General features: G+C 30.0%; 8 protein-coding genes, 3 long non-coding RNA genes, 5 other non-coding genes and 2 pseudogenes across 20 annotated transcripts; 3 read left to right on the forward strand and 15 right to left on the reverse strand.

Annotated features, from left to right (window-relative positions):
- Positions 1-15,076: 15,076 nt before the first annotated feature.
- Positions 15,077-17,855, reverse strand: LOC108831621 (F-box protein At4g00755-like). Its single transcript, XM_057007526.1, has 6 exons — positions 17,509-17,855; positions 16,407-16,515; positions 15,983-16,321; positions 15,778-15,902; positions 15,593-15,699; positions 15,077-15,495 (listed from the first exon to the last, which is right to left on the reverse strand). The coding sequence occupies exons 1-6, from the start codon at positions 17,596-17,598 to the stop codon at positions 15,207-15,209; spliced, it is 1,059 nt and encodes a 352-aa protein (XP_056863506.1). The 5' UTR covers positions 17,599-17,855; the 3' UTR covers positions 15,077-15,206.
- Positions 17,856-25,280: 7,425 nt separating this feature from the next.
- LOC130511271 (uncharacterized) lies at positions 25,281-26,873 on the reverse strand. Its single transcript, XM_057008185.1, has one exon. The coding sequence runs from the start codon at positions 26,871-26,873 to the stop codon at positions 25,281-25,283; it is 1,593 nt and encodes a 530-aa protein (XP_056864165.1).
- Positions 26,874-30,344: 3,471 nt separating this feature from the next.
- LOC130511272 (probable inactive poly [ADP-ribose] polymerase SRO5) lies at positions 30,345-35,229 on the forward strand (annotated as a pseudogene).
- Positions 35,230-41,373: 6,144 nt separating this feature from the next.
- Positions 41,374-44,517, reverse strand: LOC108834525 (agamous-like MADS-box protein AGL3; annotated as a pseudogene).
- Positions 44,518-44,642: 125 nt separating this feature from the next.
- On the reverse strand, positions 44,643-45,819 carry LOC130511511 (uncharacterized). The gene is made up of 4 exons (XM_057008578.1): positions 45,561-45,819; positions 45,303-45,476; positions 44,832-45,052; positions 44,643-44,714 (listed from the first exon to the last, which is right to left on the reverse strand). The coding sequence occupies exons 1-4, from the start codon at positions 45,648-45,650 to the stop codon at positions 44,681-44,683; spliced, it is 519 nt and encodes a 172-aa protein (XP_056864558.1). The 5' UTR covers positions 45,651-45,819; the 3' UTR covers positions 44,643-44,680.
- A 13,564-nt stretch (positions 45,820-59,383) lies between these two features.
- Positions 59,384-60,417, reverse strand: LOC108848825 (ribulose bisphosphate carboxylase small subunit, chloroplastic 2-like). The gene is made up of 3 exons (XM_018622273.2): positions 60,186-60,417; positions 59,882-60,016; positions 59,384-59,788 (listed from the first exon to the last, which is right to left on the reverse strand). The coding sequence occupies exons 1-3, from the start codon at positions 60,354-60,356 to the stop codon at positions 59,549-59,551; spliced, it is 546 nt and encodes a 181-aa protein (XP_018477775.1). The 5' UTR covers positions 60,357-60,417; the 3' UTR covers positions 59,384-59,548.
- Positions 60,418-64,884: 4,467 nt separating this feature from the next.
- Positions 64,885-66,466, reverse strand: LOC130510821 (uncharacterized). 2 transcript variants are annotated; one of them, XR_008944583.1, is made up of 5 exons: positions 66,042-66,466; positions 65,843-65,972; positions 65,456-65,749; positions 65,217-65,387; positions 64,885-65,125 (listed from the first exon to the last, which is right to left on the reverse strand). It is a non-coding gene; the product is annotated as an uncharacterized LOC130510821 (long non-coding RNA). The 2 variants fall into 2 exon arrangements; XR_008944582.1 differs by having other exon boundaries at positions 64,886-65,125; positions 65,456-65,746; positions 66,042-66,457.
- Positions 66,467-69,052: 2,586 nt separating this feature from the next.
- On the reverse strand, positions 69,053-70,079 carry LOC108854278 (ribulose bisphosphate carboxylase small subunit, chloroplastic 2). Of its 2 annotated transcripts, none has more exons than XM_018627802.2 (3): positions 69,851-70,063; positions 69,547-69,681; positions 69,053-69,450 (listed from the first exon to the last, which is right to left on the reverse strand). In XM_018627802.2, the coding sequence occupies exons 1-3, from the start codon at positions 70,019-70,021 to the stop codon at positions 69,211-69,213; spliced, it is 546 nt and encodes a 181-aa protein (XP_018483304.1). In that variant the 5' UTR covers positions 70,022-70,063; the 3' UTR covers positions 69,053-69,210. The 2 variants fall into 2 exon arrangements, with proteins under 2 accessions (XP_018483304.1, XP_056865578.1); XM_057009598.1 differs by having other exon boundaries at positions 69,339-69,450; positions 69,554-69,681; positions 69,851-70,079.
- A 12,330-nt stretch (positions 70,080-82,409) lies between these two features.
- Positions 82,410-84,519, forward strand: LOC108854276 (E3 ubiquitin-protein ligase RING1-like). 2 transcript variants are annotated; one of them, XM_018627800.2, is made up of 2 exons: positions 82,410-84,146; positions 84,348-84,519. In XM_018627800.2, exons 1-2 carry the CDS (start codon positions 83,201-83,203, stop codon positions 84,380-84,382), a joined length of 981 nt encoding a protein of 326 aa, XP_018483302.1. In that variant the 5' UTR covers positions 82,410-83,200; the 3' UTR covers positions 84,383-84,519. The 2 variants fall into 2 exon arrangements, with proteins under 2 accessions (XP_018483302.1, XP_056865579.1); XM_057009599.1 differs by lacking the exon at positions 84,348-84,519 and having other exon boundaries at positions 82,411-84,331.
- A 78-nt stretch (positions 84,520-84,597) lies between these two features.
- On the reverse strand, positions 84,598-85,160 carry LOC108854280 (uncharacterized). Its single transcript, XM_057009600.1, has one exon. It carries the CDS (start codon positions 85,081-85,083, stop codon positions 84,733-84,735), a length of 351 nt encoding a protein of 116 aa, XP_056865580.1. The 5' UTR covers positions 85,084-85,160; the 3' UTR covers positions 84,598-84,732.
- Positions 85,161-90,159: 4,999 nt separating this feature from the next.
- On the reverse strand, positions 90,160-90,242 carry LOC130512238 (small nucleolar RNA snoR114). The gene has a single exon (XR_008945795.1). It is a non-coding gene; the product is annotated as a small nucleolar RNA snoR114 (small nucleolar RNA).
- A 3-nt stretch (positions 90,243-90,245) lies between these two features.
- TRNAG-GCC (transfer RNA glycine (anticodon GCC)) lies at positions 90,246-90,316 on the reverse strand. Its single transcript has one exon. It is a non-coding gene; the product is annotated as a tRNA-Gly (tRNA).
- Positions 90,317-90,696: 380 nt separating this feature from the next.
- LOC130512239 (small nucleolar RNA snoR114) lies at positions 90,697-90,779 on the reverse strand. The gene has a single exon (XR_008945796.1). It is a non-coding gene; the product is annotated as a small nucleolar RNA snoR114 (small nucleolar RNA).
- A 39-nt stretch (positions 90,780-90,818) lies between these two features.
- TRNAG-GCC (transfer RNA glycine (anticodon GCC)) lies at positions 90,819-90,889 on the reverse strand. The gene has a single exon. It is a non-coding gene; the product is annotated as a tRNA-Gly (tRNA).
- Positions 90,890-92,984: 2,095 nt separating this feature from the next.
- LOC108854281 (uncharacterized) lies at positions 92,985-101,161 on the reverse strand. Its single transcript, XR_001949878.2, has 6 exons — positions 100,813-101,161; positions 100,547-100,617; positions 100,364-100,417; positions 100,173-100,281; positions 93,283-93,447; positions 92,985-93,173 (listed from the first exon to the last, which is right to left on the reverse strand). It is a non-coding gene; the product is annotated as an uncharacterized LOC108854281 (long non-coding RNA).
- TRNAF-GAA (transfer RNA phenylalanine (anticodon GAA)) lies at positions 93,506-93,578 on the forward strand. Its single transcript has one exon. It is a non-coding gene; the product is annotated as a tRNA-Phe (tRNA).
- On the reverse strand, positions 95,520-97,774 carry LOC108824296 (uncharacterized). 2 transcript variants are annotated; one of them, XR_001945198.2, is made up of 7 exons: positions 97,540-97,774; positions 97,158-97,365; positions 96,945-97,057; positions 96,642-96,718; positions 96,405-96,470; positions 96,254-96,313; positions 95,520-96,166 (listed from the first exon to the last, which is right to left on the reverse strand). It is a non-coding gene; the product is annotated as an uncharacterized LOC108824296 (long non-coding RNA). The 2 variants fall into 2 exon arrangements; XR_001945197.2 differs by having other exon boundaries at positions 97,158-97,772.
- A 3,686-nt stretch (positions 101,162-104,847) lies between the features above and the next one.
- LOC108854277 (ribulose bisphosphate carboxylase small subunit, chloroplastic-like) lies at positions 104,848-105,843 on the reverse strand. The gene is made up of 3 exons (XM_018627801.2): positions 105,629-105,843; positions 105,316-105,450; positions 104,848-105,223 (listed from the first exon to the last, which is right to left on the reverse strand). Exons 1-3 carry the CDS (start codon positions 105,797-105,799, stop codon positions 104,984-104,986), a joined length of 546 nt encoding a protein of 181 aa, XP_018483303.1. The 5' UTR covers positions 105,800-105,843; the 3' UTR covers positions 104,848-104,983.
- Positions 105,844-114,363: the final 8,520 nt, after the last annotated feature.

Below are 114,363 nucleotides of genomic sequence, written 5' to 3' on the forward strand. Positions count from 1 at the left end.
CATTTTCTATCGCTGAGACTATATTCTAATGTCAATATTATTTGTAAATATTAAGAATTTAAAATAATTTGTTTGGTGAATGTCTTTATATTTTTTATATTTAGTATATTTTATTAATTATAAAAATATCTTTCTTTGATATCTCGTGTGATATTAGTTTTAATTGTATATGTTTTGTTGATTGCTTTAATAAAATTTCATAAGTATGAATCCTATAATTTTTACTGGTGAATGAATTACATTAAAGACCTATGAAGAGTTTTTCTGTACTTTGCTTTATTCTTAATGACCTTTTTTATAAAAAGTAATCTTGTAGATTATAACAATCTTTAGGTTTATTTCAAAAATGCTAATTGATTAATTTAATGAAGATTTGAATTATAATTTTTAAAGAACTTTGTTCCAATAAATTATATAGTAGTGTTGTTAACATTTTAATCCTTGATGAGTAATTAACTATATTAATTCATTTGATTGATAAAAGACAGTTTGACAATACATGGTTAAAATGGGCTAGTTGACAACATGTGTCTTACATAAGTTAATTACTTTTATCATCATTTATCTTTAATAAAAAAAATTGTACATTCAGCTATGTTGGATTGAAGTATTTAATTCATATATCAATTTAATTATTTTTAACAGTAAATATTTTTTAGTTTATTAATTTTCATTTTATCTTGAGAGAAATGATTTTTTGATTTTTTGATTTTTTGATTTTTATCATTTTATGAAATGATTTTTTTCATTTTTTAGTTTTTTGTTGCGACAAAAGATTAAATTAAGAAGCTAACTTGGTATATTATCAATGACATTTTTAAACTCTATATGAATATATTAAATAAACATAACCTCAATTAATCGATTCTTTATTATTTGAAATTCTTGTATTTTAAAAATTAATTTTTATTAATTAGTTTATGGTAATCTTTCAAAGATTTAGTTTATATATCAAATAATATGTTGACATTCTATGAAATGAACTTATATGTAGTATATTTTATTTTTAATATTTTCAATAGCATATTAATTAATTTTAAAAATTTCATCAACATATATCATATAACCTGAACTTGAAAATTGCATGTTTCGAATTTATATGGTTATAAGTATTTGAAAGTCTTCCCATTTTTATCTAAATCTTTGTTAGTTATTTTTATGTTAACTTTAAAAATAAATTAAACATTAATTAAGTTATATATATATTGTACCTAAGTTTAACTTCTTATATTTATTTATATTTTTTGCAGTAAAAATTCTCAGTAATACTGACATTTTTAGAAATGGAAAATAAAAAAAACTGATTTGGTATATTGTTGATGCTAGGGCTGGGCAAAAAAACCGAATCCGAAGAACCGAACCGAATCCAATCCGAAAAAGTAGTACCAATTCCAAACCGAAATTAATTAAATATCCGAATGGGTTCAAAATTTTGGTATTTAAAGAATCAAAACCAAACCCGATCCGAACCGAAATATTTTGGGTACCCGAATGTATCCGAAATAGATTAATATACATATATATTTTAACTATTTTAGATTGAATGTATTAAAAAGCATCTAAAATATATATAATACTTTTAAATTGTCTAAAATACTTGAAAATATATACAAATAGTCAAAAATACATGTCTAAATAGTTAAAGTATACTCAAAACACCAAAAACAATAAAAATGTATTGATTTTCTATCCAAATATCCAAATCAAACCAATTTATATGTTAAGTTTTGGTACTTTGACACATGTTATTGAAATTTATATGTAATATATTATTTTATTTATAAATTTTGAGAAGTTTAAAGTATATAATGAATTTTAAAATTTTGAAAATAATTTAAACGGGTTATCCGAATCCGAACCGAACCCGAACCAAAATTTTGAAATACCCTAATGGGGCTGAAATCTTTGACCCCGAAAACCCGAAATCCGAATAGATCCGAACCGAAACCCGAACGGGTACTCGAACGCCCATCCTAGTTGATGCTTTAAAATAATATATGGACATTCCCAATAATTTATAACATCAACTTATATATATTATATGTTATTTTCAATAACATATAACCTAAATTTTTAAAATCATGTTTTAAATTTATATATTTATAGTTGTTTGAAATTATTGAATTTTTTATTGTTTATGTTAAATTTTAAAAATATTATAAATAATATGTTAATTTGTATATATTGTTTTATTTTTGTTAACTTACCTTATTTGATATTGAGTTCTATTTTATTGTTTGAATCTTTTAATTTTCATTTTATAATATCTTTGTTAGTTATTTTTATTTTAATTTTCAAAAATCAGTTTAACATTAAGTAACTTATGTCTTCCAACTTTGTATTAATAATTATCTTTGTTAGTTAGTATTTTTAAGTTAATTTTTGAAAATCAATTTCATATTTAGTAACTTATATATAATGATTTTATTTTCGTATGTTTTACTTTTTTACATTGAATTATATTTTATTTTGGAATAAACAGTTTTTTGTAATATCAACATTTTTAGAAATAGCAAATTAAAAAAATTATCTGGCATTTCTTGGTGATTTAAATAATATGTAGACGTTTTCAATAATTTGTGATACCAAGGTCTATATAGTATATAAATATATATGTGTGTGTGTTATTTGTGAATATTTTTAATTGCATATAAACTAAAATTTGAAAATTACGTGTTTTAAGTTTATATAGTTATAATTGTTTGAAAGTCTTGTTTTTTTCTAATTTCATTTTTTGTATATATATATATATATATATATATATATATATATATATATATGTTTTATATTTGTTAAATTACCTGATTTGAAACTGATTTCTATTTTATTTTCAAGTAAATAACTTTTTGGAAACATTAACATTTTTAAAAATCTTAAACTAAAATACTGATTTGTCATATCATGATTGGTGGTTTAATATCCTAACTGGACGCTCTTGCCTCAGCTTTTATATTATATATATATCACACTTGGCTTTGAAACATTATTAAGTATAGAATTCAGGACAATTGACTTATTCACGGATGTTTTAGTCAGTCCGTTGGTTGGTTGAGTGGTGTGTCTGATCGACCTCTGATTGAGCTAATTTTCTGAATATTGTACTTGCTTAGACTAACTGTTTTTTTTTTTTTTTTTGAAAAATACTTAGACTAACTGTTATAAATCTTCCACCATTTATACGATATTTGCATCCGTTGCAAAATAAAAAAAAATTACCGTCACTTCCATTTGCATGGCCAGCTTGTTTTTATCTCCAATACTTTATATATTTTTTATTCTAACTTTAATTTTAAGTGGATTATTTTAAATTCATTTTGATATATTTGAGCTATTTCTATCGAAACCACATTTTTAATTCACAAAAAAAAATCTTAAATAGATTTACAACAGTAAATTATAAATTTGAACTTCTATGACTATTCAATTAGATCTAAGAGTACAGACCAAATGCAAACCAAAAATTATATATATTTGAATGCCTAAATGAATTTTCTTTTGGTTTCCTTTTGAATTTTAAGCTTGTTTTCCTACTGTGAAAGGATATTTTACTCTTATCCACAAGCCTATCTTATATATGTTATATATGGGTACAAATGTGTTATCACACATTTCACGTGGGATATCCTTAACCTCCACTGATTAACTATGTGTAGGAGTGAGATGTACATGCATTCGTTTTTTTAGAAATTACTTTGATATCCCTTTTTATTAATGAGGAACATTTTGAAAAAAATAACCTTTAAAGTGTAAGATATTTACATGGATGTCATGTTTACATAGCAACACTATATTCATTCTCAGCCAATATATAAAATTACCTTTGATCCACTAAAGATATTACATCAATTGTCATTGTCAATTTATTCTATTAATTCTACAGCATGACCAATTGATATTAGTTATGTCCATCTATTATTTCCCATTTCCCACAGCATATACAACATTACATACCTTTTATATTAATAAATGCTTCGAAATATACTAATACTAGTAACTGCTTCGATATTTCTGTAACCCCCACTTATATTGTCTATCAATCGGATCCCACCAACCTGTTAACTGCATAATTAAGTTTTAATCAATCAAATATAGGTATTCAGCACTAATAAATACGTATTTTTGACTATAAAAGAATATAAATTGATGTAAGAATAAACTTGCTTAATAAATTACACAAGAATTTGGCATAATAGTTAAATTAAATTTATAAAACAGTTTTTCTTTAAAATATAAAAAATGAAATGAATATACTTACAGTAAAAATATAAAATTAATATACTTGCAATATATGTTTAACAGAATATTTTAAAATTTAGTTTTTTTACATTTTTCAAAAATTTGTTCGGTCTTCAGAGCGGGTAGGATTTGATATTGATTTCGGATATAACACTTCAAGAACTGTTCGAGTATAGAGACCAAGTCTAATATAGTATAAGACTTTGATTTTCGGGTCGATTCCAAATCAATTATTTGGTATGAATATTCTTGACTAATTATGTTAGGTAACTATTAAGAAAATATAATATGTTACAAACTTTAAGAATAAATTTTTAAAATAATTTCTGAAATGCGTATAATAAAAATGTATAAAGTTACACAACTTGACATATTTATATAGTTACCAAAACTATATTAAATTAAATTAATACTAGATTCTGACCCGCCCTTAGAAAGAACGTATATATTTTTGTTTTAATTATTTTTTATAAATGTAAATGTTATATTTTTTTTTTATAATTATATTTGTGTTTTTGTTTGTAATTAAAATTTTATATTTATTTTTGTTTATAATTATTTTTTTTATAAATTTTAATTAAAATCTATTTTATAAACACATTATAAACTTAGTCAAAAGAAAGTATACAAAATATCTAAACCACTTACAAAAAAATACAAATATGATTATAAAAAAATAAAATATAAAATTAAATTTATCAAAAATTAAAACCAAAAATATAAAAAAGTATTTAAAACTAACAAAATATGTTCTCAAAACTAAAAAAATACACATTTTAATTATAAAAGAAAATGGATTGATGTAAAGAATAAGGTTGCTAAATAATTACACAAGAATATGGATCATATCAATTTTGTTTTCTGAGTATATATCCAACACATAAGAACATTCAAGGAATCAAATGGTTATATTTCCTAATAATGTATGGGCTTTTAAAATTTCTGTTTTTGAAAATTATTATGCCTAATTTAGCTTAAAATTAAATATTACTAATCTACATTATTATCAAAAAATTTCTATAATTTGTTATATTTTTTAATAAAACACCTACTTAAGTTTAGAAATAAATGTGGTAAATTAAAAATGTTATCATATATGAAATTTTAGAAAAATATAACATATTGTAAGCTTTATCAATACAGACTGAAAAAATTCCCAAACATATAATAACACAAGTACATACTTATAAAACTTGATTTATTTAATATACTTACAATCTATTCTATTTAATTCATATCATACAAAATATAATTATACAAACACACAAACATATAAATTATATTAGGCAAAAAATTTAAAAACACAAAATATAATTTCATAGATCGATTCTTTGGATGTTAGATCTCGAAATTTAGGTTGTTAGGAAGGAAATTCTAGGATTGAATGGATAGCTTAGGATTTTCAAGTTTGGATTGTTGTTTGGATTGTTGTTATATTTTTTTTTAGTTCTTTTGTGTTTTGGGTAAAATTCAAAACGTTTTTCATATTTTAAAACGTTTTTTGATTTTTTTAAAACGTTTTTTGATTTTTAAAAATGTGTATATGATTTTTTAAAACGTTTTTTGATTTTTTAAAACGTTTTTATTTATTTTTAAAAATGTGTATATGATTTTTTTAAAATGTTTTTGAATTTTTAAAACGTTTTTTGATTTTTTAAAACTATTTTTTATATATTAAAACTATTTTGCACTTATTAAACTATTTTTTATATATTAAAACTATTTTTTAATTATTAAACTATTTTATATATATTAAAACTTTTTTTGTAATTATGAAATTGTTGTTTTATTTTTTTTCGATTTATTTGTGTTTTGGTTAAAATTCAAAACGTTTTTCATGTTTTAAAACGTTTTTTGATTTTTCAAAACGTTTTTTGATTTTTAAAAATGTGTATATTATTTTTTAAAACGTTTTTTGTAATTACTAAACTATTTTTATATATTTAAACTCTTTTTTATATATTTAAATTATTTTTGTAATTATTAAACTATTTTTATATATATTAAAACGTTTTTTAAAGTTTACAGTAATAATAAAACGTTTTTTATAAATTTTAAAAATATTTAAAAACCTTTTTCTATATTTATAAACGATTTGTAATTTTTTATAAATATAAAATATATATATATATATGTATAAATCATGTATACTAAAAACTATATATAGTAATTATTAAACTATTTTTTATATATTTATATTTTTGTGATTAAAAACTATTTTTGGATTTTTAAAATTTTATTTATTAAAACTAATTTTTAATATATTTTAATTTGTACAATTTTGAATAATATTATCTAATATATTTTCAATTTCAATTTTTATTTTATATTTTATATTTTCGAATTTCATTAAAAAAATTAATTAATTAATACTTTTTTTTTTTTTTTGAAAATTCCGAAGAAAGGGTTCCCTCAGAATATTTCGACGACCACATCCCTAGGAAAATTTTGACGACTTTTGTGACGAACCCTCGTCCTCACAGTTTCTTCGGAATTACTGTTCCTCGAAATTCCGTCAAAAAATTTCGAGGAAATTTCGAAGAAAAATGAAATTTCGAGGAATTTTTTTCGAGGCATTTTTTTCCTCGGTATGTCATCGGAATACGGTTATTTCGACGACATACTGAGGAAAAAGTCCCTCAGTATCTGCGTGTTTTCTTGTAGTGATATGGCCATTAACATTACCGTTTCTTAACCATATATTTTACCTTACATAAACACAGTTCTATATTTTTTTTTGAAGATTTATTTTTTTTTTTTTTTTTTTTTTTTTATTTTTTTTTTTTTTCATTGTGATATTACCGAATCATATTCTAGAAAACATTACCATTACCTTTTGTAACCGTATCACATACAAAAATCACCTTTTGTAATTTCATAATCTTATTAGCTTTTCGTCCAACATTTAGAACATCGACAGTGCACAAAAAAAAAAGAACATTGACATATACTGGACGTCATCTTGGGATATGGTCGTACACTATCTTCTGTTACGTTTGACGCATGTCATAATCTTAAAAAAAATTGACACATGTCACAATCGTGTTAATTAGTAACTTTGAAGAACCAAGTTTTATATAATAAAATATTCAAACTTTTCATAAATTTTGTTTTTGTTTTCTATGCATACTATGCTTCTCACAATGAATGTAGTTCCAAAAGTTAATAAATAGTACAAATTATTTATGCATATAAACTCATCCTCAGATGTATTATAGTTATAAAAAATTAGTGTATCAAATTATTTAACTGTTATTTTATTCTATATACTAATTTCATTGTGATTATGAAATTTATATGCATATATATGTGAACATCTGTGAACGTATATTGGCTAAGAAATAAAATTAGTTAAAAGTTGTGTATCAAATAGAATAAAATGATTACTAAAAGTTAGTGTATCAAATACATATGTGAGAAGCATATTCTTATGGTAATGATTGATTTACGGTAATTTTATTGATTGATTGATTTTATATGTAATTTAGTGAACGTATATTTTGCAGCAGTTTATGGAAAATGCGCATAATTAGGATTATGAAATATATAATAACAAATAATTTGAATGTTTATTTGTGATTAATACATGTATCAAAATTTCCAATTTAGGATAGCTGATATATAGTTATACCAAATTTCAACTGTTCCATTTGATATTAGTAACCATATATAAATTATGAAAAAAAATTATTCTGCCGTGTGACATTCATTGAATCTATTAATGTCTTCATTATGCTTTAAGGGATCATATGTCGATTTTCATTATTTTAAATAGAAAACAACTTAGATAGTTAAGATTCAAAAACAAAAGAGAAAAAAAAATCCACAGAGCTTAGACCAATGCACAGAGCGCAAACAATACACATATTATACATACTAGATCGTTTTCCGCGTTACACGCGGATAAATATCTCTAAATTTTACAATTGTATATTGCACAAATATCATATATTGTAGAATCATTTTGATTTATAATGGTAGCAATTTATTTAGATTTTATTATTTTCGTGATAAGCATCTTCACATGGAATTATATTTTCTTTTTCATCTTCAAAAATTAAATAAAAATAAAAATATAATTCCATGTATTTATTTTGTTTCTTATCTGTTACTTTTTATAATTAGTAATATATATACACATATAATAATAGGATTTATCATTAACCTAAAATATTTTTATAAAAAATAAAATAATTTATATTTTATAAATGTAATCTGTCGTGGGATATCTTTTAAAATTATTAAATTTACTATGGATATAAGCAATAACAACAATTTTTTTTTGTATTTATTTGTTAAAGTGATTTTTCGTGGCATTTTCTTTTTTATTATTCAGTTGCAAGAATCATATTTATTTGTTATTTAAGTAGAAAAGTTAACATTTATTTGGTGCAAGTGCGGGGTTATGAATTGCTTAATCTCGGAAGAGTGATCCATCTTTCTAAATTCGTTTTTAAACTTGTAGAGTTTTGTTGCTAAGCTGTGGATACTTTGAGCGGTGGAGGTAGGGTGATTATCAGCTAGGTTTATGATAGTTGGTATATTAGTGGAGGACTGGAAGACATATTAAGATGCAAGAAGTGGTATTTGAGATCGTATTTACTGGTGACTAATTAGCTATTCTGAAGAGAATTTTATTTTTTTGAGCTTATCTGATATGTGACAAAATGGGTGAGAAACACTCGATACTTGCTTATCGTAAGAGAAGAGAGAAGATTGATACTTTGTTATTTGATAATTTGATAAAGTCGACATAAAAAAAAAAATTCTTGTTACTTGCATAAAAGCTTTGGAATTAATAATGAACCCAAGACCATAACCATTCCGATGCAAAGTTCGTGACAACCAAATTACCAAACTTATAATTACTCCCCCTCTGCAACCCGCTTCCTCTTTTCTTGCTTTGGTGTAGAGCGTGTTCTCAAAAGGCAGTAGTCTTGAGAAGTTTCAGAATCCATCATAGACTTAAGTGACCTAACCTTATTATGGTTCCAACACTCTCCATGTTTGGTTTGAGCCTGCAATGAGTTCAGAGGTGACAATACAGATACTTTGCTCCTTTCCAAATATGTTTATTTCCACTGTATCAGTTCTATCCCCTCAGCCCAACAACTAAAGAAGTTTACATTCCTTTAATCACGCTTGACCTCTATTCCTTGAATTGTTGCTGTGGTGGCCTAAGAGAGTGAAACAACTCACAGATGGAAGGTAAGACCCTCACCCTTACATTCGAGTCAACACCACAATAACTCTCCACTGTCTCTTGAATAACAATCTGCCCCAGACCTCTCTGAAGCCGATCTGCAGCAGTGAGGACTACAACAGACATAAAAATATAATATATCCATGAACCTTCTACTATACTTAAAACAACGAAAATATCAACTTGCTTCATACTTTGTAAAGAGAAAATTGACATAACCTGCAATCAGTTTCTTTGAAGGTCCATGCCTTCCACATCTAATCTACCACAAATCTCTTGTGATGCAGATGGAAGAGTTGCCTAATTTGATCTGCCTCTCCGGTGAATGGTGTTATCGAATGATTCACTGGTTCGGTCCTCGCCAGCCTTGTTTTCTTGACAAACTACAGAGATAAAAAAAACTATGCTAACTTCAATCTTTCTTCTATCTAAGGAAAACCCAACAAACTAATAACTTATTACCCCTCAACGAATCATAGATGTACGTGCACATTCAATAAAGAACGTGATAACTCACAAAAACTCTGGTTGATTCTCCAGAGTGAGACTCAGCGTCTCGATCTTAGCCTCTATTCAGTCTAGGTTTTACACCTAAAATCAAAACCCAAAGACCAAAACAATATGTAAATTTAATCAAAATCTATGATAAAATAATGACAATAGCAGCTGAACAAATATTCAATCAAAAGAATTCTATGTTTCAATAAGTATAATCCTAGTTTCCCCTCTCCCTGTATTCACCGGTCACAGGGAGGAAACAGCTAAACAACTACCCAGCAATGGTGCTTGTTAGATATAGTGTTGGTTTACATATGCCTGTCGAAGAACTTCTCAATGAGTACTGAGAAAGTTGCAAACCTAGCGCAGCCTATACACGCAGCTTTAGGCCCACCTGAAACAATATATATTCATAAAAAATCCCTAGTGACACTAAACAAATAACTCTTGAAAGAAAGCATCTAAAAAAACCGTATAATCTCTCGACACTCAAAAAGTTCAGACAAAGAAAATGATAGACATTATTACCTCGGGCAGACATCGCACCGCCTGTCACACATCTAGCAACAGCGGTGTTTATTTATTTGCTCTTGCCTTTAAAATAAATACAAAGTACATTTTATACTACAATCAAAATGGTAAATTAATGTTAAAATAGTTAAGTAACAAAAAACATCTAAAAACATTAACAATGTATGAAACAAGAAAATTTCTACAATATAACGTATTGGTAAGACTATAAGTAATTTTCTAATTTTTATAATATCATTAATAATTAAAAAACTAATAAAAATCACTAAACATTGCATTTGGTTTCAGCCGAGTTTCGGTGTGTCGTATGGACATCAGAGCTTTGGCTTGTCTTGGTCTCTTAGTGTTTTGGTTGTTTCCCGTCAGGCATCCAGCACATCTTGCAGCATGGAATGGAAGATGTTTATGGAGCTTAAAGAATGTGGTCTTCTTCGACCATATGGTGATATTTCGATCCTAAGCCATGGTGCTTCTGACATGAAGCAAAGACTGTGTGTCCAGTCTTTTTGAGTCCACTCATGGTTGTCCTGAAGTTGAAAGTATTGGGTTTTTAGACTGAACCTTTAAAAGCTGAGTTCTTTCCAAGCCGCTAATGTGGATAAAGGAAGAGCAAAAAAATTTAGAGGATATAAGTTCATTGTTTAGCAACAAAAGAGAAGACATCAATTTCGGAAATGGCCAGATGCTCTCTTGACGAGTTTCCACTGCAGAAGCACTAGCCTCTTCTCCAGCCTTCTACTAGAACACACACCATTATGAGACTTTTGTCTTCATTGTGTGGTTGTGATGATTCGGATAGTTTATTTGTCATTGTCTATCCATGTTATCTTATGACATACCTACTGGTATGGTTTTATGCTTTGATTTATTTCTGTAATGCTTTGGTATTTTTTGCTAATGTGGCTCAATAAGAAACACAGCGTTAAAAAAAAAGAACTGTTTGCCTTTCCTAAACATATTTATATTTATATATATATGAATATAATAGAATACTAACATAGGTGAAGATTAATTAGATAAATATATATATAGACACATACTTTTTAACATCGATTACACCTATAATAGTAACTCTTACGTAAACATTTCATATGTATCTTCAAAAAGAAACGACATAAGTTAATTAATAAGATTTTTTTAAATATCATTAATTGGATATCACTTTTCAAAATAATTTAATCCAAAATATCTTAATATTTGGATTTAGGGTTTTTGATTATTATTTAGAGTTTAATATTTAAGGGTATGGGTTGGGTTTATAAACTTCTATAAGTAAATTTTAAACATTTATAAATGATGAAGGTTAGCTTAATTTTTTTATTCACAAATTAAGCTATTTATAAGGTTAGTTAAATATTAACAACTACATTAAATGATTTAGAAGGTTAGTTAAATATTAACAACCACATTACTACTTGATGATAATAGTAATTAACTTATGAAAACACTCTATTTGTTATTATTTTCAAAGGGAAGTGATATATAAATTATTTAATTGGTATTGTTTTCCACAAACTTGCAATCAATCAGAACCATTTATTTACTGTTACGTTAAAATATTAGAGAACTATAATATTAGAATGTTCAGATATGATTTTAAATTATCTATCAAATATGTCAAAATATTATTTTAATATATTTATTTTAAAATGTATAATAATTCAGAAAGTTTTATTTAGTATAAAATAAAAATTAATATCAAATGAAATAAAATATTTAAACTAAATAATTAAAATTTAACTTAATTTGTAAAACATAAAATTAACTTACAATAATAATTTGAGATTTTCCAAAAAACTCATATTTAAAAAAAAAAAATCTATACACAATATTCAATTAAGTTTTTAATTAAAACTTAAATATTTAATTTCTTCCGGACGACTTACTTGTACGTCGATGATTGACGTGGAAATTTTCTGCACTAACTAAAGTTTGACCAGAATCTCGGAATAAAATCTCCCACGACTTCGTATGAAAGAAATTAAAATATTTAACTTTTATTTTTCAATTACAAAAAGTAACTTGAAACGATTTATACGGAATTCATCTAATTATAATAAAATATTAAAGTTTTATTTTTCTTTCAGACGACTGACAAGTAAGTTGTCCAAAAAAAGTCAAATTTTTGACACAATTCGATCAAAAGAAAAACTAATATGTTTACTCTAAACAACTTACATGGAAGTCGTCTCAGGTATTTTCGAGATTTTTTGTTTACAAAGAAAGTTGAATGACTTCGAGATAAGCCATCTCTAGAAAACACATTTAAAAGTTAATTGCAAAGTGGCCTTTTACATTGACTAGAAGATTACTGCCAGAAAACTTCCATGGAAGTCGTCTGACAGACAAATCTGGAAAGAAAAAAACTAATTTCATAGTTTCAACCAATAAAATAACTTTTTAAATACACAGAAATCTTCTCCAAGCATCTAGAAGCTCAAACAAAAGTGATCCTCTAAGAATCGTAAGCTTGAATTGCACTATGAACCGTAAAAAAATTAAAATCAAAATCTTGGTTTTTTTGGATAAATATAGAGAGAAAGTGGAATAGATACTGTTTTTAGTTCATAAGAAATGAGAAAGAATGAGTATACTTCGATTTTAGATGCATTAAAAAGTTCAAATTGGTTATTCATTGTGATTGGTGCATTGAAAGTAATTGCAATCTTGTAAATACTCGGAGATGATGAGGTTGAGAGAGTAAAAAAAATTTTCAAAAAGAAAAAATTAGTGGCATTTTCGTGAATAATCTGAATTTTAAGGTGAATAAGACAAATGAAATTTTCAAAAAAATCATAAGTTAGTTTTGTGTTTGACTTTAAATTTTGAGTCAATTTTGGAAATAACCCTTTTATGTAAATGACAAATTAGAAAAACATTATTTATTTTACCATTAATTTATTTTTAATTTTATATTAAATATGTTGTAAGGAGTTATACATTAACAAAATATTTACTACTATAAAATATAATTAATTAGATTAAGCAGGTTGGAAAAATATATTAGCTCAAGAAGAAGATAAATCTAATAGTCCAGAATATCTATATTAAATAAATAAAAATATTACTTAACATTAGATAAAAATTCTTATATCTATTTTCATTATAAAATTAGCTAACAAAAGCTATTCAATATCATTTAAAACTCATAAAGTATTAATGAAAAATTTAAATATTAATTTTAGACTATCAGTATATACTTAAAAATTAAATAAAACAATTTCAACAATATTTGCGCAGATATATATATATATATATATATATCACACGCACATGTAAACAATTTCAGAATACAAAAAAAAAATATTATGCCTATAGATATAAGCATGTATTATTATTCAAATCATAAATAAATAAATAAACGAAGAGCTTCCACCAATTGAAGTTTTACGTATTTTAGATGATGGTAAAGTAAGACCACATAAATAGCTCTTCGTATTTCAGTTACATTATTTTTTTTTGGTAGGATCATTCAGTTACATTATTAAATACAATATAACACATCAAATTGACGAATGACCACACATGAAAAGGAAAAACTCGTTCAGTATCAAGCTAAATTATTGCATCTCTGTTTACAGATCAAGATATAATTATATTCTGAATTTTCCTACATATTATTTGAGAAAATTTGTCATGCATGCATAAGCACCGCATCGATTTCTAGACAACTTTTTTTAACATGGTTTAGTATAAAATGTGACATGGTTTTCACCCTATCAGACATGTACAATTTCATTTATGAAGTTTACATTTTTGGTAAGATTCTTAAAATATAAAAATAAATTCTATGTATTATCATTAGTAAATATTTTCATTAGTAACATAACTATAAATATATAAAACATTTCACACCAACTTTATAATTTAAAAGTAAAATTTTTGTAGATAATTATACTTCTATTATTTATGAAGTTTGTATTTTTTTAAAAATAAATTAGTAAATTAAATTTTCTTACTTGAATGTATTTTAACTAAAATTAATTAATAAATTTAATTTATAATACTAAAATTTAACTAATTTTAAAATATTAATTTTTTAAAACCAAATAAAAATAAACTACAAATAATTATTTTAATTTTTTCATACTGATAAAACTAAATTAAAATATATATTAAATTTGAAATTAATAAATAGCTATAATTTTTGGATATTTTTTTTAAAATATTGCCGCTACTGCACGGCTGCGCTTAGTTCATCCAATATTTAGTAGAAGGAACTATACTTTCCTTTTTGGTCCGTAAATGAAATTTATATAAACTTTGAGACCTCTAAAAAAGAGGCTTCTTCATAAACTGAACTGAAAATTCTGTATCTGGTATACATGTGTGAATCCAATCATCAACAGCTCGGACCAAAAAAATCATCAAAGATTGTCGGGAACCTTTTTCACACCAAATTTGCTTCTTGAGGTTTCTGAACACACACACATTGTGCCTCTGCTTAAGCTATGGGGACAAGAAGAAAAAAATGGTTTTGGTTCTTTCCCTCTGATAATCACAGCCTCTTACACCCGAATACACAGATCCTAAAGTCACATAAAAAAACTGAAAACAATTTTACAATCAGTATACTGCACAAGATATTAAACCCAGCAGACTGTTGTTTTCCCGGATGCTGACTAGTAAATTTCAGGGAAACAGAACACATGCCATTGTAACTGACTAGTAAACATAATATTTTGAAACAACATTTTGGTGAACATGCTTACATGCATCGAAGTTTACAATTGAGAAACTATACATCATTTGAAACAAACATACGAGACAAAGATAGTAAATACAAAATCTTGACATGACTCTCCAGAAACAATCCACACCGCTCACACATTGTTCCGTCCTTCAAGAATTCCACTAGCTTTGGAGTTTGAACATCATCACCCACACGAAGACGAGCATCAAGTATATCAAGCTCACTCTTGACCTTTGGGTCCAAGTAAGTGATAGCTTGCAGCGCCAAGTCCCTTGTCGGAGAAAGTCTAAATGAGCTTCCAAGATCTCTTCCCTTGACATGGATATACGAGACCCTGAAAGTAAATCATACAAAAAATATTATTTTGGAAACAAGATAGAAGAATGTACAGACACAAGGCTAAGTTAGTGTTTGGTGAGAAGTAAAGTTACCCCATATGGTATAGACCATCAGATGATATAACCGGTTCATGAAACTCAACCACCAGAAACTTGCGGATGCAGATAAGAGGTTTCCTGAGACTAAATTTCTGGCACCTCTGTGTTACAAAAAAAGACTAAGTTAGAATCTGAACCAATAAAGACAACATGAGAGAACGCATCAAGACCTCACTCACATTCTGAGTCATCGGAAAGAAAGGTGTGGCAAAAGTCGTAGTGAAAACACCTTCTTCGTTCATATCGCCAAAGATGAAGCGAACAGAACGTGTTCCATAGACTGGAGAGACCGGTAGGCTAGGATCTAACAAAATAATGTGAGGTTAGGTCTAGTATCAGTCAATAAACACATAATGAAGATCAAGAAACAAAAAAAAGACTTACAAGTTGGTTCTAGGTATATCATGATGCTACCAACGAGAGACAACTCAGTCAGCTTATACATGAGCCATTCTGTTCCCTCCGATGGATCACTTCGTCCTCTGCTCATCCAAGGACCCGCCAGCATATAGTCATGGACGGTGTTAGAGATGTTGTCATATACATCAACATGATGATGAGACGATGCCTGTACTGCTTCAGAGAGGCAGTTAATCCTAGGAGCATACTTCAGTGCTCTGATTAGCAATGCATAATCAGGGTGCTCGTTGCTGAAAGTGACTCCAGTGTTAGCTACATCTACCATCTCTCGAACTATGTCTCTCATGAACGGATTGCCACTCACTGCAAAGAAGTTCCAGTTATTAGACTGACTGAGCTATGAAAAAGCATTTAATATAACAAAATAAAAGAAAATAAGAACACCTACCAAACTGGCACCAGGAACGTGAAACAAGACAAGCACGCATGAGATCAGACGGACCCAAAAGCGAAAAGATCTTCAAGTCCAGTTCTTCTATAGTTGTAAACTCCATTATCTGCGGGGAAAAACAGAAACCAATAAAAGCTGAGAAAACAAAGACGGTGACGATGTCACAGTAATCTAGTGGAGATGCTTTTATTAGAGAAATGGATGCAAGGTTAATTTCTCTGGTTTCGACATAGGAACCCACAGCATAAATACAAAACTCATTTATTGAATAGGCTCCCATAGTTTTTAACTTTTAACTCTTTCACGTAACTTTTGATAATTAATGAATTCGTGTGTTTTAGAAAAAAAATATACAACTCATTTATTGAGTATAAAGTATAAACAACAATATAAGTACAAAATTCATTTATTTCAGAAGAAAAAAGAAAAAAAGGTACAAAATTCATTTATTGAGTTTGAACATAGCACCTCCATCTCTAGTATTCAGAGGAGATGCTAAGCAATAAAAAAGAAAGAGAAAATTAGTTAGATTGACTCTTATGTGTTAGTTAATTACATGACCAACTCTGAGTAATTTAAACATAATCGTTAACGGGGTTAAAGACATAAAACCCCTTATTCTCCCAAAAACAAAAGAGCTTTTTAGGGTTCAGGCAACTCAACCCCTTTTCTCGACGACGGCCAATTAGCTTTTCTCGTACATCTGTCTAATTTCGTTATCTTGGTCCACAAAGACCATAAGATCCATGGATCTCTAAAGTTCGGTTGCAGAATTTAATCCAAAGGCAATCTTGTATGGCTACTACTTAACTTTGGAAAAAAAAGAAAAAACTTTGGAACAGAGAAACAAAGTCCAGCTTGTATTTTTAATTCTCGTGCAATGCGATTTTTAATTATGTGTGTTTTGCTGTAATGTTAACAAATCCCTTCTTCGGAAACATGTAGCTCAACTCGCCATCATAAATCTGTGTATTGACATTGTTGTACATATGAATGAAATCTTCTTAACTTGTTTGGTCTACAATCTAAACCGGTTATGTCTAAAAATGTGTTTTTTTTAGCCTATGGAACTTGTATGCGTACTAGAAAAGATTAATACCGGATTGTGCGCGTGCTGAAGTAGATAAGGACTGTGCTCAGTGGCTAGGCGATTGGTATGTTTCGGAGATGTTGACGAGGTCGACGCCATGGCCAAGATCTTGCCTGATGAAATGGGTCTCGAGAGAATCGGGAAAGAAAACGAAGGACGATTTGTACGGACAATGATTCTTCTTCTGGGTAACGAAGAAGACAGAGTTGTGATGCTGCGAGAAGCGAAGCGGTGGAGGATTGGGGAAGACAACAACAACAAGTGAAGACGTATTAGGGTTTTGGTTTAGTTTTTTTTAGAAGATTCGCCATGCGAGCGTGGAGAGGTTCAGACGCATCTTTGCTTTTGTTGGATACTTTTATTGTCTGGCACGTGCAGACAAAGACAAGAACAAGGATACTGGAGGATCAAATGCTATCATATGACCCACTTGGGTATAAAAAATCTATTACAAACTTCTTTTCATTTCATTTTCTTTTTGATTTAAATTTAATATGGAAAATAATTAAGCAAAATGTCCCTAAAACCTGAAAACTTTAAATTATTTACCAATCCAACCAGATATAATTAAACCCAAACCCATGTATCTAAAACCCGGCCCAAATTTATTTAATTATCTATCCTATTAATTAGTGAAGTACAAATGGGAAATTACCCTGACTTCTTCTCATTATTTACAATACACTGCCACTGATTTTAATTCAATAGATTTTGTTATTTGTCCAACTCATTTACGTAGGCCTTACACTTGTAAAGCCCATTCCGTTTATTTACAACATTTCAAATGAAATTCATTTTTTTTATTAACATATAACTGAGTATATTACTATTTTATATCTAACCATCTCCACTCTCTAACCAAAATTTAATATACACATGAAATCAGTTAAAATGAAATTGAATCAAAAGTTTATATAATCCATTAGCAAATTCACATATGAATAACCTAAAAGCCAAAACTAATATATGTAAAAAAATTTGTACATTTTAGAATCTTTCTAAACCGGACATTATGTACTACAATTAGGGGGTGTTCAATCCAGATATCAGTTCGGTTTCGGTTCGGTTTTTAGGGGTTTTCGGTATTTCGGTTTATAAAAAATAGATACCATATTTAAACCATATTTACTTTGGTTCGGTTTATATACTGTCGGTTTTCAGTATATTCGGTTTTATACTAAAAACCATAAATATATTTATTTTTGAAAATATTTTATAACTTTACTTTATATGATTAGATATCAGCTTTAATATAACATGTAAATGTTCCAGATTTTAAATAGACTATTTTATGTTTTTATTTTACTATTTAAACAATTAGTAAAAGTATTAACTTAATAATAATAATAGTTTTTACAGAATAAAGAAAAATTAGTAATCCATATCAAATAACTTAATATTAGCACACATATTTTTTAACCAAAAAGTAAATAAAAATATGTTTTGTTTAATTTGATATAAAAAACTTAACTTTAAATAAAATATTAAACTACTAAAATAAAAAATTTAAGTATGAATATCATATCAGTAAAATAAATTACGTGTTTATTGTTTCTTATATTACATCATTTACATATAACCATACTACTATATTTTAATTGATCGGTTTGTTCGGTATATTCTCGGTTTATATACCAAACCATATCCATATACCGTGGTTTCTTAAAAATAACATATATTCGGTATATTCGGTACTACCAAACCACTTTTTATATTTCAGTTCGGTTCGGTTTTAATTGGTTCGGTTTTACCGGATTGAATACCCCTAACTACAATTAGTAATTAATTCTACCTTTCCTTAATATTTACCATGGAGTGTCATTGGGTTTATATTATACACAATGTTAACAAATTAACTAACTCTACCTAATATCACGTGGTTTTTTTAACAAATACTAGAAATTGACCCGTGCGACCGCACGGATATTAATTTTCAATTTTAGTTTTGATTTATTTATACAAAATAGTATATTTATAATATTTGATCATTTTATATTAACTAAGTTATGGGTGGATATTTGGGTACCCACTCGAATTCGGTTAAAATCTATTCGGGTTTGAGATTTTCGAGTTTAAAGATTCTAGCTTTGTTCGTGTATTTATAAATTTTTGGTTCCGGTTTGATTCGGATCTTTACGGGTTTGATAACCCGTTTTAACTATTTTTAAATTTTCAAAATTTATATATCTTTAAATATCCCTAAATCTAAAAATAAAAATAATATAACATGTAAATTTGAGTAATGTAAGCCAAAGTACCTAAATTTAAAATTTAAAATATGTTTAACTTGAATATTTGGATGGAGAATAAATATATATTTTAAGTATTTTTGGTGTTTTGATAATTGTTTATCTACTTTAGATGTTTACTTTTGACTATTTTTTATATTTCAAATATTTTAAACAACTTTGAAATAGCTTATATCTTGGATATTAACTCTAAAAATAGCTAACATATTGAACTATATAAATATGATTTAAATACATTCGAATATCTGAAATATTTCATTCAGATCAGGTTTAGTTATGGTTCTTTAGATACTAAAATGGTAAATCCGTTTGGATATTATCTAGTTTCGGTTCAAATTTGGTAATATTTTTCGTTCAGATTCGTTAAATAAAAAATGTTGATACTATAATTTCTATGAATTGTTTGTCCAATAAAAATGTAATTTTTTTAATTTGACATTGATTTAGTGGAGAAGTTAATGAAGTGTATTTAATTCAAATTTAATTTTGGAAAACACATTAATATAAGTGAAAAAGATAAAGCATTAAAATAGAAAGTATTATTTAATTATGTATTTAATTTTGGAAAACACATTAACTAAAGTGAAAAAGACAATCATAAAAATAGGAAGCTTAATTAATACTACAGTGGCATAAAGTGTAAATAAAAGTGAAAACTAAGGGGTATTTTTAAATGGGTACTTCTCTTTTAATAAGATAGATGCTTGGTGTTCAATTTTTTTTTTTTAACAAATATGCCTCAGTTTAATTTGGTCTGCAGAAATCAAAACAAAATGTTTCGGTACAAAATATTCTTTGGTTAAATTTTGGTCTACAGAATCAAAACCAAATTATAAATAGTTCGGTTCACTACATAAAAAAAACAAATTGTGTTAATACATAACCATGGAAATTCGACCCAATATTTACATTTATATTTTTGTGTACTCGGTTTTTGTTATGAACCGAGTATGGTTAATATCATGGTATATATTATGACTCATCTAGCATGCCGGATTGAAAATATATTGAAAATAGTAACTTCGGGTAGTTATTATCATTAGATATTCATCGATTCTAAACATTAATATCATAAAAAAAATTTCTATTTTCTAAGAATAGAACTAACACAATCTACATTTAAACTTGCAAAACATGTTTGGCTTAGCTTAGAAATAAGAATACTCTGTTTATCATGATGATTTAATCTAAAAGGAATGTATATTAATTAATTCAAATACATATTTATTTAAGACCAAAATTTTCATTTTATAAACCAAAATAACTAATCCTATTGTAACCTAATTTATTAGTGTACATGATTGTTAGTGTACATGATTTTTAAATATTAAAATATAATAAAAATTGTACACAATTAATTCATTATGTGTTTGCAAATAATTTAAAATTTAATTATACATGAAAGTACCAAATTTATTAACATATAAATTACCCATACAAATAATATTCAAAAATGGAACATATTCTCTAATTTAAAACTCGAGCTCAAATTAATAAAATAAATAAAATTATAATAAAATGTGATACAAATGACAATTTTAAAAAAAAATTATCGCATTCACATCATATTTTTGGAAACATAATAATATATAATTAATTATATGGTGAATGTTAAAATATATATCATTAATTATAAAAACATATTTACTTATAAAAGAAAATAAACACCCGCTCGGACGAGCGGGTCAATCTCTAGTTTAGTATTAAAAATTAATTTTATTAGTTGTATCCATTATATTATTTATACAGTTGTACCGGTTGTACTAATTTTATTAGTTGTATCCATTGTATTATTTATACAGTTGTACCGGACGCCGTCCCCGGATTACCCTGAGACGCCCCATCAGTGTTCATCTTCATCCATCCCACTCGCGGAGGTGTCCAACCTATCAATATTTCCACTCTATTACTCCTCTCCAAGCCATTTTTTTCCTTCTCCGCAACTGATATCACTTCCTGAGCTAGGTTCCGTAGGAACTGCACTCTGTCCCTCCAAAGCCGTGTATCTCCAAATACATTCCCGCATCTCCACTTCCAACCCCACCAGACACCCAATGCGAATGTAGTTGCCCAAGGAATCCCATCTCTCACATCGTGATCACTCAGATTTCTATAGATCCATTCAAACAAAGGCATCGAGAAAAAAGCCTGTCTCTTTGTGGCTTGAACAGTTCTACTCCATATCCCCTCCATCGCAGGGCAATCACGGAGTACATGTAGTATTGTTTCGATCCCTCCTTTGCAGACTTGACACACATCTGTCCCACTGAGATGCCTCCTATATCTCTCCGCATTGGTCATGATAGCCTGATTCCCCACTAACCAGAGAAAAATCTTCACTCTCTCAGGAGCAACTACACGCCACATACTCTTGAAGAAACTTCCCATATGTGGTCTTGGAGCATCATCCCGAGTAATCAATTCATAAGCAGATTTCACAGTAAATTTTCCATTAGAAGTGCCTCCCCAAGCCAAACAATCCTTCGCTTCAGTAACACTGTTTACCACTACTGCTGCAAGTTGAAGCCGTGTTTCCTCTGTCACAAATGGAGCTATTTGTGCCAGGTCCCAGCCTCCTTCTTCCCTCCATAGATCTCTTGCCGTTATGTTCTCATACCTCTCCGGGAGATCTGCAATTACACCTGCTATAAGAGGTTGATTTGAGATCCATCTATCAGTCCAAAACTTGATCTTGCGACCACTGCCAATCACCCAACTATGGCCGATTAAGATCACTTCTCTAATCCCCATTACTACACTCCTCCAGGTAGATGAGACAGTCTTTCCCACTGACATCGAGGATAGCTCATGAATCTCTCCCACCTTGTACTTGCTTCTAAGAACCTTAGCCCATAGACTCTCCTTATCATCCAACAGACGCCATCCCACCTTAGCAATCAGTGCCTTATTTATATCTTTCGACTTTCTTATCCCAAGTCCTCCCTCAGTTTTTGGCTTACAGATTTTTCCCCAAGCCACCAAGTGTTGTCCATTGCCCCACACGAAGCCTCGCGATAAACTGTCGAGCTTCTCAAGTGTACTAGCAGGCAGACATATTGTACTCATCGAGTGCACCGGTATTGAAGATAAAACGGCTTTAGTCAACGTCACCCTTCCTGCCAAGCTAAGCGTCTGCTTCTTCCACCCTGCTAACCGTGAAGCGACCTTCTCCAGAACCTCCTCAAAGGTGTCTTTATTAATTCTCTTTTGGAGAATCGGCATTCCCAAATATTTTCCAAGTTCTCTAGTTGATGCAATCCCACTCTCTCTACTTATTTGCTCCCCTTTTTCTCTAGACACATTCTTAGAGAAAAAGATCTTAGACTTCGGGAGGCTTACCTTCTGACCAGATGCTTTACAGAACCTCTCCAATACACCTCTGATCACGCGCACTTGTGATACTGAAGCTTCGGCAAAGAGTATCAGATCATCAGCAAAACAGATATGAGAAAGTTGCGGTCCACCTCTTGACAAACGTATAGGTTTCCACTTCTTCTCTTCGACTGCTCCCTCAATCAAATGACATAGCCTCTCCATGCACAGAACAAATAGATACGGGGACAAAGGGTCCCCTTGTCTGAGTCCTCTTGCAGGCTTAAACGGTTCTGACTTCTCACCATTCCATAAAATATTCATTGAGGGACCAGAGACACACTCCATAATCCTTCCAACCCAAACCTGCGACAAACCCGCTGCTTGGAGAGTATCTTCCAGAAAATCCCACCGCACTCTGTCATACGCTTTCTCCAAGTCAAGTTTTAATAACATCCAGCCCTTCTTTCCTTCCTTTCTTCGCATAGAGTGGACTGCCTCCTGAACCACTACAATGTTGTCAGCACTCAATCTGCCCGGTATAAAACTAGACTGAGCAGGGCCGATCAACTTAGTCATCATCCCCTTCAGTCTTCCAACAATAGCTTTTGTAATAGTCTTGAACAACACGTTACATAAGCTGATCGGGCGGAACTGAGTGATACTCTCTGGCTTTGTCACTTTCGGGATCAGCACAACAAGTGCATCATTTGTGCCTTCCGGTAGCTTACCGGTTTGAAAGAATAGGTGGACAAACCGTATCACTGATTCCCCCACTGTATCCCAGCATCTTTGATAGAAGATAGGCTGAAACCCATCAGGGCCTGGAGCTTTGAAACTTCCCATGGCTCTCACAGCTTTCTCCACTTCCGCTCCAGAGAAGGATCTGTTCAAGATCTCATAATCTTGATTAGTCAGCCTCACAAAACCCCTCCCCGATAACCTTGTTGATTCCATTTCGACATCTTCTAACGAGTATAATCTCTTGAAATAATTTACTGCCAATGCTTCGAGTTCCTTGGCATCTGTTACCCAGTGATGTTCATCTTTCTTCAACGCTTCAACTCGGTTACGCCTCCTTCGTATAACTGTCGACATATGAAAGAAGTTCGTGTTTCTATCTCCATGAGCTACCCACTTCTCACGCGATTTTTGGAACCAAATGAGTTCTTCTTGTTCAAGCACTATTTCAAATTCTTTCAGTAACTCCCCCTCCTTTACCAACAGCTCATCCGTAGGGTTCTGCTCAATAAGCTCTTGAACTTCTTTAATCCCCGAAGCCAAACTTTCCTTCTTCTTTTGAACATTTCCAAACACTTCCTTATTCCATTTTCGAAGTTTTAACTCTAACCGCATTAGAGCTTCTCTAGTATCAATCTCTCGATCCCATGAAGCCTCTAACAGAGCTTTAAACTCTCCATGCTGCATCCATGCCGCCTCAAAACGAAATGGCCGTCTACACGCATTCCCCTGTACCCCTGGCGTTAGCTGTAAGTATAGTGGAGCATGGTCAGACGCCAAGAACGGCAAGTGCGAGACTCTTGCTTCCTGCCACTTAAGTCTAGAGGTAGCACAACATAATACTCTGTCCAGCCGCTTAGCCACAAAGGTACTCTCTGTTTTTCCTCTCTTCCATGTAAATTGATTGCCACTAAAGCCCATATCAATCAGTGACATCTCATTAATCCAATCTCCAAATGTTAGAGAGTCCTCAGACAATCTCCCATTCCCACCACTTCTTTCATCCAACCTCACAATCGTATTAAAATCTCCTCCGATAAACACCGGACCAACAGCATTTCTGATTACCTCCTTCAAAGTAGCCCATAATCCCCTCCGTCGGCTTGGCGTAGGAGCTGCATACACAACAATCAGATTGATTACTTCTACTCCACTCCCTATCTTCGCGTGGATAAACTGATCAGAAGACTCCACAACCACGAGTTCTCCTATCTCTGACCTCCACAGTAGCCACAGTCCACCACTCTGACCACACGCATCAACTTTAAACGAATTCTCAAAGCCCAGGCCCCTGCAGATCCGACTTGCAGCTTCTCCACCCGCATGCGTTTCAAAAACTGCAAGAATATCTGTACTGAACTTCTTCACCAAGTATCTAATCGATCTACGGAATTTAGGTTTATTTGCCCCCCGGCAATTCCATAAAATGCACTTCATCAGGACTATATAACTTGTAGTCTGAATTCCCGGGGCAACTCGTTATGCCTCCATATTCTTCGGGACCTCTCCCGCTTGATCCACTCGAGGCTCCATATCATCAGTAGACGAGACATCTCTTTCTGCGCTACTCTGTTCACCAGTAATAACAGGAGTACCCTCCTTATCATCTGATTCTCTAACTCCGGCGTAGACACCACCTGGTCTGCCTGCGCTTCCCCTCTCAACTCGTAGGCGCTTCCCGTTCACCGACATGTCGATCTCACTACTTGTTGGGCCAAAGACAAGTCCGCGCGTTGGCCCAATAGCTTTTACTTTGGGCTTTTGAACATTTGAATTTCTCAGATTGCTTGTCCTCTTCTCTTTTTGGCCCACACGGTTTAAAGACTGATTTCCTTTGTTCCCCATTTCACCAAAGGTAATCGGTTTCAAATTCGTCTCGCTTGAAGCACCCAACCGTATGTTCTCCATGTTCTCATTCTCCTTATTCTCACTTCCTCCCTTCTCATCTCCTCGAGTTCCCGTTACTTCTTCCTCACCTAAACTCCCAAACCTATTCGACACACATACTTCCTTCTCCACTACCACCTTACGTACTTCTCTTGTTTTATTCCCAAGCATAGTTCTCCCCTCATTACTACGCATGGAGTCTCCTGTGCTTCTCTGTTGCTCATTTGTTCTTCTTGTCTGCCTCACCATGGTAAATCCCACCTCAGTCCCTATGGCTTCGGCATCGGCATTTGCAAGGCCCCTGTTCTGTGAATTCGTCACAGGTACCATAGCTCTCTCCACGACATTGCGTGGGCACGAATGCACCATATGTCCATACATCCCACAAGTTGAACAGATAGCTGAGATCCCCTCGTATGAAACAAAGTATCTCTCCCCATTTATCATCACTGTTCCCTTCAAAGGTTTATGTAAGTTGATCTCTACGCAAATTCTCGCGAATCTGGCCCTCTCCAAGTTTAGAGTTGTCAAGTCTACTTTGATAGGACGACCTAACCCTTTCGCTATCCCCATCAGGATTGTTTTATGGTAAAAGTTCACCGGGATATCCGATAAACGAACCCAAACCGGCGTCGTGACTATCTCGTCTTTCAACGGGTCAAATTCAGGAGACCATGCTTGCACCATAAGGTAGCTCCCGAATGCCCTCCATGGTCCCCCTACTAGAGCGGCCATATACTCCTCCTCCAGCTCAAAGCGCACCATAAAGAAGTGTCTAGGGAGATCCATCACAAACATAGCACCCTTAGGTTTCCATAATTCCTTTAGTTTCCGAGTCAAGCTTAACAAAGGCACGTTTCTCCCCAACACCTTAACAATCATGCATCTCTTCCACAAACCGTTCATCGCCGTCAGTACCTCTTCCCCTATCGTTATCACCGGCTCTCCATCCTCTCCATTCGGAAATTCCAACGTCAATCTCGACTCCACAAACTCTTCCGTCACAACCTCCTCCGGGACCGGTCTCCCTCCCACGTTACTTCCAATTACTTTCCTTACCCACGAACCCGGAGCATCCGGTGGCTCTCCTGGCGGTCTTCCCTTCTCTCCAATCTCCTCCATGGTAGCATCTCGTTCCCCCTCACCCACAAACCCTAAGTCGCCCGAGTTCGCCCTAGCCGTCATAACTTTTCTAGCCGCTGCTTGGTTGACTATACCTTTCCTTAATATTTACCATGGAGTGTCATTGGGTTTATATTATACACAATGTTAACAAATTAACTAACTCTACCTAATATCACGTGGTTTTTTTAACAAATATGCTTGGTGTTCAATTTTTTTTTTTTAACAAATATGTCTCAGTTTAATTTGGTCTGCAGAAATCAAAACAAAATGTTTCGGTACAAAATATTCTTTGGTTAAATTTTGGTCTACAGAATCAAAACCAAATTATAAATAGTTCGGTTCACTACATAAAAAAAACAAATTGTGTTAATACATAACCATGGAAATTCGACCCAATATTTACATTTATATTTTTGTGTACTCGGTTTTTGTTATGAACCGAGTATGGTTAATATCATGGTATATATTATGACTCATCTAGCATGCCGGATTGAAAATATATTGAAAATAGTAACTTCGGGTAGTTATTATCATTAGATATTCATCGATTCTAAACATTAATAACATTCATAAAAAAAATTTCTATTTTCTAAGAATAGAACTAACACAATCTACATTTAAACTTGCAAAACATGTTTGGCTTAGCTTAGAAATAAGAATACTCTGTTTATCATGATGATTTAATCTAAAAGGAATGTATATTAATTAATTCAAATACATATTTATTTAAGACCAAAATTTTCATTTTATAAACCAAAATAACTAATCCTATTGTAACCTAATTTATTAGTGTACATGATTGTTAGTGTACATGATTTTTAAATATTAAAATATAATAAAAATTGTACACAATTAATTCATTATGTGTTTGCAAATAATTTAAAATTTAATTATACATGAAAGTACCAAATTTATTAACATATAAATTACCCATACAAATAATAATCAAAAATGGAACATATTCTCTAATTTAAAACTCGAGCTCAAATTAATAAAATAAATAAAATTATAATAAAATGTGATACAAATGACAATTTTAAAAAAAAATTATCGCATTCACATCATATTTTTGGAAACATAATAATATATAATTAATTATATGGTGAATGTTAAAATATATATCATTAATTATAAAAACATATTTACTTATAAAAGAAAATAAACACCCGCTCGGACGAGCGGGTCAATCTCTAGTTTAGTATTAAAAATTAATTTTATTAGTTGTATCCATTATATTATTTATACAGTTGTACCGGTTGTACTAATTATATAGTTATACAGCTATACTAGTTGTGATAGTTGTACATGTACATTTGAACTAAGTATACAATTTCATTAGTTATCTTGGTTATTTGTGATAGTTGTACTTGTATATTTGAACTAAGTATATAATTTTATTAGTTATATTGGTTATTTAATTGTACAAATGACAAGAGAAACAAAACTTCTCACTCAAAAGATAACTGTGGCGGACAAATCTGAATAGAATTTTACCGAAGCTGATGTGTCCATGATCAGACTACAGGTTCATTCGTTGATTCGTCAAGACAACCCACAAAGGCATCCCATAGCCACAAAACCTTGACTGTAAACCCTAGCCACCAAATCTATAAATAGTGTTTGTAAATCTCAGCCACCAATAACTATTATTCGTTGGGTGGTTAAACTTGTAATATGTTGTGATTAGTTAATTTTCTATAATATTATACTTATTTTTTATTTAAAATATAATATTATCTTTCACATTGTGATAGGTTATATTAGTTGTACTAATTATAAAATCTAATATGAAATTATGTTTTAGGGGTTATTAGTTGTACTAGTTGTACAATTTATGAAAAAATGCATTTTCATTTTTTTTCTCCCGAAACCAAAGTTAAACCTGGATTCAGATCTGAAATCCGACTCAATCGTCTTCCTCTTCTTCCCCCTTTTCTCCACTAATAGTTCTTTCACCATAAAGCAAAATCAAAAAAAAATTTCAACCATCAACTAATTTTCTCTTCTTTATATCAAATCGATCAATCAATAGTCATATTTAATCAATTATATCTTATAGATGTGTTTACAAGTTATACTAGTTATATGAGTTGTACTATTTTCGGAAAAAGCCATCTTCATCTTTTTGCTCTTGAGGCCAAAAAGCTATGAAGCTTAGCTAGAAAATTCTTCAACCATTGCTCTAACATATTTTAGATCACGTTCCTAACTATTTTAACTAGTTAAAATTTTCAAAAAAAAATCTAAACTTTTTTGAAAATTTTGCTAACCAAGTTTAAATCCATATATTCAGTATTTTCATAATCTTTAGTATAACAATAGTATTTAGAAAGTTAATCAAGAAACAATTAAAATTAAACATTATACTCATGAATCAATTAAGTTGACATGTACAATCGGCCAATGCAGTTATGATCTTTCCTAACCTGATTTATAAAATATTTTTACAATACATACACTTTCTCTATTTTGAAACTATGGATATAACTATACAAATCGAATATTATCTAGAATAAATTACCTACAATATTTTTATTTTCTTACAAATGTTATAACTAATGTATCAATTTTAATACCATACTAACTAATATTTATCTATTTTTCTTACTTTTAATTTAGAAAATTTATTTTCTATTTATCTTATACATAAATATAATTACACAAATTTTGGATTTGTTTATATGATGTCCAATAAATATCAGTTATCGAATTTACCGTAGACGCAAAAAAATATATTCAATGTAATTAAACACATTGTTATTTCTCAAAATGTTATATTAGTACACACATTGCAAATCATGTATAACATCTAGTACAAATAAAGATAAAAATGAAAATTGACATCCACTCGGTCGAACGGATCAAAATATAGTATACTATATACTTAGAATTCTGATTTTTTTTTGTTAAATTAAAGATTTTGGATGGGTTCATCGGCGTCTATACTCTTAAGTTATTACAATATCATTTTAGGGAAATTTGATCACATATACATTGTAGGATTAAAATGAAGAACATGTACATAGCAAAGCAAAGGCTATGATATTTGTGAAATATTTTCTATATTGCCCTTGAATGGGGTTTTTTTTCTTTTTCTTTTTTTTTATAAATATGGTTTCCCCTCCAATTCTTAATTAGTTTCAATTTCTGTAAAAACAATTGTATAATTTTGTTGTTTATATAATAAAAACAAGTCTTTTTTCTACACATAATATGTTTTAAAATTTTCAAAACAAACATATATTTTATAAATTTTATATAATATTTCATAATCGCAATTTTGAATCTATACTATTTTAAATTACAGTATAGTCTGATAAATTTCTATTTCTCTTCTTTTGTAATTTATATCTCCTTCTCTGCCTCCTAATTCTTCTTACTCACTACTTGATCAGTTACACTGTTTTGTTTTCCAACACTGTCGCCACTCATCATCTTTTTCTCTAAGGAAATTTTAGAGAATTTCATATATACAAAGTTTGTGGGAATGTCGAGTATTCCATACCATAATATGTATAGCATAGTCACGAAATGGATAAAGGTTTGGGTTTAGGGTTTAGGGTTTAGGATTAGGGTTTGGGTTTAAGGTATATGGTTTGGATATATGGTTTGGGTTTAGGGTTTAGAGTTTGAGTTTATGGTTTAGGATTTGGGTTTAGGGTATATGATTTGGGTTTGGGTTTAGGGTTTAACATTTGGGTTTAGGGTATATGGTTTGGGTTTAGAGTTTAGTGTTTGGGTATATGGTTTGGGTGTAGGGTTTAGTGTTTGGGTATATGGTTTGGGTTTAGGGTTTAGTGTTTGGGTATATGGTTTGGGTTTAAAGTTTGGGTTTATGGTATATGGTTTGGGTTTAGGGTTTAGTGTATATGGTTTGGGTTTTGATTTTTGGTTTAGGGTATATAGTTTAGGTTTAGAGTACATAGGTTAGGTTTAGCCTTTTTATTTTTTTCATCCTCTTCATAATAGTTGATGTTGTAAAATAATTGTTCTGTACTATATATTGGATAAATATAGTATAGTATGATATCCAACGTTGTGTTAATTATCTCTCACTCGCGGAGAAGGAGAGCGTTGTCTAGTTTTGTATCAAATTGACACAGCTTTTCATGCATGGCTATATTCTTCATATATGGTGCTGCTATGAATATTAAGCAAATTGACCCATCATTTTATTAAGAAGAATTATTACAATATCAACTTCGTATGAAAACTTATCCTATGCAATTTCAGTTGTTATTGTTATTTATGATTTGTCTTCAAGAGAATGCTTGATTCCATATTGTCTTTTTGTAATCTTTGAATTTGGGTTTGTTGAAAATTGTCTTTTGTAATCTTTGAATCTGGATTTCAATACTTCTATTAAGATAGAAAAAAAGAAGACACTAAACTACCAAATGCTATACCTCAGTCGATAGCTTTATTATCCAAACCAAAAAAAAAAAATCCTCTTTGAATCTTGAAAATGATATCACAACCATAGCTCTCATTCTCTTAACCCTAGGTATAAACTACAAAACTCTCAAGCTTTTATTCCGATGCTACAGTACAGAAAACAAAGTGTCTCTCTTCAGTGGTCTTACTAGCTGTTTGTGTTTCTTGATTTTTAGTTTGAAGGACTCAGCTGCTGAATCAGAAGATGGGATGAGATTCTTGCTGCTTTCTAGAGTTATACTTGGAAAATCAGAGATAGTTCCACGAGGCTCGACTCAGTCTTGTCCGAGCTCTCCAGAGTTTGATTCAGGTGTGGATGATTAGCTTCTCCGAGCAAGTATATTGTGTGGAGCACACACATGAACACACATGTCTTGCCTGAGTTTCTTGTCTGCATCAAAGCTCCATTTAACTTCAACAGTAAAGGCCTGTTCGTTTGGTTGCCGCCGGTTTCAGCGTCAGCGTCGGCGTCGGCGTCAGCGTCAGCGGCTGCGTCAAACTCGTTTATCTGATGTTCGTTTGGTTGCCGCCGACGCTGACGCCGACGCCGACGCTGACGCCGATTGTTGTTCGTTTCGAAGACGCAGGACATTGACGCAGCCGCATGACGCCGACGCATGACGCTGTTATGGGTTGTTCGTTTGGTTGACGCTGCGACTATTTTCATTTATTCATATTTTATTTTTAAAAATTTGTAAAATTATATTTTAAATAAATAAAATGTAGTTTAAATATATTTACATCCATAAGAATATTATGTTTGATTGGTAATAAATTTATGGTCAAATATAAAAATATTTGATGTCATAAATCATAAGCTAAATAAAAATAAAAATAATACATCAAACTACTTTATAATCATAATCAATCATATTAAAAAAATTATACTGAAGTAAATATGATAAAATCTGACATGAGAATTCTTCCCATGCTGTCATAACCAAGCCCTGTCCTGTTTTGAGTCAGCGCCTTGATCTTGATGTATTTCTTCCTACTGGTGTCGTACTTGTTCTTAAAGTCCTTCTTCCAATCTGAAAATCCCTTCTTAAACCTCAGCTCAAATGCATCCATGATGTTCTTTTTCCCTACTTTATTCATGCCTGTAGCACTCTTATTTCCTTTTCTTCTCTCTTCCGCGTACAGTTGAAAAAAATACCTAGTTTCCTCGGGAGTCCAAGTCTAAAACACACCAATCAATTCTCAATAAAACTTAAACACAAAAGAACAGGCAAGAGATAAGTATATTCTCAAACACAGACCTAAAGACAGTTCCACACAACCTAAAGCATACAACCAGGCAGTTCCATACGTATAAGAGGCAAGACTAAAGAAAATGAGAGAGCCTTACATCTTTAGCCATCTTCAAAGTGAGGAACAGCATTAAACAGAGTGAGCTTGGGAGACCTTGAGTGAGAGAAGCTTGGGAGAGCTTGAGACCTGCAAAAAACAGAAATGATTTTGAACATGAAACACCTTTTGTAACATAGAAAGCTAAATCAAAGAACCAGTAAGCAGAGTGTACAAATGAATAACATTTGTACAACTTTAACATCAACCAATAAAGTAACTTTTCTATCAGAATAATCCTAACGTTACAGTTATCTTAGTGATAATATTCACCGTATAACAAAAAACACCACTAACAAAAAACACAACTTCAGACATCATTTCAAAGATTCATAAAAAAATAAAGGGTGGAAACATAATTAGGACAATCAAATTACCTGTCCAAGGAACAGATGTATGAGATGTTTGGTTCGCCTTTCACCTGTAGCAAAGTGCCAAAGATAAAAAAAGGTTATGTTCAGTTTACACTATGAAAACAGAATCAACATATCTTTTAACTCATACCAGAACTTTAGCGCTACCAAAGTCGCAGAGCTTGACCTGATGTGTATGAGGATTAACCTATACGAGAAGCACAAGACTAATAAAGCAGCAGGACATAGACCATAAATGTTTTTTTAACTAACATCTGAACTTTAGTACACGAACCAGAAGATTCTGTGGTTTTATGTCTCTGTGGCAGACTCCTACTCCTCCATGAATGTATGTCAAAGCTCTGCAAATCTGCATCCACAATAAAAAGGCAGAGAAAAGTTTAATACTGAATCAACTTTAGTATGAGAACATTAATGAAGGGACAATGTTACTCGGTGAGGTTAGTTTATCTAGACATCTGTGTAAGTTTGTGATGTGTAACATGTTAATTTGAAACCGTTTGGTTTTTAAACAAATGAATCATACTAAAGAAAATAAAAGACATGCTAGGTGAACATATACTTAACAGAAGAACCAAACGCAAAGACAACACAAGAGACCATCACTTGCGTTGTTGAACTTACCAGAAACAAAGTGAGCTTGAGTGAGAGAAGCTTGAGTGAGAGAAGCTTGAGTGAGAGAAGCTTGAGACCTGCAAACACCAAACAAGAGAAACCCATCAAACATATGAATAACAAAACCCAACAAAGACATGAGCTTTATGTAAGAGGAACTCACGAACCGAGATGGAGAGCTTGAGAGAGATAAAGAGCTCGAGATGCGTTGGAGATGGAGAGAGATTGAGGTGACGAAGATGACGCAGCTCGAAGAGGATACTGTTGGCTTTGATCGTTCCAGTTAAGCAGCCGTTTGGGAGATGTAACTTAGGGACCGCACCGGTAGTGTTATAGCACGTGACATCTGGTCGGGACGACAAGCAGCAAGTCCAGAAACAAGAGCGTTTATCATTATGAAGCTTGAACAAAGAAAGTGTACCAAGAGAAAATGCAATCGCAGAGATGAGCTTCAAGAGATCGAGAGAGCTTACCAGAGAGTGAGATGAGATGAGCTTCAAGAGATCGAGAGAACGAGAGAGAGCTCGAGGTCTGTGTCTATCGGGGGAGAGAGAGAGAGCTCGAAGTCTTCATGTATGGGAGAAGAGAGCTCGTGGTGGTGATATGTGAATGGAAGAGAGAGCTTGTGGTGTTCTGGGTATGGAGTAGAGAGAGCTTGAGATGTCGGAGATTGAGAGAGAGAGAGCTCTGCGAGATGGATCGAGAGAGAGAGAGAGAGCTCGGAGTTCGCCGGAGATCGAGAGAGAGAGCTTGAGATGTCGGAGTTCGCCGGAGATCGAGGGAGAGAGCTATGGCGTTCGTCAGAGATCAGAGCGTCAGGTGCGTCAATGGAAGAAAGATAGAGCGGCTGCGTCAAATAGCTTAGGTTTTCTGTGTAATTAATAAATTAGGTCAAGGGTAAAATGGTAATTAGGTTAGGTTGACGCGGAAAATAAGTCGCGACCGCGGGATTTTCTCGGCGTCTGACGCAGGTACTGGCGTTTAGACGCAGACGCAGACACACGTACCGGCGTCAATGAAACGAACAAGCTTTCGGCGATAATGATTGCCGCAGACGCCGACGCCGGACCTGCGGCAACCAAACGAACAGGCCTTAAGTAAAAAAAAAACAAAACCTCTATTTTTTTTTGTTCCTCTGTTCTCGATTCTGTTTATTTAGTTTCTAACATGAAAATTAACTTTTTTAGGAAGTCCGAAGAGATTGAGATCACCATGGATGGCGTTTCCTATATTGATCAAAGCATTATCCAAGTTCCTACCTCCTTCCCAATTTCCCAAATACTCATCATTCAGAAACACTATAAAGATCAGCAAGTAAGTGTTTCTTTCTTCAACCATTTAGATATTTTTAGGTAAATTTCCACACATTCTTATTGTTGCTCTGTATAACAACAGAACAGGAGAATCTCGCGGAGTGAACTAATACAACGAGTCAGACACATAACAGGAGACAAGTTGCTTGTTCATATCATCAAAGCTTTTGGACACAAAACTCAACACTAAAACTTAAGCGCCCATACTTTGTATCTGCTGTGTAAGGATTAAAGGCCGGTCCGCAGATTTGTCTAAGGCTAAGCCATGTGTAGTGGAGTCCTTTTTATTTCAAGATAGTGGCGAATTTTTCTTATAATAGACTATTTACGATTGATGCATTTTTTTTTTATTAAGATAGAATCTAGTGGCAGCTCAAAAATGTTTTAGAGTCCCCCGGGACAATTTCTTTGGAGCGATGAATGTTTTGAAAACCGGATCGGATCGGCCGGTCGAACCGGATCGGCCGGTCGAACCGGTTCGACCGTGACTCGCTGAAGAAGCCGAGTCCGGTTCGGTTTAAAACCCGGATTTGATAAAAACTAGTAAAACCGGCTGAAACCCGGTAAAACCGGTGATCCGATTTAATTTTAAAACCCGGTTCTTGAAAATTAACATATAATTAAGTTTTTTTAATTATTACTAGCTAAAATTTAATATTTTATAAATAGTGTTCAACTATCACTATTTAATTGTTCTAAGAAAAAATGTGAAAATATATTTTTGACTCTCATATACTATTTTTATTTTACCATATTCTTAAAATTTGAAATGTTAGTTGTAAAAATAAATAAATATGATTGTTTGAGCTGTAAATCATTTGTTTTTTAAAAATTTTTAGTTTACATACTAATTAGATTTATGTTTGTTGTTTATTTTGAGTTAATAAAAAAGAATAGAGAAAGTATTATATGTAGAAGTAAAGTTTATATAGTATAAATATATAATTATATATATTTTTATATAAATAAAAAACCCGGTTTGACCTGTTGAACCGGTCTAACCAGTCAACCAGTAGCTTCACCGAGTCGGTGTCCGGTCCGGTTTTCAAAACATTGATAAATATTTAGATTTCTGTAAAGACTTATTCGTTTTTTTTTGTCACGAACGACTTATTCTTTTTTATACTAGGGGTAACCCGTCCTACGGGCGGGATACTAAAATAAAAATATAAAAATTCTATTATTTGAATGAGCATTTGAACAATATTTTTAATTACAACATACATTTCACTATTTATTCTTTTTTCACTATTTATTCTTTGTAAAAAAATCACTATTTATTCTTTCACAAATTTGGCTCGATTATGATAGTATCAAAATCAAAACTATACTAAAAGCTCTATATAAGAGCCTCTGAACGTGTCCACGTCAGAGTGGAAAATCGACCAGTAAGAATGCAGCATTCGTCCATGTCATTAATGAGTTTATTGGTTTGGGTTTCTGTCATTTTCGGGCTGGATTATTTCACTGTAACGTCTGATTATCTCACTGTAACGTCTCCAGATTGCATTAATACGAGTTTTAAGCCCTGTTCGTTTTATTATCGCTGTGTCAGCGGTGGCGTCAGAGAATTAACAAACAGGAGAGAGAAGTTTAGTTGCAGCGTCAATATAAAATTGCCGCCGGCGATTGTCGTAACTAATTGTTTCCGTGTTTCCATAGCCGCTGATTTATTCCGCGTCCATTTTACTGGCCGTTGGTTGCCGCAGCGTCTGTGAAATCAGTTATCCTGTGCTTCACCTATTCGCTGTATCCCGTCATTGAAGACTTAGTTTTCTGACGCCACTGCTGACGCGCAGCGATAATAAAAAGAACTAAGTCTCCCACTTTAATACGAGTTTTAATAGATTCCTCCCACTTTTAAGAATTCGACTGGGCTCATCAGCTTCCAGCCTAACCGATAGATGCTCCGACTATAAATCTCCGAGAAAATGTCCTCTCACTGCCTTTCTGTCCGATAAAGCGCCTTTCTTCGATTCTCCGGCCGATTTGTTTTCTCTAATCATTCATCCTGCTTCATATCCATCTCGATCTTGATTTCTCTTCCAACTCAGTTTTTTTTATAGTTTATTCTGAGTGGATTTTGGCTTTTGGGAACGACCTTATATGATTTTATGTCTACGACGAGGATGAGTTTGATGACACAAAATATGTCTACGACGAGGATGAGTTTGATGACACAAAACAAATATGAAACAAACGATGGTTTTTACTGATTACCTCCTGCTTTAATTTTTGTTTTTTTTTGTTTTTTTTCTTTTGCTATGCTCATGGTGCTTACTTCCTAACTGACTGAGTTCTCTGTTGTTTATCATTTATTTATGTGTGGAAAGGATCTCAATTTGCGTAATGGCTCCAGGAAAAGGTCTCTATTGATACTTGATCTGCTTTCAATATGTGTACTCCACTCCACATCGAAGCCAATTGTCATTAATCTCGATTCCGGAGAATTTCACACCGTCAAACAGGTTAATTTGAAAACTCTGTCTCTGATTTTGAATACTGTAATTGTACTCTATAATTTGTTTTTAGTTTCCCTTTGTCCCTGAAGTTTGATTCCTATGATGAGTTTTTACTCTCCAAGCTCCTTCGTTCTACATTTTATTAAATTGTTTATTTAGTCACTTTCTATTTTTTTGGTATTTACTCTAGCGTTATTGTTGTTTTATTGACTGGATTTTAGTTTCTAATAAACATACATTTTTTTTGTTAATATTGTCCTCCTACTTCTCTTTCATCACATAATCTTAGTTATTTCTTTCTCTACAATGAGCTGATTTATTTATGACTTTCGTAATTTGGTTCATCATTTTCAGAGGCTGGCAAAGGAAGTTAAGCTTCTAAAGAATCACTCACATCCAAATATAGCTGTAAGCATAAAAGCTTTTGTATTTCTTTCAATGTTTGATACACCCTCCACATTTTTGTTTCTTTGGTAACTGTTTTATTCTTTTGTATTAAAGGTTTTTAGGCAGAATGGGAGAATGAAACCTTGAACATCCTTCTTCAAAGAGAACTTTTCGGTTTGCAAACTTCACTTACGTTATCAGAAGATTCCTGAGAGACGGATGTCCGGTCGGTGCCATGAGTGCTGAAATATTCTGCCAGTTCCTCTGCTTCTTCCGACCCTAACACTCTCTCTAAGAAATCACCTCCAAACCAAACCTCAGCGGAGGACAGACACACCAAATTTGCAGGCCGGTGCCGCATATGCCTGCTCTGTGAGTAGCGCATGTCTTTCAGCTCACACGGACATACATCAGACAGTGAAACCATCCAGTGGCTCCTCCATCAATCTGAACCGGCGGCTATAGCCACTACAACTACAAGGACTGTAACCATTCAGTCTAACTTCGCTTCTCTTAATATCTCACTTTGTAGCTCAAGATCTTCTCTCTCTACTGATCATCTTCGTACAACCCCAAACAGCTATTACTTTCATTCGCCTGCACTCATCCTCATCAGCATCATCAGATGCCTCCAAAGAATGAGACGCATTCTTCTTCTGAAAGAAACTACACGAGGGAGAGGCCAAGAGGAGAAAGAAAGAGAAAATCTACTGCTAAGGAAAATGTACAAGAGAGTGCTTTGTTTGGGATAGCTGAGAAGGTGAAGGCCATGTACTTCATAGGAGAATATGAATAGAAGAAGATGGACGGATAAAGGAAAAAGAGCAAACACAGCTATTAATGAGAGAGTTGATAAAAATATACTGGAAAGAAGCATTACTACTTCAGAAAGGAAAGCAATAGAAAGAAAAAGATGAAGACTGTTTCTGTAGAAACTAATGCCAAAAGTTAGGAGACATTGAGGTCCGCAAAAAGTTACTTCACAAAGAAGAGGAAATTGCCTTGGAAAAGACTGTTTTTTTTTTTGTCTTCCTATCCAGATTTTTTTTTAAGGTTTGATTAGGAAGAAACACTCCTAACAAATTCTAATCAATTAGTATTTGTCGTTTGAAAATGATGATGTGCGCATTAGAGGAATTTAAACTACCAAATAAGATTATTTAAATGAATTCACATACTACGTTATTCCTCACTGCATCAATCAGTGCCAACACACCAATTACCAACTCTAAGCCAAACTATTGTTTTGTAACGTAACAAAAACACTACATTTTTCTTACCTAATTTGAATTTGAATTTTACTTGGTTTATTTTTTCATCATCAAAAATATATTTATAAATAATAAGGCATGAAAACCTATAATCCAAACCATTTACAACAAATTTACCACCCATTACAAATACACCCACATGATACGGTTCATAGTAATCCAAAAAATATTCACAACAAAAAAATACACTTCAATAGGGGATCCCTTTTCCTCATAGTCAAAAGCATGGCAAGCAATAAAGGATGGCCTACCGCAACATAAAATCTTACTTGGTTTCGATTACTATAATTATATAAATGGCATAAAAATTAAAAAATGCACAAAATATATTATTGAATAAAAATCAAGATATAAAAATATTTATATACAAATATATTTAATTTTATGCAAACTCTAAAATATATAACAGGTATTTTCACCACTCCTCACATTCAGGTAAGGGGGTAAATCAACTCAATAATAGCTGATAATCGAACTTAAAGAAGATAATAAAAACATCAGCAAAAGTAATACATTTTAGATTTTTAAGAACTTCAATTTGGAGAGTAAAAAATAATGAAATATCACAAATAATACAATAAACATTTAATGAAAATACATAATATAACTTAAACTTGGTGAAAAAATTAACAAATAACTAAGTTGTTTAAAATACATAAAATAATCTAATTATACAGAAATTAAAAAAAAAGAAGTAAATTTTCATACGAAAAAATGAAGAAAATCTATTAATAATAATGATTTTCAGTTTCATCCAACTCAAACCAATGAAAAAAAAAAAAAAATGAGTGAATTTAATTGATAAATTTCCTTTTTTACAAATTCAACTTGGAGAAATTGTAATTTAATGTTAAAACAAAAAAAAAAATATAACCATTTTTTAAAAAATGTAAAAGAAAAAATACAAACAAATTAAAGAAATAAATTAGTGAATCGCATAATATAACCAAAATACATAATATAATATAAATATAAATTTTGAAAATACTCCCCTAATCTATATGAATACAAATTAAGAGAATCTAGATATTATTTTTCATGGTTCATCAAGACGTGAATTTATCTTAATTCAAAAAATATTTTTAAAAAATATTAAAACAATATAACTAGATATAAAAAAATATAAATATCTTTAAACCTAAATTCAATATTGTTACAAATATTTGAAAATCATGGACAAAAAAATACAAAAAAAGTAACAAAAATATATGAGTATAAATAAAAGTACATGAATTGATATAAAATAAACATATTGAAAATATACACTACCAAAGTAATGTAGAATGCAGTCCACTAAAAATATCTCAAAAATCAAATTATAGAAATATTATTAATTACAACGAGCTTAAAGTAGAACATCTTTACATTAAATAACTGAAATAAATAATTAAAATAAAATAAAACGAGCAACTACAAATAATTCATACATAATATATATAGATATATATATAACTAAAACTTTTTAAATAGAGTGAAAATATTTAACAAATATAAATTTTCCGTGCAGAGCGCGGACGAACCACTAGTTTGGAATAAAAATTTTAGAACGGCAGTTGATTGGATTTCATACGTTCAGTATGAATTATATCTTAATTTTTGATGTTTATTTACTGAATTCATTGGTATTTTAGAAGAAAAAAAACATTGTCTTTAAAAATTAATGATTTAAATAATGCTGAGACCAAGTAACAAAAAAAAACAATGCTGAGACCGACAAATCATAGATTGGGTTCAATGCATCAGATCTAATGGACGAAGAACCTAACACATCAAGAGTAAGCACCTCTGCCATTTTTTTCACTTGACATGGTCTGTTTTGACTTTTAAGCCTTAACATGACATTTGTTATTTTGAGTAAACAAATGTTGGATAATAATAGTAACCAAATCAACAGTGTGTGTTCATATCCTTAAGAAAATCAGTTCCTATACCTTAGTAAGAATCTCGAGATATTATCATACATGCTGCAACATCACTGGTTTGGAATTGCCACTGTTCGCAAGCAGAAAATAATAATAATGTCGACATGATGACGCTTGCATAAAGAAGAGAACGGAAATATTATGACACTAATCCTAACTATGGTCACTTAGCCAGCAAGATGGGATCAAACTTCAAAGGGGGAAGATGTTCAACCAAAGCAAACCCTGAAACGCTTAATATTTTAGTTATATGTTTTTAATTTAATTGATTGTGCGCTTTTATATGGTCTTTGTTTTTTATTCTTCAGCACTTTATACTTCACAGTTCAAGCCCATTTAAAAAAAAAGATCTAATAGTTTTTTTTTTAAATATAAACTTTCTGTGATTTATAATCAAAAAAACAAATCAGGTCAAGAATGAGAAGAACAGAGGAATAAGAGAATCTTTGAAAAATTATCTGTTCTGATATGTTCGTCTCTCTTTTCTCTGCCTATAGACTCTTTTTGTTTTTTTAACATATATAAATTCAACTGTCTATGACTTCAACATAGAGAACATTCATAAGCATTCTATTTTCTTTTTTACCTCAAGTGAAACTGAAATTGTTTCAACCATGTTAGCTCTATGCAAGTAACATGACCTTCATACCTCCTCTGCAATGCTACATTTCCTCGAAAAGGCCTGAAGAAACCCACTTCTTGAGTCAGACGTTTACTTGATAAGAGCTCATGTCTTGTTGTTGCTGTTGTTGATGATGTTGGGAATGTTCTGCAGAAGAAGAAGCTCCCCATAGTGATTGATTAAGAGCTGCTTCACTTTCCTCCAACTGAGATAGATAAAGAGAGAAAGACAACAATGTTGTGAAAGATCTCAAAAGAATTCAATTCTTGGGCTGTAAGATTTTGATGAAACTACCTTTTTCTCAAGATCTCTGTTGGATTCCAATAACATTTCCTCCTGTTAATTAATCAATATGAGAGTGGTGTATTGAGATTATTGAAGTGAGGCTCTTTGTGTACCTTTGTTTTGAGGTCAGATAGTTAATCAAGCATCAATCGGGCCTGGCAATTAGAAAACAAATTCAAGATTTGGTACTGTTTTAAATTCTCATAGTACCAAACTATCAAATATAAGCTTGTGATTTCTTGAGATTGTGTATACCTTTGTGGATCTTATTTGCTTTAGTGATGTATCTACTTGACGTTCTAGCTGCTCAATCTCATCAACTCCCATCCCGGCTATCTCTTCACCTAGCAAATGCCTAAAGACAGAAGAGTTGAGTCGCTGGAGACTTGGAATAAGCATTTACTTTTCAAGATATGTAACGTTGTGAATGTTGTAGGATCTCAACTCTTAATTTGAGCTTCAAGTAGTCCTCGTACTTCTCCAGTCATTTAAGAGAAAATAAATTAAGCACAATCTTAAAGTTAATCCTTGACAATTCATATAGATATATAGAGAGAGGGAATACATGCAAGTTTTTAGCTGATTGATTTGGATCCATTGTTGCATAACTATGTTTTCTGTATTTCTCAACAGTCTAGGCCATTCCACTAATTCATACAAACAAAAGATCACTTAACAGTACCAATGTATATCTACCAAAGTCACCGATCATATCATTGCAGCTCAGACAAAAGCCTCAGAACTCATTATTCATAAATACCTGATCCATATAATTAACCACTGTTATTGACATTCTTATTGTGTAAACATAATTGATGCAGACAGATAAAGAATGCAGGAGATGAAACATTAACCTATGCTTTATCATTGTACTCTAGCTTTCTCTTCTGCTTTGATACCATTAAATCTGAACAACAGCGTCGTGAGAAGCTATGCAGTCATGTCAGACTCCTCCACCGCAACTTCCATCCCTCCATTTACAGAAACTTTGAAAGCACAAACATAATTTTTGTAAAACGAAATCAACTTAAATACAACCCGTCGTTCCCTTTTTCATACAAAAACAACTAAAAAAGGATTGCAGTTCTTACGAACTCACCCTGTCTGAGAGCCTATCGACCTCTCATGTAAGAGCTTGAACTGTAGCATATCTCTCTTCACACTCTCTGTCACTTGTTCCATATGGCTGTCCATCTTGATATGCCCGTCACTTGGTCCATCAGCTCAACGCAGCCTGTTCCGCGCTCTCCGCCGCTTGCTCCGTTAACTCGACGAAGTCAACTGTATCTCTACGAAGCTGGTTAGCTCGGTTCAGCAAAAGAAAATGATTTCTCGACGTGAAGGTTGTTGTTATTAATCAAACCATTGCAATCTTTGTAGCTCCTCCACCGTATGCACAAAATCATTGTCTTTTTGTTTCTATTTCACCATTAGCTTAGATGCATTTTTATTTGCTGAAAACCCAGGGAACCACATGCTAAGTCAGATGTGGCATGGATTACAACTCCAGCTGAAATTCCTAGTGCTAAAACGGTAAAACATGTGTAGGATTCAATCATATATTAGAGATACATGCACCTTGTATACACTGGAGATAAGATTTAAAACATTCAGTCAACTCAAACTTCAACTTGGAGTTATTTGATATCCACCGTCTGCATCTACTAAAGATTCAATCAACTCCAACTTCAAAATATAGCCTTATGTATATTAGAGAGAAGATTTTTGAAATAGGTAGTCCAGATATCAAAATAATAAACTAAGAGATCAACTCCAACTTCAAAATATGTCCTATGCATTTTTGACTCACAACGTCATTGTAGGCGACCAGTTGATAGCAATACAAATGACCTTAATTATATAAAGTATCATCCATCTCTCCCTATGACTAAACGCTTCAACCTGGTCCATCGTTCTACAATAAGATAACTACATTAGCATGACCCGAGTCAGGACAAAATCCACTTTTCCAAAGAGACATTACTTGCTTCAAAGATCACAAACCCAGAGAAAAAAATTGCAAAAATCTTACCTCATAAGCCTGATCAGCATCTTAGATATTGTATTTATCATCACTAAACATCTCAGCAGTATTCTGAATGCAAATCTGTACACGCTCCAAAACACGGGCTTGTCGGTGAGCTACAGTCTCTACCGCTAAATGTACATTGTTGTATCTCTTCATAGCTTGATATGCAGCACTTCTTCTCATATACACAACTTCAGCCCTTTACCACAACACAAATGGCGGTAAAAAAAAAACACATAGAACAGAGGGGAAAAAAAGAAGAAACAAAACTTAAAATTTTGTTTCCGTACCAATCCGTTCTAGTGAAGTCGTCTTGCACCAAAATTGATAAAAACTGCTTTGACGGTGATGAATTTGCTGTAAGGAATGATCAAGAACCCAGAAGATATGATATCGGCGATTAGGATGAACACGTCGATTGTAGCTGATTGAAATCCGTCACAGCATACTTGGGAGTTAGATGATGACTTTGTGATGCTCCTGGCTTTTGATGATGAGAGTCCGCTGATCCGCTGAGTTCATCATGATAGGTAATTGGTCCACAACGTAGATTGAGATGTGGAAGATTTTCTGTTTCGGGTAACATCAACCCTCACCCAAAATATGAGCTAGGTTTTATCTTAAAACTATGAGTACCAAAATAAATAAAATGCATCCTCTTATAAATAAAATATTAAGTAAATAGATTCACAAACTTTTGAGGGTTAAAAAAACCATGCATAAAGGAAAAAAGCCACAACTTGTAATTAAATGTTTAAATCGTCTTTAGTCCAACGCTAATCGCAAAGACTGCTCTCAGTTCTCCATCACCCTTTTGACCTCTTGTACTCTGCGACATGCCTGCGCGCAAAGTATAAAAAAACAATTATTAAGAAACTTTGTTTTCTTACAAAGATTGAAATATATTTTGTTTTTTTTTTGGAAATCCAAGTTAAAAATATAAGCATTGTTCATTACCTGCACTGTGGAATAAGGCAGTTGCGATTAGTGCAATGGCTTGCATGGGCACACACTCCCACCCAAATAATTTCACACCTCATACACTTACCTGAAAGTTTCTTTGGGCAATCCTTGAGATGTGTTATGAGCTCTCTACCACGCATGCACGAACGAATGGTGCAAGGCTGATTAGCTGGGGGCATACATGTAGAGATATGTGCTAGTGTCTCCAACCATATCTGCACATCTCAAAGAAAACAACATTCAACCTAAAGTAAAATCAATGAATCAATACGAAACCGGTTTTGCGTATGCACAAGTGAAAATTGACTTATTACAATTTATATAAATATAAGCTTTCAAATTGTTTTAAAGTCATTAAAGTTCTTACTAGATTATTTCTATCCTCCAAAATCTCAAAACCGTCATAAATACATATATGCACTTAAACTCATATCAATATTTCAATTGGAGATTTTGTGGACTTACCGAATAAGCTTCCTTGTGCTGTGGCCCGGATAAGTGAGATTCTAATGCCCCGTAATTTTTTTGTTGTTCCAAGCATGTCTTGCAAATTGCGTACTCGCAAGACTCCAAATCACAGGTTGCACATTCTTCTTCTTCTTCGCAACAAGAACACTTAGAGATTTTAACTGACATCATCTTTACCAAAACAAACAAAATTCATTAGTTTCTGCAAAGTTTTGTAATATAAACACAATGAAACACATTAAAACATGCATGCACCTCAAACCACGAATCTCCATCGCACTCACTCGAGGAAGCAACATCTATCATGAGGTAATTACCATTCCATTCCTCACTGGACGAAGACATCTCCAATAATATTTCTGTGACATCAAAACATAAATTACAAAATTATTAAATCTTCCAACGAAAAAACGGTTAAAAGAAGTAAAAAAAAAAGATGATAGATATATCATCGTTACATGTTATTAATCGGTTAAAAGACTGCCGCTCTATGTTTAGCTGAGGGATCGTGAGAAGATGGTTGTGCTTGGCAGGTAAGTAAGGTTCTAAATCATACTATATATAATGTATTACAATTTCCGTTTGTAACACTAACTTCCATTTCTTAAATTTAATTTACAAATTCGAATTTTCCATTTTTCCAACAGTGTACTATAATGTAAATGTGTTGAATTGGTAAACTTACGCATATCTAAACCACAAAAAAGGATTTTTTTCAACTTCTATTTTCCTGAGTTTTTTTACAATTAATTACGGCACCTTTCTTATATTGTTTCAGAAAGTAACAATCATATTTTTATTATAGGATGATAAACTAAGCATAACATGCAGGATGAATAATTGGTTATTACTTATTAGATTACATGTGCTATTTTTTAGTTTTTGACATATAAAAATTATATAATATAAATTATTTAACTTTCCTATTTAATTAATTAAATTATAAAAAGAAAACTAACAAAAATATTAAAGGAAAAAAGGAATGAATATATACAATTTAAAAGTTTGAAACAGAAGAAGACAATGAAAATTTTGGAATATATACTATATTATATTATATATGTATGTGAACATTTAAAATTTATATTAGAAAGGAAAGAAATAAAACATGTACAAATTGTTTCATGTAATATCATCTTCTATAGTCTATACTATATAAAAGTTGTCAAATCAGCATTTTAATTATTATTTTTAATAATTTTAAATTTTACAAAAATATATATTTTAAATACTATTAAATATATAAGTTAAACTAACAAAATAAATATTAACATTTGAAAACTTACTTAAAATAGTAACTATTATAATAAAATGTAAAATCAAAGAAAATAGTAATATTAACCAAAATACATATTTTAGAAATAAATTCAAATTACAGTCTATACTAAAATAAAATGTTAAATTAGTGTTAAATTAGTCAAAGTAACAAAACATCTACAAAAATTACAATGAATGAAAAAGAGAAACGTATATTCCAAAGAAATACATAAAAATTTTACTTTTACATATATGAAGTGAAACCAACAAAATAAATATTAACATTTAACAACTTACTTAAAATGGTAACTGTTATACTAAAATGGAAAATCAAAAGCAAAAGACTAACCAAAAACACATATTCTTAAGTAATAAATACAAAGTACATTTTATACTAAAATCAAAATGGTAAATTAATTTTAAAATAGTTAAATAACAAAAACATCTAAAAACATTAGCAATGTATGAAACAAGAAAATTTCTACAATATAACGTATTGGTAGACTATAAGTAATTTTCTAATTTTTATAATATCATTAATAATTAAAAAACTAATAAAAATCACTAAACATTTCATTTGTGGATGAAAAGAAACTATTTGCCTTTCCTAAACATATACATATATATATAGAATATAACATAGGTGAAGATTAATTAGATAATATATATATATATATATATATACATATACGTTTTAACATCGATTATACTTATAATAGTAACTCTTACGTAAACATTTCATATGTATCTTCAAAAAGAAACGACATAAGTTAATTAATAAGATTTTTTTTAAATATCATTAATTGGATATCACTTTTCAAAATACTTTAATCCAAAATATCTTAATATTTGGATTTAGGGTTTTTGATTATTATTTAGAGTTTAATATTTAAGGGTAGGGTTCGGTTTATAAACTTCTATAAGTAAATTTCAGAACATTTATAAATGATGAAGGTTAGCTTAATTTTTTTATTCACAAATTAAGCTATTTATAAGGTTAGTTAAATATTAACAACTACATTAAATGATTTAGAAGGTTAGTTAAATATTAACAACCACATTACTACTTGATGATATTAGTAATTAACTTATGAAAAAACTCTATTTGTTATTATTTTCAAAGTGAAGTGTTATATAAATTATTTAATTGGTATTGTTTTCCACAAACTTGCAATCAATCAGAACCATTTATTTACCGTTACGTTAAAATATTAGAGAACTATAATATTAGAATGTTCAGATATGATTTTAAAATTATCAATCAAATATGTCAAAATATTATTTTAATTTATTTATTCTAAAATATACAATAATTCAGAAAGTTTTATTTAGTATAAAATAAAAATTAATATCAAATAAAATAAAATATTTAAAGTAAATAATTAAAATTTAACTTAATTTGTAAAACATAAAATTAACTTACAATAATAATTTGAGATTTTCCAAAAAAAAATCATATTTAAAAAAAAATACAAATCTATACACAATATTCAATTAAGTTTTTAATTAAAACTTAAATATTTAATTTCTTCCAGACGACTTACTTGTATGTCGTCCGGTCAACGATTGACGTGAAAATTTTCTGTATTAACTAAGGTTTAACTAGAATTTCGGAATAAAATCTCCGACGACTTCATCTGAAAGAAATTAAAATATTTAACTTTTATTTTTCAACTACAAAAAGTAACTTGAAACGATTTATACGGAATTCATCTAATTATAATAAAATACTAAAGTTTTATTTTTCTTTCGGACGACTGACAAGTAAGTCATCCAAGAAAATTCAAAATTTTGACACACTTCGATCAAAAGCAAAACTAATATGCTTACTCTAAACGACTTACATGGAAGTCGTCTCAAGTATTTTCGAGATTTTTTGTTTACAAAGAAAGTTGGATGACTTCGAGATAGGCCGTCTTTAGAAAACAAATTTAAAAGTTAATTGCAAAGTGACCTTTGCATTGACTAGAAGACTACTGCCAGAAAACTTCCGTGGAAGTCGTGTGACAGACAAATCTGAAAAAAAAACTAATTTCATTGTTTCAACCAATGAAATAACTTTCTGAATACCCAGAAATCTTCTCCAAACATCAAGAAGCTCAAACAAAAGTGATCCACTAAGAATCGTAAGCTTGAATGGCACTATGAACCATAAAAATTTTAGAATCAAAATCTTGGTTTTTTTGAATGAATATAGAGAGAAAGTGGAATAGTTGCTGTTTTTAGTTCATAAGAAATGAGAAAGAAGAAGTATAATTCGATTTTAGGTGCATTAAATTTTCAAATTGATTGTTCATTGTGATTGGTGCATTGAAGGTAGTTGCAATCTTGTAAATACTGGAAGATGATGAGATTGAGAGAGTAAAAAAAAAATCATTTTCAAAAAAAAAATAGTGGCATTTTCGTGAATAATATGAATTTTAGGGTGAATAGGACAAATGAAATTTTCAAAGAAATCATAGGTTAGTTTTCTATTGAGTCAATTTAGGAAATAACCCTTTTATGTTAATGACAAATTAGAAAAACATTATTTATTTTACCATTAATTTAAAAAATTTATATTAAATATGTTATAAGGAGTTATACATTAACAAATATTTACTACTATAAATTTTACTCCTTCTGTTTTTTATTATAAGTAGCTTAAGCAAAATTTATTTGTTTCAAAATATAAGTAGTTTTCATAATTTTAAATAATTTTTATCTTTATTGGGTTAAGTGTGACCAATCAAATAATACTTACTTATTTATGATTGGTTTAACTACACTCAATTTATACATCCAATCTACTTTTGAAAAAATAATGATTTTCTTAATATTTGTGCATTCATCTAAAACTACTTACATAAAAAAAACAGAGATAATATAAAAGAATATAAATTGATGTAATAATAAACTTGCTTAATAAATTACACAAGAATTTGGCATAATAGTTAAATTAAATTTATAAAACAGTTTTTCTTTAAAATATAAAAAATGAAATGAATATACTTACAGTAAAAATATAAAATTAATATACTTGCAATATATGTTTAACAGAATATTTTAAAATTTAGTTTTTTTACATTTTTCAAAAATTTGTTCGGTCTTCAGAGCGGGTAGGATTTGATATTGATTTCGGATATAACACTTCAAGAACTGTTCGAGTATAGAGACCAAGTCTAATATAGTATAAGACTTTGATTTTCGGGTCGATTCCAAATCAATTATTTGGTATGAATATTCTTGACTAATTATGTTAGGTAACTATTAAGAAAATATAATATGTTACAAACTTTAAGAATAAATTTTTAAAATAATTTCTGAAATGCGTATAATAAAAATGTATAGTTACACAACTTGACATATTTATATAGTTACCAAAATTATATTAAATTAAATTAACACTAGATTCTGATCCGCCCTTAGAAAGAGCAGATATATTTTTGTTTTAATTGTTTTTTATAAATATAAATGTTATGTTTATTTTTTTTTATAATTATATTTGTGTTTTTGTTTGTAATTAAAATTTTATATTTCTTTTTGTTTATAATTATTTTTTTATAAATTTTAATTAAAATCTATTTTCTAAACACATTATAAACTTAGTCAAAAGAAAGTAGACACAATATCTAACCCACTTACAAAAAAATACAAATATGATTATAAAAAAATAAAAATATAAAATTAAATTTATCAAAAATTAAAACCAAAAATATAAAAAATATTTAAAACTAACAAAAATATGTTCTCAAAACTAAAAAATACACATTTTAATTATAAAGAAAATGGATTGATGTAAAGAATAAGGTTGCTAAATAATTACACAAGAATATGGATCATATCAATTTTGTTTTCTGAGTATATATCCAACACATAAGAACATTCAAGGAATCAAATCGTTATATTTCCTAATAATGTATGGGCTTTTAAAATTTCTGTTTTTGAAAATTATTATGCCTAATTGAGCTTAAAATTAGATATTACTAATCTACATTATTATCAAAAAAATTCTATAATTTGTTATATTTTTAATAAAACACCTACTTAAATTTATAAATAAATGTGGTAAATTAAAAATGTTATCATATATGAAATTTCAGAAAAATATAACATATTGTAAACTTTATCAATACAGACTGAAAAAATTCCCAAACATATAATGACACAAGTACATACTTATAAAAATTGATTTATTTAATATACTTACAATCTATTCTATTTAATTCATATCATACATAATATGATTATACAAACACACAAACATATAAATTATATTAGGCAAAAAATATATTCGTCCTCAAGAGGGCGGATCAATCTCTAGTCCAAACTATTAATTGTCGCCATATATCATATGGCCATTAACATTACCGTTTCTTAACCATATATTTTACCCTACATAAACACAGTTCTATATTTTCATTGTGATATTACCGAATCATATTCTAGAAAACATTACCATTACCTTTTGTAACCGTATCACATACAAAAATCACCTTTTGTAATTTCATAATCTTATTAGCTTTTCGTCCAACATTTAGAACATCGACAGTGCACAAAAAAAAAGAACATTGACACATACTGGACGTCATCTTGGGATATGGTCGTACACTATCTTCTCCTACGTTGGACTACATCCCCTATATATTAATTGAGAAACATTTGAAAAATTGTAACCTCAATTTTATAATAATTAAAAAGGACCCCAATGCCTAAGTATCACTCAATTAGATAGTCAATTACATTCAATTGAAAAATAAGTAGGTCCACATTCGATTTTTATATGTTGCTATATATATTCGTTGGTCAAACTATATGATATGATGATATGATATGATATTTATAATAGAAACATTTATGATTGTTCCGCTAGATATAATTACTATTTTATTTTATTTCCTTAAATAAAACCTACGGAATTACCATAATGACTAATATATATATATATATATATATATCACAATTAATGTTTCTAATAATAAAGATTTGATAACAATTTATATCTCCTCCATCATTTTTTGTTTCATTTTATATTATTAAAATAAATTAAATAATCGAATTAGCTATAAAATTAAAATTTAGATTTTTTTCGTATATGTTATATTTTGAATTTTTTAAAATGACAATAAATGACTAAAACTATTAAAATTATTATGTTAAAAATTAATGATCAACGGTTTAACACTTTTATTATAAAAAGATACACATGATTTTAAACCCACATTCGATTTTTATATGTCGCTAGATACATTCGATTTTTATATGTCGCTATATACATTCTTTGGTCAAACTATATGATATGATATGATATTTACGATAGAAACATTTATGATTGTTCCGCTAGATATAATTACTATTTTCTTTTCTTTCCTTAAATAAAACCTACGAAATTACCATAAATGACTAATATATATATATATATATATATATATGACAATTAATGTATCTAATAATATATATTTGATAACAATTTATATCTCCTCCATCATTTTTTGTTTAATTTTATATTATTAAAATAAATTAAACAATCGAATTAGCTATAAAATTAAAATTTAGATTTTTCGTATATGTTATATTTCGAATTTTTAAAAATGACAATAAATGACTAAAACTATTAAACCATTATGTTAAAAATTAATGATCAATGGTTTAACACTTTTATTATAAAAAGATACACATGATTTTAAAACCATATGAGTAAAAAGTATCATTTAATAATAAAACAAATAATATATAGATTAAACTATATACCATATAAGATTACATAAATATTTTAATTTCAAAACTTTCAATGAGTTTTTAAGAACATTTATAAATTATAAACTTATTAAATTTTTCACATTGAAAATTTTGTTATCAATGATTTAAATATTTTGTTATAAAACGATATAAATGATCATAAAACCGTATGATTGTGAAGTTTTATTTAATAAATAACTATATAAAATATAATATATAAAATATATTATTCTTAGAAAAGTAAATTGGTCCATCTTAACTTATATTATACTTTTTATTAAACTAACTATTGAATTGATAAATAATGTACAAAAACAATTTCGCACTTTCCTTAAATAAAAGCTATGAAATTAACTAATATAATTAATGTATATATGAAAATTAATTATTATGAATAGTGAATATTTGATAGCAATTTTTGTATCTTAGTTTCTTTATTTTATATTATTAAAAGATATTAAAAATCACACTAACTATATAATAAAAATATTTAGATTTTTTCTTATATGTTATTTTTTGAATTTTTCAAAACGTTTATAAATTAATTTTAATATATCACTTTGAAAATTTTGTGATCAATAGCTTAATTTGTTTTGTTATAATAAGATACAAATAATTATAAAATTGTATTAACATGAATTTTTATTTTATAAATATTCAAATTTATATATATTCAATATTCAAATTAAATAATATATATATATATATATATATATATATATATATATATAATATATATATATATATATATATATTGGATGCATCAATTTTATTCGTTCCGTTGAAAGAAAGTAATTCAATTTTGGAAATAATAAGATGATGGTTTTAAAATCATTAAAATAGTTCTCAATGATGTGAAAGTTAAATATTAAAAAAATGTAAAACATGTTTTTGTAATAAAAATGACTTATTGACCATATTACAGTTTTTATAGATATAAACATGGTGATAAAAAATTTAAGCCCAAATTGATCAGACTCATCATAAATTCAAAATAGATTTCAGTACACAATTACAATTACAAATGTTCAGCCCAACATATCTCCTATATACAGTATAACATCTTTAAATTAATAATCAATAAATTAATATACACTAAAAATCTATATAAATTAATATAATTTTATAATCCTAAATTGAGTTTTTAGTTCAATTAGTATATCGATAAATTAATAATCTCTATAAATTAATAAAAATTTATAATTTTGGTGTAGTCCCAAAATTATTAATTTATAGAGGTTTCATTGTATATATATATATATATATATATATATATATATATATATATATATTAAAGGAGAAACATTTTAAGAAATTTATTCACACTATAATGGAATGTGGCAGTCTCACAATTATTTAAGAATGAACATTCACACTCTAATAAATTTTTTCACACTCTATATAAATGTGTTCAAACTATGTATTTAATGTTTTATTTTTAGTATAAAATTCACATGTAAGGTTTCAAAAAATATGAATTTAAAATCCAATTCTACGATAGGATATTAATATATGATAAAAAAAACAATCCAAAATCAACTAATATTCAAATTATGGCTGTTCAATATGCTAAACCGAAGAGTATCGAACCGAACAGAAATAGATAATATGGTTTTGTTTTGGTATATATCGTCGTAACCAAATAGATGTAATTTTATAAAACCGTAGGATTCTGATATGGTTCGATTTATAACTGATTAAACTGAAACATGTAAATATGTATATATTTATAACGACGCATGAATATCTATTTGTTATATGAGTTGAACCATAATTATAATTTGTAAATCACTTGAATCACTTGAATTATAATTAAGTAACAATTTACTGCAGCTGAGGCTTCTTATTTTCTTAGTCTTTCTTTTTCGATATTTTTGCTTTATTTTAACAATAACTAAATTGAAGTAAAGATTATAAATTTAATCAACAATTAGTTGAAATTCTTTACAACTTTTTTTTATCTTTAAACAAACAGACTTGTGTTCAATCGAAAACATATTAATTTGATGAACACTAAATATGGAAGAATATAAAAACTTTTATTTCATGCTTCAGTTTTGTCTTTTATTTTTATTTTCAAAATTTAGAGTTTTGATATTAATTCTAGATTTGATTATTTTATTAGATGATAGAAGCATATTTTGTTTTTTATTATTTTATTTAAATATATAATATTTTTTAATAAATGACTTTTTGACAACATGACTCTAAAATTCGTATAATATATAATATGATCTCAAACTAAATAATTATTTTTTGGTATAAAACCGAATAAACTGAAAACCGATGGTATATAAGCCAAATCGAACCGAAGTAAATATGGATTTAGAATAGTAGTTATATTTTACTAACCGAAATACAGTAAAAACCGAACATATCCGAAACCAACCCGATATCCGGATTGAACACTCCTAATCTAAATGAAACCGAACTATTGTTTCATTCTCCAAAACATAATAAAAATAACAACTTCATCCCGCGCAAGGCGCGGATCTTATCCTAGTTACTTATTATTAGAATAAACTCAAACTTTTCATAAATTTTGATTTTTTTCTATGCATACTATGCTTCTCACAATGAATGTAGTTCCAAAGGTTAATAACTAGTACAAATTATTTATGCATATAAACTCATCCTCAGATGTATTATAGTTATAAAAAATTAGTGTATCAAATTATTTAACTGTTATTTTATTCTATATACTAATTTCATTGTGATTATGAAATTATATGCATATATATGTGAACATCTGTGAACGTATATTGGATAAGAAATAAAATTAGTTAAAAGTCCCCTAGACTATATTTGAGGAGTGATTTTGCCACATGTCATCTTTACAATCATTCTCAGAAAAATAATATGACATGGCTACTAAAATTGATGACATGGCTTATAGATTAATATGACATGGACAATTACATTTAATGTTAATTTATATTTTTGGTAAACTTTTAAAATATGGTAACAACTCATATATTACATTTATTATCGATTTATATTTGGAAACTTTTTAGAATATGGTAATAACACATAAATCATCATTAAAATAAATAAATTCAACTATAGCATCTAAAATTTCGAAATATCATTTAATTATTTATTTTAAAATTATAAAATTTTCAAAAAATGTATAATTTTTTTTTACAAAATTATAAAATTAAATCTTAAATCATTAGTTTCTTATATATTGTATATCTACAAATTTTATAAGTATTGTTTAATTTTAATTTTTGAAAGTTATGCAATTTTTACATATTTATTTAATATATTTAATTATAATAAATAGATAGAAAAGTCTATCTAAGATTAGAATTTTCAATATATACATGCATATTCTTAAATATAATTTAAAATAAACAAAATTGTTTTTATCTCTATTTTTATGTTTAGTTAAATCAAATTTATACTAAAATATTAATAAGAAAAATAAAATTACAATATTGATAAAAATTTAAATATAATTTATATTTATCTATTAAAACATATTTTAAATTTTTTTTACTGCACATGGTGCACGAAGACATCTAGTTGTGTACCAAATAGAATAAAATGATTACTAAAAGTTAGTGTATCAAATACATATGTGAGAAGCATATTCTTATGGTAATGATTGATTTACGGTAATTTTATTGATTGATTGATTTTATATGTAATTTAGTGAACGTATATTTTGCAGCAGTTTATGGAAAATGCGCATAATTAGGATTATGAAATATTTATATATAACAAATAATTTGAATGTTTATTTGTGATTAATACATGTATCAAAATTTCCAATTTAGGATAGCTGATATATAGTTATACCAAATTTCAACTGTTCCATTTGATATTAGTAACCATATATAAATTATGAAAAAAAATATTCTGCCGTGTGACATTCATTGAATCTATTAATGTCTTCATCTATACTATTAAAAGGGAAGCAATCTTAAAAAGTCGACTTATGCAAGTTGTTTGGATCTTTTCTTTTTTTTTTGGTTTTCCCTTCTCCTGTGTATTATAACATAACGTGACAAAATATTTCACCTTATATATAAAATTGGTTACATTATTTTTTTTTTGAACCATTTAACGATTAATAAACCATCTTACCGAAACAAAATAAATTATATGAACCACAAGCTATTTCTAAACCTGTGACTGGTAATATCCAAACATCTAAACTTCCCTTATCAATCTTTTAGATACCTACATAGGTTTGGTTACAGGTTCGAAAACGCTCACTGTTTGCCAATTACGCGCCATTAATAATTTGATACGGTGATCGGAGATCCACAGTGTCGACCAGAAGCTGATCGGGAGCTTAATCCGGTGTGACGTTTGACCGCGAATTAGAAAACGCGACGAGTAATTACTCAAAACCGACCAATCTCAAAAATTTAGCTTACGGCTCTTAATCTCACACCCGATGTAACTCCGGCCAGTGGATTATCGGAATATGGCTTCTAAAATTCATTTCAAACCATAGAAAGAGAGGGTTGGTTGAAGAACTTCACGGTGGATCTGCAAAAACAAAAAAAATTGATAGAGGAAGACGAAGTTGTATTTACTATTTTGTCATTCCTTTTTTAGAAAATTAAAAAAACAAAAACTTAAGTCACCTTTTAGACGGTCGAACAAAAGGACAACAAATAAATTAAAGACAAAGTTATCCCACCTCTGTCCATTATCCCATATTGATTCATTTTTACACTTATTGAAGACAAAGTTTATAACATATTTTATCCGACTTTTTTAAATGTCTATATTTTTAACAACTAAGATATCAGAATAAATCAATCATAATTTACATATATTTTCAAAGAATATACCTTATTTTTAAAGGCATATAGATTTAAAATAAATCAAAATTGAATATTCTTATATTTTACTTTATTTTAGAAAACTAAAATATATATACTATTAAAATAGAAACTAGATTTTGATCCGTCCTTTAAGGGCGGGTATATTTTTTGTTTTAAATATAATTTTTGATATTTGTGTTTTTCTTTCTGATTATATTTTTATTTTTTTATAATCAGATTTGTGTATAAATTTTTGCGGGTTGTACCGGTATATTTTAACCAAAACAAAATTGAAAACCCGCGGGTTTGCGGGTCAGCGGGCGAATTCGATCCGCAATCCAACCTTAGCCGTGCGTATATCGTATCAATTTTTAAATTGATATTATTTAAAAATATATATATGTTTTGATTAAAATTTATACAGAAATGTGATTATATAAAAATATAATCATAAAGAAAAACACAAATATCAAAAATTAAATTAAAAATAAAAAATATAAAGAGCGGGTCAAAATCTAGTTATGCTTTAAGGGATCATATGTCGATTTTCATTATTTTAAATAGAAAACAACTTAGATAGTTAAGATTCAAAAACAAAAGAGAAAAAAAATCCACAGAGCTTAGACCAATGCACAAAGCGCAAACAATACACATATTATACATACTAGATCGTTTTCCGCGCTACACGCGGAGAAGTGCCTCTAAATTTTACAATTGTATTTTGCACAAATATCATATATTGTAGAATCATTTTGATTTATAATGGTAGCAATTTATTTAGATTTTATTATTTTCGTGATAAGCATCTTCACATGGAATTATATTTTCTTGGAATGTAGTCATATATATTTAATTTTTTAACAAATCTGTTGAAAAATATTATAACAATATCTGAATTTTAAAAAGTTTATGTAAATATTTCAACTAATTTTGTAATTAGCAATGAACTATTATTATGCATTAATATAAATTTAGTTATCATTTATAAAATGAAAAAAAAAATTATCTTCTTATCTATTTTATAATAATAATAATTCATATTAAATGAAACTATTATATTGAACTAAATATGATAACATTATATTAAATTGATAAATTTGTACAAACAATTTCATAAGTATAAAATATTTATGCTAAAAATATAATACGATGACATAACGACTTAACATTCGAAAACTATATAATACATGCATAGAATTGACATATCTTACACTTTTTGTATATATATAATAATATACTATCTGAAATGAATAAACGTAAAAAAATATGCTAATACGAAATTTGGTTTTAAAAGTCGGCGGGTCAAAACTGAATATAAATATAATACAATATGATATTTAATTTGTTGTTTTTTTCTTTGACGGGAAACAGCTATTATTTAATTTGTTGTTTAATGCATATATTAATTTGTTCTAATATATATATATAACCGAAAAAAATATCTGCGCGGTTGCGCTGATCAAGATCTAGTTTAATTTTAAGATATCAGTTTGTTTGAAATGAATCTGTTTGGAGCCTGCGTGTTTATAAAGCTAGGTTTTTTGCTTAAAGTGGACTTATGAAATTAGATAATTCAACATTGTTGGTTTCATGTGTTATATATACAAAATGATAATGAGACGAGTATGAATGTTGGTCGGATACAAAGATATACAAACAATGTTGGTCGGATACAGAGATATCCTTTTGCATGCCAAAATAGTTAATGGTTAGCTATATATTGTTGTTAGTAGCAAGTCATTCTCGAGAGTTACAAATTATTTCAGTTATCAGTGATTTATCGAGTAGACAGACGTCTAAGTGCTGTCTATACCGTTTTTAGGATATTGATTGAACCAATCTAAACCGATTTAGGACATAGATTTAACCAAACTCCGGAGGCCTTGAATGATGAATATATACCAAAATAAAGTAGAATATTTAGATAATTAACTCGAAAACAATTAAACAAAAATATAAGAATATAGTTCCATATCAATATAATGTCTTATTTTAATGATAATATACCACTAATATGTATATAGGATCTCATAAACTGCACGTTAGAAGTGTGAAACAACAAATGATGAGATTGAAATCGTGTTGAAGCCTTACAAATCTATGGTAAATGTATGTGAGTGTGACGACGATGTGATACAATGATTGTTATTTGAATCTTTAGTGAACCAATTAACTGCATATGAAATCTATTTTTTCTAGTAACAATGTTTTCTTGTACTAGAAAATATTCCCATCGCGTTACCTATTCCGTTTTGTAAAGTTAGTTTGACTGCTTATTACTCTTGTACCAGTAATAATTGATAACCTAATAGCCATCAATAAGTAATAAAAAAGAAAATGAAATATAGAGATTACATGTTCATAAATCAGACACTTGACAATCCGATATAACATGTCTCATAAACAAAAAGCCAAAGAAAAAAAAGAAACAGACACATGGAAATGAAATGAGTAGATATTATTTATGAATGTCTTGTAACGTGATTAAGCATCGGTGAAGCTTGGTGGCTTGTAGGCGATGAAACTGATGCATTGGACTTGACGATTGTTGTCGAATCCGATGATTCTGATGAAGGCGTTAGGGTACTCCTTTTTGCACTCTTGGACTTCCTTCAATACTTGAGCAGAGTCAGTGCATCCGAACAATGGAAGCTTCCACATTGTCCAATAACGTCCATCGTAATATCCGGGTGTGCTTCCGTGCTCACGGTACACAAACCCGTGCTATACATATGAGAATACCATTCAAATTCAAGATTCACATGGTGTAATAAAGAATGTTTAGATCCAAGAAAACAAAAATTCTGTTTTTATTACCTCCAACTCAAATTCAACACAGGGAATCCACTTGTTTCGGAGAAGGTAGTCGACTTCTTTAGCCAACTCAACATCGGAAAGGTCAGGAAGGTAAGAGAGGGTCTCAAACTTCTTCTTTCCAATTGGCGGCCACACCTATAAATCGCATTTCCAGTTGGTGAATACTAAGTCACGTTTGTATATATTTTTATGGACATTTATTGATCCTAGGTACGTTATATACATTTTTCAATGGGATTCATGGTTGAATGCACCAGTTGCGTGTAATAAAGGATAGGCCTGCAATTATTCTATTGACATTTACCTTCATGCAGCTAACTCTTCCTCCGTTGCTAGCGATGGAAGTAATGTCATTGCTGGCCTTGCGGGTGACTGGGAATGCAGAGGAAGACTTCAAGCCCGTGAATGGAGCGACCATGGTGGCTTGAGCCGGGGAGGTAACCACAGCAGCGGAGGAGAGCATAGAGGACGCCATTACTACCACTTCTACTTCTTCTTTTGCTCTTTTCTCTTACTTACTTGTTTGTCTATTGTTATGGTCATCTATATATAGTGAGAACCGCAAGAGGTATAAATCCCTAATGATCAAAGGATCAAGATTTCATGATATGGTCGTTAACTGCCACAGGATTAAAGAAAGGTGTAGAAATAACATTATCTTATCTTATCTTGTAAGAAAACGTATGAATGTGTATGGTTACTGGTCTCCACTTGAGCCGATGCTTTTGGCTCCTTCCTATTGAGAGAAGACAATTTTTTTTTGATCAATGGGAGAAGACAATTCTGACGCATGATCTACACTTCAATGTTCGCTGACATTCTATTTAAATGAATTAATTTCGCTTAATTGATTAGATTATTTATTAAATTCACAATTGAAAATTATTATACGAAAGTACCTGAATCATAAATCTAATGTCGTACTAATTAACTTATGACTTATGAGTAATGAGAAATTGAGAATACTGTAATGGTCATGTCCATACTCAAACGAACAAAAACAAAAGAATAGTGGGTCCGATTGGTAACTTAGAACCGTATAACAACTGTCACTAAATAGGTACTCAAACAACAAAAACAAAAAGAATAGTGGGTCCGATTGGTAACTTAGAACCGTATAACAACTGTCACTAAATAGTTAAAAACTGTAAACTAAACAATTAGCAAAAGTGGTACCAAAACACTAAATGTAACATTTTTAGGTAATACTTTGTGTATCCCTCACTGGTGGGTAACTTACTTTTGGTTCAGGTAGTTCAGATACTTCGATTCTACTAAAATCTCGCTGAATTGAACCATAAAAATTTCCATTCGGTTTGTTTCGGTATTTGGATAGTTTGGTTTTAAAGTTTTTTTACCAAAACTAATCGAAGTTTTTGGTTTAGTTTATATTTTGGTTTAAAAATTTAGTAAAATCGGTTAAATTCAGGCCATTTCTCCTAGTTTGGTTAATTCGAATCAAAATTTTGGTTAATTCGGTTTAAAACTTTGAGTAATTATGGGTAGCTCGGTTACTTCGATTCAAAAATTTTGCTAGTCAGGTTAGTTCAGTTCAAAATTTGGTTAACAATTTTTTTTTCTGAAACCGATTTAACTGATTACCGAACCGAACAAGCTGAAAACCAAATTTCTTTATAAACCTGCCAAATCAAACCGAACTTCTCACCGAACTAAACGAATTTTGGATGCCTTTATCGCAATGATACAAGAATACCTATTACTAGGATAAGATCCGCGCCTTGCGCGGGATGAATTTGTCATTTTTATTATGTTTTGTAGAATGAAATAATAGTTCGGTTTTATTTGGATTAGGGGTGTTCAATCCGAATATCGGGTTTCGGTTCGGTTCGGTTCGGTTTTTTTGGTATTTCTGTTTGTAAAATATAACTAATATTCTAAATCCATATTTACTTCGGTTCGATTTGGTTTATATACCGTCGGTTTGCATTTTATTCGGTTTTATACCAAAAAACAAAATTATTTAGTTTGAGATCATATTATATATTATACGAATTTTGAAGTCAGGTTGTTAAAAAGTCATTCATTAAAAACTATTATATATTTAAATAAAAGAATAAAAACAAAAAATTCTTCTATCATCTAATAAAATAATTAAAACTAAAATTAATATCAAAGCTCTAAATTTTAAAAATAAAATAAGAAACAAAACAGAAGCATGAAAGAAAGTTTTATTATTCTTCCATATTTAGTGTTCATCAAATTAATATGTCTTCGATTGAATACAACTCTGTTTGCTTAAAGATTAAAAAAAGTTGTAAAAAATTTCAACTAATTTTTATCCATCAAATTTATAATATTTACTTCAATTTAATTACTATTAAAATAAAGAAAAAAATTTAAAAAATAAAAACTAAGAAAATAAGAAGCTTCAGTTGTAGTAATTTATTACTTAATTATAGTTCAATTGATTCAAGTGTTTTAATATATAGGGGATATGTTGGGCTGAACATTTGTAATTGTAATTGTGGACCGAAATCTATTTGAATTTATGAAGAGTCTGGTCGATTTGGGCTTAACTTTTTTACACTCTGTTTATATCTATAAAAACTATAATGTAGTCAATAAGTCATTTTTATTCCAAAAGTAGGTTCTACAAATGTTTTTAATATTTAACTTTCACATCATTGAGAACCATTTTAATGATTTTAGAACCAGCACCTTATTATTTCCAAAATCGAATTACTTTGACTTTAGTCTTCCACGTAATTTTGAAAGGTTTCAATTGGACGACTAAATTGATGCAGCCAATCTTGTTGCTTTAAATAGTTAGTATTTATATATATAAATATATATATATATATATATATATATTTATTTCAATATTTATTAAATAAAATTCATATTAATATAATTTTATGATCATTTGTATCTTATTATAACAAAACTAGTTAAGCTATTGATCACAAAATTTTCAAAGTGGGATCATCAAATATTTAATAATTTATAGACGTTTTGGAAATTCCAAAATATAACATATAAGAAAAAATCTAAATATTTTTATTATATAGTTAATGTGATTATTTAATATCATTTAATAATGTAAAATTAAACAAAAGGAAATAAGATACAAAAATTATTATCAAATATTTATTATTCATAATCATTAATTTTCATATATACGTTAATCATATTAGGTAATTTCGTAACTTTTATTTAAGGAAAGTTATTTAATTTGAATATTTATTTAATAAAAATTCATATTAATACAATTTTATGATCATTTGTATCTTATTATAACAAAACAAATTAAGCTATTAATTACAAACTTTTCAAAGTGGGATCATCATATTTCTAATAATTTATAGACGTTTTCAAAAATTCAAAATATAACATATAATAAAAAAATCTAAATATTTTTATTATATAGTTAATGTGATTGTTTAATATCTTTAATAATATAAAATAAATAAAAAGAAATAAGAACAAATTTTTTTATCAAATATTTATTATTCATAATAATTAATTTTCATATATACGTTAATCATATTAGGTAATTTCATAACTTTTATTTAAGGAAAGTGCGAGATTGTTTTCTTGTACATTATTTATCAATTCGGTAATTAGTGAACAGATGCAGCTTAGGAACAGGTGCTCATCAAGCACTGGAGTTTTGATTCTAGCGAGTCATCCTATCACATGTAGAGAGCCTATTGTGCATAGCTTCCTAAGAGATGAAAGAATATCTTGGTGTCGCATTACCGAACAATATCCTAGATCCCCAATCCCACCGAGGTTGCTCTGTTCAGAGAATTTTTCATCTTTATCTTTGAGAAATGTCGTTTGTAGCCTGACTTCTTTTGAAAAAGGTGAATATCATGTTAATCAGCCTTCCTCCGTGCTCGCACTTCCTCAATTTAATCCTCAAGTTTATTCAGAATCTCCATAAAGAAAGAATGAACTTCTATCGTGAAGTCTTGCCACCAATACTGCCCAAACTTGCTTAAATAATTTGATCGGGAAATCATCTGGAGATAACAATAATTGTTTGATGGAATAAAGAATAAAACCTTTTGAATATCCTCCTCTGACACCTCCTTTTGCAGATTATTTGAGTATTCCAACAGGTTCTCAAGTGAATTAGGTGATATTGATTTGAAATTAGATGGCTGTTAACCAAGAAAGTATGAAAAATATTCCTCAGCTTCTATTTCAATGATCTCCTGAATGTTAGCCACTTGACCATCAGCACACTTAATTTCCCTCATTGCATTCCGAGCTTCTCTAAGCTTTACAGCATTGTGGAAAGCTTTATTATTCTGATCACCGATATGCAACCAGTGTAGTTTGGATTTTATTTATAGGACTCTTCTTCAAGTTCTGCAACATGAATCCACCTCGTATAGGCATCCAGTTCCTCCACTATTGCTCCTCAGTAGCCTATACCAATGTCTGATTCTGTGCCTCATACAGAATATCATATGCCTCTTTATATATTTTAGCAATTCACATAAACTTTCTCGTGAAAAGTTCCAGAGGATAAGTTTCAGAGCTATCTTTTTCTTGAAAATCGAAAAAATAATAATGTGGATCGTGAAACAGTGGCACATTTGTTCTCCAGAATGAATCAATCATGGTCACGAAGCCCGGAACGAGCTGTGAGAAGACGTCGTCGCATACACTAGAATGTTAAACTGACATAATTCCGACGAAACGAGCTGTGAGAAGACGTCGTCCCTACATTTTCAGAAATAAATTTCAACAACTATCATGGTTGTCAAAAATTATTCTCGACAACACCAACATCGTCGAAAAGTTTGGACCCAGGAATTTTCCGATGAACGTATCCATCGGTACTTCCGATGAACCTTTCCGTCAAAAAATTCAGACAAATGATGTTGTCAGAATTTTTTGATGGAGGCTTTTGTCGGAATGTACCAACGGATATGTTCGTCAAATTTTTTTAAAGTTTATTTATATAAATAATTTTAAATTACTACATATTTTAAATTATTAATTAATAAATGAAAATCATTTGTTTAATAAATAAATTTAAAATCTGAAATTATATTAGCTTATGGTTCATCCTCTGAGTTGCGTCCACAACCACTCATTGTTTTGCTGTTGCTGCTTTCCGTTCCGCCATTTCTGCAAGAATTGTAGCATTTTGAGTCTCCAAAGCTTCAATCCGCTCATCTTTATTATTTAATTCCTCCATAGCCAGCGGCATATCGCGCTTGTGAGGAAGGACAAGATGAAGCTCGACGACCTTTTTTATGGAATAGCCTGAAAACAATTAATTAACTTAATAAAAATATTATTGAAATTAAATATTAAAGAAATTAAAATATTAAAGAAATTAAAATCTAAAAATGACCTCTTCCACCATTTCGTTTATTTGATATAGGAAGCACGAACTTTCTTCCACCAGGGTTTTCGCCAACTATATGACATCCTTCATAATGGGATCTTGAATTTTGGTCCGTCTTTTTGTTGGTGTACGCTCCCTTAATTATATCAAGATAATCGGCGAGATTACCTTCATTTGCTTCAACATGTAAATTTAAGATTAATTAGTAAATAAAAAAATTTAAAAAAATAAAATATATAACTTACAAGTTTATCTTCGAGAGAAGATATACTGCAGGCACACAAGTTGTGGACATAACTTTTCCCGCCACGGTTGCGTTGGCGGTTCTCGGAGTTGGTGACTGACTTGTCTTTAGACTCCGGTTTAGACCAATTCTCCAGCAACTCGAGCCAGATTGTCGTGTTAATAGATTTCAGTGTCTTGCCCTTCTTCCACAGCTGCTTCCACTCATAGAAATGCTTCCCATAAATAGTCATGATCTTTTGGTGGAAGGCTATATGGACTTTTTCCATATGCCTAGACTCCCAATTGAATCCCTGCTAAAAAATAAAAAATACACTATTAGTACAAATATAATAGAAAATACCCGAAAAAATGAGACCAAGAAGTTTTTAAAAATATAGAACATATACCGCCAATTGAAGAAACCACAACTCACGGTGGGAGTCCGGGAGCTTGCTGTAGGTTGGATATCCGTGTCTGAGCATGGAATACATCATCTTGTTAATTCTGGTGCTAATGCTGAGGCTGGACTTGTTGAACCTACAAAAAAAACAATGAATAAGTTATAACATACAATGAAACAAAGCAAAATATACAACAAAAACTAACCATATAGGATATCGGTCTGGGTGAGGATGGAGTCGAGGGAGATACTCTCAACCTGGTTGTTGAACTAATTGTTCAACAGTCAGGATAAATGGCTGCTTATGTGGAGCCCTGGAGCAGGAACAACCAGAACTGAGTCTTTCTCTAGGGAGGATGTTGAAGCACCACGAGAAGTGCTCGCCATACCACTTCTAACTTGTGGAGTATAAAGGCGTTGTCTCGGGTTGTCACCGCCAGACAAAAATTTAAAATTTGTTAATAATGATAATAATATATGAGATTTAGAATTAAAACAATTAATCTACAAATATTTAAGATGAAAAGTTTTAATATTGATTATAAATTAAAAATATTTATATAAGTTAGTTTTAAATAAGGTTATATTTATATAATAAAACTTTTTATATAAAATAATTTTAAACTCTATTATATATATAACATTAACGTTTTTTAAATTCGTTTATATATGTAATAAAAATTATATAAGTTAATTTTAAATTATATATATATAATACAAATAATTATAAAATTGTATATATCTAATAACATTTTTAATGTAAATTAAATTTAAAATAATTTATATATATACAAAGAAATGATTTATATAGAATTTTGTTAAGTTATTTTATATATATATATATATACATTTGTAAAACGTTACAAAATTATTTAAAAACATCTACAAATGTTTTGTAAAATAGTTAAAACTTTATCAATTTCACAAAATAACAAATTAAAAAACAAACCACAAAACCATAATCAAAACCTATCTAAACCACAACCTATCAACAAAATCTAACACCTAATTCATAAAATTCTTCATCTTAACAATCTAACATTCTAAAACCCATAATTTCCCAATATAAATAGTCACATATATGAAATAAGAAAAGGGAATAGAAGACTTCTATGATTTGTGGGGGCATTTGAGGAGTTAAGGCTTTACGCTTGCCAGACTAGAGAGAGAGAAAGAGAGAGAGGAAAATGAGGAAGAAGGCAAAGGAATATGTTTTTATAAAAGAATTCTGACAGAAAATTGTCGTCAGAATTCTATCGGAATATTTTCACATTTGGCAATTCACAAAAGATATGGCGGTTTCTTTTCCTTGGTACATTAAAATTGCCAACGAAATTCTGACGATCCTATATTTTTCGTCGAAATTTCCTCAAAATTTTTGTTAATTGGCCAACTGACCAAATTCTGAGACAAGAATATGTTATATTCGTTCAGAACTTTTTCAGAAAATACCTTTGAAATTCCGACGAATATAGCATATTTTCTGCATGCTTTTCAATTGGTTAGAAAATAGATCCGTCGGAATTTCATCGGTATATTCAAAAGAAAGTCTGATGAAAAAGAGATTTGGGGTTTCAAAACACGATAAATTTGACCACAAATAAACTTTTATAACTTTTTGATAATTTAAAAGGAGTCATCTGCATGTTTAAGTATGTAGGTGTTATACGAGATCATATTACATATAATCGATTTTGTAAGTTGGATTCCCAAAAATGTTTGTTTAAGTATATAAATGTTTACGAGAGATATTATGTATCCGCGTATTCCGTATCCACGGATATATTCATATAGGATTTTATTGTAAAAATAGAATGATTGTTAACTCACGTCCTATTAGACACTTATTGTGTGTTTTGTACTCTAACACTCTGTATAATCAGTATAAAACTCAGTACAACTAAGTATAATTAACTCACGAAGTATAACTCAGTAAAACGAATTAAAACTTCGACCAGTTTACATCGATAATTAAAATTTTGAACTTCGAAATTTTCGGATTTTTTAATAAATTTTGTTTTTGGAAAAGCACAAAAAGGTAAAATCGGATATTCAAGTTTTATTAAAAATAATGGGGCATAGGCATGGGATTGAAGAGAGGCATAGACTATTGTTTCTTGACATATGGAGCAGTGAAGATGTTGTTCCTGGTGGGTCCGTCCTTTCAATGGCTAGTCATGGCGGTTTGAAATAGGTCCCTCAGCTTGTAAAATGCTTTTAATTGGGACAAGGTCTCGGTTTACCGGTTTAGAGCATTCATACTATTATATTTTCTTTTTTTAGAAAAATACTTGTTTGTATTTTAGTGTTTTGTTTTTTGCACAATTAGTGTTTTATTAATTGACAAAAAATTCCATATTTCCAAATTCAAAAAAAAAAAAAAATTGGCGAAAAATACCATATTTCCAAGTCACAAAACAATATTTATTAGTTTTAAAATTATCAGTTGTGTTCTAACGAATATGGCTATTTCATTAGGTTTAAGAGTGCAGAACAAAAAGCGAACCTACAATTTTGTTATTCAATTCCTAAATGAATTTCCTTTTAGTGTTATTTTCGACTTTTAATCTTGTTTCTGTAGATGTTCTAGTTCACATTTGCAACGCAGCAATGTGTGTGTATATTTGTTAAAAATATTATGATAACCTACTCTTATCCACATTTGCCCTATCTTATGTATGCACACACACCGTCCACAAATGTGTCCATCACAGATTTCAAGTGGACCATCCTTTCCGTCAGTGGTTAACAATGTGTGTGGGTATTATAGAAAAGTAGAAAATTTAGTTAACTTTTCCCTTCAAAAGAATTAACAAAAATAAGAACAGAGATACATATCCCTCTGTTATCTAGGAACTAGTATATATATATCTATATAATACATGTATCTTATTTTCAACGGAAATGTACCAGTAGAAAGATCTCCAGTCTACGTAAGAAGTTTAAAATATGAAATGATTACTATTTTATGAATTTCTATATTAAATATACATAATTTCTATATTAAATATACATAAACCAGTATATGATACTATGTGAATGTGACGATAAAGAGATAAAATGATTGTTATTTGAATCTTTGATGAACTAACTAACTTCATTTGATGTTTTCTTATTCCACAAAATATACCACTAACATTATCTAACACGTTTTGTTAAGTTATTTTACTGTTTTCTTATCCCAATTAAAGTTGAAAACCTAATAGCCATCAGAAAGTAACCAAGACGAAGAAGCAATATAGAAATTACATGTTCACAATCAGACATTTGACAATCCGATATAGAATGTCTGAGAAACAGAAATCCAAAGGGGAACGAAAACAGAATTGGAAATGAAATGAGCAGGGATTATTATTATGTGAATGACATAGCAAATTAAGCATCGGTGAAGCTTGGTGGTTTGTAGGCGATGAAACTGATGCACTGAACCTGACGGTTGTTGTCAAATCCGATGATCCTGATGAAGGCGTTAGGGTACTCTTTTTTGCATTCTTGGACTTCCTTCAACACTTGAGCAGAGTCAGTGCATCCGAACAAGGGAAGTTTCCACATTGTCCAGTACCGTCCATCATAGTATCCGGGTGTGCTTCCGTGCTCACGGTACACAAATCCGTGCTATACAAAAATGAGAGTACCATTCATAATAAGAATTCACATGGTGTAGTAATAAAGGATGTTTAGTTCCAAAAAAAAATGTTTTGTCTTTATTACCTCCAACTCGAATTCAACACAAGGAATCCACTTGTTGCGGAGAAGGTAGTCGACTTCCTTAGCCAACTCAACATCGGAAAGGTCAGGAAGGTAAGAGAGGGTCTCAAACTTCTTCTTTCCAATTGGCGGCCACACCTATAAATCGCATTTCCAGTTGGTGAATACTAAGTCACGTTTGTAAATATTTTTATGGACATTTATTGATCCTAGGTACGTTATATACATTTTTCAATGGGATTCATGTTTGAATGCACCAGTTGCGTGTAATAAAGGATACGCCTGCAATTATTCTATTGACATTTACCTTCATGCAGCTAACTCTTCCTCCGTTGCTTGCAATGGAAGTAATGTCGTTGTTTGCTTTGCGGGTGACTGGGAATGCAGCGGATGACTTCAAGCCGGTGAATGGAGCGACCATGGTGGCTTGAGCGGGTGAGGTAACAACAGCAGCGGAGGAAAGCATAGAGGAAGCCATTACTACTACTTCTTCTTCTTTTCTCTTAACTTACTTGTTTGTCTATTGCTTTGGTTATCTATATATAGCGAGAACCGCAAGAGGAAAAGGCTCTAATAACCAGAGGGTCCAGATTTCATGATAACGTCGTTAACTGCCACATGATTAAAGAAAGGTGTTGAGACCCTTATCAATACTGACCACTATGTTAAGGCCATGTGGCAGAAATGCTATTATCTTATCTTGCATTAAAATGTATGAATGTGTATATATGGTTACTGACTTACTGATTTACTGCTGGCCTCCACTTGAGCCGATGCTTTTGGTTCCTTCCTGTTGGGAGACGACAAATCAGACACATGACCTACTCTTTAATGTTAGTGGAACTTCTAATTATCGCTTAGTTTGATTCAGTTAATTAATAAGATCACAATTAGTAACTATTACAAGTTATGAGTTACTTAGTTGTGAGCAATAAGTACACTGTTAACGCTAACGTCGATAAACGAAGAAGGGAAACACTATATAGTGCGTCCTATTGGTAACTGAACACGGTAGTTAAACTGTAACCATTAATTTAACACGGCCAGTATTAAATAGAGAAATTACCAAAAATACCATTTTCATGATGCCACTTTTCAAGTTTACACTAATCAACTTTACCATTAAAATTTTAATAGGTAAAATAATATTATACTCCTAACTAATTAAACTTAAAAATATTTTTTCTACGATTTCTTCAGATCTCAGATCCGTTTATCCGATGATCAAATCCGACGATTGGCCGATTCCGACGAGTACTCCGGCGAGATTCAACGACGCTGGTGAGTTCTTCGGTGAGAATTGACGACAACGACGAGTTCCTTAGCTAGTTCTCCGGCAAGATTTGATGAGGATTACAACCTCAAATGGTTTTCCGAATCAAACCGTTCTGGACCTTTCTTAGGGTTTGCTCGAGCTCAATCCGCACTCGAAGGATGCGACTCTAAATTGGTTCCAGTCTTTGTGAAAAGCTTCGGGTTTTTGATTCGTATCAGTTACGAACAGAAATGTGGGGATTGGAAGTTTAATTTGACTGAGAATCATCTGTTTGAAGCTTTTGTGTATAGATGTGGAAGGTGGGGATTGGAAGTTTAATTGGTTCTTGTCTTTGTGAAAATCTTATGCAGTTTTATAGATGTGGAACTTTGCACCCGAAAGGCTTTGAATTTGAAGCTTCTGTGTATTAAACTGACTAACTAGTTGATTTGTGGGTTTGCAGAGAACGAAGTTGTATCAGTGTTTGCTGTGAGACAAAAAGGTGCGATGGCGAGGATAAAACATCAGGCTCTGCTTAATCAAAGCAAGAAGAAGAAGGGTACTAGCCACATAAGACATCCAGACTATTGTCGTGTGTAATCTCGTATTGTCGTGTGTTTTATCCTCGACAATTGTCGTGTGTAATCTCGTAGTTGTTGTAGTTGTACTCTCCTTGGTTAACAACTTATCGTCATTGGTCCCAGAGGTTTTCTTTTTTTCTTTCTTTCTTTCTTTCCATCTTTGTTTAGAAATTTCTATCTATCAACGTTTAATAGGATCTTGGTTTATCTCTCAGGTCAAGAAACACACTTGAAACCAGAGTCATAGTTTTGAGGTACTGTTTTTGAGATGTTCTTTTCAGTGCTTTGTGGTTTGATTCCAGTGAACTTCTAAGCACTCTGTGTTTGTGTTGCAGGACACAAATGCTGTAGCACAACAAAATAATCACTATCTTATCTTCCTGTCCCTGGTTATGCAGTAAGTTAATCTATATCCTTGTTTGCTTGCTTAGATTTCTTGTTTAATCACTGTTCTTATTTCTCACCTTGGTTATTATTTTTCTGTTTGTAGACGTACAGCAAAAGTAGAACATCATCTGTCTTAACTCCTGGATATACACTTTTTTGATAATATCTTGCTTCTATCTTCTATCTTATTTCTCACCTTGGTTATTATTTTTCTGTTTGTAGACGTACAATAAAAGTAGAACATCATCTGTCTTAACTCTTGGATATACATTTTTTCAATAATATCTTGCTTCTATCTTCTTCTTATCTCATGTAATTTTGATTGTGAAATTGTGTCCACTAGACTGCAATCAAACTCACAAATCGTTATTTACCTATTATTAGTAGTATTCCCACATAAGAAATGGTATAGTAAGGTATGAACGTTTCTGTGTCTTGCAATGAAAGGCATTGATTATTTACCTGTTTGATTTGGGGAGGCTCTTGTTGTAGTCTTGAGAAGACCTAACCTCTGTGTTCTTTCTTTTGTCTGCTAAAATGCAGCAGAGCTATGCAAACAGAAGAGATTCTAACAATCGGAGTGAGACCAGGATGAAAAGAAATGTTTAATATACAAAAATAAATGCAGACAAAATGTGAGCAATTTGCTTGCAAGACCATTGCTAATATGAAGCTTGTGAATAAAGAAGGGAAGTGAGTATAATGCATCACCTGACTGGTCAGCCAAATATTGTTGAGTTTAAAAGAGCTTTTGAGGTAAGCATTTTGTGCACTTGGTAATGGGGCTTTACGCAGGTGGAGAGTTGTTCAATAGGATTATTGCTACATGAAATTATGTGCATTTTATATGATTTATAAACTCTTATAAATCTGTTGTAACAATGTTATAAATCTTTTAAAATGAGGTATACACTTTTACTATTACACATATGTGCATGATGCTTTTAAATTTTCTTAAGCAATTAAATGGTTTTTACACCCTTCTAATTTTTTATAAACTCTTACAAAACTCTTAAAATGATTATATAAACACTTATAAATTGATTTACAAACCCTTATAAACTAATTTATAAACCCTTATAAACTGGCTTATAAGCCTTTATAAATGACTTATAAACTTATAAATAGTTTATATAATTTTATAAATGATATATAGAATCTTATAACGATATATAAATCTCTTATAATGATTATAAACTCTTATAAGCAACCAAATTGGTGGAGAGTTGGTTAATTTGTTGAATATCTTGTGGTTTCAGAGAAGAATAATTTATAAACCAATGAAATAGTTTGTATGGTCTTATAAACAGTTTATATAATTTACAAATGATATATAAACCTTTATATATTAGTTTATATATATTCTTATAAATGTTTTATTAACCCTTATAAACAAGTTTATGTGTTTAGAAAAAAAATTCACAAATCCTTATATATGATTTATAAGCCTCTATAAAATGTTATAAGAATACTTCATAAATGAATTACCTTTTGAAATTCTAAAAATCCTTATAAATGATTTTATAAGCCTTTGTAAATAATTTTAAATATTCTTATAAATGATTTATATACCCTTATAAAAAGTTTCTATATATTCATATTTCAAGACTTTATAAATGAATTGCCTTTATAAATTTTTACAAATATTTATAAATTACTGTATAAAACCTTATAAATATTTGGTATATTCTTATAAGTGATTTTATAAAGGTTTATAAGTCATTTATATGAATATATATATATATATATATATATATATATATATATATAAACTATTGATTTTTTTTTGTAACGAATATATAAACTATTGATAAAGGTTTATAAATGATTTCTAAATTTACAGAGTTTTCCTGAGCATCTGATGATGTAACAGTATATGTTTTGCAAAGCCTTTTTGTGTTGATTGTATTTTTGAGCGATTTTTGAAAAATAAACTTATAATCCATTATACAGTTTATAAACATTTATAAATTATTTGTAATCTTTATAAAGCCTTATAGACTGAATTTATAATCTCTTATAAATAAAGTATACGTTAATAATTTATTTAGATATAGATTAATTTTATAAACTCTTATAATAGATACAGTAAAATTATATCATCATAACAAACATTCGATCTTCTTGGCCAGTGACCAAAAACATTTTGTATTAAAGCAAGAAAGTAATTCCATCAACGGAGATATTGAATTCACTACAACAGAGTAACGTGAAATTTCGAGGACACAAGCAACACGAGGATCAAGTCCTTGTTAAAGGAATATGGTGAGCCAATAGAAGTATGCATCATATCTTAGACTATATATTCTATATAATAGGGGTGTATGTGATTTGAAGTCTAACACAAGAGGTCTAATCTGAGACAACTCAAAAGCTTCTGCATGCTCAAGTAAACATGACAAATCCACCTGGTCAATACACACAAGAAGGAAGAACAAGGATGCAAATATACAGTAAAACTCTATCTTGGATAGGCTTAAAGAACTATTCACTGTTGTCTACTTATTGAAGATCAAACAAATGGGCAGTAGATAGATGTAACCTGCACAAGTCATAACAACTTTGTGACCCTTTCAAGTGGAAAAAAATGAGATGTTTAACAAACTAGATCTAAACCTTTAACCACACAAATCTACTCTCTCAAACTAGTCTGCAGCCCAAACCATCGAAGACAGAGTGAATATCTGCAAGACTAAGAACACAGAAGATCAGGATTGCTCCCATATAAGTTGTCTTATAAGCCTTTCTAAATGGTTATAGACTCTTATAAATGTTTTAAAGACTTTCTAACTGATTCATTTTATAATTATTTATAAACTGTTTATAGACTTCTTTATAAACGTTTATAAATGGTTTATAGACTTCTTTATAAGCCTTTATAAATGGTTTATATACTCTTACAAATAATTTATAAACATTATAAATGATTTATAAACATTATAAATGATTTATAAACATTATAAATGATTTACAAACATTATAAATGATTTACAAACATTATAAATGATTTACAAACTATTTAAACTGTTTTTAATAAACTTTACAAAAGCTTTATAAACCCTTATAAACTCTTATTGATTATTTAAATATTCTTGTAAACCCTTTAAATTATATTACAAACTCTTATAAATTGTGTTATAAGCCTTTCTAAATGGTAGTAGATTTTTATGAATGATTTAGAGACTCTATAGAGGCATGAAAAAACAAATTGTTTACATACCTTTTATAAAAGGTTTCTAGACTTTTATAAATGATTAATAAGCCGATTTTAATGGCTTCTAAACCTTATAAAAGCTTTTATAAACTTTATAATGTTTTATAAACCTTTTTAAATTATTTACATATCTTTATAAACCTTATAAATTATTTTACAAACCATAAAATTGTTTTATAAGTCTTTCTAAATTATTATAGGCTTTTATAAATGATTTAAAGATCTTCTAACTATCTTTTATAAACATTTATAAACCGTTTATAGACTTTATAAACTTCTTAAAAATTTATCTTCATCACTGTTAGAAAGTAAAATCTCCATTGGTCTGCCAGAAAAAAAGAAGATATGCAAGTCAAACTGAAACTTCAACTAGCCTGAAAACAAATCCTCGATTGACAAGAAGTTTGTCCAACCTCTGAGAAAAGAATGTTCTTTTCTTTGATTTGCATAACCCCAGCTTTGAGTTTGCACTCCCACTTGTTCTTTCACAGTATCTTGGAGAAACTTTGCATACTCCATCCTTGCATTCAGCCTTCTTTTTAGTGCCTCCTGAAAAAGAAACGTTCCAAGAATTTTAGTATCTAACTTAGCAAACAGGAAAGAATAACTGTGAGACGACAAAGGATCAAACAAAATCATACTTTCCAGATATATATAGCTCAAAACAGTAAAGTATAAAAATGATTAGTGTTTCTTTTAGCATTATAAACTGAACTTCTTTGATCTGTTCTTCCTAACTTTGTACAGTAGTTTACTATCAGCATTGAGTAGCCTTAGACTCTAAATAAGTTTCAAACAAAATAAATTTCAGTACTCAGACGTAAGCACATGCTCAAATGATTTCAGTTCTTCTAGGGAAAAAGATCAAGGGCTAAACATCTACATCAAACGTGGAGCTATGACTATGTTCAGGATAATTTCAGCCACTACAAATTTCAAAACAGTCACAGCCCTATATTAATGTTCAAACCAGATCTTTTACTAACAAGAAGGGGAAAACAAGAACTCTATATGGCGAAAAGAGAAACATACCGTGGATGGAAACTGAGCATCAGTATCAATCCCACTCTGATTCTGAGCATATCCAGGCAAAGGATTTGGATTTTGAATCTGCATCAAAGGTGTGGTGGTAGGAGACGAAGGAGGAGAAGATGGTTCTATCGTTCCTTTTATGAGGTCGTTTCGAGTCTTGGTCAATAACGAGGTCGTTTCGGGACTTGGTCAATAACATCGTTGCTGATACTGATGTAGGCGTCACTTGTATGGCTCGCGTCCATTTCGAAACCGACGTGACCCTGAGGAATGCTCTGTGGATGGAGACGAAGAAGAACGAGATGGGGAAAGATCGAGATGCCAGCGAACGGTTACAGGGTAAGGAGTGAGAGGTAAGAGAAGGATTGTCGTAGTCGTCCGATCTCTGATCTCGTCGCCGTCGTCCGATCTCTGATCTCGTCGCCGTCGTCCGATCTCCGATCTCGTCGCCATCTTCGTCCGATCTCTGATCTCGCCGTCGTCCGATCTCCGATCTCCGATCTCGTTACTATAGGAGTACAAAGAGACGAGTAATTAGTTTAGAATTATGAAAGGTTATTTTTGTCTTTTGTTTGTTAATGATTTATGTATTTTTGAAAATGCAGTTCTTCTAAGTGTATATATGAAAAGTGGTACTTAAGAAAGTGTATATATGAAATTTCCCCTATTAAATATGATAATAATTATTTTAGATGCAGAGTAAAAGATGAATTCATAAACCATGCTATTTTTATTATCCACCACTTTTTAAACTTGGGTCTTAGTAGCAATACCTTCTTACACATTGGTATCCTTATTTCGTGTGTATATATAGTTAGAACAATATTAAAAATCCAAAACTGGATAAAAATATTTACATATGGATAATTTGATATATTTAAAAAATGCGAAATAATAAAATTTTCAGAGGAATTAATAAGCATATAATCATTGATCCTTAGACACTATTAAACATGCGGAAGTGGAAGACCAAACATGGTTTGAGGCTAATATGAAAAAGATTGAGGAACCTAAGGAACAACGTAGTCCATCATTTATCCGTGCCGTAAGCTTATATGAAATTGGTAGGCCTGGGCGTTCGGGTACCCGTTGGTGTTCGGATCGGGTTTTTCGGATTTTCGGGTTTTCGGGTTTACGTTCCTAGGTCCCATAGTAAAATTTCATTAGTACGGGTCGGGTTCGGATAATAACACTCCGGGTTCGGTTAAAAATTATATTGCATCCTAAAACCCATAAAGTAACCATATATCATTCGGGTTCGGGTTATATCGGTTCGGTTCGGATATAACCAAAAAAAAAAAAAAAAAAAACTTAAAGAAAAATATAAAGAAAAACAACTAAATTAATAAAAATTAATCTATCACACATAAAATTGCTAAAATAACAATAAAATATTAAATCAAGTATAAAAACAAACATTATTTGTAAACAATATACATTATATTATAGAGAGTAGACTTGTTATTCCAATGAACAGATTATAAATTACTTATTTATAACTAATTGTGTACTTAAAATATTTTTAATATTGTTAATATTTATTATTATATATCATATTACCACGAATATTAAATTTAATAACTAAAATACTTATATTTATATATTTCAAAATATTTATATTAACTATTAGTTTCGGTTTTTTCGGGTTATCCGTTCGGGTTCGGTTAATAACACTTCGGGTTCGGATATTTTTTATACCACCCTACAAGATCCGTTTGGGTATTTTTTACATTTCGGGTCGGATAACGGGTCGGGTTTTTCGGTTCGGGTTCGGTTCGGATTTCGGGTTCCGGATTTTATGCCCAGGCCTAGAAATTGGTATGGTTAATAAATCATGGACTCATGAATAACTCTTTATTGGTTTTGGATAGACTTAGACAAATTCGACATGACAAATTCAACTCATAAGAGCCAAAATCAGAGGAGAAATTTGTCATCGTCACATGCAGAGCTTAAGGCCATTTCTTCGGCTATAGAATGCTTGCTACAAATGTCGATGTGCCATCAACATTTTGGTACTGGTTGCAAGGACCTCGTCTCTATGATGCAAGATCTATAAGTGTGGCCAAACTTTTCAATGGATTTAAAAGAACTTTCAAGATTGAAGAGTAGATTTGTAGACTTGTTTATTGTTTATCATCTTTGTTCCAAAGAAAGAAGATTTATTAGCTAAGATAACAAGAATAAATCACAAAAGATTGTATTATATTGGTTGTTTTATTCCGATATAGTTACGTATACCACCTTAATTTTGAATGTTATATCAGCTGTTGATATTAAAAAAAAGGGTTGTTAAGCTGTTTAAATAAAAAAAGTAAAAGTGGTACCAAAAAAAACTAATACAATAGAAACTCTATAAATTAATACTCAAAATTCATAAATACGGTAGACTAATATATATTTTCAGTCCAAAATTGGAGTGATTCAAAATATGATATAAATCAATAAAATAATAAGATAATATTTCTTAGAAAAAAATCTATGTAAATATATGTTTCTATTAAAATCATAAATTAATAATTTACATATATGTAGTTTATATAAATATAAACAAAACATAATATTGTTTAATATATATTTACAGTATAATTCATCTCTGTTTTTTCTTAATACTTTAATATTTATTTTTGATAGTATTTAGTAAAAATATATCTAGAAATATTTAAATTATATAAAACATATTATATATAAATCAAATAATATAATAAAACAGTAGAAATTTTAATTTTGTAATTTTTAATTAATATATATATATATATACACAATAAGATTTTTATAAATAAATAACTCTATATAAAGTAATAAAATATCATAGTATCAATATTATTAATTTATAGAGTTTTTTTCTTGTATAACGTTTTTTGTTAATGTTCTACTTACCGCTTTGTCATCAGCAACTATTAAAAATTATGCCGTGTATCCTTTGTTAAAAACGCGTCCGAGTTGACGAGATCTTGGCCCGATAAGCGTTAGGCGTGTGCTCACCGTGGCGAGGAGGAGAAAATCGGAGTGGCCAGGCGGTGAACTGATTTTTTCTGATTTGACCGTGGAATGAGTAAAATCGGAGCCTAAAATTACAAAAATGTGTTGCAGAACCGAAAAACTTTAAACCAAATCAATATTTATTCTCATTTATATGTTATAACCAGCCAAAAATGACAAAAAAATGATAAAATCGTGTTTAAAAAGTACATAAATGGTGGGTAGGGTTGAAGAGAACTTTAGCAAAGAGATAAAGGTAGACATGTAATTTCTCATTTAATGAACTAAAGCTAGAAAATGCAAGAAAAGATATTAGATGGGCTTCGAAACCCGGTTAATCAGCCATTTATCCGCAAATCTAACCACTAGAACAAGTCAACATATTATTAATTGTTACCAAATCAAAGATATATCAGTAAAATTTCATATAATTACTCTCCGATTAATCACCGATTACTCCCTAATTTTTGAGTAACTCGTTAGGCCCAGGATAGCCGCCCGACTAGTGCATAACGTAGTTTTGAACATGGCGTGTATCTAACAATATAAGATTAACAATTAAATCCAGTATTTACTTGTTTCTGGTCAGATTGTGTAAAAGTTTTGTATAATTGTTCTTAGATTTTGTAACAAAAACATAGAATCTAATGGCCTGTATTACCATCCCCATTGCTCTATAACTTTTATCACTAAATATATAATGGACTTATATAATATTTATCATCTAAATCTATACAGTATATGTTTTAATTAAATATATATAATAATAAAATAGTTATCGTATATTTTAAAATGATTATTATAATCTTTTATATAAAAATATTACTTTTTACTTTTTTATACTATGCACAAACATTAATATTCTCACCAATTTGGATAAGTTTACTCACTAAAATAACCATTTATAGGGCTGGGACGGATCGGACATCAAAGATATTTTAAGGTATCTGGATCCAGATCTTTATCCGGCGAAACCATATTTTTACTATTCTTATAAGGATCCGGGGTTCTCGGATATCCGAGTGTCGGATATCTTTCTAAAAAATTGTAATATCCAGATCCGGTTTGGATCCATAAAATAAATAAAAATAATATTAAAATATATAAAATATTAAAATTAATTTAAAAACAAAAGTATATATAATAATTTTTAGTTATATATATGTTTACTATTACAAATTTATATAAATTTATATATATTAGTATAGAAATATAAATATAATAAATAAAATTAGTTATATATATATATTCCTATTTTTGAAATAATTATCAACAAAAGTTACGGATTCAGATCTGGCCCCTCCGGATATCCGAATTTTCAGAGCGGATTCGGATCGGATGTTCGAGGCCTAACAACTTATTTGGTAAAATCTCAAAAACTAAATTTAATATCATAGCCTACTCCATCACGTCTAGGGGTGTGCAAAAAACCTGAACCGAGTCGAATCAAGCCGAACAAACCGAACCGAGTCAAAACCGAACCAAAATTGTTATGGTTTACTTCGGTTGGAAAAATTCTAGAACCGAATTAACCAAACCGAAACGAACTGAAACCGAATCCATAAAATAACCGAAGTTCCACTCCTATTGCCTATAATATTTATATTAGGTTCAAAAATAATAATCTAAAATAAGTAGATTACATTTTAAGGTTTGGTTTTACGTTTAAACACAAAAAAAAATATTGATTTAGTTCTATATTAGATTTAGTTCACATAATTTATTTTTTATTGTCACCAACATGATTTCTCTTAAAAGAACTAAACTAAAAAAATTCGACTAAACCGAACCGAAACACAAACCGAACCGAATACAAACCGAACCGAAACCGATCCAAACCAAACTAAATATGGTTTACTTCAACTGGAAAATTTCTAGAACTGAAATAACCAAATTGAACCAAACCCGAACTGAACCGATAAAATAACCGAAGTGCCACCCCTAATCACGTCCACTTAGTGGCCCAGTTTACAAGTCCGGGGAATATTAATCATTTGGGCTCTTTTCGTCAAACCATCTTGTCCAACATTTTTTAGTCTGTAAAGTTAATAGTTTAGTTTTATTGTTATAAAAAAAAGAATTACATTTTTGAAAGAAAATTAATATTTATTAGCTCGGTGATGAAAGATACTCTTATTTATAGATAATTTAGTTTATTTCAAATGATGTAATGATAAACTATTCAAAAGTAAAAGTAAGCATAGTTCGGCTTCTTTTTTTGGCCTCAGTTTTCTCTTTTCATTTTTTTACAAATATACTAGATTTTAATCTGCGTTTTTAAAATAAATAATTATTTTTTTCAAATAAATTAATAAATTTTACTTAAATTTAAAAATTTAATATCTATAATATTATTTATGAAATTGATCTTTTTGCATTCGAACTATCATAAATTAAAATGGTTAATATTGTTTTATACTCTTAATAAATAATTAAATTTATTTATTAGATTAAATTATTGATTATAAATTAAGATAATAGAAATTTATCAAAAATAGAAAAAAATTAAAAAAAAATTTTAGATAAGTGACTAAAACTAATGTAATAAAAAATTTCCAAAAAATTAAACTGTATTTAAAAATAAAATGATAAAATTGCCCAAAAAAGATTTAAAATCTCATATATAAAGCTTTGTTATATTTCAGTAGAAACCTCAAATCTTCAAATTTTAAATTTTATACAGTAAAATTTTATATTTTAGATTTCACTGTCTAAAACCTTATAGTAAGATATTACTGGTTAAAATCTTTATATAATGTTTCACATTTTTTTTTGAAACTGGCTTTAATGTTTCACATTTTCAGTTCCTATAGTTACGTATCTTGTAAATAATCATGTTAACTTTTTTTGACTACCATTTTAATCCTTATAGTTTATATTTCATAAATATTTTACATATAAAATGTCATATTCAATCAATTTAAGCTCGTAGTCTCCATATAATTAATAAATACATTAATTGATCTTGTATCAAACATTACAAAAATAGTTATATTGAGTAGTTTGATATTTCACTTATAGTTTATGGTTTAGTTTGTTCTTTTATAGTTCTTGTTTATTATAATCTATAACTTTAATATCGCTTGTAATACCTTTCATATATGTTTTATTATTTATATTTTTGTAATTCTTATTAAATTCAATCAATCTTAAGGGCTATAATTGCAAATAATTGTGAAAAAATATTTAAAGTTTTATCAATGGTGAAAATCACCCTTAAACCTCAAATTTAAGGTTCACCAAACTTTGAAAATAAGATTGCTCTTAGAAATACTCTTGGTCAAATAGAGTAAGTTTTGGATTTGAAAGTTTGGAAAAACTTACTCATTATTAACATCTCTAACATCATGTACCTGCGCATTACCTTCCCTTACAAAATAAAGTGGAAGCGATAAGGTGCTCTCTCCATCAAATTCATTAATGGTTAGTGGAGCATATGTTGCTGGAGAAAATCAAGTAACCATGGAATTAGCAATGCCTGTCAGTAGAGACAAGAGATCTTTGTCCTCCCAAGCTTGTCATGTTCTTCCTTTTGGTTGTGTCAACTACTCAAGGAGGAGGCTGCTCTTATGCCTTGAGAATTAGTATGAAAACCCGTCTGTTGGTTGTTATTATCTCAATCCTTGACGGATACGTTCTATATGCTCTATTGATCTCTCTCTGTCACCTACTAGTGATTTTTTTAGGTTTACTTATGTTTTTAGTTACCGGTTGTTTGAACTTTGTCCCTTTTCAGGGTTGAAACCAAACAGTGTTAAAAGAAAAAACAGTAGTCAATCATAAAGGTAACCTACTCTAACGGGGCGGGCCTTAAATGTTTGGATCCCATATATGATTCTAGCCGATTGAGGCAAGGATAGAAAAACCAGATGAAATGAGCATTACGTTGTCATCCATCTCATGTTTTGTCTTCTAAACAAATATATTTTATGTTCACTTGACGATTGTTTCTTTCTTTTCCTCTATATCTATTGTAGTTAAACAATAAGGCAATCTCTTTAATAAAGGATTCTACCCATTAACTTGAGGCAATCTAAAAAGAATAAGAAAAACCAGAAGAAATAAGCATTGCGTCTTCATCCATCTCATTCTTTGCCTCTATTTGAACGGAATATGCCTGGCTTAACTGCTTCATTCAACCTTCAACGCTTATCTATATATGTGTAAATATTTATGTCTGGTGTATAACAGTTACATCTTCCAATCATGTCATTGAGTCTCCCAATAAGTGGGACCGATGGTACACCCAATGGAGCATTCATGACTTTTGGCCTCTACTGGTGCTACCACTGTCATCGTACGGTCAGGATAGCATCATCTAACCTATCAGAGATCGCGTGCCCTCGATGCTCAAGGCAATTTGTTGTAGAAATCGAGATGAGACGGCCTCGGATGGCTTTCACTCATGCCGCTCCACCTTTTGATGCTTCTCCTGACACACGTCTTCTCGAAGCTCTATCGCTCATGTTTGATCCTCCAATCATAGGTAGGTTGGGTGAAGAAGACCAATTTCTCAGGGCAAGGTCCAGAAACGTGGAAGACGTACCAACACCCCATCGACGACGACGCCACAGCCTTGACAATGATAACAATGGCGGTTTACCTCCACCAAGAAGAACATATGTAATACTACGGCCCACTGATCCAACCAATCCTCTTGGAAACATGACTGAGCCAACACCACCCAGGCGTATGAACCCACGTGATTTCTTTACTGGAGGATCAGGTTTGGAACAGCTGATCGAACAGCTAACACAAGACGATAGGCCTGGACCACCACCTGCGTCAGAACCCACCATTGAGGCGCTACCGACCGTAAAGATTACATCAAAACATCTAACCAACGACATGTCCCAATGCACGGTGTGCATGGAGGACTTCGTTGCTGGCGGGGAAGCTACCGAACTACCATGTAAACATATATACCATAAAAACTGTATAACTCCGTGGCTAAGGCTTCACAATTCATGCCCAATTTGCCGCCGTGATCTGCCTCCTCCGGCCAACACCGTTACAGAATCTCAGGAAAGGGGTGATTCTATTAGAGAAGAGGTACCTGAAAGAAGGCGCCCTAGGTGGATGCAGTTCTGGAACAATGGGCTTTTTGGAGCAAGGGTTAGTCCAGAAGAAACAAGACACAGGAATAGTCGAGGTAACAGGAGCTAAAAAAAATGAATATATCAGGGGAAACACAAGAAATATAAACTGTCTATCATTTGCTAGGAACATATGTATAGAAGCTGTGACAAACTATTAAACTCAGGCTAACGTTTCACTTTCATGCTAGGGGTGACAGAACTAATTACAATAACCTTAACTAAACTGAACTTTATCTCTCTGATTATTCCTACAGCTCAGTCGCGGTGGCATCACTGTAATATCCTTTAGCTTCTTGGACTGGTCCATTACCAGAGGGAAGCAAATGCATTGAGAAATTGAGGATTTACAGCAAATGGATTCGAAAATTTGAACCATAACACTAAAACATATATGACTGGTTTGAAATGCACATAAGCTTTATTTTTACTTGCTATTCTCAAAACCTAGAGATTTTTATACACATGCCATTAACATAGTGTCTCATCTATTATCTGCAATCCAAAGGATGAATACCAAATTTGGATTCCAAATTAACCAGTTTCAAACATTATATGAAATTACGCATCGTTGCAAAAGTAGCTTATGAGAGAGTAGCAAATAAAGTTCAGTAGATTCAACAAAAGGAGATGCAAAAGATTCTATTTACAGTAGCGATCGGCCTTCTTCTTGACTCGATCGTCGAGAGCCTCTACAACCGAATCGAAGTTCGATTTGGGAACGTAACCGAACTTCTTTGCCTCCACGGGGAAAAGCTCATCGTACTTCCTCTTCTTCGCGGCGTCGATAGAGTAGATATCGTCTTTACCATCTGCGGCGGAGGAAGTGGCTGCACCGTCGGGAGTCATCTTTTCAACATCGGCACCGTCGTCGAGCTTATCCTTGTTCTTGTTCTTCTTTTGCTTTTGCTTCTTATTCTTTTTGATCGTGGCTAGATCGCCTCCTTTAAACGCTAACCTTCCACCCTTCACCCTCTCGTAAGGATCCGACATAGCTTAGATTCACTACCGCTACTCTCTCTCTCTCTCTCTCTCTCTCTCTCTCTCTCCGGAATTTTGTCTTTGTGAACAAAAAACAAAAGGCCGCCCTTGTGTTTTATTTTGTTACGGGCCGGCTCTTATTTTTACTAGGGATGTCCGAATCTAGATCCAACAAACATTTCTTTAAGAGTCTACAAACTATATAACCCAGAGGCCAGAACCCATGTTCGGATACTCGCCCTCCTTTTGTTTGGGCTGGGTTTAGCCCTAATAGATTACGCAGATTATATAACCGACCGATGATTTCTTTTAGGACGTCGCACTAAAAAAAAAAAAAGGACGTCGTATTTTTTAATTTGTTACTAGATTTTGATCCGCACGTCCGTACGGATATATTTTTTTTATAAAATATGTTGTTTTTCATGTCAATAGTATATGTTAAGTTCAGGTATTTTGACATTTGTTATTCAAATTTATATGTAATTTATTATTTTTTTTATATTTTGAGAAATTTAAAATATATAATGAATTTTAAAAATAATTTAAATGGGTTATCCAAACTCGAATAAACCTGCAAAGATCATATCAAATTCGAACCAAAATTTAGAAATATCAAAATGAGACTGAAATCTTTGACCCTAGGAACCCGAAACACAAACAGACCCAAGCCGAACCCGAATGGGTACCCAAACGCCCATCCCTAATTCAAAATCTATTTTTTCCTTTAAAACACACAACAAACATATAATTAATAGTATTTTATACGTAGTATCATATAAATAACCACATATATTATATTTTAAAAATTTAATGTGTAAATATAAAAATCATAATTTAAGTTGGTATATGAAATTTGATTTTGTTTTGTATTTTTCTTATGTATATTGAAAACATTTTTAATAGTGGTTATTAGAAAATATTTTAGTAAAAATTAATTTTTGAATCAATTATTGGAAAATATTTTGAATCAATTTTTGATATGGATCAACTTTAAATTATTATTTTTATTTGAAATATATATATAAAGTTTAAATTTTTTTTATGATTATTTTAGACACATGATATTTTTAGATAATTAAATTAGCTCATTTTTGTATATTTTAAACTTAACCTAAATAGATAGTTTCTCATAATATAATATATTTCCAATTTTTATTAATAACATAAATTTATTTTTTTCTTAATATACTGTTATCTATGTTTCCAAACAACATTATATTTTTTATACTTTTGGTGAAGATTTTGGTGAATATTTGTATATAAAATGATTTTGGTGAAGATTTGTATATAAAATGATAATATTGTAACAATTATTTTACAGTGTCAATGAAAAGTAACAATTATTTTGCACGGATATTTAAAATGGACCTTTAACATTTATATATGAATTTGACAAAGTTCAGTTAGCCCATCAATTTATTTTTTGACGCAAAAGACAACAACAAAATTTTATTCTTGTATTTAAAAAGTTTATCAATAATTTTTTTTGTTAAGAGTTGGTAGTGCAGAAGTTGAACTACAATGTGTCGACCATATTTATAGATACATGCTACGATATTAGGAGGGTATCGTATCTATCATTTAAAGCTTGGATGATTAAAAACTAAATCACAAATATTAGATTGTAGTTGAGAATCTTGAAATATATTAAGGATAGTAAGTAGTATCACGTGATTTTAGGAAAATAATCACAATTATCGCATTTATTTTTTATATTTGTAGTATTATGGCAGTGGCAATTTTTTGTAATTGTAATGTTCAAAAAAAAAAAAAAAAAAAAAAAATTTTTTGTAATTATTTAGGAAAAGTTAGGGTGAACTACATTTTAGTACTTCAGTTTTAATAGATTAGATGTAACATATCTTACTAATGAAATCCGATAAAAATCATTCGGTATTACCGGATAAATTTCATCAGCGCTGGAAAAATATCCGAGCATGGGGAAGTAAACCGATTCCCATCTAAAAAATAGTATCAAATCCGAATTAAAGTTGGTTAAATATTTAAACAGATCAAATTTTTGATATTTAGAAAACAGAATCCGATCCGAGCGAAAATATTTCAGGACGAATATATCTGAATTGATTATATACTTAAATATGTTAGCTACTTTTAGATTTAATATCCAAAAATATCTAAAATGTATAAGATATTTTGAAATTGTCTAAAATGTTTTAAAATATATATAAATAGTCAAAAGTAAATGTCTAAAATAGATAAAAGTACTAAAAATAACACAATATATTTAAAATATCTATTGATTCTCCTTTTAAATATTCAAGTTAAATCAATTTTTACTAGGTGTTTTCCTGCACCGTGTGCAGTAAAATTGTTTTCAAAATTTAATTTATATTTAAAATAAGGTTTATTAAATATTATAGATTTTATTTATTTAAATATTAAATTAAGATAAAATGATTTTTTTATTTAAAAATATGTTGTATAATTATCAAAAATTTTAACTAACAATATTTATAGAATCTGTAGATATATAAGAATCTAATGATTTTACGATTAGAAATCAATTTTTTAAAAAAATTGTAGCAATTTATAAAAGATTTAGTAATACAAATTGTATAATTATAGAAAAAATAAAAAATAATTTTGAAATTTTAATGTTATATATGAATATATTTATTTTATAGATGATGTATGTGATATTACTATATTTAAAGAAGTTTACCAAAAATAAATATCAATATTAAATGTAAAATATGAGTTATTACCATATTTTAAAAAGTTTACCAAAATATAAATCAAGATTACATGAAATAATCCATGTCATATTTTTCGGAAGCCATGTCATCAATTTTAGTGGTCATGTCATATTTTTTTTGTGAAACTGATTGTAGAGAAGACATGTGGTAAAATCACTTCTCAAATATAGTCTAGGGGATGTTAAGTTTAGGTATTTTGACATACACTATTCAAATTTATAAGTTATATACTATTTTTATTTTTTGATTTTGAGAAAACTAAATTATATATGAATTTTAAGATTTTAAAATAATTTAAATAGGTTATCCGAACCCGGACCAATCTTACAAAGATCATAATTAAACATGAACTAAAAATTTTAAATATCCGAGTGAGAGTAAATTTTTTAACGCCAAAACAAATAGATCTGAACTCAAACTAGAATGGATACACGAACGCTCACTCTTAAATCGCACAATGATTTGAAGTTCATGTTTAATCATTGATAAAATCATCGTTACCTTTCAGTTTCTAGGGTTTTGGAATTTTGCAATTTCAAATTCGATGTCTTCTCGATTTTAACAGGTTTTGCATTTATTTTTGTCTTTTTTTGTTTCCGTGCAAAATTCATGGATCTTATGTTTGATTTACAGGTTGAAATGAATAAAATTATGCTCCTTTCATTTCTTAATAAGTGTCACTTTGACATTTTTACATATATTAAGAAAGTGATAAAAGTATATGTAAGTTGTTATTAATTACATATCTTTGACCAATAGTATTTGAGATAAATAAAATTATTTATAAAATCAATGTTTTTTGCAATAAATTTCAGGTGAAAACAAGTATAATTTACATTGAAATTGTAAAGTAAGTTGTCAAAAAAAAAATTGTAAAATGATATTTTTGTGTAACAAAATGATATTTATTATGAAACAGAAAGTGTAATATTTTTATGTATACAGATCAGAACCAAAACCAAGCACAACCAAAACAAAACAATTTTTTTTTGGGACGTCAGTGTTAAATATGCAGGTTCCTGGATATGGAGGAAGCTTCTGAAGCTTCGGGACCAAGCTGCATCTTTTTTAAAATCAGAGATTGGCGATGGAAAGAGCACTCTGTTTTGGTTTGATAATTGGCTCAGTGTGGGTAGACTTTTAAACATTACATGCGATATTGGAACACAAGTCCTAGGAATTCCCCGATACGCGACGGTCTCAGCAGCGGCTTCTGGGGGACAATGGAACATTCGACGATGTCGTGGCCATCACCTACGGGCAATGATGGCCTGCATCTACTCTGTTCCAGCTCAGGCGGAAGACGCGGCGGGGGATCGTCGCCTATGGCATCACGGGGAAGGAAACTACAGGCCTTGCTTCTCTAGCAAGGAAACATGGGAGCAACTCCGATCTCATCATCCTCGACTTAACTGGACACGAGTGGTCTGGTTTCAGCAGGGCGTTCCTCGTTTTTCTTTCATCACATGGCTGGCTTTTCTTGACAGACTGGCGACAGGAGCAAGAAGCAAAGCATGGGGATGCATTCAACCATGTATACTCTGTGGTGAGCCGGATGAGACTCGCGACCATCTGTTCTTTGCTTGTCCATACTCCTTTACGGTGTGGATTGATCTAACGGGTTTCCTGCTAGGATCTCGTGCGAGTCCGGACTGGACTCTCACTATTACTTCGCTCCTCTCTTCGCGCAGGAAGGAGATGGATACTTGCCTCCTCAAACTTGCGTTCTAAGCTACAATTCACAGCATTTGACGCGAGAGGAACAACAGGCGCCACCAGGGGGATCCTCTCAGCCCATCTCAGGTGGTTTGCTACATCGATAAGACCATCAGAAACAGGATATCTTCTCTTCATCACCGGAAACCAGCCTTCTATGGCGAAATGATGCAGAGATGGCTCTCAAGGCCAACTCCATCATAAGTCTCAGCTCTGTTTTTTATTTCTTTTACATGATCATCTCTCAAACCATAAATCTTAGTGGTCTGTATTTTTTTCTTTGTTGATAATCAATTTAAAATTTCAACAAAAAAAAAAAAACAAAGCCTAAAATGTTATGTTTTTATGAACACTACAAATCCATTTTAACCCATAATTATTTAATAAACTACCATCTTTTGCACATAATAAGTGCGTGAAAGCAGAGGAGATGCCATATTGCCAGGGAAAGTATATATATATCCACTTCTTGTCCATTTGGCTAATCTCCAAAACCTGTTTTCTTTTTATTGTTATAAGGGGAAGTATTAAAAAGACACTGACAATACATGTATGCAAACAGCACTCAGTAAAAAGACAGGACGGTTGCATAAGCCACACAGCACCTTGAATCAGTTTCTGATACTCAGAAAAAAATATTTTCAACCAAAAAAAAGAGCTCAGGTGCGGCTCTATCATCTTGTAATCAGAAGAATGCAAAGGACCCAACCTTCACTAAAGCCAATTTCTTCACAGCTCAAATGCACCAGCCGGGAATCGAACCCGGGTCTGTACCGTGGCAGGGTACTATTCTACCACTAGACCACTGGTGCTTTTGTTTAGAGCATGATTATTGCATAGATCCTTAACAAAAGTCCTTAGTACACATATATGTGTATATATGTATATGTATATATTATATATGCGTATATAATTGTTTGTTAAGGACTTTACGGAAACCGAAACCGAAAGTTTCTTAATTAAGGAACTTTCGGTTTCGGTTTCCGCAAAGTCCTTAGCAAACAGTTATATACGCATATATAATATATACATATACATATATATACATATATGTGTATTAAGAACTTTTGTTAAGGATCTATGCAATAATCATGCTCTTATACCAGTAAAAAGACAGGACAGTTGCATAAGCCACACAGCACCTTGAATCAGTTTCTGATACTCAGAAACAAATATTTTCAACCAAAAATAAGAGCTCAGGTGCGGCAACATCATCTTGTAATCAGAAGAATGCGAAGGACCCAACCTTCAGTAAAGACTATTTCTTCACAGCTCAAATGCACCAGCCGGAAGACTATTTCTTCACAGCTCAAATGCACCAGCCGGGAATCGAACCCGGGTCTGTACCGTGGCAGGGTACTATTCTACCACTAGACCACTGGTGCTTGTTGTTTATACCATAACTGTATAGTTTATATTTATAGAATTAATAACATAGTAAAAAACCAAATAAATAGCTAGGCACATGTCCCACATCTAGCTCCGGAGAATAAGGAGAATTGTCACTAGGAAGTAACATGGTTTTTGTACAACCGAAGCAAAGCCAGCCATTCAAGTTAAGATCTAGAGTTTCAATATCCACTCCATTCAAAGTAATTAGAGGTGAAATGAGTAATATAGACAAAGTTTAAGACTCTTGTAAATGAATCAATCAGCTGTCTCATCTGTTTGATCTCTTCAGTTACCAAGTCCATGATGGGAGTAATCCTCCAACTTGTTATATATATATATACTAGGTGATTCTCCCGTGCTCATGCACGGAAATAAATACTTATAAGATAATCAAATCATAATAATTGTTAATACATATGTTTTCATCTTAATTAGGTATCTTATTTCAAACTTAATATTTGGACAGTTCAAGTTTTCATTGTGGGTATGTTTTCGCATCTATTATTTCAAATTGAACAACTGTTTTTTTTAACTTTAATAAGATTATAATTGGATTACTATTTTTAGCTTAATTTAGATCCGTTCTTCCTTTTATATTTCTAAATACATTTTATAAATCTTATAAAATTTGGTAAGTTTATTTTTTTAAAGATAGAAACACACAGAAAATGTTGTAGTTGCATTCATGAACATATTTTATAATATTTGAAAATTCATATATATATATATATATATATATATATATATATATATATGAATATTTATAAGACAACTAATTCCTAATAATTGGTAAATCATAACTTGTTTAGAATTGCGAATACATTTTATAATTTTATCAATGAAAATTAGGTAAAATTTTAATTTTAATTTATAAATTTTCTTAATGATATTAAATGATCACTTTACATTGTTTGAAATTAATTTTCTTTAAATCATTTAATCAAAAAAATAATCATTATAAAATATGTTTTCTTAAAAATTAGCTTAACTATTTTATTTTGTAAATTATATATATACACCTATATATTTTGAAAATTATTAGATATTCACTTTTTTATTTATGTTTTTAGGGAAAATATAAATAAAGAAAAAATAAATTCGTTTTTGTATATAAAAAATCTATATATTTTATAGATATTTCCTTTTTATTATATATGGGTTGATAAAATAAATAAACTATAATAAAAAGGATAATTAAAGCTTTATTAATAAAAAGGAAACTAAACAATTTTTAGTAATGATAATTTGGTATAGCTAAGATTAATTCATTAAGGGTATTCGTGTAATCAACCATTGTGAGAATTAACGTGAGCGCGACACATAAGAAACTGACTTCTCAAATAATATTATAGAGATATATATCATTCAAATAACTAAGGCACGTCCTATGTGTATCTGTTGCAAACTCTGGAACGTGCAAGTCCTGTATCGTCTTCTTCAATTATTATTATTGAAAATTTTGGAAAAAGAACATAGTTTTGTACAATAAAAAGAAAAAGCTCGAGTCTTGATGAAAGTTATTTTCGATCATTGAATTTATTTAACCTTGGAGATCTCTTTTGGTATATTTGAGAAACTATTGTAGTTCTTCATTTGGTTTGTTCTAAGTTTGTAATATATATATGATGATGTCTCAATTCAAAACAATTTAGCAAGTAACTATTTACTAAGTTGGAACCAAAAGTACGATCTCTACGTTGTCACCACTGGTTTGTAGGAAAAAGCAATGCTGCGCAAAAATACTTGAACCCAAAATCTGAACCCACCGGAAAAAACCTCTGAATTTGAATCTGAATCCAACAAAAAAATCAACCATGGTTTGATTCAGTGAGATTTAGGTTACGTATTTCAGTATGGGAAACAAGTGATTATCCAGAGTCAACTAAAAGTTCAATAACACTATTTTTTTACTGAATTTTAAGTAAATTCATATACTTTTGGGTGTTTTAGAAAAGTTAAAATAGTTTTTATACCAGACTTATAAAATTTGGATACTACTGAGTAATTTATACAGTTTTACCCGATAAATCAATAATTATTTTAGATATTTATGAATATAATCTTTTAAGCTTATGATGAGATGTCAATTTAAGAGTGTATACAAACTTAGGTGTCACTCTCTTTAGAGAAGTAACAATTTTATTTATATAGATAGTTTATATAGCATTGGGCATGTGGCTCTTGAATTCCTCTGCAACTCTGACTCAGACAGCATTAGAAATGCGTTTACATTGATCAACAGATCCAGAAGTGCATTGACTATAGTAGCTTCTTTTCCTGAGTCAAACAAACAAGAAGCCAATCTTCAATAAGCCAATTATATCTATCATGTAAGCAATTTCAGAAACAAGACTCAGATACTTAAATGTTTATATGATGCTTTTACCATCACCAATAAAATCATTCATCCAATTCAAAAACATGGTTGATAAGAAGCATCATATCCTCCACTTTCTTTCCATCTTCGACTGCCACATTCATACTTTCACACTTTTAACCATTCACTTTGCAAGTTACTCAGCTAGTCTGCTAGTGTATATCCGCTCAAACACTACATTAATAAACAAAGAACAAACTTGTTTCATTATGACCATGAAAATAAACAAAAAGCGGGGATAGCTCAGTTGGGAGAGCGTCAGACTGAAGATCTGAAGGTCGCGTGTTCGATCCACGCTCACCGCATATTATGTTTTTTCTTCCAAAAAATTCTCAAGAAAAAAGTATCTATATTATTAATACCTACTAGGGTCTGCCCGCCCTACGGGCGGGATATAATTTATGTTTGATGTATGTAAATATGTAATTGTACTTTTTATTGAATTTACCTATATTTTATCTTTTATAGCTGCTTATTTAGAAAATGTGAAAATAGTCAAATTACTATGATAAAAATATACATTATTGATTCTTTTATATGCTACTATATTTGTAGATTAGCTAAAATATTGTCTAATTATTTTTTAGAATATGATTTTAACATTATTTCTTTATAGATAGTATATAATTTAAAAATGGACTATAATGAAATTAATATATAATCACAAAATATTTATGTTTCTAGTGGGTTTTATGCACTACCCGTGACATGTCGATTAATTATGTAGCACAGTGTTTGATTTGAAAGTCTAATTGATTATAATATAAGTTCTAGTATTAGATATGGTTTCATTTCTACACATTCAACTATTTTCAGTTGTGCTTCTGTAGTTTTATTTTTTTAATCTTTTAATCTTTTAATAATTTTTTTATATAATATGAGAATCATTATTGGACAATTGCTCTTATTTAATTTTTATGACCTCTTTCAGTTGAAGTTTCTGATGGTAAAATATTCAATTTTTTTTGTCTATCTATTTAAAGAACAAACTGTAAATGGCTCTGTGAACCACATAGGTAGCTCCGCATCCATGTAAACGACAAACGATGGATGATTCTTGGCACTACGTGCTAGTCGATCCGCCTGAGTATTTTGTGTCCTTGTAAAATATTCAACCTTAGTTTCGTTCAATCAATTTAATTTTTAATACAAAAATAGTTTAATATGGTTATGTTATTTTTTATTTTGATGGATTAGTTTTTTTAAATATATATTTTAGGTTAAGTTTTCTATTTTATTTATACTTTTTTGGTCAAATTGTTTTATACTGAGTCTCTATTTATACTGTACAAATATAAATATTTTTAAAACTGTTTATACTATACAACCTTAATTTTATTGTTTTATTTTATGAAAAGTGTTTATACTCTAAAAATATATTTTTATTGTTATTATATCAGTATTAAATTTCTGTTTAAATATTTATATTGGATCAGTAAGGAATCATTTTTATTTAAAATATAATAATTTCCTTTGTGTGTTTTAGTTATTTTTCCATTTATTAGATCAGATTATTTTTGTTTTCCCACTACTTTTTCTGAAATTGTTTTTTATTATGTGTCAATTTGTGTTTGTGGTATTCAATCATTTTCTTGTGGAAAAATAACTTGATGAAACAAAAAAAGCAATATCATAAATAGACTTTCCTCCTTTTTGTTTTCTTTACAAAAGTTTTCTATTTACTATTGGAATTTTTATATTAAGGAACTATATTATGTATATTCACTCAATTATTATGTTTTGACATTATTTTTAGAACTATGTTGAATAATTTTAAATTAACCTTTTGTTCTCAAAATAAAATTCAAATTTGATATTAAGTTACAGTTATAGTGCTCTCACTTAAATATAATTATTGTTGTATATATAATAAGGTCGAATTAATGGTTTTCTAATACATCTAGTCTAAAATCAATTTTGAAACCTTCTGGTGTTAAATCAGATGCTAACTGTAAAAGCTGATTTGAGCATTGTTTTCTAGCTAATAGAATATTTTTTTATAAAAATTTAAGAAGACACTTCTTCTAACTTTAGCAATCTCTTGCTTAATTTGCTACTAATTCTGTTTTATAATTCCCATTTTGTAACTTGAGTGAGGAGAAAAACTTATATTGTTATCTTAGGCTGGACTTTTTGTTTAATTTTATATTTTTCTTTACGCCCGTGTTTTTGTTTAATTTTTGGTTTTCTTTATATATCTTGTATGTACACTGTAGCATATAAATATTAGATAATAAAGGCAAAACTCTCGAGAATAAAAAGTAAATAACATGAAAATTTAGAAGCATCCTTAAAGTTTACTATAATTTTATAGCACTTCAGTGTTGATATCTTCCGTCTAGAAAAACACTTAAAGAGGAACAATAAAAAAATGATAAACAGTGAATGTGATACTGCAATGTTTTACGGTATGAAGGCGTTTTTACACTGCAACTGTCTGAATCTCTGATCCTTGAGGTTGTGAATTAAGGGAATTGATTTCACCTTGGTATAAAAAGACCTTTCTTTTATTTTTCCACATCCGCTTTCTATCGTTGCCCTCCTTTTTATGACTAATAAAACCTTTGGAAGAGGAAAACACACAGAGGAAGTTGTGTGTTCTTCAAGAGATGATTCGAGAAGAGAACAACTAAGCTTTCCTCACAACAATGGGACCTTTGGCTGACGCTTAACAGAGGATGTGCTGTTGATGCCATCAACTTGATGGTGATATCATCTGATCTCTGAATTGCTTCACTGCCGGATATATTACCATCTCGATAACCTTTTATTGACGTTGTCGCTGGGTCCGACAAAACTCGGAGAGGAGAAATGGATCACTGACCAGTTATAAACGTGCACCGTGAACCCTTCCGGCAGCAAGTATCTCATGAGAGGAAATAGCCAACTCTCGCTGCAAATATATAGCAGTAAAACGTCAAGTGCCCATTTTTTTTTTGTTTCAATAAAAGAAAAATCTAAGGGTAAGTATTTAACTTACTTCTAACTTCTCCCTATTGACTATCCGCTCTTACATAAGGCTGAACCTTTCAAATTCAAACTGAGAGAGATATAGCAAAATTCCCAAGTTAAAAATAATTTGCTTAATGCAGCAATGGTAAAAATATTTTTCCTTCGCTAAGGACTCCTACCCTATGATGATTGAGACTTTCCAGTTGCTCTTCCCTCTGCTCTGCCCCATGTTTCTGAAATTTAGCCTGCCAACAGACAAACATCTATAAGCAAACGAACTTCAATTGTGGTTCTACAGCAACCGGTTTTGAAGTTAGCAAGGAGAAGAAAGGAGTTAACCATTCTACTCTTCAAAAGTTTATTTGTTTGATATGATTGTGAGTAAGAAAATGATGATTTGACGGATGGAAACTCACCTATATATAGCTGCAGATGCACGGACTTAAAGGAAAGGAGGATGTACTGAAACTGAAATCGTCAAAGATCGCAAAACCTGTGTATATCATATTTTTTTCTTTATTTAAGCAAGAGTTTGAAATTTATAAATGTGGAGGCCGAAAAACTTTTAAAAACAATGAACATGAGATATAAATCGCAAAACCTGCGTATACAACAGTTCAAAGTTTATGAATGTCAGGGTGGAACTTAAAAAAACTTGAGATTTAAGACCGGGAAAAATAAAACTTCAAATAAAAAATAGAGATTTAAGATCAGAAAACCTTGGCATCAAGGAGAAGTATATCCAGCCTATCAACTCCCCCACCGCGTTTGAGCTTTCCAGCTTCCCAAAATCTTAGAAGCCTCACTTCGACGATGGAAGAACAGTGGCCCCCTTTAAATCACGAAGAAGAACATATGGATTGGCCATATAAATGCAAATAAGTTTTAGGGAATATCACAAAATGAGATATCTTCAAAGGTGGAAATCTTACCTATTTATAAGTTGAGAATCACGGCCTCTGACGGGATATTCACTGAATGAGAGCGTCGTTCTTGTTGGAGGTAGGAAATTCGTATAAGCGTTGAATCTGGACAAACCGAGACACGGCCCAAGACACGTTGAAACGAAACCAAGACTTCTCGATCGAGGGATCATCATCAGATTCATCGCGATTTGTCTTGAATAGTTCTCCCGATAAGCTTTTGTTGAATAGAAAAGAAGATAAAACGGGATGGAAGATTCACAAAACGAATCAAGATCTCGAAACTCTATAGCTATATCAGAATTTCTATGAAGAGATCACAATACTGAAGCAAAGTATTATGATGATTGAGGGTGAGAGGTGATGTTTGGTGAATTTTGGCAAAGCTTACCTCCTTTTTATAGGATAAGTTTTGTAACCATCTGGGAAGAGTGAAGGTGCTATTGAATGCAAGTTTATGGAGTGAATAAGAACGTAAACGATGGAGATTGAATGAAAGTGTAGACCGTTACACCTCTTCTGGTAAGAGGCGGTGGCCTGTACTTGGATCGACACGGCGATGGCGTCGTATGAAAGCAGACGGGAGAAACATATGTGGGTTTATACCTAAAACATGAAGCCCAGATACAATAAAACCCAAATGAATTGTATTAATGTTTTAATGAAACACTACGTTTTCTTCCTGGACACGTGTTGCTACACCATGAGATGAATTTCCTATGTGGCATCCTAGGTGTCTCTCTAAGGAGAGATTTAACTGTACTTTATATAAATAGATATTATAATGTTGTTTGGAAACATTCATAGCAGTATATTAAGAAAAAAATTAAGTTATTAAAAAAAATTGGAAGTCCATTATATTATGAAAAACTATCTATCTCGGCCAACTTTAAAATATACGAAATTGGTCCAATTTAATTACCTAAAATATGTTTTCTCTAAAATGATCATAAAAAAAATTAAAACTTTATATACAAATTTCAAATCAAAATAAAAATTGATTTATATCAAAAATTGATTTCAAAATATACATATATTCAAAAATTGATTTTTACTAGAATGTTTTTTGTAACTATTTTTACTAGAATGTTTTTCACAATAACCATTATAAAAGATGTTTTCAATATATATAAGAAAAAATACAATAGAAATCATAATTTCAAACACTAATAATGACATGAAATACTATTAATTATATGATTACTTATATGATGGTACAATTATATGATGACATATATATGATATATAATAGTGACATGAAAAACAAATAGCAATATATTTTTGAAAAAATATGTCTGCACCTGCACGCGGGTCAAAGTGTAGTTTGTACTTATAGCCTTATTGGTTAAAACACAGCGGTTACGAAAATATGCATATGTGAATCACTTGTGGTTTTTAGCGTTACTAAGTGATTTGTATGGTACATAAGTCAAAAATCGGTGTATTTGCAGGATTTTATGATTAGTTGATTATGAGATATTGTAACGGTTTACCAAAAAGTTACTAATATCAACACATTATAATATACTATTATGATAAAATGTAATAGTTATTAATATAATTAATAACAAATTACATTGATTTGTTTATTTTTAACGGTAAAAAACATCTCTCTCTCATCCAGCGAGCATAAAACCTAAACTCTTCAAATGCCCCCACAAATCATGTAACTCTTCTATTCCCTTTTCTTAATTGATATATGTGACTATTTTGAATGTTAGATTTTTGTTAGGATGAAGAATTTTATGAATTAGATCGTAGATGTTGTTGTTAGATTGTGGTTTATATAGGTTTTGATTCTGATTTTGTGGTTTGTTTGTTTAATTTGTTGTTTTGTGACATTTATAAAGTTTTAAATATTTTATAAAACATTTTTGTGAACCGCCAAATGCGAAAATATTCTGATATAATTCTGACGACAATTTTCTGTCAGAATTCTTTTATAAAAAACATATTCTTACGACAATTTTCCTCATCTCTCTCTCTCTCTCTCTCTCTCTCTCTCTCTCTCTCTCTCTCTCTCTCTCTCTCTCTCTCTCTCTCTCTCTCTCTCTCTCTCTCTCTCTCTCTCTCATCCAGCGAGCATAAAACCTAAACTCCTCAAATGCCCCCACAAATCATGTAAGTCTTCTATTCCCTTTTCTTATTTGATATATGTGACTATTTTGAATGTTAGATTTTGTTAGGATGAAGAATTTTATGAATTAGGTCGTAGATGTTGTTGTTAGGTTGTGGTTTAAATAGGTTTTGATTGTGATTTTGTGGTTTCTTTGTTTAATTTGTTGTTTTCTGACATTTATAAAGTTTTAAATATTTTAAAACATTTTTATAGTTTTTTATAATTTTATAACGTTTTACAAATGTATATATATATAAACAATTTATAAATTATTTTATATAAAAATGTGTTTATTATATTATATAAAAACTAATTTAATTTAAAAATATATATATCAATTCCTTGTATATATATAAATTATTTTAAATTTAATTTATATTAAAAATATTTATTATATACATACGATTTTAATATTATTTTTATTATTATATATATATATAAGAATTTGAAATTAACTTATATACTTTTTATTATATATTAACGAATTTAAATTAATTTGAAAAAGGTTTATGTTATATATAATAGAATTTAAAATTATTTTATATAAAAATGTTTTTATTATATAAATGTAATAACTGTATTTAAAATTAATTTATATAAAAAAAATTAGTTTATAATCAATATCACGATTTAATCTTAGATATTTGTAAATTAATTTTTTTTAATTCTAAATCTTATTATTATTAACAAATTTCAAATTTCGATATGGCGATGATAACCTAGCAATTATTTAAACAAAACTAAATTTGGAAATATAGAGAAGAAGATTGAAAACCCTTAAGAATGTTGTCCATTTTAAAGTGCAGAAACCCTTAAGAATGTTGTCGACTGCTAACCGTGAGTTCAAATCTATTGGCTATTCAGTAGAAAGATTTGAAGGACCGGTTCAGAGAAATATATTCTACCTGTGTGCTCCTTTTGAGCTTGAACTTTTTGCGTTAGAATTGGAACTATACTCCTCTGCTAGTCATGGACGATGTTGATGGTCATTAAGATTGCTTGTGGAAACGCTACCTTTAGCAAAGCACATAAGCAGAGTTGTAACTAATGAGAGTAACTGTTGAAAGATAGCACATCTGGTGAGAGAAATCTGTACCTGGAAATGAAATATACCTTCCTTGACAGCGTCTTTTAAAAGGTTGAATCGAAGCTGAGGACATCAACAATTAGCAGCACTAAGAGTGAGTGTGAATAAAATTTCTTAGCTGAATCGTTAACTGGAATACAGTTTGTATGAATCTCAGTAATGCTCTATGTGAAAACGTTTTCAGTGATTTACCTCCTGGAAAAAATTGCAAGCTCTTGTTGATCTCAATAGCTTTCGTGCAGCATTTTCTATTGGAATAAAACCTGAGCAATGAAGATACTAAAAGATTCTAGTATAATGTATGAATTAAACCTGAACATGTATATGTTGTGAAAACAATGTTTTTAAAGAATGTAAGTAATATGGATGTCTGAATAATTTGTATAAGAATCAGCCGAAAAAACTGGTAAGCTTTTTTAAACAGTTTTGTTCATAAACACAGGGATGACAGCTCATACCTTTACGTGAATTTGTTGGTGAACTATCTTAGACATTCTTATTGCTGACAGTTTAGAAAAACATAAGATTGAGAGGATTGTAATGATGAATTTCAAGGGATAGGGACTTATTTATATATATTCGAAGATTCCCACAAAAAGTTAAAGAAAGTAATGGAGATCGTGAGAGGAGTGGATAGCTGATTTTAGTGAATACGTTGAAGACGATGCTTGGGTTAATCGACTTCCATTTGGTGCTTGGATTCAGCTGGAGTACTACGGCGGCGAAATCGATTTTGAGAAGATGGAGATATCAAAGAGTGAAGAAGAGAAGTGTTAGCCATTATTCTGCAAATATGTTTTTTTTTTGGATAATCATCAAATGAAGGATGCTGTTCTAGGGGTGCATGATTACCTTTTTATAGGTGGACCGCCTAGAACAGGGATAAATATCATTGAACGAAACGTGCACCAAATGTGCTTGATGTGCGATAATTGAGTTAAGATATTTATTAAAGATGATGAATAAGACATCCTGTAATGTTTCAGAGTATGAACTAAAGACAAAAAATGCTATGGAAGCACCAAAAAGACTCTTCACAACAATTCGTCTAACTGGATATGTTTGTATCACCATTGTTCTAGCTGACAGATCGACGAAGAATATAAAACCCTAATTTCGGAGAACGCCTCTTGCCAATAGAACTGTATTTCTATCGAGCTGGACATTTGACATTCTGAATAATTAAAAATAGTTTAGTAAGCCCATTAAGAATAAGAAAAGAAGAAGCAAAACATGTTAAAGTCAGCATCAATTGTATCATTATCCAAATGAAACGGTGTGTTTTGGTTGAATGGACACGTGTCAGGACATGAATCTTTGATTTTATGACGTGGCGCATCAAAGAGAGAGCAAACTCTCTTATATATTATAAGATATATATAGATTTTTACTATAATTTAAAATTTATGTATTAATAAAAATATGTGTAATGAAAAATATAAATGTTTATTATATTTATAATATAATATTAGTTAAAATTACAACATAATTATATTTATCTATTAGTACACAATTTTACATATTTTAACAAAATTAATTAGTATTCTGAAAACACAAAAATCATGATAAGATAATATAATAAGGAAAGAGAAAAATTATCTATTGAAATTGGATATGAAAGCATAATATATATGCAAAATAGTAATACTAAAGAAAGAGGACAATTTATTGAAATAGACTATGAATAAACATAAAATCTATGAAAATATTAAATTAGGAAAATATTTATAAGTTTTAAATAAAATTTTGAAAAGAAACAAATATGTGCTTTAAATGTGCTGATCAAAATCTAGTATATATTATAGTTGAAAGGATTTGTTGGACAATCCTCAAGACATAGGATCTATCGAAAAAATTAAGAGAAATACCCTATGATGATAGCCTTAATTTTTTTTGTCACAAATATAACCTTTAAGGATCAAAATAACCAAAATGATTTATTAAAGAGATAAATATATACTTATATTCCTAGGGTTAACTAATCTAAACCTTAAGGTTTAGAGTTAAATGGTGGATTTTGGGATTGGAGTTTAAAATTTTATAAAATAAATAATAAATATTAAAATTTAAAAAGAAAATATTTTAAAATAGTTTCAAAAATAATTTTTGAATTTCAAAAAAAAATTGGAAAACAATTGAAAAAAATAGTTTCAAAAAATAAATAGAATTGGTTTCGAATTTGAAAGCATATAAATCGAAACTATAAAAATAATTTTATTTTATTATTTTTTAATTTTTTTACATTTATATATCTAGGGTATAAGAATTTTTTAGAAATTAAATAAACCATTCTAGTCTTTTTTTTTTTTTAAACACTTTTGTTGTGACAAAAACTTGAAAATAGTATCTTTAGGAAAATTGGCCACAAATTAATTGAGTTATCGATTGAGATAATAATGTAACCTCCCAATTTCTGCAACACATGTCACCAAACTATATTTATATATATCATGTCACTTGTCTATAGAGAAATCTAGAGTTATATGTTCCTGAGCTATAGCTCTCGCGGTTCCTAAAAGGTTAAAACACTGTGGGATACAAAACATTGATGGATGTATGCATTAGTGCGCTCATAAATAAACAATCATGTCCTCTTTGAACGCCATGCTGCTAGACATGTTTAGGCTTATATCAAACGTTCCTGAACCAGAGGGAGGGTATGGGTTTCCTTTATGCAAATTTAGCTCACTTGATCATGATCACGGAAGATAGAACAGCCCCGAAAGAAATAAAGTTGTTTATGAATGTTCCTTACTGAGATGATAAACTAGTCTAGAAAGCAAATGAGAATGTGAGACAATGGGTAAATAGCACATGGGAAAACAGAGGAGGACATAATTTTGGATGAAGAAGCAAAGCGGAGATGTGCCACTAGATAAGATCAGGTCAATTGCAAAATGTCAATATAGGATTCTCCAGGCCAGATTCCAAACAATTAACAGGAGAAACATGGGTGGAACGAAACGTGAATGGGCATGTCCTCCATCATAGTCGATCGTCTTAGTCACAGGTAAGCTCTCTGTTTCTTTGACCAAAATTAAAAACTGGAAATGGACTTTTGAAAGTATGAGAAGTCTAAATATGGAGATTATGATATTTGCTTCTACATCACTGGACATTATCAAAGATCTCAACAAAACCAAAGGATTGACCGGCGCTCAAGATAAAACTCTCATGAGATATCAATTTTGAATTTCCGGAGTGCCACAAAAGAGCGTTTGAAATTTTGCCTGAAGTTGTATTGAAAGATCTTCGTCTACCTTCATATGGTGTATTAAGGGGCTCCGAGATGGCTCAAGGCTCATAAATTTGTTCGAAAACAAAAAAAAATGATGATTGTCGTGGTGTAGTCAATATGTTTCTCCCTTAATTATGTAGAGCTTTGTTTTGCTGTCTTTTTCCTATTTAAAATCCAGCCATAACTGTCTTATTTCGCAAATGATTGAATTTCTTTTTTTTTTTTGCTAAATGATTGAATTTCTTTAGACGACAAAAAAATTATAGTAGGAAATCTCCACTCTTATCATCATGCCCAGTGTCGTGCGAAGGCATGTAGAAACTTAAGGCAGAGTCTAAAATTGAAGTCCTTTTAGTGTAGATCAATAAAACACATAATATTGTTAATATAGTTTATAATCATACAAAATATTAATAAACAGTCGAACACGTTCAAAAACTAACAAAAGAGAAAAAAATACCAATAGGTAATAAAAAGATTGATAGTTCCAATAAACAAAAACGATACAGGAAACAACATCATATTTACTTACCGAAACATTTCGTTTTCTATATAAGTTTTTGTTCAACAAATTTACAAAAGAACACATAAGAGATTCGAACTTGTTCAACATCATTGGGAGTTAGAAGACTTTTAACTCTAAAACTATATTATGTACTACGTTTTGGTGATTTATGGGGCCCTAAAAACTTATATATTTTAGGGGGCCTATGGCAAATGCCTTTTTTGAAACACATTAGGCACGGCTCTGATCATGCCTATCTTAGGTACGGTGCATCCACAAACGTGTCTATCATAGATTTCAAGTGTGTCATCCTTTCTATTCATGGATGAACTATGCGCGTGTGAGTGAAATTTACATGCATACGCTTTTTCTAGGAAACAGTTTGATAAGTGGAAAGTTTAGTTACGTGATCAAAAAAAAAGTGGGAACTAGTTAACTTTCAAAACAATTATAACAAAAGTAAGAACAGAGATCCATATCTATATGTATCTTATGTGCAATGACAATGCATCAATAGTAATATAGTATGTATATACCATCTCAGAAAATGCACATAATAAGTGTAAACATCAAAAGATGACAACTAAATGTTTTGAACTAATTAACTCCGTATGAATAGTAATGTTTTCCTATTCTAATAAATATTACCACTAGCCTTATCTAACCCGTCTTGTAAAGTTATTTTGACTGTTTTCTTATCCCAATAAATTGAGAACCTAATAGCCATCTGAAACCAAGAAGAAGAAGCAATATAGAAATTACATGTTTCATAAATCAGACATTTTACAATCCGATATATAAAGTCTCATAAACAGAAATCCAAAGAGAAAAAAAGCAACAGACTTATTGAAAATGAAATGAGAAGATATTATTATATGGACGCGACTTAAGCATCAGTGAAGCTTGGTGGCTTGTAGGCGATGAAACTGATGCACTGCACTTGACGGTTGTTGTCGAATCCGATGATTCTGATAAAGGCATTGGGGTACTCCTTTTTGCACTCTTGGACTTCCTTCAACACTTGAGCAGAGTCAGTGCATCCGAACAAGGGAAGCTTCCACATTGTCCAGTAACGGCCATCGTAGTATCCGGGTGTGCTTCCGTGCTCACGGTACACAAATCCGTGCTGTACACACATGAGAGTACCATACATAATAAGAATTCACATGGTGTAATAAAGGTTGTTTAGATCCAAAAAATAAAACTTGTCTTAATTACCTCCAACTCGAATTCAACACAAGGAATCCACTTGTTGCGGAGAAGGTAGTCGACTTCCTTAGCCAACTCAACATCGGAAAGGTCAGGAAGGTAAGAAAGGGTCTCAAACTTCTTCTTTCCAATTGGTGGCCACACCTACAAATCGTGTTTCCAATTAATGAATATTAGTTCACTTTTATATATACTGTTTAGACCTTTTAACGATCCTAGGTATCTATATATATATTCTTGAATAGGATTCTGTTCGAATGTACCAGTTGCGTTGCGTGTAATAAAAGACAAGCCTAACTCAAGACTCTCTAGTGGTATTTACCTTCATGCAGCTAACTCTTCCTCCGTTGCTAGCGATGGAAGTAATGTCGTTGTTGGCCTTCTGGGTGACTGGGAATGCAGCGGAAGACTTCAACCCGGTGAATGGAGCGACCATGGTGGTTTGAGCCGGTGAGGTAACAACAGCGGCGGAGGAGAGCATAGAGTAAGCCATGACTAATTCTTCTTCGTTCTCTTAACTCTTACTGTTAGTCTACTGCTTTGGTCATCTATATAGAGTGAGAAGCCTTATAGATATTTCATGATATCGTTGTTAACAACCACAGGATTAATGAACGGTGTTGATACCCTTATCGATACTTGACCACAATGAAAATACCACGTGGCAGAAACGTTATCTTATCTTATCGTATTATGAAACGTATGGTTACTGGTTTCCACTTGAGCCGATGCGTTAGGCTCCTTCCTTGTTTTTTGGGTCAACTTTTCGTAATGCCCATAAGGATGAGATTTATGTAATACAAAATCGGCCCAACAATCAATGCCATCATGAAAAAAAGTTGCATTAATTTACATGAAAGAAAGTTGCATTAATTTGCTAACACTTGTAGCTGCACAAAAAAAAAATTGCTAACACTTGTAGCTTTAGGAATCTATATAATAGCATGCCATTATCTTTTTAATCATTAATTTTCAATTAAAATCCCTGTATATTTATATATCTACTGAGATCTTATCTATCTATATATATGAAACCAATTTAAATGGTAACCTCACTGATTATAGGAACTAATCAATCTCAATAAATATCAGAACTAATAACAAACTTTAAAATCAACGATTAATTCAAAACATGATCAAAAACAAACATTAAATCAACGATTTTAGTATATAAACTTTTTAAGAAATTGGTACCACAATAAGAAAGTCGTGGACTAATAAAATCGACAAAGGACCCTAAATTACACCCCCTTCTAATAAATAATACCATCTACCCTTATTTTTTCCACTTGATTTCTTAGCTTCTAAAGAGGAAATGTTTAAATTGCTTAGTTTGATCATCAATATTATGGCTGGGCAAAAAATCCGAAAAACTGAACTGAACCCGATCCGAAAAAGTAGTAGCGAATCCGAACCTAAATTTATTAAATATCCGAACGGGTTCAAAATTTAAATATTTATAGAACCGAAACCGAACCCGACATGATCCGAAATATTTTGGTTACCCAAGTGTATCCATTCGAAATAGATATATACCTAAATATATTAATTATTTTTAGATTTAATGTATATTAAAAATATCCAAAATATATAAGATACTTTTTATTTTTCCAAAATACTTAAAAATATATACAAATAGTCAAAAAGTAATTGTCCAAAATAGCTAAACTATACTTAAAATACCAAAAATACTTAAACAATCTATTAATTCTCTATTGAAATGTTCAAACCAAACTAATTTATATGTTAAGTTTAGGTGTTTTGACATTTGTTATTTAAATTTATTTATAATATATTATTTTTTTTATAAAATTTAAAATATATAATGAATTTTAAATATAATATAAATGGGTTATTCGAACCCGAACCGAACCCGCAAAGATCCGAACCGAACCCGAACCTAAATTTAGAAATACCCAAATAGGACTGAAATTTTGATCCTGAAAACCCGAAACCCAATAGATCCAAACCGAATACAATACCCTAATCAATATTGGCATGTCTTTTTTTGATATTTTATAAGTCTTCGTTTTTTTTTTTTAATTTGAGTTTTAGTTTGATATTCATTACAAATAGTTTTCTGGCAGGTCGGAGATAATTTGTTGAGAAGTTATCCAACTTTGTAAATGTGATGATATCCTCCTGTTCAATCTCTTTGTTACTACTCCCTTCAGATTAAAGATGGAGATGATAGAATCAAGATGTTTTAGTTCTCTTTCTTTTTTTTTAACTGATTTAAGTTTATTTAATCTATAAGAGAGATTTTTTGGCTGTTTTGTCTTTCTGATTCTGCTAAGTTCTCAAATCTTAGTTTTACTTTATCATACACTGTAGGTGAGATGCTACCAATTTTTTTTGCAGAGATACAAGACACATGATCTAAGACTTTAGTCACTTAAACGTACTGTGATATTTCTCCAGAAATACAAAACACACAGAAATAATTACTTTAGCAACTTAGATTAGTAAAATTTTTTTGTTCAACCGATTAATACAGAAAAAAATTTATACTTTGATTTTCTACCACTTTATTATAAATACAGATTGTATATTAAGTGTATTCAAATAAAAATGAAAAGGAGTTACAAATATAAAATAGTTACAAAGACCAATCAATATAATAACGAACACATATATTAAACCGACATATTTATTTGTTTGCAGAAAAAAGAAATTCAATTCAAAATTGTATAATTACACCGCCCAAAACTTTAATACTAAAAAAAATAATACAAATTTATGCAATACATCATAGAAAATTGATTCAATATAATAAATAAAAATCATAGTATAATAAACACATCTATATTTTTCCTACAAACTGAAAAGGTTATAATGATTCATAAACTATAATATAATATAAATTTAATAAATTATAAAATAAAGTATTTATAAAACAAACGAATCTCGCGCTTTTAAAGCGCGTGTTAAAATCTAGTATATTGTTAAAACGTGTCTACCTTCGAAATTTCTTGGCTTAGCAAAGTAAACGAAACCGAAGAACCGAACCGAACATAACCAAAACACTCGAAACTAAAACCGGACCGAAATCTTTAAATACCTGAATAGTTTTTATATTTTTGTATCCGAAATAACCGAACTAACCGTAACCGAACCGAGAACCAAACATGTTCCCGAATATATAAAAATATTAGTTATATATGCATATAAGATAACTATATATATATATATATACAAGTATCCAATTTTTTTTAAGAAAACTAAATTATTACAAAGTATCTGAACTAGCCAAAAATATCTGGAAATTTTTATCCAAAATATCCAAGATTTTTATCCTAATAAACCTAATTATTTGATATTTTATCCAAAATATTCTATATCTAACCTGAATTACCTGAACTATCTGAAATAATTGAACCATAACCGAATGAGAACCAAATTTTTTTCTGGGTTTCCGGTTCCTATTTTTACCATCTAAACCAAACCGAATCTAAAACTACTCGAACAGAACCAAACCGAAAAACAAGTCAAGTAGTAAATGGATCATCTAGTCCCCTATCCGAACTACCTAATATACAAAATAAATGAACCGAATCGATATCCGAAATGCCCAGACTTAGAAATTTCACACGGAATTGGTTATGCTACGTCATCTGACCATCACCTCATTATTGTCACTGAATCCGCCGGTGATGACTCAAATTTCATCAACTCTTATTTGTTGTGTTTTTGACACATTGTACATATTCTTTCCAAATTGTTGTAGGTCTTTATCGAATTTTTCTAGTTCTTTTCGAGTGATTTCAGGTCTAGAGTAGGTTGGGAAGTACTTGAAGAAGCGCGTAAAGAAAGGTGTGAAATCTGGAGTTTTTTTTTGCTTAATATCGTATGAATTTTTTTGGAAATGTTACATGTTTATAATATAATAATATTGTGTAACAAACTAGATTTCATGTATGATTTGTGGAAGCTCCTTTGGTCCAGTGGCTTGACTAAGGGTTCATTAATGCTTCTACACCAGGAGGTCTGGGTTTCGAATCCCAGTAAAGACGGAATTATGCGAATTAAGGAAGAAAAGGCTTACAAGAGACTCTGCAGCATGGCGCAAGGAGTACTGTCAGGCATGGATCCGATAGGGTGGTTCAGGTGAGGTGATGCATTCAATGACGGGTAGAATTGTCGGCTGTAAAATCGTCTATAATATTCTCATAGTTTGTAATAGCATAGCATAATTATCCGGAGTTAAAAAAAAAAAAGATTTCATGTATGACTATGTAACCAAAAAGATATAATATTTAACTAGATACTATGCGGACATTATTTGAGAAAATCTTCCTAAATTGTTACTGAGTATGTTTGGGCATTATACCCAATATCTGAATTTGTATCCGAACCCGACCTGAAAAATCTGAATTGAAATTTGAACCGAAGTAGCAAAACACTCGAACGGATATTAAATTAGGAGAAATTATATATCTGAACCCGAACTGGTAATATTTAAACCTGAATGAATATCTGAAGATAACCGAACATATGTATATTTAAGTTTATATTTCTAGTTTACATTTTTCATTTTATTTAAAATATTTATATTAATGATTTATATATATTAAGATCATATAATATACATATAATTATGAAGAAAATAATTTGCTACTCACTTAAAATACATGTCAAACTTTTTATTTCATGCATTAACACAAGTTACATCCAATTTTTTTAAATAACCAAATTAGTGTCCTTTTATATTTAAAATGTTATCTCTAAATATATTAACCATTCAATCTATTTAAAAAATCAGTTAAATGAAAATTATATATTTTAAATACAAAAAAACTGGAGAAATGAAAATTAAAATTTTTCCTTTAAAATCTAAATATCCGAACCTGATCCGGAATAACTGAATCTGAATCTAAAATATTTGAACCCGACCCGAAGTACACTGGGTTCTATATCACTATACCGAAATACCCAAAAATCCAAAATATCCGACCCAAACCCGAATGGATACCCTAACTCCCAAACCTAATATTCTTTTTTGGCACGATAATTTTTTATATTTTTGTTTATGATATAACATGTAGATATGTTATACACTATTGTTTTTTGCCATATATAATATATTTAAATGTTTGTTTGTTAAGATCCAAAATTTAAAGGTCCAGATCAAAAATAATTTATAAACTTGTATGACCCAATAATTTGCAAACTAATAATACTTCTCGTCTATGAAATTGGTCCATTAGCTACACTCATAACATTGGTTTTGTTCTATTATCCGATGGTGGTATGATTTAAATTTACCATCGGTTATTTCATTAAGTAGCGTTTATATAATACTAGATATGGACCCGTGAGTTGCACGGATTTTGATTAACATTTTAATTTTATAAAATATAATAATGATAAATCTTTAAGTGAAATTATATGATTTTTGCATATATTATGTTAAAATATTTTATGAAAAAAGAATTAGTTTTTCACATAAATTTAAATTGTACTTTTTCTAAAGTTGGTAACAGAATTAAAATCATGATTCAAACAGAATTTAGTCCCAGAAGATGCCGACAAACAAATTACACATTCATATGCCTTTGGTCAAAACACTTGTCATGATAAGAACAATATTTTTACTTTTTACAGCATGATATTTATCTTCAAATAGTTCTGCTTTTTCAGTCTATAGTCTTGCTCGTATTTCAATTCCACTGTATAAGATAGATTTTTTTTAAGAGAAATAAGAAAATATATAGTGAGATTGATTGATAAAATTGGAATTGAAAAATATACCTCCTTAACAATAAAGTTAGAATAACTCTTCGAAGGACAGATTTAGTGGGGTGTATTCAACCGAGAGTTTTAGGTGATTTGTATTAAATGACAAATCTACTGTTATTCAAACATGAATTTTAAAAACTCATTTAAAATCCACTGTTATTGAACTTGACATTTCGTAAAGTACTCTGAAATCCACTGTTATTGAAAATATTTTAAGTTGTGGAGTTTTAAAGTTTTTAGGTGATTTTAAGATGTTTGGGTGGAGTTTCTTAGTTAAAAAAATTAAAACTCAAATCTCATGGTTTTAGGTGATATTCTAGAGTAGTTTAACAAAAATCACCTAAATCTTTGCAACTTTATTAAAATCATCTAAAACTCCACTAAAAATCAAATCACATCAAATGTTAAATTGAATACACCCTCCTTAGTCTTACTATGAACATCCGTTTTCTCCATATTTTTTATATAACCGATTACATCTGTAACAAAATCATGTATATAATAATGTTATTTCAAGTAAAAGTATATAATGCGAATCAAAAAAGGAAAGATAAAGAAAAAACTGATCAAAAGAAAATACTTTATATATATAAATATATAAATATAAATTATGAATGTTACCATATAAATTGTATGTTGAATCTTTCAGTTGAGCAAGATCTTCATAATTTCGAAATCGAAATTTTCTAGGCGGTATTTGAGGTAATTGTTGCACCAGACATGGAATTGATGTTCTCTCAGTCAATCTTATCTGAAATTAATGATCTGAGACTTTGTAGTTTTTATTGCAATCTTGCAAATTAAAATTACAGATTTCAATAATCGCTCCTTCACATAATCCATCTCCAAACTTTTCAATAAGAGAATGATGCACGTAATCTTGAATAATATTATCTTATATAATAAACAATTTTTTAATAATTAAAATATATAAGATTATTCTAAAAATAAAATATTCACCTTCTCATCTAATAGAAAAATATTCATTCCTATAAGTTCATTATTCTTATTTAAATTTTTTGCTTCCAACGTACTACGGTATGACGGTAACGACGTTTTTTATTTAACTGATCTACTGTTAAATAACTTTCTGAAATCATTGTTTTTTGATAATTCCTGGTAACAAATTAAATTACAATTTCAGTTAGAAAATAATAAATACGACAAATACAGATAAGCATATTAACAACTAAACGTATTAAAGTAGTAAAATTAAGCTGACATGAACTTACCTAGAACAATATAACCAATACAAATGTTCCAAAAAACATTAATAATACTTTTTTTTTGACAACAATGAATTACTCTACCGTGATTCCACCGGTTCAGAAAACCAAACCGGGGGAATCGAATCGACATATAACATAGCTGATGGTGAATTTTTTGCCCCATCAGCAAGCTTGTCCGCCATTGTGTTTTGCGCCTTTGGAATATGTCTGATCTTGAAATTAGGGAAGAAAGTCTTACTTCGTTGAAATTCTTCCATATGTGTAGTAAATGCTGGCCATTCTTCGGGTGAGGACACCATCTTCACCAATTGAGAACAATCTGTAGCAAACACCACATCTGAGAACTGCAGGGTCTTCATGCACTCCATTGCCCAAATCAGCGCTTCACATTTTGCGTGTAAAGGCATAATAATACAAAAACACATAAGCAATCATAATAGCGACATTAACTAACGTACCTCGATTACCAAAAAGAACACTTACTTACGTACAACAGGATAACTAATTACGTACAGATTGTATATGTGTACAAACGCCTAATCATATTATGGCAATAACTTAGTAGACAGCATGACAATAATACAACAAAAGAAATCAACGTAGGTTTATAAAAAGGAAAAAACATGCGAAGATGAGGATATATAACCTCACCTTATATTTTTTCTTTGATCAAAACCTCACCTTATATTTTTAACATGCGAAGATCAGGATATAAAACCTCACCTTATATTTTTTGTGAATCAATAATTATGTTTGGTGATCAAATATGAGTTGTGACAAAATATTAAGGAGTTTAATTCTATATATATAGATGTAAATAATTGTAGTTCTTTTTTGTTTATAGTTTTTTAAATAAGGATTTGAATAAAAGAAAATTAATATTAAGCAGTTTTTGACAATTTTTTTGTTTAAGATTTTAAAAAGGATAATTACGATTAAATATGTTTTTACATTTATCTTTTTATGATTTTAGAAAAGGAAAATTAGTGTTAAATATTGTACAAATTGATTTGGTATATGTTTTATAAAAACGAAAAAATTACTATTACTTTAAAAAAAAAATCATGAGATATATTTTAACACATGTCACATTTTTATAAAGAAAAATACTATAAAGCAATTTTTTTATAATAAGATTTTTATTATCTTGTTATTATATATATATATATGCAGACTTTTACATTTTTGGTCTAAGATTTTTTTTAAAAGGATAATTACTAAATAAAGGAAAATTAGTATTTGTAAAAATCGGTTTTGGTATAAGATTTGTAAAAATGAAAAATTACTATTACTTTTTTAACAATCGTGTTAATATGTGATAATTGTAGTTCTTTTTGGTTAATAATTTTTAATTAGAATTTGAATAAAGGAAAATTAGCATTATTTAATATTTCTTTACAGTTGTTTTTTTATTTCTTTCATAGTTATTTTTTACTTTTATTTACTTTTACTTTTTTAAATCGTTTTTATATGTAAATAATTTTTTTGGTTTAATCTTTAAAATAGATAAGATTGATTTTATTTACTTATATGTATTTTAACATATGCCATAATCTTAAAAATTATAATTGCCATGTGTCGCAATCGTGTTAATTAGTAACTTTGAAGAACCAAGCTTTATATAATAAGATAGTCACGCAACGTACCAAAGTATTTGACTCTGTAATACATAGACGAAAACTATATCCTAGATATGAGCCCGTTGCGTTGCAACGGGTTTTGTTTGATGTTTTAATTTAATAAATAACATAAAATAAGAATAATTTTGTTATAATTTTATGATTGATTTGTATATGTTATATGAGATTTATTTTATAATTAAAATGTTTACATAAGTTCAAGTTAAAATTTGTATTTTGTAATCATGGTACACAGATGAATTTTATTTATTTATTTAATAGATAGTTTTAATTCATGATTTTTATTAAATAATTAATTGTATTGTTGAATTTATAATTTATTTTTGTTTAATATTTTTTTAAAAAATTGTTTGGTTCTTCAAAGTTGATAATTAATATGATGGTGATTATATATTTAAAATATGATGGCGATTATATATGTGACTTGTTCTAATATACCTCATAACTAA

The sequence above is a fragment of the Raphanus sativus genome, chromosome 4 (genome assembly GCF_000801105.2).
Source record: "Raphanus sativus cultivar WK10039 chromosome 4, ASM80110v3, whole genome shotgun sequence".
NCBI classification, from domain to species: domain Eukaryota; kingdom Viridiplantae; phylum Streptophyta; class Magnoliopsida; order Brassicales; family Brassicaceae; genus Raphanus; species Raphanus sativus.

Excerpts from the sequence above, each read along its gene's own strand:
- LOC108831621 (XM_057007526.1), bottom strand. The coding sequence starts at position 17,598 with ATGGCGTCGACCTCGTCAACATCTCCGAAACATACCAATCGCCTAGCC. Across the intron at positions 15,903-15,982 it reads GATATACCTAGAACCAACTT|ATCCTAGCCTACCGGTCTCT; the intron begins GTAAGTCTTTTT and ends TTATTTTGTTAG. Across the intron at positions 15,496-15,592 it reads GATGGTCTATACCATATGGG|GGTCTCGTATATCCATGTCA; the intron begins GTAACTTTACTT and ends ATTTACTTTCAG.
- LOC130511271 (XM_057008185.1), bottom strand. The coding sequence starts at position 26,873 with ATGACGGCTAGGGCGAACTCGGGCGACTTAGGGTTTGTGGGTGAGGGG.
- LOC130511511 (XM_057008578.1), bottom strand. The coding sequence starts at position 45,650 with ATGTCTTCGTCCAGTGAGGAATGGAATGGTAATTACCTCATGATAGAT. Across the intron at positions 45,477-45,560 it reads ATGGAGATTCGTGGTTTGAG|ATGATGTCAGTTAAAATCTC; the intron begins GTGCATGCATGT and ends GTTTTGGTAAAG. Across the intron at positions 45,053-45,302 it reads AGCACAAGGAAGCTTATTCG|ATATGGTTGGAGACACTAGC; the intron begins GTAAGTCCACAA and ends TGAGATGTGCAG.
- LOC108848825 (XM_018622273.2), bottom strand. The coding sequence starts at position 60,356 with ATGGCGTCCTCTATGCTCTCCTCCGCTGCTGTGGTTACCTCCCCGGCT. Across the intron at positions 60,017-60,185 it reads GAAGAGTTAGCTGCATGAAG|GTGTGGCCGCCAATTGGAAA; the intron begins GTAAATGTCAAT and ends TGCGATTTATAG. Across the intron at positions 59,789-59,881 it reads GTGTTGAATTTGAGTTGGAG|CACGGGTTTGTGTACCGTGA; the intron begins GTAATAAAAACA and ends TCATATGTATAG.
- LOC108854278 (XM_018627802.2), bottom strand. The coding sequence starts at position 70,021 with ATGGCTTCCTCTATGCTTTCCTCCGCTGCTGTTGTTACCTCACCCGCT. Across the intron at positions 69,682-69,850 it reads GAAGAGTTAGCTGCATGAAG|GTGTGGCCGCCAATTGGAAA; the intron begins GTAAATGTCAAT and ends TGCGATTTATAG. Across the intron at positions 69,451-69,546 it reads GTGTTGAATTCGAGTTGGAG|CACGGATTTGTGTACCGTGA; the intron begins GTAATAAAGACA and ends ATTTTTGTATAG.
- LOC108854276 (XM_018627800.2), top strand. The coding sequence starts at position 83,201 with ATGTCATTGAGTCTCCCAATAAGTGGGACCGATGGTACACCCAATGGA. Across the intron at positions 84,147-84,347 it reads AAGACACAGGAATAGTCGAG|CTCAGTCGCGGTGGCATCAC; the intron begins GTAACAGGAGCT and ends TTATTCCTACAG.
- LOC108854280 (XM_057009600.1), bottom strand. The coding sequence starts at position 85,083 with ATGTCGGATCCTTACGAGAGGGTGAAGGGTGGAAGGTTAGCGTTTAAA.
- LOC108854277 (XM_018627801.2), bottom strand. The coding sequence starts at position 105,799 with ATGGCTTACTCTATGCTCTCCTCCGCCGCTGTTGTTACCTCACCGGCT. Across the intron at positions 105,451-105,628 it reads GAAGAGTTAGCTGCATGAAG|GTGTGGCCACCAATTGGAAA; the intron begins GTAAATACCACT and ends CACGATTTGTAG. Across the intron at positions 105,224-105,315 it reads GTGTTGAATTCGAGTTGGAG|CACGGATTTGTGTACCGTGA; the intron begins GTAATTAAGACA and ends ATGTGTGTACAG.